Consider the following 112,184-nt stretch of genomic DNA (forward strand, 5'->3'; position numbering starts at 1 on the left):
ACCGAGAGGGAATCTTGAACCGCCACAAGTTGATAACGACATGATGGAGCATTCCAATAAAAATCGATTCAAAGTAATAACACAGTTACCTTGCAGCCCATCTAGGCTTGCGCTGTACTTTTAGTTTCAAATCGTGTCCCATCACCCTTCACTACCGAAATTAAAATATGAGAAATATTAATTCATCAATCGAATAACTACATAGAATCCCGCGTATTAATTACATAATCATATCAATTATGATATTAGTAATATGAAAAAAAAACCTTTTCTTTATGTCAATATTTGGATTTTGTTCGTTGTGTGTTTCAATTAATTAGATGATTATTACGATTAGCGGAAGGAAAGGGGGGCAATATGATGGACAATGACTAAGCAAAGTAATTTAATTAATTACAAAAAAATAAAGGGCCAAGAGGCATTATTAAGTCAAGCAAATTAAACAAGGACAAAAGAAAAAGAAAATGAGAAAACATTCACAATTAATTCTATAGATATATTAATAAGACCTAATTATAGAATTTCTTTTTTTTGTTTTCCCAAAAAATTAAAGGAAAAAGAAAACAAAACAAAAAAAAAGTGAAAAAGGAGAGATTCTACGGTTTCATAGTCAATCGAAATTAAAGAACTGGTTCCTAAATGTCCAGATTCCGAAAACCTTTCCTAAAACCCACCGCCACTTCATTAAATACTTCTTATTCTCATGCTTTTACGGCTAATTAGTCAATCAAGAATCTATTATCTCATACTTAGTCTCTAGTTAATTGAGTGATCGATTGATGATTCATAAAGCTATACAATAATAAAACAATAATTGACATGTTTGAAAATTCAGCTTAATTAACTTGAAGTTTCAGTATGGCCGCTAGGCTTCGATCCTTATGTGCCTAAGGGGAGAATCCATCGTTATTACTTTCAAACATATATATAAATATAGAGCTATGTACAATAATACATAGTTTTGGCATTTACTAAATATCTTTTTGATATTTTACTTTCTTCTCTTATTTTTTCCTCCTTTCTCTCTTCAACTTACACATTTTTCTTCATCTCTCTTCCTTTTTCAGCTTTACTTTTCAATACACTACCAAACATAGGAAAATAAATCACTTTCTGACAATTCGTTTTCCATTGAATTTATTTTTCTCATGAACGTATTTTCCTTCAAACAAACGGAGCCTTAGTTAATAATAAATTGCGGCAATTAATGAACACTAATTGAACGTTATCTTACATGATAAATTATGCTCGAGACACAAGGCAATGGGATGGGAACTTAATTACATCAATTTTCATAATCAAAACCACTTAACGGAAAATTCTTTTTGCCCACTGCTTTCCTGAAAGCCACCCATCCCCACCCATTTTTATTGGTAATGTAGCGTTTATTTTTTTAAGGGGAAAAAAGGACATGAGAACCATAACAAGCAAAAGACTTTAGTTTAGTACTCAAATTTATAGTGCCTTGTTGCATATATAACTAAGAGGGAATCCACCATATATAAAAGCCGCACGCTTGTACTAGATTGATCAGTTGACTAATTATTTATATACTTTTATTGGAAATAAGAGAATACAAATAATCAGTATGTTAAGCGTCTCGAATACAAAATTTAGCGGAAGATTGATGCTACAACCACGCATATATACGTATTTTCAACCCGAACTGATCTTTTGTATAATAAATAATAGACCAAATCCAGACAAAAAATTGGGTAAATTGCACTGGTGGTCCAAAATGTTTTACAAATATTTTATTACTGTTCAAAAAGTTTTTTTTCGCTACATGATGGTACAAAATGTTTCAAAGTTGTTTCATGATGGTACAAACCGTTAATTGGCCCTAACGTCGTTAACATTTTGTCGACGTGGTGCGTCCTATGTGTCACTTTTGTTATGTGGAACCAATCATAATGCGCCACGTCATTTAAGAGAAAATAAAATTTTAAAAAGTCCAAAAAAATACAAAAAATAATTAAAAAAATACAAAAAAGAGTAAAAATTTAAAAATTATTTTTAAAAAAATTAATTATTTTTAAAAAATAATACAAAAATACAAAAAAAGAGTAAATTTAGAAAAAAAATTTAAAAATTATTTAAAATTATTTTAAAATTATTTTAAAATTTTGAAAATTATTTTTAAATAATTTTTAATTTTTAATTTTTAATTTTTAATTTTTTAAAATAATTTTTACTTTTTTTAAATAATTTTTTTTTTTTTTAAAAATAATTTTAAATAATTTTATAAAAAATTTAAAATTTAATTAAAATTAGTTTTAATTTAAAATTATTTTTAAAAGTTTTTAAAATTTAAAATTATTTTTAAAAGTTTTAAAATTTTAAAATTTTTAGAATTATTTAAAATTTTTCGGCCACATCAGCAAGAAGGTGATACGTAGTAGCCACGTCAGTGTCAGCTTGACGGCGTCAAGCTTGAGTTGACGGTTTGTACCATCATGAAATAACTTTGAAATATTTTGTACCATCATGTAACGAAAAAAACTTTTTGGACCATAATAAAATATTTGTAAAATATTTTGAACCACCAGTGCAATTTATCCTAAAAAATTTCCTTGGTTATACTTTAAACTTACAATATATATTGAAAACTTTAATTACCAAGAAAACCAAAAGGGGAAAGTCCCAAGATGTGCATGTCAGTGTTGGTCTTCCACTTTGACCTGAAAGTTTCGTGGGTTGACTTGACCACGAGTGAAGCCTCCCAACGTGGAATTGTCCTATCAATGAATACAAAAGAGACACTACACGATATGGAATGGAAGCAAAGTGTACCCGCAGCAACCTGAGCAGCAAGTAAGACCAGCTAGTAGCTTATTCTTATAGTTAGTTGAAAACTAATTACGTTTTTTTTTTTTTCTTTCCAAGAAATTGGTTGGAGATGTTGGTTTGTCAAAAAAAAAATTTAATAAAGTTGGGATGTCCATATACATCTAGCGAAGCCAACCCAAACCAAGTATGCATAAAATTAATTGTACCTTCCCGCCCCCCCCTGCTGCCACGTGCAATGCATCAAAGGTCCAAGCGGAGGTGACTGGAGTACGACCTAGTAGGGGTAGAGGTTATGATCGAGGTCGACAGCAGTCATCTTCTCATGCGACTTTGTAAAATTTTGAGGGAGAGAAATTCACGTAAATTATAAGTAACGGTCACTATATAATAACATCGTATAACTTTTTAATCTTTAATTTCCTTATCAACGTAAGACGTTTCCTTGTTAAAAAAAAATAGTATTTAATCAAAAGAGGGTATAGCGTAGTAGCGCATGCTCTCGCCCGGTAATCAAGATGTTCCAAATTTATTAGAAATTCTATTTTATTATACTAAATCCATATGTTTTCCTTGTAAGTGGAAAAAAATGTTAGTATATTATAATAGTTATTTTTTAAAATTATTTTTTTTTCTAATATTGTAGAATTTTATGAACTTCATTCGCTACGGTTATGCATGGTTAGCTTATAAATACTTCTCAGTTCTCTCCCATGATTGTGCAGGTTGAAGTCCACAGAGAGAGAAGAGAGATATCATCTTAGCTCTCTCTCTCTCTCTCTCTCTCTAAATTAGGCAGACAATGCCTCAACTCCCTCTTCTCCGTTTTGCGTCCTTATAAAAAGTTTCATCAATCATTCCACAATTCTGATCAACAGGACGTCCGCCGCATTTTCCTTTAATTTGATGATAAAGGTTAACCATCAAGTGGTTCATGAAATTCCTTGTTTTCTGCTTTTTGTTTCCCGGTAGCTTTTTATCGGTCGAGGTTCAAGTAACAAAGTTATAATGTTTGATCTTATATATGTCAGCATCTCAGGTATAAGATGAAGGTTGCTCTGTCTTCTGCCTACAAGCAAGTCCAACCTCTAGTGATGAACTTTCAGGGGGAGATCAAGGCAAGGGACCCTTTCTATACGCGGAAAGTTGTGTTCGTGATGGGAGCCACCGGCACCGGAAAATCCCGCCTCGCAATTGATTTGGCGACTCGGTTCCCTGCCGAGGTCATCAACTCCGACAAAATGCAGGTCTACAAGGGCCTCAACATCGTCACCAATAAGGTCACTGAGGAGGAGTGCCAGAGCGTCCCCCACCACCTCATGTCATTCGTGGACCCTGACTCTGACTTCACGGCCACTGACTTCCAGAATCACACGTCCATGGCTCTCCAATCGATCTACTCGCAGGGCCGGATCCCAATAATAGCCGGAGGGTCCAACTCCTTTATAGATGCCCTTGTGAATGACAACCCCGAGTTCCAGCTGATGTACGACTGTTGCTTCCTCTGGGTCGACGTGTCCTCGCCCGTGCTCCAGTCTTTTGTGTCCGAACGGGTCGACCGGATGGTGAGGGCAGGGTTGGTCGAAGAGTTGAGGAACATGTACGACCCAGAGGCCGATAACAATAGGGGAATCAGGCGAGCGATTGGGGTCAGTGAGATGGACCAATACTTCCGAGCTGAGGCCACTGCTGATGATCAGACCCGAACGGGGCTTATGGAGGCAGGCATTGCCAAGATCAAGGAGAACACATGCACGCTGGCCCAACGGCAGCTCCAGAAGATTCGCCGGCTCAACAGCCTGTGGAACCGGAGTATGCATCGGATCGATGCCACGGAGGTATTCTTGAAACAAGGGAAACCAGAGGCCTATGAGGTATGGGAGAGGCTCGTAGCAGGACCGAGCACCACGATCGTGGGCCAGTTCCTGTTCGACGAGCAGCCCATGGGGTTCCCTGTATCACCCGATACAACAATCCCATCGATCATTTCAGCACCGGTGCCAATGGCTGCTGTTGCAGCCGCAACCCACTAAAGCCTGAGCGAGAGAGGTTTACAATTTCAGTGCCATGGCAGATGATTGGGCAAGTTCTCTGTCTTGGAAAATTTTTGCCACCTGAAAGAATTTCATCTATAAATTTTGGTTTTTTAAGGCAAATTAAAAGGGGAAAATTTAAAAATAAATAAAAAAAGGCAAAGGGCAAAGGGATTTTACGGCTGGGGAATAAAGGGGTTGCTGTCACCTGTCAGGTCGTTAGAGTAGAGAAAAGAGGGGGGAGAGAATAAAGAATAAAGAATACACTTTGCAACTAGTGGCCGTACAGCTTGGGAGCATTTGTAATCCGTGCTATGGCTACTGCAGAGAAACTTTTCTTGCCATTCCTGCATGTGGCTTCGGGTGTAATTCTATACGAGGCAGGTTACATCGAAATGGACCATCGAAGAAGCGGTTTAGGCGGTTTGATTTAAGCGGAGACCTCTGTATATTCTTAGCAAGTTTCATGAGAATCCGAATTAGAGACTGCAAATTTTGACGTTTGTAGGATTGTGCACACAGCAATGGGAGCTGGTAGGTTCGTATGGGGCCTGTATGATTCTCATTGTGAGTATCGTTTCCAACAAATGCGTCGACCCCTATGTACGCGGTGTACGTGGAGCGGAAAATGGACTTTTTGTTTTGGTCGTTCATCTCTTCTGTTTTCTTCTTCTTCTTCTTCTTTCTTCTTTCTCTTGGTGTGCCTTCTTCATATGGCTACATTGTATGTATAAATGATTGAATAACTAAATGGTCTTTTTTTTAGCGTCTCTTAAACCATCATGTAAAGTTAGTAATGATATATTTAAGGGTTAATTATACTGATGATCCAAAAAGTTTTACTAATGTATCAAGTTGGTCCGAAAAGTTTTTTTTGCTACTTGATGGTACAATATGTTTCAAAAGTGTAACATGATAGTACAAACTGTCAAATCGCAACTGACGCTGTCAAGCGACGCTGACATGGCGCAAACGTGTTAGGTCATTTTCTGACGTGGCCGAAACAGTAACCCCCCTCTCCCCCCCTCTTTCTTCTTCTTCTTCGGGAACAGGGCAAGGGAAGGGAGGAGCGGGAAGAGCAGGAATCGAAGAAGAAGAAGAAGAAGAAGGAGGGAGAGAGATGGGTTACTGTTTCGGCCATGTCAGCGTCGTTTGACGGCGTCAATGACGAGATGACGGTTTATATTATCATGTTACACTTTTGAAACATTTGTATCATCAAGTAGCAAAAAAATTTTTTTTGACTAACTTGATACATTATTAACACTTTTTGGACCACTAGTGTAATTTATCATATATTTAATCATACTCGCTCAAGATCAATCCTACAGCATTACAAACCCATGTGGATTTGCAGTGGCCAGGTCACGGTATCGCAGATATGATACATTTTTAATGGCACATATCCATAGGATTGTGCCCACCATTTTTATTACAGGACTCTTGATAAACACTAATAGATAGAAGTTAATCAGTTTATACAGATTGCTGATTATCAATGAAGTTTCTGATCACGTCGATTCAAGTATCGATCAAACTAAGCAGCCATTTATGATGATGTTCAAGACCTTTGCGACCATATATCGAGTATTAGATAACTATATCTCTAACTGAACTCGCAAACTTGATTCCATGGATATGTTTGCCTCTTCTTATTCTCTAGGATCCTAGAGAGCCCACATCATATAAATAAAGAAAAACCATTAAATTTATAAGAGACTTGGCATATGTTTGTTTTGATTTAAAATTAAACACTTAAATCTTAAAAATTTAATCACTTAAGAGAATAACTGCTTAATTAGTTAAGTCAAAATTTATTTAGTAAAGTTAAGTGTTGAAAATTTGTAGTTTTTTAAGGTTATATTTATCTTCTAGCCCAACATTTACTTCTTTACACTTGGCCCCATATTATTTTTATTTAACTACTGAAAATAAATAAAAACGAGAATTAAAATAAAGAAAAAAAGAACGAAACGGCAAGATCAGAAAGAAGGTGTGGTGGTGGCTCTAATCTTGGCCACCACCGCCCAAGGTGAGCTCGCCGATCACACCAAAAGTCGCGAGCGACCTTGCTTGTGCGTTAATGCCCAGGATCAGAGACACTATTGCTCGGGAATAGCGAATTCCAGCCCCTTCTCTCTCTCTCTCTGATTTCAAAGAGAGCGGGGGGAGATCAGAGTGATGGGGTTCCAATGTCGGCCCCCATTGCCCCAATTTCTTGTCCTGAAGAGAGAGGGGGAGTTATCGAGTGATGCTGGCCTCGATCTCGGCCACCACTATCTAGACGAGGTTGTCAGCGACCCCCGACTTCGCGGCAACCTCAATTTGGACGAGGGTGGCCAAGATTGGGGCCACCGCCGCCCCTCTCCCCTTGTTGTCTTCCCCCCCCCCCCCCCCTCTCTCTCTCTCTCTCTTCCTTCCTTCAAGTCTCTACCTTCGAATGGACTGAATTGCAAAATTAAAAAAAGATTGTGTTACCAAACACATGCCTAGTTACCAGCCTAAACTTTTGGTTTTGGGTACGAGTTCAGTCTCATGTAGGCCCAATAAAATTTTTAGATGGAACCAGAGACGACCTTGGCACACAACCATGCGGGATTGCCTGTAGGCTGTGTCTAAGGACTACCGACAAACCAATAGCTTACCAAGACGAGAATCAGTAGCTTGTCCGAGAGGATGATCATTCACGCTTATGAGAATGTAATTTTTGAATTAAATATGGATTCAATCATTTATAAGTCCAGTGAAATTATAAAACTTCTATATGATCCATAATTAATTCTTGCAATAGACTCGCACTCCTAATCGACACATGGATGTAGCCGGAGTACAATGGTATCAATGGGGGAGAAGGAAAAGATTTTTTTTTCTTTTTTCTTTCCGAAGAAAAGAAAACCAAATCAATTAATTTGTAGGACCACTATGGAGAAATTGTTGTCTCGTTGCCACATGATTCCAACTATATTTAGATATGGTGCATATGATGCCTTTATACCCACTTATAACCCCAAATCAAAAAGGGCCTAAGGGACCCGCACAACAAGGGGCAAGAAAAACATCCTTTGTTTTTAAGCTTCACTAAGGGGGGAAAGAAAAAGTTCAATGATCAGTCATGATCACCTTTTACCAAAAGGAAGCTTAATGTTATAGCTTTGCATCTAATATAAATATAAATTAAAGCAGGGGATGATAATCATTTTTAAGAGCTTTGTAATGAGTGCTTGTCTGCAACTTTGTCCGCGATTGATAATGAAGCAGCTGGCTACGTGCCTAGGTGCTTAGAATATATTAGGACTATGAGAATTTAAAATGTCATACTCGTCTAATTTAAAAAATTAATCTTATTAGATGCGATGCGATTTATGTATATATTACTCAGTATTCCTTCTCACATGTGGGCTCAATTAGTTTTGTTGACCTATTTCGTGGAATTAATTAAATTGGGGGGCAAACACGTGCACAACGGATCAAAAATGCGCTCTGATGCCATTTGAGATTTTAAGATAACATAATTGTCTAATAAAAAAGGTTGACATTGTCAGATAAAGTGTGATTTATATATTTATTACTGGATGAGGATGAAAAAATTCATGCACGCCATATTATCAGTAGTTAACTCATTTCATTTGAAGCGTGTGATGCATTTATTCACTACATCGTGACAGTTTCCCTGTGCTTCCATTAAAATTTAACGAATGAAAATGTTTTAGTAATTACAAGCATCCATGTGTTTCATTCGGTGGTGGGTCCTTAATTAAGGGGAAGCCTTAATTTACAAATGAATGAATAATCTTCCACGAAATGCTTCATTTTTCATTGAGTGATCATGTGACATGTGTTCGGAAGGCGTGGTAAGGAATTTCAGGATCGTGTGAGAATCAGTAATGATTAAATGATATATACCATCAGAACATTGTTCTTTAGGATCAAGCACATGTAGCATAGCATATATACACAAAGCGCACCAAGATGTTTGCACTTCACTCACCCTAAAGAAATTGCATGTTCTAAAGCAATTTCGCATATCGTTTTCAGCAAAAATCCTTGTCCAACAAATATTACTAGAAAAGGGAAAACATACTATTCCCCTAATATATATGCAAAACAACAGTCACCGGCGGATTTAGAAATTTTGTCAAAGGGGGCGAAGTCCAAAGAAATCTTGTATCGTACAGTAAAGAGGGGTAAAAGAGGATAATTTCATTGAAAATTTGATAAACTCGATAATTTCCAATAGAAATTTCATAATTTTTCCTGAATCCAAACACGACCCCCCTAAATCCATTCCTGACAACAGTACTAATAACAATAATTAATAATAGTATAATAATAAATAATAAACATTATTAATTTATTCCTCATTATTATTATTATTGTTTAAATTTTCATCATTGTTATTATTCATGAGCCAATGAATTCGATTATTAGTGCATCAAGAATTTGCCGAATTGATCAGTCCCAATCTGTCAGCCCTAAAGTTCGTCCTCTTATGGATGAAAGGCTTAGGATGGATTTGAGGGGAAATTTTTCTTCTTATGTTCTCAAAGATTAAGTCGAAATATGTGTCAAATAGCCCCTAAAAAGATTAAATTCATTGGTGCAAAGAAGACCACACCAAATAAATAACTTTTTAATATAATTAACATAAATTGAGATGAAACACGATATTTGCATGGAAAAACTACGATTTTGCTAATTTAAAAAGAAAAAAAAATCAGATGCTATATACTGAACATAAATTACATAGCAAGGCGATATTAAAAATGTTTAATACATCACAATCAGTCTTTCTCAGTGAGGATAAAACGTGAAATTTGAGTACAGCTAGAAAGCCAGGAAAAAATTAAAAGAAAGGAAAATTCGAATAGATCCTAAGCTTGTCTTCTTAGCTCATATATCAATGGTCGTCCCCATCAGAATCAAACCCATCGATATATTAATCAACCCGATTCACTCCTTCAGCAGGAGTACAAAATACCAATCAAACTTTGCATTATCAGTCACCATCGTAGTCCCCAGTCATCAAATACTTGGAATATATGCCTGGCTAGAAATTGAACGGATCGATGTCAGAGCTTAGCATATATTTGCCACTTCCATGAAAGGAGAATCCATTTATATGGGTCATGTCTTTTCAATCACCTAGTACGGTAATGCACCAAAAGGACAAGGGAGGATTCTACGGTATGAAGTAGCCGGTACCAGCATGTACATAATTGAATCAATCACATTATCTTATTTATGATTTTAAAAAAAAAGAAATGTAATAATATTGTCGTTCTTAAATTCCTTATAACGGACGGTTACATAAAAATGTTGAACAATGTTGGCCGTTATTGTTGGGGCGGTTTTTCTTCTATATGAAGAATGGTGAAAGCGAGTGTTGCAGGTAATCTCACATGGAAAAATTGAGAAGAAATCTATAAATTTATAAGAGACAATGGTTTAGTAACCTATTGACTTAAACTTTTGAGTTGCGAATAAACTCGAATCCGGAGTAGGCCTGTAGATTTTTCCTAACAAGTGGTATCGGAGCCCAAGGTAACGATTCTGATGACCACACACGCATATGCATGGAAACCCACACCACACCAAGGTCCGAGTGTGGAACTGGTGGCTAGTGAAGGGCCTAACAATTGGTATATGAGTCCGGAGCTGAAAGCCCAGCTTGAAGTTAGCTGTGTCCAGTGTGTTGCTTGTTGTCGTATCACGGGGATTATGACGAAGTCCTCCACATAGTCGAGAAGGGGCAGAATTATTGAGACAGTTTCTCTCATATATGGAGAATGGTGAAAGCAGGTGTTGGAGGTAATCCCACGTGGAAAATGTTGGTATCTGAGTCCGGAGCTGGAAGCCCAGCTTGAAGTTAGTTGTGTCCAGTTTGTTGCTTGCTGTCGTATCACGGGGATTATGACGAAGTCCTCCACATAGTCGAGAAGGGGGAGAATTATTGAGGTAGTTTCTCTCATATATGAAGAATGGTGAAGGCGGGTGTTGGAGGTAATCCCACGTGAAAAATGTTAGAGGTAATCCCACATGAAAATGTTGAGAGGAAATCCATAAGTTTATAAGAGATAATGGTCTAGCAACATATTGGCTCAAGTTTTTGAGTTGCGGATAAACCCGAGTCCGAAGTAAGCTTGTGGATTTTTCCTCACAGTTGGGTGAGTAATAACTTGGTTATGTCGTTGTCGTGATCAACGATTAATCTATATAATATATAAACTTGACTAAACTCTAATAAATTGGGGTAGAATAGTAAATATATTTATAATTTAGTATGTTGTATCATAATAATAATAATAATAATAATGTATACATAATATAAAGTTGTATCCCAATAATAAATAAGAGTAGAAATGTAATTTTAAAATAGTGTAGGGTCATAAATGTAAATATCTAAATAATATTTAAGATTAAAAAATACTATTTTAAAGAAAATAAGTACTATCTTAATGATATATGTGCATGAATTAAATGCAAAAAAGCAACGCAATTATAAATATGTATTTTAATTCATTTTGATTAAATAATAATCAAAAAATAAATTATCGTCTATAGATCTACATATTTATAAATAACACATATGTATATATATACTTCACTCTCATTCCATTAAATATTTATTAAGAGTTTATTTCTCAAAATATTTAATAATTTTAATAGATATACATATATATATAGTACCAAAGAAAATAATATTTGATATTATAACTGTCACTTTCAATTATCTTTAATTTACTTTTACTAGCATTTGAACAATTTTACTTTAGAAAGATATCTCTTATTAAACATTTTAATCGGATTTCAAATTTTTTAAAATATCATTAAAAATAAATAGTTTAGCTAAAATCCGTGCATTGCACGGGCATAAAGCTACTACTATTAGTAGTAGTAGCAGTAGTAATGATCTATATATATATACTTCAATACAGTGTAATAAATAATGGCATAATTGTAAATACATATACAATTTGGATTAAATATGATTAAATTAGTAGATGCATATAAATTAAAAAATTATAAGTATTTTAATTTATATATATGCATAAACATCTTTTGACGTAAAATATTTTAGTTTTAATATAGGGAAAATTACAAAAAAAATCCAAATTTTGTAAAAAGTCTCATTTTTGTCATAAATTTTGTTTTGTAACAGAAAAAACCATAAGTTTTCTAAATTATATAAAAATGACATCCGTTATAAATTCCGTCAATTTTTGCCTAAACTTTGTGGGTCCCTTAACAGTTCATGTAGATCACACGTGGGCAAAAATTGACGGAATTTATAACGGAGGTCATTTTTTAGACATTTTAGAAAACTTATGGTTTTTTCTGTTACAAAACAAAATTTAGGACAAAACTGAGATATTTTACAAAACTTGGGTTTTTTTTTGTGATTTGCCCTTTAATATATTCTCAAAACTTCTACAATAATTTATATATATGCATAAATATATTTGGATGCGAGATATTTTAATTTTAATATATCCTCTAAACTTATACATAAATATTATAATTACAAAATTATCATCAAAATTTATGGTTACTAATTTTTGACCAAATTAGAAGAAAGATAAATTTGAAAAGTTACACTACGACCCACATTCTACATTATAGTAAAAATATATGAATTAATCATACTTCTTTATGTGTTTAGATATAATTATTAGATATTATATATTATCGGAAAGAATAAATATTTTTTATGAAAATTTTGAAATTTAACTAAAAATAGTTTATATTTGTGGTAAAAGTCCTGTGCGGTGCACGGGCAAAAAAACTAATTATATATGTTTAGTTAAACGCATATAACTCAACAAAGTTTAATTTCTAACATATATAATTTTTTCATCTATATCTATATATATAGTAAAATTGACTCGAGTAACATTGAATGTGCTTAAGTCAACTAGCTTGAAAAAGTAAAAAATATATATATAAATAATTTTTTAACAGAAAAATTACTTAAGAATCAATATTCCCTATTTATATATGTACATATATGAAAATTATGCAATTAAATGTAGCATCACAGTAATTAAATTATTCAATAAATGAAGAAAATTTAAAATTTAAAATTAAAAATGATGATAAAAGATATTTATCAAGAAAAAAACGAAAATCAATTCCTAAAATTAAAGAATGTTATAATTAATTTTTTAATAAATGCACTAAATTACAATTGAAATTAAAAACTTTAACGGCCTTTTTGTAAAAAATTATACTAAAAGTATTTCAAAAGAAAAGAAGAAATAAGAAATAATTTGTTCATAGAAATCGTGGCATTTGTTATGAAAATGTCAACAGATGACACTAAATTACAACTATAATTAAATGGACAAAATTAATCACAGAGAATGATCAAAACCGGGTTCATAGAATTATTTTCATAAATATTGAAAATGTTACGAAATTAGAATGGATTGCATTGGATTTGAAATTTTTAAGGTAAAATATCAAGCACGAAAATACGAAATAGAAGGTTTTTAATGACTGGAGTTTTAGAAAAGTTATTATATGTAGTTTTAATTTTTAAGAAAATGCTGCTATATATAAATATGCATGAAAATATAAATTTTAAAAATATGAGAATCTTAGAGCTATTGGTGAATGTCAATTTAATTTTATAAGTAAGAAAATAACTAAATAATATTTGAAACAATCCATGCAATAAACGGGGTAGAAATTTAATTATTTCTTGAAAAGACAAACAATGTATTGCGTGGATGTTAGTTATTAGGGTGTTTGATTCTTCCATTTTATATTATATTATATATATATATATATATATATTATATACCGTCAATATTTGCAATTGGCCCCTTATAATCTAATTAACACGTGCGTGTGTTTGTTTGTGTAATTAGGGATAACATTGAAAATCGATCTAGACATCCGCAATACGATAATGAAAGTAAAAGGGTCCAAGATCTCAAACCTGCGGTCAATTGAAGGCCGTACTTGTAGAAACTATGATTGTCACAATTAACTTGATTTTTTGTTAAAAGCAGGAAAAAAAGAATTTTCAATTTCTAATGTATTGGTTCATCAAAATTGATGATATCTTGATGCATTTTTATTGGCAGAGCAGCCAAGAGACTGTCCTGATCATCTTTCATCAAGATGACAATAAAGCCAACTTCAGCAGGCAAATGGTCATCGTTCAAAGCTTTTTTTTTTAATTATTAAAAAAGGAGCTTAAATTATGTAATTTGTTAATTTTTCGGATAATTATATCGCCTAAAGTTTATTGTACTGTATCTTATGTTGTCTTCTTCTTTTCTTCTGGAAATCTCAGCTGACCGGGGCTTTTCAGATTTACCGTCGTGTTCCTCTCTCTTTGTCTGTTCTGGATCAGAGCAGAACAGTACAGTCTTTGGTTCCTTTCTCGGATTTGTCCGATCTCATCTCTTGTCCTTTCCCCCAACCCCAAGCGGTTAATTCATCATTAGAATCTGAACACGCGTTCATTTAATTTGGACTGTGCATGCACTGCAACAGACACATACACGCATGTTAGCTTTTGGTTCTTTCTAAAATTATCAACTTGTTTTTCGAATTTCAGGTCAATTCATATCTTTTGATTTTTCACGTGTAATAATATTGTGCATTGGTACAATTGTATCCACCTTGACTTCTCGAGAATGAATCTAGTGAGTACTCGAGCTGAACTTGGCGATGCTTTTGTTGATGTAATATTAGCAGACTATACACGCACATCGCTCAGGTGCACCATAATCTGCCCATTTCCAATCACATATATCCCAAAATTAATTCTTCTCATAAAGCTTCTTGATGCTCAATTCAATCTCTTGAATCAATTATTCTCCGTTCTCTTCATTTCTCAAACGCATGTTAATTCATTTGACTCGATCTAAGGCGACTTGAGCTTCCATCATTAAGTATGCGTATACCTTGCTCTACTAGGTTAGACCTGCATTGTGACACAGGAGATAGAGTCGATTGCTCCACTTCGCATTTGAGAAACTCATTAATTATTTCAATGATTATTTAAGGGTTTTTTTTTTCATCACAATGTATGGTGAATGATCAGAGTCGGCTTTCTAAATTCTAATTTGATGCCTAGAATAGTAAAACGTCGAAAACATGTGACATTCCAAATTTAGAATGCTTTTACCTTTTGCATAGGTTTGATACCAAGACTTAAGGTTCACAACTATACCTCATCCCCGGGTAAAATTCCCAAAAATTAATATTTTATTTTATCAAGATAAGAAAATTCCTCCAGCACCAGTTGGAATATAAATGCATATCAACTTTTTTTTTTCTATGTGTATCTTAATATTCAAAACTAAATGGGTCTCAATAAATCCAGTTCGAGGAAAATCGGCTCATTAATGGGTAAAACTTTTTAAATTATGAATTTTCTCTATTTATAATACTTAAATCAAGAACTTATTAAAGAAGAATATGAGTCAGAACTATCGGAATAAATGCTTGTTTGTGAATGCATATGAACTTAATTAATCTATACATATATCATATAACTTGATGATTGATATATAATTCGAAGTCGAGAATCAACGACTTTCATTACTATTTGTTGAAATTGGTTTCCTTTGAAAGGTTCAATCGGGACTTCCCAAGAAAAAGGGAAAGGTTCGTATGGGTCCACAAAATATGATAATTAAAATATAATCTTGGGAAAGTTTGGAAGAGAAAATAACAAACCCTGTTTTAATTTTTACTAATGGAAGAATAATATAACTTTTTGTATGGGGCGGTGAGGTTCCATAAGTTTTTATATATCTTAATTAATGGAAGCTTCCGATTTTTTTGGATCTGTAGATACATATATATTATTTGTAATATAATACAAAGAAACAAAAAGTAGCACAAAAGGATTAAGTTCCCCTTATAAAGACCGTGGTAATTAAAGTGGGTTTAGGATAATGCAAATATTCCCAAAGTAAAGAGAAAACGTAAAACTATGAGTATTTCACATTAGAAAAATAAGTTGCAGAAACTACTAACCTGGATCAATTTAGGTTGTTCAACACCTCCTTTTTTTTTAACTAAAATTTTGGATTTAAATCGTATGAATGGTGAAAATCCATAATTGAGGAGTTTTAACTCTTAGAGGGCTGGCCAGACTTAAATATAAATTAGTGGGAACCCATTAAACTTTTATATACCATGTAAATGAAAATGGAGAAAAAGTTACAGGAGCTAGGTTGGCGAAAAATTTTAACGTTAGGAGTATTTGATTGACTGATTCACCAGTTAAAAGAAGCTCGAGGGTGCTAGTAGGGGAGATCTCGACCTAGAAATGGACTCACACTCGATCATTTCGTATAGAGATCAATCCTGGGTATAAGTATGAAAGTAAATCTTTTTACATTATAGCCCATAATAGTACACGGATTCATGATCGAATTGGTACATAAGGGATCTGATTTGGGACCATTTCTCGAAGCCGACTCTAGCGAGTTGATCGAGTAGTCGAGACTGGACCCAAGGTGCCGTAATGGATCCATCAACATTGCTTGATCCGGCCGGGGCTTTAGAACCCGGCGACTGGTGGTTAGTTGGAGGAGACAGGTGCTCCGTCAAGTCTCATAGCGAGCCCATTGAGCCCAACTTTGACATTCCGGTAGCCCAATAGATCAGTCCATTGGGCTCAGCATCTTTAACTTTCGGCCTAATGCTAACTCGGCCGTGTAGATGCAGCAATTCTATTGGGGCTAACAGAAAGGCCTTTTAAGGATTTGGCATTCTTCTCTCGTTTTCAATTAATTGATTTTTTTTTTGGGTTGAATATTTATCTACAAGAAACATGTGAACGGTGATAATGGCGACCTTACTATCCATTGGTACGTAATGTTTGGACTCTTGTGTTCAACCGTTAATATATCAGGTGAATCAAATAATCAGCGCGAGCACTGACCACATGATATTGATTATTCGGGTTCGTTTGGTTGTGTAATGGGAATTTACTTCATCCTACTTCACCCATATAAGACAAAATATGTAATAAGATATGAGGGTTTGTTATTAAAAAATTGATTATAATAATGGTTATGAAAAATATATATATGAGAATTTATTATAAATGGGAGAAAAAGACAAAAAAAAATCATAATTATGTTGTAGAATTGATGGAAAAACGAAGTGCTGTGAAGTAGAGTATAATATATATTTTGAAACCAAATGCCACTTAAAATTTTAACAGGCTGAGGATTTTGGTGAAAGGCATTCAACTTTCTTTTTTTTTTCTTTTTATAATAAGAGAGACACATAAGTTTAGCTAAATGAAAGGACACGTAAGTTTCACTAGCGATGATCGAACTCAAAACTTTTTGGCTCCAGGCGGTGCCTTGTGCCATTGCACCGAGATTCCAAGTTCAATAACCGGTCTTCGTTGTACGCAACAAGACTTTCGATCTAGTTATGATTGGATGGACCCCGTAATGGCCCTGAAAATTGCAAGCGAAATTCTTTTTTCCTCCAAGAGTCTTTGTGCTTCGTTATTACGGTTTTCCCCCTCTTATATGACCATCATATCATTCATCCACTAATTGATCGCCGGTAGTCACAGGTCATGATATGAGCTAAAAAATGGTGGTCGAGATTGACCACGAATGTTAAAACATATGCTGCATATCTCTTGGCATTTTTATTGAGCCGTTACTCGACACATAAGTGAGTCATCTAGCTTCAAAAGACATCAAGGTTTGTTGCGGTTAGAAGCGTTAGAAATGAACGAAGTTAAAAGATTAATTGGATAATTCTTAATGTAGAGAGAAGCCATAAGTTGAAGATAGAGATAAATTGATCATATTTTCAAGATATTATCCAATTGTAAGATCAGGCAAATAATCTGAGTAATTGCAGTATAATTGCTACATGGATGTCGTGGTTCTAGAGATGCACCCCGGTAGTGAAACCGGATGTCCACATGATTAACTTAATCGAATAGTTGGAGGGACATGTTCCACTTAATGCAGGTCAATTGAATTGATGGAGGACGAAATTCTGAATCTTTGCATATTTGGAGGACCAAATTAGATCCTTTTCCAAAGTTTGAGGACTAACTGGGACCTACCATTTTGGCCCCTTAATTATTATTAAATTCTATATTAAGGAAGGATGTCTGCTGCCACGTGGACAACGCCCGCCATTTCTTTCTTCCAGAGCTTCACCCCAACTGTACACCTCATCGTACGGTTCAGTTTCGAAGCTGTGAACAGGAAGAGTCCTCGGTCGAAGACATAGTCAGTAATGGGCTCCCCCGAGATCCGACACCGTTAAAGCCCCCACGTCCCAGCTCCGATCCTCTGCTCAGACGAAGTTCACCGGTTAATCGATCGGTTCCTCTTCCCCGGATTCCCATGAACCCGGTCAACGCGCTCGCAGTCGTCCGGATGCTGACCCAGAACCTCGGTGGGCCGCTGCCGGCGCCCCAACAGCAGCCTTACTACTACACCGCGGGCCCCTTGCAGGGCGACGACATATCCTTCGGGTCGGTGTGGTGGTTCGTGTACGCGGGCGTGTCCTGCTTGCTGGTGCTCTTCGCCGGCATAATGTCGGGCCTCACTCTCGGCCTTATGTCCCTCGGCCTCGTCGACCTCGAGATCCTCCAGCGCAGCGGCACCCCCGACGAGAAGAAACAGGCCGGTGAGCTCGCCGGAATCCCCCCTGATATTGCATGGAAGTTCATTTAGGAATTCGGGTTGTGGGCAACTTGTTTGACTTGGGATCTTACTTAGTTTGCTGATGCTGCATACTTGGGGATGCATCTCAATTTCGCCGTGCCAGTGACTGAGCATTCTTTCCACAAGCGTTGACTTTCCCCTCCTTTGGAATTGATTCATCTTGATGAGATAATTAGAAAGATTGTTCCCCCCCCACCCCCCCTGTTTGGGGCGAAAGGAAGAGATTGGATTTTTGGGTTGCATTCTCCATGGAATTGAAATTCTTGGCAAATTGCGTTGGTTTTGGCTCGATTTCACTTGCAGTGCATATACTTGCTTTCTAAAAAAGCCATTTATTATGTTCGGTGAAAGAGTTCGGTTGGGCCGAATGCAGTTCTGATTCTAGTAGAAGATATGAGTTTATTTGAGATAAATGTGGCCCGACTTAAAATTGAATTCGAGCGAGCTTCTTGTGAGATTGAGCTCTCTTGAGATTTTGTTTTGTCACTCTGATAGTTATTCTTGATTCCATTTGAATATCAGCTACCATTCTTCCAGTAGTCAAAAAGCAGCATCAGCTTCTTGTGACATTGCTTCTGTGTAATGCTGCTTCTATGGAGGTACTTTATCTTTGAAAACACTCTCTTCTGCAAGATCCCGACTGGTTTTGTTGACAATATCGACTTAATATTAGAAAAGGATGTGGCTCAAGAATTTTGCCCTGTTGCCATATACTAAGGCAAAAACAGACTGAATCCTGTCGTAAACAGAATCTTTGAACGCTAATCTTGACTTGCTGATATATGTTTCGTATAGATCTACACGACGCAAACTTCTTGCTCTTCAGAATTCCCGTAGATAGTATTTCTCTCAATTTTGTATCAATATCCTCTGAGATTTGACATTTACCTGCAGGCCCTTCCCATATACTTGGACAAGCTTTTTAATCAGTATGTTGCTATTGTGCTCTCTGTTACGTTTGTTTTGGCATTTGGAGAGGTATACCATTCTTTTCTCGTGTCGTCTTGTTATTATATTCAACCTCATCTGCCATTCATTAGAGAGATTAATTCCCTTTTTATCTGCAGGTGATTCCACAAGCAATATGCTCTCGATATGGACTTGCTGTGGGCGCCAATTTTGTGTGGCTAGTGAAGATATTGATGGTTATTTGCTATCCAATCGCATATCCTATTGGTAAGGTAAGAATAAAGTTGGACTTGACAAAGTTAGACGGGGAACATTCCTGCTGTTAACTGTTAAGCAAATTATTGTAATTCACCTATCAAGTTGTTTGTGAATAACTTCACTTCAGGTTCTAGACTGGGTACTTGGTCATAACGAGGCACTGTTTCGACGAGCTCAGATAAAAGCTCTTGTCTCCATTCACAGTCAGGAGGTAACGGAAGCCAGCAACTCTAATTAACAGAAGTAAATACTTGTAATTGCCTAATTATCAGAACTTCTGTTCCCATTTCTTTGTGATTTATTCTGCTTCAATGTCTTCCTGAAGGCTGGTAAGGGAGGTGAACTTACACACGACGAGACCACGATTATCAGTGGAGCACTAGATTTAACTGAGAAGGTAATAAAAACTGCAGAAACAAAATCATGTTTTGCTGTGAGCTCGTTTTATGTACTATCTTGTATTGAAATTTGTTTTGGATTTTACAGACTGCTGAGGAGGCTATGACGCCCATCGAATCTACTTTCTCTTTAGATGTCAACTCAAAGTTGGACTGGTATGTTAGGCTCGTATTGATTTATGGGATGTTGAACTTAAAATATGTTTATTTCATGGGCAACTTGTTGGTGCTTATAATGTTATTATTACCAGAAGTCAGTCCATGGTAATAACAAAAAGCCCCTATTCTAAGGTCAAATGAGTGATATAGACGGCTGCTTTGCATCTTTAGGGAAGCAATGGGGAAGATTCTTGCTCGTGGTCACAGTCGAGTTCCTGTCTATTCTGGGAACCCGAAAAATATTATTGGGCTTCTATTGGTATGTCTCTCATCTTATGTTAAGCTAAAAACTAACAGCTACCGTTCCATTTTGACATTCTGGTTCTTGGAAATGGATCAATACGAGCGATGCCACTGTGAACTGCAAGGTTCTGGTGGATGGTCTTAAGCCGATAACCTAACAATAGTGTCTGTACATATGTACCTATACATAAATACAAACATATGTTGCGTTTACAGTTTGCAATTTATCTATATAATTAACCTCTTTTTTGGAATAGGTCAAAAGTCTTCTCACTGTACGACCTGAAACAGAGACCCCTGTCAGTGCTGTTTCCATCAGGAGAATTCCACGGTGCCCTTATTTGTTATTTATTCATAATATTATAATTCAATATCTTTATCTCCAAAAGAAGCATCAAATAAGAGATTGATATCTCATATTTTTCATGCAGGGTTCCTTCAGATATGCCCCTGTACGATATCTTGAATGAGTTTCAGAAAGGCAGCAGTCACATGGCTGCGGTGGTTAAATCCAAGGGCAATAAAGCAAAGAATCTTCCACCAACTGCTGAAGCAGACAATGTGGAGGAAAATAGAGCTGCTTCAGGAGATTCTCAGCTGACAACTCCTTTGCTTCCGAAACAAGATGAGAAATTCGATAGTGTTATCCTCGACATTGAGAAGGCTCCAAGGGCTCTGAAAGTGAACGATGCAGCTATTAATGGAATTCCTCAGGCTCACTCTTCAGAGGATATTGAAGATGGTGAGGTTATTGGGATCATTACCCTCGAAGACGTGTTTGAAGAACTTCTCCAGGTATGAGGTCTCGCTTGCTTAATAGTGCTATTAACAAGAAAGGCAATTATTGGTTTTTGTACCCTGAAAGTTTTGCAAGTGAGCCACTTTGGACCTTGTGCCAATGCAAACCCTCCTCCCAAAAAAAAAAAAGAAAAAGAAAAAGAAAAAAAGAAGGGTTGATTTTGGGTGTGCCAGAGGATATAATTTTAGCGGCTTCTAAAGGCGAAAGAGATTGACTGGGTGCTGATTGCTGGTCTTTAGGTGATGACGAGATTTTGTTTCTTGACTGTGCAGGAAGAGATTGTCGATGAAACAGATGAATATGTTGATGTACATAAGAGGTACTAGAACTGAATTTTTTTACAGTTTGAGTTGAAGTACTTTTGCTTTTTTTAATTTTCTTCATATAAAAAGTTGCATCTTACTCTTTTTTGGCAGAATCCGAGTAGCTGCAGCTGCAGCAGCATCTTCTGTTGCGCGAGCCCCATCTCTTCGGAGGTTAAACGCCCATAAAGGAGCAGTAAGTAGGCAGTGGTGATTGTTCAACTTCATGCAGTCTTGGCGTTTCTAAGAGTTTTGGTTTCAGCTTTTCTGTCTCTGAACGTACCCCAGAGAAATTAGCCTCGTCTGTTTTGTTTAGAGTGTTTTTTTTTTTTTTTAAATAAATAGGGAGCGCAAGGCAAGCACGGGCAAATCTTGAGAAAACCTGCAGAGGACGACTCAAGTTCTGTGAGGACACAAGGAATCCAGGTGGGGTTCTCACAGCAGTAATGGGAACAAGAAATAACATGCTTTTACTCGTCATAATACAATCAGAATTCGGGGAAGATTTTGATTCCACCGCGAGTGCTGAGGAGATGCTTCTGCTTCTGCATGCATTTATGTGACTTTACAGATGGAGTCTGCTATGTCCGTTGAGCAAAAGCAGAAGCATCCTGTATTTTTTGAATTAAGTCCGTAGTTACAGTTCTGTAAGGAGTCTCGTCATCTGATAGTCGATTCTGATATTGAGAGAGTTCTTTTGAGGTATCTGTTCTTTCGCTGTTATATACCAAAGAGAAGCTTGTCGATCCTACTTGATTCATTTAACCTTTCACGACACCTTCTATTCGAGAAATCAATTTCATTAACTTTCCCGGGAAAGATGGAACATCGCAGAAATTTCCGTAACTCCTTTTCTAGGGGGACACGGGACCCCTGACGGTTGAGACTCTTTGCTGCTGCTGTCTGTGCCAAAAATGTTTACGGGGCATGGCAGCAGCCGTCGGTTGAATTGCGACTAATAAATACAAGAAAATAAAGGATCGAATGCTTTGAATCGATGATATGGAAACAAACCTAAACGAAACTCCTCTGGCGTCGGATTAAACCTGCTCATAAACATACAGTCAAGACGGAGCCAGTCCCCCGAGCTTTCAGGTAATATGTTAGTAGATACCTTACAGAGCCTTGTTATAAACTTCCTAATGAGCTGTTCAGATCAAAGGAAGAAGAGGAGGAGAAGAGGGAAAAGAAGTAGTATTATATAACTTCCATGATGTCCTACATTAACAATGTATCCATTGGTCGGGGGGAGATGGTTGATCCTGATTCTCCGAGTCGATAGATTCCTGTCTAGACCGGGCTAGTCGTTGCTGCGCAGTAGAATCACGGTGCATCTCCAAATGATGTACAGTCGGGTCCACTGCTCCCGAGCTAGCCTCGAGCACCTCTGCCACGAGAAGAGCTTGAGACTTCGACTCGATGCCATGGCCATTGCTTTCAACCTTCCACTCACGAAAGAAACTTTGATCATTGTCTGAGAGGTTTTGGTCTCTCCAGTCTAATAAGGAGATGGGGTTTATATAGAGACCATCACCACACCGAGCGACTATCAGGAGAAAATATGGGACGACAGCCTGGGAGTTGACACGTGTATGAACCTAAATGGCTGACAGCACCGGTCCCATGGTTCTTGGAAGGTGACAAGGCAAGACACATCAGCTCTGATTTCCTGCCAAATGAGCCCGAAACTGACAATTCTTTTAACATAATAATATAATTCGTCATGAAATTGTTGCATCTTTAAGAGCAAAAAGTTGATAGTCTATACAATCTATGGCAGATTAATACGGGAAATCGACACTGACTGATTAATTAAGTAGTTCTTAACCGTGTTAGGACTCGGGATTCCCCATCTCTGGGTGCTCTTCCATGTCGATATTGAGCTATCTTTCATCAACCTACGGTTTCAGAAGTTTTGCTGTTACCATAAATATAATCAGCACCAACCAATCGGGTTGGCAGAGGACTGTAGAATATGTGGTTCTGCGCTAAGAGCATACGATAATATATATATATTGGCCTTATCTGACTACCTTGGAGGCTGTCTGCGTCCTGTTTTTCTTCCAGATTTGTTACTGAAACTTGTCTCACTGTGTGTGACCAGAAAGATGGGATGAATACTATAAAATATCCAGAGATGTTCCAGAAATTGAGGAATTTCTTGGATTGGTCTGCTGAGCTGTTTATGCATTTTGTCAAATCATCCGACTCATTAGTCATTAGGAATATAAATAACATAATGATTTTTTTTTTTTGCCGGCTGGAGTACTCAAAACCTCATTAAAAAGTTATATATACAAACTGATGAGTCGAAATTCGGGTGGTTCAAGATCCCGATTGCGCGTTTACCATGCACCTTATAGCTTCTCATCAGCCTTTGGATGAGGTCAGTTGATAGAAACTTAACAGTAGTTAGTAGTTGGTCATAAGTGGATTTAAATGATCGAGATTACGAAGAATAAGAGGATCACTTTTTCGCTTAGGTTGTAATTCTTATGTAGCGGTTTGATGATTGATATTATCGACTGGTGCACTTATCGAGTCATCAATGGCTGAATAAATAAAAGCTTCTGTTGCCAATCGCATCCCTTGGCATGAAGACGTGTACGTAATTAGTTACCATACCACGAACTCTACATATGCTTCAACCAAAGTAAAAGCTAGCTTGTTTCCAACTGGATATCTAGTTTTTTACATCGATAACTACGATTACAACCAAGCACGAAAATTTCCGGAGGGCATATCCAGCATTACGGAGATCTTCTAAGCAGGAGAGAGAGAGAGAGAGAGAGAGAGAGAGGGGTGAAAGAAGAGGATATAAGAGCAGATTACGTATGTATATTAAGCGTCAATCATGCTATTACTAAATCCTAAATTTCTTCTCGATTCATTTTTGCCGATGAGTCTCGGCCTTCTAACTGCTCACACTCTAGCTCCTGCAAATCACCGAAAATTAATGGCGGGAACCCGGGCCTGCTTAGCGCCATACTACAAGCTCGAGACATGTCAGGAGTACTTATGCCAACAAAGAAGCATAGAAATGCAGGTTCTTATTATGTAAAGCTTCCCCTTCTGCTGCCTCACCATTCTCTTCCACTTCATGCATCTCTTCCCCATGACAACAAGTAACAACAAATTCCTCAAACAGAAGGCAGGAAATGAGGGCCAAACAGAACACGTATGATATGATTTGATCAATGGAATTTAATAATGCATGGGGATGGGGAGTTCCCTATTTAAAGCAAAGCCAAGAAACATAATTCCCTTATCTTCAATAGTCCATAAGCCCCACATACTTCCTTTTACCTGAAAACGACCATCTCATCTTGTACTCTTTCTTCAGACATTGACTTTGTATACATCGTCCTCCGACCCCATTGTCCCGAGACAGACTAACGTGTATATACTACAATATGTCTATTTGCAAGAGCATAATATCGAGAATCTCACAAGATCACTGAGTGAGTTCGGGCTGTTAGGTTTTTAATTGTCGAAGTTGTTCTTGTATAACAGGAATAGTTTTGGGTATCTATGCCATCAGGAGGCCATCGATATCATTTTTCTAGTCGATGTCTAATCGAGTTTACTAACCACGTCCCAGTTTGCCGCTGGAAAGAGGGAAAAAAGGGTCAAAAGGGCCATGTGTCCTAACACCTTATCTTAACTAATCTAGCTTGAAGAAGAAATCAAAAGATAAGATCTCAAAAGGGGCAAACTAAATCCTCCCCACGTGGGCCTGAAGACAATTTTTGTGTCCTATGCTAATCAATCGTATCCATCAATAGTCCCCCGAAGATTAAGGCTTAATCCACCTATCAACTAAAAGATTAAGGCTAAATCCATCCTAAATCGACAAACAATGTTCGATCCGATGTATGGGCCCATCGAGATTAAGCAATGAACACATCTCTTATCTGTCTATATAATAGCTGAAAAGAGTGGTGCCAACTCGATCGATGTACATGCTCAACAGCATGACTCAGGCTAGCCAGCTAGTTTCGGCAATTACGGTAAGTTTGGACCCCACGAATCATAGACATGGTCCCAGGCTAATTTGAATGCTCGGTAGGCCGAGTTCGCAGCAATACCAGGCTTGAGTTTCTTGATCTTGTTGAAGCATTTTCCAAGATTCTCATGCTCGTCGATCCATCCCACGACAACATGAACCTATATATGCAATGGATCAACATTGTCTGCGGTGCTAGAACCTTATTCGGAGATGTATACTGTTGTACAAACGAGATTTGAGAGTGCGAGAAGATCCACGATGGGGAGACATGTTATATCAAACCAAACATTGGAGTTTTGTGCTTTATATATACAATGTAAACCCTAAATAGTTCATCAATTGGCAAAGATCCAACATATATGGTGAGAAGGGCCTTTCTATCTGTAATCTATCTATCTCCACTTTTGCACCTATCCTGTTGATTTGATTGTGACCAACTAATCAAGCACAATCACAAACTTTTTCCCGACTGGAAATATCGATGAAGCTGTTCCTCCCTATCTTCTAGGGACAAGCTGCCAATGGAGCTCGTAGCTCGGAAACAGGGGAGGGTGTCCCATCACAAATCAGTCCAGCGCATTTTGCATACTAATCTCTCATATTTCTTGTTGTTTTCAAGAGATAAAACTGTGCTCTGAATGGATATCATACATATTTTTAATTGAAATTAATTAGGTGTACAAAAATATATGTGTGCGAATCCCGCTGAGTTAGTCACATCTTAGGAAACTTAACATACACTACTACTTTGAGGAATTATTGCACTTGGAAAAGCTGCAACAAGAACTAAGACTTCCTACCAACTTTAATGAGGTTGCCATATACATTTGTCTTTGTCCCTTATTCCTTAATGTCCAATTATTCAAACTGTATGCCACTTGAAAGTGCAAATCTTATCCTTGATTCTTTTCATTTTTTAAGATAAGATTTATGGGGACACCTACCCTTGTCATTCTTTAGCTTGACATACATGGGACATGACAAAAACCTTGAAGAGACATTGTTTGCATTGTGATAACAGAAGTCCATAGAGAGAGGGGGGGAAGAGATAGAGAGAGAGGAGCCTTTTTAAATAATTTGAATTATTGTCGACATGCAAGAGCCAATAAGCAAATCTCAATGCAGATTCTACATGTATAGTTGGTTGTTATATCCTTCAAAGGCTACCGATGTTTATAACCGAAGCATCCATCGACAAAAAAAGGATGTTCACTAGACAATTGATTTTTTCGCGGATATCGAGAAAGAAGCGATCGAGTAATGAGCATGCATATACCATATCTTATTACTCCAAAAGAATCAAGGCCGAAAAGATTGCGAAACAGAAACTTGAAGTTCATCTGCAGAAGAAAGCACTTTGGTTCATATGCAGGTCATTTACCTCACAACTCAGCTCATCAGTTCGGTCCATGTTTTCGAATCAAATTAATCCGATCAGTTTCTTGCTTTTGCCAACTCGAGAAATCGGCATTCTTCCTTCACATTAGTCCAGAAGTTACTTTTAAGATAAATATCTGATTTTCTAGGTGTATATTATGTGGTTCAATTCAATTCAGATCGTCGATTTACTTCATTATTGTCCATGTGATATTGTGATTATTACCCATCAACGACTAGATGAAAAAACGGCATGTCGTTTGAGCCTCTCCTTCATATATGGGCCTTTCGAGTTCTACAATGGGCCGAACAAAGGCCTCGCCATATTATTCCACACATATTCGGACTTGATCTATTTTTTCCCTTTTCATTATTAGGTAAAATCAGAATTAATCTCTCCAAATATAATTAATATATATCAATCAATCCTTTTCATCTTCTTTATTAATTTGGTACAACGCGTTGATTAGTAAACCTTATAAATTTATATATTTAGCCATTATCCTATTTGCATCTGAAATTAAAAAAAAATCATATAATATGGAATTTAACTTCATAATATTCGTCTAATGACCTATTTCAGTTTAATGTCTTTCCCAATTATTTTCTCAAATTCTAAATTTTTATAATTGGATAAATCAATTTCAACCTAATTAATATATACCTTCTCAACCCCTTCATCTTTTTCACTGAACTTATAACTTATTTAAACCCTCCTTAATTATCTTTTTAATAGCTCTATCTCGAATTAAACTTATTGAGTTAGACAAATTTAACGCTCAGTCGAGTCATTTTCCGATTTTAAAATTGTACAAAAAATTTCAGCGTCAATCGACTTCACTGAAGCGTAACATCAATATGGTTGGCTTCTACAATTTTATATTAGATTTGAATTTTACCGCCCCAAAATAGATTAATGACAACGATCTACGAACACATCTGATCATTTTTTTTTACCCTTCTTAAGCAAAGAGGAAATAAAGTAATCAAAATTGTCATAGTTAAATGTTAATAATTTATTGCAGTCTAATCCACATGTGTAACGGAAATTCAAATAAATAACCCTAGAAAAACTTTTCAACCACCATTTACCGTATTGTTGAAATAAATACACACTTTTATTATTATATATTGTTTTTCTAAAAAAAATTATGCGCTTGTTAGTGAATGAAATGCGCTTTTAGACAATGTAAAAGAAAATATTTAAGACAGCAAAAATAAAATATTTTATTGAATTTTGACAAGTTCCTTGCTAATTATTTGGTGGATATTGTCAAATCCTAGTCTTAATAATCCATAAAAAGAAATCCTTATCTTAATAACAAAGAAAAGAAAAACATATATATGTATATATGTATGTATATATATATATATATTATTCTCTGAATCTTTTCTATGACATATACACGCAATCCATCGATTCACCCACCGGACCAAAACATTAAAATGCATATACTTTTTTTAATAATATAAAGTATTTATATTATAGAAAATTATAATAATGTAATTGAACTTTTTCATTTTGGATACCTAAGCCCCAAAGCCAAAGCTTATTCATGGCCAAGTAAACTACACTGTCCTCTTTATTTTTATTTTTTAAACAGCTACACCGTCCTCCAAGAAAAGAAAAGAATATTTTCCCACAACAAATAAATAAAATAAAGGAAAAAAGAAAAAGTGCAAAATAAGTTAAATTCCTTGATACTCTATGTCAATTTGCCCCCTGAGTTTTAGGTTTCTTGATTTACTCCTAGTACTTTGTGAATATATATGTCAAGGCCCACTACCCCAGAGTTCCGAAGCTAATCATGACAAAATGTTCAAAGAATCATCGAACATCAAAGAGTGATTTTGTGTTCGCGCAAACATTTTATTTACAAAATATATATTTTCGGACGGTTGATGTGATGATTCTTGATTTATTAACATTCCTTTTCTTTCAAAAAAAGCAAATAAATAAAAGATATTTTTCTTAATCCTCTGTAATGAAGGTTACGACACTAGCAATAAAGGCAGTAACTTAATACGGAGCTTATCTAGTCAGTTCAGCGGCAGACTATTTCAATAATAAATACTACCAATGCAACTTTTATTTCGAAAATGAAAACTAAATTGAAGAGGAGAACCACTGAAATGTCATATACAAAATTTGCAAGTTTGAGCCACACTTCTTTTGCAGCATAGAGCAAACATCTCTCAAGAGAGTATTGGACTCTTTTTTTTTTGGCTTGGAAGAGTATTGGACTTGAAAACTCTCTCTCTTTTAAACCATATTAATAATGTTGAATTGATTCAAAATTTCATATTATATCATATATTTTGTGTGAAATTTTTTCAGTCAAGTCACGGACTCTTCATCATTATTTTGTCTTTTTTGGACATGTCGTACTCCAATTTACAAATTTTTCAAACAGTCAACTGTATGTGTGTAGTACTGGTTGCTTTGCATATTAAGCTACATGATGCAGTCGATAGTATGCACAGACTGTGTAAAAAGTTTATTTTTTGAAGTACGATACAAGTGAACTAGAATACGGCACGCTTAAAAATAATAAAATAGCGTTGAAGGATTCGTAATTCGACTGAAATTTTTTTCATATTTTGTGATAGTAACATTGTAATTTATCTTCCATAACTAAATCTATTATTCTCAGTTTTCATTTGACTAGAATTTTCTCACTTGAGAACATTAAAAAAAAAGAAAGAAAATTCTTTGTAGGACCGCAATATGGCTCAGACGACTGCCCGCAGCTCCTTGCCCCACACTCCCTGGTGGCGCGTGGCTCCCCCGCGCCTCCCTTCCTCATCATCTCCCCGTCTTCATCACCAACTTATACGTACGCACATTCACATACAGGAAATTTTTTTTACTTTTTCTTCGTTTCATTTTCATTTCTAACAGAAAACAACGAAGAACCTTTTTTTTTTTTGGTCGTTCCTTCTTCTTCCGCCATTGATGATCTGCTCAGCTTAACATGCACCATCTCTTCCTCCTCACCATGCCCGCACTCAGCTCATCCAAGCCCCTCTCCTCTTCCTCCTCCACCACCAATTCCCCCAAATCCCCAAACCCTAATAACCCGTCCTCCTCCTCCTCCTCTTCCCTCTGCAAGAACTCCCGGTCGGCAACCCTAGACGTGCTGATCCTCATCCTCGTCGTCTTCTCCGGCACCTTCCTCGTCTCCTCCTACTTCTCCTACATCTTCAACTCCCTCTCCCTCCTCCTCTCCCACCCCACCATCCACCTCCACGTCGATCTCCCCATCATACCCTACGCCATCGGCTTTCCCGCCTTCTTTGCCGCAGCCGTCCTCTCCTTCGAGTGCCTCTGCGGCGCCCGCTCCCGAAGATGCCACCGCGCCGGCTGCAAGGGCCTCAAGAAGGCCATGGAGTTCGATCTCCAGCTCCAGACCGAGGACTGCGTCAAATCTGGCTCCAAGGATATTGACAGACTCCCCTGGAAAGGCGGCACTGAGACCAATCCCGACTACGAGTGTCTCCGAGCTGAGCTGAGGAAGATGGCCCCTCCAAACGGCCGCGCCGTCCTGCTGTTCCGGGCGAGGTGTGGCTGCCCCATCGCGAAACTTGAGGGCTGGGGCCCCAAGAAGGGCCGGCGGCATAAGAAGTGAGTCAGAATCTCTCTTCTTTTTGGGCCTCAATTTCCTGATTTATCTGTTTTGTTTTTGATTGGATTGATGCAATCCAATTGGAAAGTGATTGGCTTGCTTGATCTGCTCAGTCAGCGTAGTGTTCGGTTGCCCTTTTTGCGGGGGTTAGATTCGTGCAGTTGGGTATCTCCAATCAAGAAGTGCTTTCACTAGCTCGGTCATGAGATTCAGGTGTTTGTTTACAGCTGCTTAGATATGTAGGCTCTGTCTGTGGTGAAAGGGGGAAAAAAAAAAACCTTTTTTTTTTTTATCAGTCTGGTAGAGCTTGTCCCAGTCTGGGTAGCATTTGGTGCTCTTTCTTCGGAACGTGAGCAACCACGGAGGGCGATTTATGATGGATTATCAATCGTTCTCACCTTTGTTCATTCGCTCATTGGTTTTAAGCACTTCCCTCTGAATGTTCCTCCAGTTTAAAGTAAGGTGCTATGAACATAAGGATAGTTCGGCAGTTTTGATAATCAGATAATGTTTTGATACAGTAAGGGTAGTAACAACCTGCTTTGCTTATCTCCAAGCAAACCATTAAAGAGCAAACTGATTAAGCTGAGGATGACTGGGTGGTTGTTCCAGAAGTAACAATGAGGAGGTTTGCTCGTAGGGAGATGCCTCCACAATGCTTTAGTAGGAATTCGTGATTTATCACTTATGTTTGTGTCGAGAGGTAGATGATATGTGAGACGAGAAGGATTCATCAAAGAAAGAAGAGAGGTTGCTTATGTGGTTCTTATGGAGGATCTGATCCCGTAGTAACTTGTAGCGTTGGATGAGGTTTTTATATATTTTAGGAATGGCTCAGATGCTGCTATTACATAATTTCTAGTCACTGCTATTTCTTGTCCTTTCTATTCTTTAGTTGAATTGCTCTGCTGCTTGTTTTCCTTCCATCCTGATGTCAAATTTTGGTGCCTCATCTTTGATACGAATAATGTAGGACTCAGCTATTAAAGTCATTAGTTGGATGTAGTGTTGGATCTAGCTGGTGATACTTTTATGATCCTGTGGTCTTGATAACATTTTGGCTTTGTTTCATTGTTCAACTGAACCTTTTTTTTTTTTCTTTTTTTTCTAGTATTGTTAGTTGATCTTTTTTATCTTATGTTGTCATGCGCTCTGAACCACCTGACAGTTTTCAGTTGTGCTTTAATCCTTGTTTTCTTGTTTGTTTTTCTGCAGGGCTCTTGCCAATGCCAGTCCCCATCGGAAAGGAGATCACCGCTGATCGAGAGAGCTGCTTCGCCTCGGAGGGGTCCCCCATCATTGTAATGAGAGGAAGCACTCTTCCATTATTGTGTCTGTTAGCTAAAGCTTCCGATAGTTCTTGATCCTCTTCCTTCTCCTTCTTGGTAGAAGGATGTGGTGCTCGCCTTGCTCATTATGGAACTTGCTTTTACAGTCCCCGGGAGCGAATGATATCTCCTTCAGTATATTTCCGAGAAAAACAACCTTCCTCCATACTTCTCACGATTGCCACTGTACTCTCGTGGAAGGACACAGCATATATACTTAAATTAATAAATCTCATGAATGTAGCAATTGAAGTATGATTTCCCTCCATTTCCGTTTCTGTTTCTTTCGTTCTCTGCTTAATATGTCGGGATGGAATTTCAAGCTGTCGTCAGATTCTTCAACTCATGAAAGTTGGGAAGTTCCCACCAGTTTCAAATCTTGATTGGCAGCAGGTACAGTGTGGCTGCTCGATAGTTGGGTTGATTTCCCATCATTGGTGTTTCTAGAATCTGTCTTTGCAGTTTCCGGCGATTGATTCGCCTAAACCCGTCATATAGCATAAAAGCTTCATTGGTCGACTGAGGGAGTCGTTCTTAATTTTCGAAATGATTGAATTTTATGTTGAATAATTGAAGTAAGTGGCCTGCACGAAGCGATGCCACCGTCGCTACGGCCGATCAGAAAATCAGTTACTGGATTACGGGGATGACACAATCACTGCCTTATTTACAGATTATGCATTTGAAAGTTTCCCTCCGAAAAGCAATTTCCTTCGAAGACATGAGCTGAACCGTCCCCAATGCTGTCCGCTCCCTCTCATGTCCGCTTCTCTCGTCAAACGAAAACCCGTCCGCCGCCGTCTGATATCTCCCCTCCGCCCCCTCTCCCCGCCGAACCCGAGATGGGTGTCCTCTTCAACCCGCCAACGGACCAAATCTCCCCTGCTGCAGCTACTGACCCGCCATCTTCCCACACTCTTCAGTTCCCGAACCAGCTTCAGAGAAGAAGGCGGCAATGATTATGACCTGGAGCTCACTCTCGTTTCCATCCTCAAAGCCTGCGCTTCCGATAAAGCCCTTTCCCCGGGTCAGCAGGTCCACGCCCTTATCCTGAAATCGGGCCTCGACTCCAACTCTTACGTAAATAACAGCTTAATTAATGTGTACGCCAAGTGTGGGTCTATGGTCGCAGCTAAGTCGCTGTTCGATGCCTCTCAGACCATCCCTGACCCGATTTCTTGCAACATAATGATCGGTGGTTATGTAAAACTGGGCCGCTTGATGGACGCCCACAAGTTGTTTGAGAGAATGCCGGGCAGAGGATGCGTATCCTACACGACCATGATAATGGGCTTCGCGCAGAATAATTATGGGACGGAGGCAGTTCGCATTTTTAAAGATATGCTGGCCGCAGGTCTCATCCCCAATGAGGTTACTGTGGCGAGTTTAATCTCCGCTTGCACTCAGTTGGGCGGTGGAATTTGGGCCTGTAGGATGATTCACGCACTTTCGTTTAAGCTTCTACTTGATACTTTTGTCATCGTCTCGACAAATTTGCTGAACATGTACTGTGTCTATTCAAGTCTAGTCAGTGCAAGAAAGTTGTTCGAGGAAATGCCAGAGAGGAACTTAGTTTCATGGAATGTGATGCTGAATGGGTACGCGAAGGGGGGGCTTGTCTCTTCGGCCAAGGAGTTGTTCGACGAGATGCCTTCCAAGGATGTGATCTCTTGGGGCACGATGGTGAATGGCTATGTTCAAGCAGGGATGATAAGGGAAGGATTAATGATGTGTCGTGAAATGTTACGGTCCGAACTTAGACCGAACGATGTAATGCTAGTTGATCTGATCTCAGCTTGTGTAAGATCAACTGCAGTTGTCGAGGGCCAGCAACTTCATGGTGCGATAATAAGGCGCGGTTTTGACTGTTATAATTTCATGCAGGCCACAATCATCCATTTCTACGGAGCCTGTGGCTTGATTGACCTTGCCTGCCTGCAACTCAACATTGGTTTCAAGGACCATCTAGCATCGATAAACGCCTTGATAGCAGGTTTTGCAAGAAATGGGATGATCAACCGAGCTAGGGAGATGTTTGATGACATGTCCGAGAGGGATGTCTTTTCGTGGACTGCAATGATTTCTGGCTATGTGCAGCATGAGCAACCTGCTACAGCCTTAGAGCTCTTCCATAGAATGATTGCAAGCGGTTCTCACCCGAATGAGGTAACCATGACAAGCGTGTTCTCTGCCATCGCCACTCTGGGATCACTGAGTGAAGGGCAGTGGGCTCACAAGTATGTCGTGAAGAATGCTATCCCAATCAGCAGCAACTTGAGCGCGTCGATTATAGACATGTATGCAAAATGTGGGAGCATTGACTCTGCTTTGGAAGTCTTCGATCGAGTTCGAGACGTGGCCTCTGATGTCTCCCCGTGGAATGCTATTATATGTGGGCTAGCCATGCACGGGCATGCAGATCTCTCCCTTGACCTGTTCTCTGACCTGCAGAGACGTCAAATCAAGCTCAATTCGGTCACTTTCATTGGAGTCCTGACTGCGTGTTGCCACTCTGGGCTTGTGGAGGAAGGGAAGAGATACTTCAGAAGCATGAAGAGCATCTACAATGTGGAGCCCGATGTAAAGCATTATGGGTGCATGGTGGATATGTTAGGAAGGGCCGGGAGGGTGAAAGAAGCGGAAGAATTGATTCAGGGCATGCCCATGAAGGCAGATGTTGCAGTGTGGGGGTCATTGTTAGCGGCATGTAGAATTCATGGGCATGTGGAAATCGGGGAGAGGGCTGCGAAGAATATGGCAGAACTGGAACCGTCTCATGGGCCATGCAGGGTTATGTTGTCCAATATATATGCTGATGCAGGGAGGTGGAACGACGCCTTTCTTGCAAGGAGAGCATTGGTGAGGCATGGACTGGAGAGATCACCCGGGTTCAGTGGTGTCCTGTGACAGTTATTTGGTTAGCAGTAACTTGAAGCCGGGCTTGAATTGGGATGATTATGAGTTTTGTCACGAAATTAGCTGCTGGTGAAGTTCAGTTTCTGATCAAATGCTTTCAGTGCAGGGCGCCACTGTCACCGAAAGAATTTGCCATGGAAATTCTGATTCTGATCGAATATTGTGCAGAAAGAGTGTGCTGATGTTTCTCGACATCAATGTCTGTTGCTTTAAGAAGTCATAGGGGAACGACAGGAAGGTGCAAGCGAGTTCCATGGATTCAGTGATACAAGCCAATATGCTCCTCGATTACCATATGTGTCGTGCCACTAGATTGAGATCCTCTGCACACCCGTGCAGGTTCTTCAGTCGGGGCGATTTTGGATTGGTTATTATCTACTCCTTGTCGGTCTTATTTCTTGGTTCCAAAAAGCTCAGTTGACTAACCATTGGCCATGTATCGTTCGGGTCATTCAATGCTGTAAAGAATATTTAACCCAATAGTATGTCTGGACTGGGTGAGCAGACACTATAGAAGGCTTGATCGAGCTTTGAGTCTGTACCGTTAAGTTCTTAACTCAAACTTCGTTTTCTTTCTTACTTCTTTTTTTTTTGGGGGTACAAACTGAAGAGGTTGAAGAAAATAAACCAAGCGAAAAGGAAAGGGTGAGTGAAAGCTAAGCCCTGACACAGACCTTTCACTATAAAATTTGCAATTGAAATTCACAAACGTTTCCTAGACAGGGACAACCATTGCAAGTTGTTCATAATCTGAAAGCAACTCCTCGGCAAAGTGTTTTAACATATGAGAAAATCCATCAGCCATTCTACTGTCATGTTTTGTACGAAGAAGCAGGAACAAAGTGGAATGAAATTACCATCTGGAACAAGATATTCGATTTGCTTCTACATATATTGCGTTGTTCCATGCATGGCTCGAGTACTTTAGTCACTGTATGAATACCCGTGCTGCAGGAACAAATCGACCATAGAGATGGTAACAAAAAAGAATGGTGAGTGTCCAATGATTATCATCTTCTAGCTACAGAGGCAGTAGCAACGGTTTTTTGCCATGGCTTAGAAGTCTTCGTCGATCTTGAAGACAAAGTTCTTGCCACCATCTTGCAGAGATGACATTACAGAAGCCTTCTGGTAATCACCAACCCTCCTCTCAAAGAAGTTCGCTTTCCCTCTGCATAAAATCAAAGAAACACGAACATGCATAAATAAGCAAGCTTGAGCGGAGTTTGATGCTCAATCAAACAGCAAATGTGAAAAGCCGGAAAAAAAAAAAAAGAATCAATTTTTTGAGAGTTAAATGAAGAGATGGAAAAACGTTTCCCAAGTTTCCAGGACCAAACTTGAGTACTCACTGTAATGATATGAATTCCATCCAGTCGAAAGGATTCTCGACGTTGTATTTGCGCTCGTAGCCTAAGGCCACCTGGAAAATTTTCAGAAAATAATGGGAATCAAATTCATCTGATACATAATTCCCTACACTACGCATTTTTACTGCATGATAAAGAACAAGATTTGTTCATTTTTTTTCCGAACTTTTGTTTACCAAGAGGCGGTCGGCAACGAACTGTATGTACTGGCTCATGAGAGTTGAGTTCATGCCAATCAATGCACAGGGGAGCGCCTTGCAGACGAACTGGATCTCGATTTCGACTGCTTCATGAATAATCTGATGAACCCTTTGCCAGTCTAGTTGCTTCCGCAGCAAACTGCAAAGCAGAGAACAATCAAATGGATCTTATTATGCAAAAAGAAGGAAAAACACATACTCACTAGAATTCCTTGAAAGAAAAAAAGGAAAAAGACCTGTAGAGAAGGCAAGCAAAGTCGCAGTGGAGGCCCTCATCCCGAGAAATAAGCTCATTTGAGAATGTTAGGCCCGGCATCAGTCCCCTCTTTTTGAGCCAGAAAATGGCACAGAAGCTGAAAGTAACAAATGAGGGATAAATAGATATTCCGCTACTGTGATAAAAATATTTTGCAACTTTATCAGTTATCTTGACTGCAGAAAAAGGTTGTAATTCAAAAGTAAGTTGGGAATGATCTTGAAGACTTATACCTTCCTGAGAAAAAGATTCCTTCAACACATGCGAAAGCAATCAGTCTCTCTGCGAAAGAAGTTGCACTGCATAGCAGAAAGTAAAATCAAAGGCATAAGTTCAAATCCTCAAAGCAGAGAAATCTACTCAATTGTATAGTAATGTAAACATATTAATACCTCTGAATCCAATTAAATGCCCATTTAGCCTTCCTACCAACGCATTCGATATTTTCGATTGCATTAAACAACCGATCCTTCTCCCTCGAATCTTTGATATATGTCTCAAGAAGTAGACTGTACATCTCTGGGGATAGAATGAACAGAGTCCCCCTATCAGACAGATTTTGGTACAAGATCAGAAACAAAAAGGAAGAAACTGATATTAAGCTGTACCCGAATGTACATTCTCCATAGCAATTTGAAAGCCATAGAATGCTCGAGCCTCGGGGATTTGGACATCATTTAGAAATCTCGCTGCCAAATTCTCGAGGACAATACCATCGGATGCGGCAAAGAAGGCGAGCACATGGCTTATAAAGTGCTTCTCTGAGTCCGTCAAATTCTGCCAATGCTGGACATCCTGGGATAGATCAACTTCCTCGGCTGCAATGAATTCTCATCAGCATTAACAAGTGATCAACATTAGTGCTCTCCTCAATATGTTCCCCATACATATAATCTGAAAAATGTTACGCGAGCCCAAGCACTTCTTTTTCCACGATGGCTCTCTTAAGGATCTGAAATCAATATCCAAATATAATTTATCGGCTAAGCCTATGCACCACGGAAGATATCTTTGGTGCGACGCGTTTCGAAAATCCTCTTATCCCAATTCGTTTTTAACTGTTCTTTCAATCCAACAGTATACCAAAACCAAAAAATAGGACGTGCAGGGAGAACCCAGAAGTTGAAAGCATCATCAAGAAATTTCGAATCGGAAAGAATTCTTAAGACCCTAAGACGGACTAACATGAGCAGAGTGACACCATAACTCTGAAATTTCCCTTGTGTGGCAGAAAAATGCAACGTCCTGAAACAGGGGAGCAAGCAACCAAAAGAACAGAAAGGTGGCAAATTTGAGACGGTAACTGCACAGAGGACATAAGTTCGATACTTGCAAGGCATCTTCCGTACTATGTACAAAAGCAAACACAAATGACCTGTTCTAAAAACATCAGACAGAGTAACCAAAACAGAAAATGCCCATCGAAAAATTCTTGCTTTCCGACAACTTCTTCTGCTAAATACATAATCCACAATAATTTCCCGGAAAAAATGGAACTGATGAACTGTAAAAAGACAATTACGGAGGATCGAGATTCAGAGAGAGTAAAAATGAGTAAGTACCAGTCCAAAAACTGGCTTCCGCCTTCTTGTACATCTCCCACAGTTGCTTATACCGAATTGGGAACATACAGAACCTCTGGTTCTGCTCTCTCAGTATGGGCTCTTCGTCTTCGTCATCTCCTTCTTCCTTGGCCTCTCCTCTCCCTGCTCCATTTCTAGGAGACCCCATTTTCACCCTGCCCTTCTTCTTCTTCTTCTTCTTCTTCTTCTTCCTCTCTGCCACCCAACACTGGGTTGTGTGGGGATAAAGAGAAACCCTGCAAAAACCCTACAAGATTAAATTTTGACAGCGGATTCTTGACCTCCGTAGGCAGCCCCGTAAGACCCGAAAGAGAGCCAATCCCTGACGGTGATGGAGATTGATTTTGGTCGCTTGTTTAGTGGTGCATGGGAGACTAGCGTAGCGGTTGTGGGTAGCCTTTGAGACTTGAGAGAGAAGCAGATCGGTCACCCGACGTCGTCTTGAGAGGAAAAAGTCAATGAGACTTTGACCGCCCGGAGACATTCAAAGGCCCATCCATGACACGTCAACCGGCAGGCAGGGCAGCCCATAGAATCTCATAGAACCGGGCATTTATGAGACAAGTTAAATTGTTTGGGGGCGTTTCCGACGGTTTCTCCAAACTAGGAGGGGCACATTGAAATTCAAAAACTTACCGATATCCTCCAACTTTTATCCACAGAAAATCGATGTTTTTGTGACGTCAGAGATGACGCAACAGAGCAGGAGAGCGTTGGTTAAGACGAGGATGGAAGGAAATTCTTCTTTGCAGCCACGGAGCTGAGAGTTCCACCACAAACAACCTTCTATAAATAGCTTCCAAGCTGCAGACATCTTCCCTTCGAGCTGTTCTGTTCGGAGTGGTCGGTGTTGTTGCGACGATTAGCAGGGAGAGCGACAGAGGAACAATGTCGGGTCCTCAGTGCTGCGCTAATCCTCCGTCTCTCAACCCGACCTGCGGGTCGGGCCGCGTGGAGAAGATCGCCGGCCTCAGTACTTACGTCACCGGGCTGCCTGATTCCAAGCGCACCATTCTTCTCGTGTCTGATATATTTGGTACATATATCAGTCTATTTCATTAAGAAATCTTTCGCCTTTGGTCGTGTTTCTTGCTTTTCAGTTCACCTTTTGAGGTGGGGTTGTTGCTTCCATTGAAATTTTGACTGGATATGTGTTCTACGTGGGCTTTTGTTTCTTGGGCGTATGATGATGATTTGATCTCCGTCATTTCTTGATGAAAGCAAGTTCTTGATTGATTTACTGGCCTCACTCGAAAGTGTTTTAGTTGGTTTCCTTGGAAGTTTCGAACTTTATCAGTTTCTGTTAGTTTCCTCTGTTGCTGGCTGATTGAATTGGATGTCTATCTGAGTGTTATTTTGCATTAGAAAGGGGGGGGGGGGGGGGGGGGGGGGGGGGGGGGGGGGGGGGGGGGGGGGGGGGGGGGGTGGTTGTTTTTATTTCTTCAGTATAATAAGATGACTAGATGCTGATCCATGCAGCGCACAGAATGATTTGTTAATTTTAATTGATTAGAATATAAAATAAAATAAACCGAAGAACTTGTGCTGAGTCAATGCTTCTTTCTTGCTTTTGCAGGATATGAAGCTCCAAATTTGAGGTGAGGACAGACAGAGAAAAATAAACTACACTATGTTGAAGAGTATTCATAAGCAAATCCATCGATTTTACAATTTCTGCAATCTAGTTTCCAGTTCAAATGACCGATCACATTTCTTCCTGTGTCTGTTCGGGTCATTCCTCTCCACTATATTCATAGTAGCATCACTGACTCTAGAACTTTGCTTAAGATGTCTCAATTTTCATACTTTCTCTAGTCTCCCGATCCCGATGGCTCTAGTGCCAAAGGTGTCGTCGTCTGGTTTAGTGATTTGATGTAGTAGAAACTCGTCAGATCATTAAGTTTTGGCAGCGTGAAACAGAAATATGATGTGTTATTCCTCTTTTGGAGATTAGTTAACTGCTCTGTGATTCGTAGGAAACTCGCGGACAAGGTTGCAGCAGTTGGGTTCTATGTGGTCGTGCCCGACTATTTTTATGGCGATCCTTATAACCCTGAAAATGCTGAGAGGCCTGTCCCAGTTTGGATAAAAGATCATGGACAAGTGAGTTATTTGCCTTACTGCATGCTAAAAACATGCATGAATAGGATTTTATGTTTAAACTTTTGACCTCAAGTGCTTCAGTTAATGACTAGGTCCTACATTTGAATGATTAGATATGCATCTGACCACAGTTCAATTTGTTAGAGCCTAGATTTTGTACGCCTAAGCATTTTGTTCTCGAATGCGGATGTCCAGTGATTTCCACCAAAAAAAAAAAACTGTAATCAGAATGTCAAAAGAACTAAAAACTGACCCCTGAGAGGGTGGTTTTGCAGCATAAGGGATTTGAAGATACAAAACCGATCATTGAAGCTCTGAAAAGCAAAGGGTTATCTCCCATTGGTGCTGCCGGCTTTTGCTGGGGTGGTAAGTTATCTCATTATCATGGAAACAGAATGGAGCAATTTCCTTCTTCTTCTTTTTTCCCATTTCGTTTTGCTGCTAATCTTTAACTCTGCTATCCTCCTCAGCCAAGGTAGTGGTCGAACTGGCAAAGTGTGAGCTCATTCATGCTGCGGTGCTATTACATCCTTCATTTGTCACTCTTGACGATATCAAAGGTATGCCTTACATCCCAAGTGCATATTGCCATCCGTAAAGAAAATGTTCAAAATCTATCTTTGAGGTTGTAGCTTTTGAATTCAGCATAATTTGTTCTTCCGAACCACTGGCTTTGGTTTGGATTCCACACAAAGAAGTTGCGTAGTGTTCTGACTGGTTTGAAATTTGTTCCGCTTTCAGCGGTTAAGGTTCCGATTTCAGTGCTGGGAGCTGAGAAAGATCAGATGTCTCCCCCCGAACTCGTGAAACAGTTTGAGGAGGCTCTTGCTGCCAAACCCGAGGTAAGAGGACCCAAAAACCATATCCTTGGGTGTCACATTCTACTACAGCCTAGGAGCACATCCCAGAATTTTCTTTTCCTTTCAGCATATGCTTTCTCTATGCATTTGTTGAACAAGAAATTGAGCCTTTTGTTTGGTCTTGGAAACTTGTATATATATTCGGCTTCCATGTATCGAGATAAAATGTTTCGATGCCTTAGGTTTGAAGTTTAAACAACATCATGCTGTGGGTTCTGTCGAGAATATATCTCTTGCTTTGGGTCTAAGATACTCTTGTTGTGATCTTCCAGGTTGATGCGTTCGTGAAGATCTTCCCAAAAGTTTCGCATGGATGGACGGTGAGGTACAATGTAGGGGATGCAGAGACCGTGAAGTGTGCTGAGGAGGCGCACCAGGACATGACTGAGTGGTTCGTGAAATATCTCAAGTAAAAAACGAAAAGAAAAGAAAAGAAAAATGCCGCGTATTAGAATTATATGGACAAAGCAGTATTTTGGTAATAAAAATCGAGTATGGTGTAGTTTGTATATTGGATATATGAACGTTTGCCCGTTGCTGGGAGGGGAGCTCTCCGGAAGGGGACTTCATTTGTAACAGTTGTGAATAAGGAATAAAATTATCTGTGGGCTCGTGACCTTGAGGTTGGTCTTCATTTCACGACCGAGGAATTCGGGTCGAAGGATGGATAAAGATCGATAGATGTAATTGATTTCTTGTATTGGGAAATCGTTTTTGTCTCTTCATAACATTCCTTCTGCAGTTGATGCAATGCAAGAAAATCAACTTTGGGGCAGGCTTTCCTCTGGCAAAAAAAATTTCAGAGACCCAAAGCAATTGTAACACTAAACGAACTGACACGACTATTACTGCACTCGACATTAAGGTGCGAAATTGGCTCGATCACGATCACTTTGATTAGGAAGAGCCGAGAAATCTAATCAAATGGATCCGTTAGGCAAGTTTGTAGTCTGCGGCTAATTGAACCGGTTCCGCAACCGAGTCCAATGGGGGCCTTTCTGAGATAATTTAAATCGTTTGGAGGCCATTCGACAGTATTCCCAAACTAGAGGGTCAACGTTGAAATTAAAATCTCTTACATCTTCTCGGGCTTTTTCCACCGCACGCTAAGTTGTGACGTCACGGATGGATGCAAAGATGCCGATGGCAATGGAAGGTTCTTCCTCTTCTTCTTCCTCTTCTTCCTTACTGCCACTGTTAAACCGTCCCACTGCATCGGCTTTCGCATCATCTACGGTCATCCTCATCAGCTTCTCTCCTTCGAGCTGTTCGGAGCAATGTCGGGTCCTCAGTGCTGCGAGAACCCTCCGACCCTCAACCCGAGCTGCGGGTCGGGACGCTTGGAGAAGATCGCCGGCCTCAATGCTTACGTCACCGGGCTGCCTGAATCCAAGCTTACAGTTCTTCTCGTCCCTGATGTGTTCGGTATCGGTCCCTACATGAAGACATTATTTTTTGGTTCTCTGTTCAATTTATTCAATTTATGAGGTGGGGTTTACCTATGTTGCTCTTCTGGTTGGATGTTCTGTGGTGGGTTTGTAACTAGATTGTGGTTGATGGGAGGTTTGGTTTTTTTGGGAGTAAGATGATAGTTTTTCGTTCTTGATGGAAAGCAAGTTCTTAATGTACTGAATTCGGAAGTGTTTGATTGTTTCGAATTAGTTGCCTCTTCTGCTGGCTATCTGATTGGGTTGGATATTCGTATTGGCTCAGTGGAGCTCTTCGTCTCTTGTGTGTAAGATGATGATTTCTCTCTGTGTTTCGTGGTGAAAGCCGGAAATATTCAACGTCTATGCTGTCCTTATTAGAGTCGAACTCCACGGGGCTATATGTTGTTTATTTATTGAAACACAGAGTGCTTGTTTTTGATGCCTTGCAAGTTGCAACCTATTAACTTCTGCTGATTCGATGGTTCTTTCTTGATTTTTCTGCAGGATATGAAGCTCCAAATTTGAGGTGAGTGCAGATGGGAGATGAGTAAAATATGCTACGGTTCAAGTGTATTCTTAGCCACCATGCTCTCCTTTCTAATGGTCCAAGTGAAGTACATTTCTTCCTGTATCGGTTCTGTTTTGTATTTCACCTTACTTGTAGGCCATCGGGCTCCATTATTACTCTATAAAGTTTCATATCTCAAGTATCTCTGCAAGTTTGTGTAAGGATCTCATCTGTCGTATTTTATCTTATACGGTTATACCTCAAATCATGATGACTCCAGTGGGGAAGATGTCTTTGTCTAGTAAGTGATTTGATGAAGTGTACCTTGTTTTTCTCCGGAGGACTAGCTTTTGGTTAAGTTGAAACAAATATATGTTGTTGTTTGTTATACTCTTGTTACTCTTTTGGAGATTCAGTGAACTGCTCTGCAATTCATAGGAAGCTTGCGGACAAGGTTGCAGCAGCTGGGTTCTATGTGGTTGTGCCTGACTATTTTTATGGTGATCCTTATAACCCTGAAAATGCCGAGAGGCCCATTGCAGTTTGGTTAAAAGATCATGGACATGTGAGTTATTTGCCTTGTTTCATGCTAGTAAACTTTCAACTCGAATTAGTTCTATGCATTGTGCGGTGTGCGCTAGTGCATGGCTAGGCTTTACACATGCACAAGTGCACGGCTAGGATTTTGTGTTTAAACTTCAAAAGTCGAGTATTTTGGTGTCTATGTTCTGCATTTGAATTACTTATGGTTCTAATTTGTTCCTGCTGCTGGACTTATATGCCTAAATATTTTCTCTTTTAGTGCGGTTGTCTTTTGATTCCCAACAAAAAGGAGAAAAATTATCCTTTATATGGAATTTCTAAAGATAAAAAAAACTGACTCCTGCGAGGACGGTGTTACAGCATAAGGGATTTGAAGATACAAAACCGATCATCGAAGCCCTGAAAAGCCAGGGTTTATCGCCAATTGGTGCTGCTGGTTTTTGCTGGGGCGGTGAGTTATCTTGTTTGCTGTCTATTGTGAAGAATCTCAACCCCCCCCCCCCCCCCCCCCCCCCCCCCCCCCCCCCCCCCCCTCTTTTTCTTTATGTTGCTGATCCAACATTCCACTATCCTTCTCAGCTAAGGTTGTGGTTGAGCTAGCAAAGTGTGGACTCATCCAAGCTGCTGTGCTATTGCATCCTTCATTTGTCACTCTTGACGATATCAAGGGTATGCTCATCTACTTTGCCTTCATATTGATGATACAGTTACACTATCAAAGAAAGGAATACTCGCATTGAGATTTGTTGCTCCTCATGCAAATTACCCTGCTTTCCACGTTGATATGTGATCCCCGAAATAAATGCTTCATATGGTTGAGGCTTTAGCCTCTGAGTTGGGCCATTAGTTGTTTTTTCGGCAGTAATGCTTTTCAATTGTGGATTTCCACACGACGAAGCTGGACAATGTTCTGATCGGAAAATTTGTTATACTTTCAGAGGTTAAGGTTCCAATTTCTGTGCTGGGAGCTGAGATAGATCGCATGTCTCCACCAGAACTCTTGAAACAGTTTGAGGAGGCTCTTGCAGCTAAACCCGAGGTAGTAAAGAGATTCTTATTTTTCTTTTCAGTGTATAAAATGCTTTTGCTTTGTTTATGCATTTGTTAAACAAGTCACCGGGGCTTTTGTTTGATTTTGGAAAATCGTACTTGGTTTGCATGTATCAAATATGTTTTCATTCCATAAGGTTTCAATAAGTTATCTGTATTGTTGGTCTCTTCGAAAGTATATCTCCAGATTTTGGGTCTAAAATACTGTTTGACACTTTTAGGTTGATTCGTTCGTGAAGATTTTCCCAAAAGTTTCACATGGATGGACAGTGAGGTACAATGCAGGAGACGCAGAGGCAGTGAAGTGTGCCGAGGAGGCCCACCTGGATATGACTGAGTGGTTCGTGAAATATCTCAAGTAAGAAAAACAAAAATATTACCAGTCCTAGAATTATTTGGATGGGCAATTTGGTACTGAACAATTGTGGTGTGGTTTGCCATAGGAGTGTGCACGATTACCAGGTATACCCGGAACCGGTTAGAACCTACCCGTTAGGGTAGGGTCCGGGTAGCTCGTATTGAAAATAGCGTAGGGTCCGGGTATTAAAATAAGGAACAAGTAAAAATTGGTTTCGGTTCCGATTCTTGCATATACCCAGAACCGGAACCGGTACTCAGACTTTACCCCCTTCCCCTCTCTCTCTCGGTGGTAGCTTCGCATTCCTTATCGTCGGCAGCCTTGGTTCGGTGATGCGTTGAATTAGCAAGTTCAATCCCCACTTCCTCCTCCTCCTGCTTCTGCAACTTTCAACTGTGTGCAACTTCTTCGTCTCCATCTCCGATCAAGTGAGCCTGTTTCCCTCCTCCATGTTGAGCTCCGTTTTCTTCTCTTTCTCGTTGTTCTCTCGATTTTGTGCTCACACATCGGCTAGTTGTCTCTGAGGGATCTCCAATTTAAGCATCCAGCTACCTCTCGATTTCTGGGGAGTTCTCTTAGGGTTTCATTTGCCAGCTTATTGTACGACTGTCGACCACTTTAATCAGCCCTAAGATGTGCAAAATGATTGCTTCACATTCCTTTTGCCCTACGGGGGAGCTAAGTTGATTCTTCCTGGGAATTTTGTGTTTGATGCAATTGCAGTGAATGCTGCAGATTCTAGGCCTCCTTTGTCCGCTAGAAATTGCTTCGGCAGCATGATATGATATTCAAGTCTTCCGATCGATTATGGATTTAAGTAGGGTCTCTGCAAAATTTTCCGTGCTGGGAACTTCTTGTCATACGACCAACAGTGAAATCTAGAGCTCTTTCCTTTAATTGTTGACCACTGGTGTTGTAAACTGCAGTAGGTCTGTATCTTGATATAGCCTGAATGAGGCCTGATCGGTTCTATTTGTCAACGGCCTCGATGTGTCCCCTTGGTGGACTTGATCGGATCTCGGGCTTTATCTGATTCTATCTTGAGTTTCACAATCTTTGTTGTAGATGTATAGTGGATTAATCTAAATCTATGTCTGACATTCTGTTTTGTGTAATTATTAGTTATAGATGAGACATTTTTTTATTTTATTTAACTAGACAAAAAAAATTACAGGTTTCAACAGAATACTTGGAACATGTGATATAATACAGGTTTCACATAGGTTTTGGTTTCAAGATTCAACAGGGTAAGGCCCGGTTCTAAAATCTTGGAACCGGTTCCTTATATAGGTAGGGTCCGGGTATCATGAAAAATACATGGTAATTCGTAATCGGACCTGAACACTCCTAGTTGCTTTGCTAGACTTGAACATTTGACCGTTACTGGGGATTTCATATGTAAGAGTTAAAAGAAATGGAATACAATTATGCACGGGTTTGTCGATGTTGGCTCATGAGCTTGGTCTGTACTTCACGACCGAGAAACTCATCTCGTGCCTTTGAATGGAGAAAGATAAAATAGATGTGATTGATTTCATTTTTGGGGGAGGTTTGTGTTCATTTCTCATACGCGCATGGAAGAAGCTTGACTATACAGAGTGCAGCCCATAATGTTCATGCAAAATTCTCAGTATAGGCGTGTCGCTGGCTATAGTCTATCAATCATCAACTTTGTTGGGAGTATGTACTTGTCGAATCTTATGGGCCCAAATGAATGAGTTAAGGGAACTTAATTACTTGACAAGGCTATCTGAAGTTAGGAGTACTATTGTATTCATTGGACTGGTTATTTGTCCCTTTTGATCGATTAATTTGAGTACTGCAATCTGTGATGACTTGCTAGAGTTAGAAGCAGTTTGACCACAAGCCCGAGGCTGTAATATTCCGAGTGTGTGCAGCATCAATTTCCCACATAAATTACTCCGATTCCAGCAGCGCGAGAGGGCCCCCTCTGATGTTCGAGTTTTGGTTTTTGTATATAAACTGGTTGAGTCGATTCTACTTTACAAAAGGCTCGGTTGCTTTGATCAGATAGTGGAAGATGTTTTAGCAATAAAAGCGAAAGTGATATGTCGTGCCTGCATTATATATTGTTTTGAACATCCACACTAGATGGAATGCAATGATCATCAATCAATTAGGATGCACTTTAAATTAAGATAGGACATAGGGGAAATTAAACATCTACGACCCAATCGTCCCTACCAGAGAGGTAAGTCGAAGACTTAACCCCGACGTGGAGGCCTGTTCCTAGTGGGATGAGAATCGAGATGACAAGGAACAAGGGCACCCGTGAACCAGCCAGCTAGCTGGCTGGCTGGCTGGCCGCGATGCAACGAACCTTAGTATTGTCTAGTGACTGATCACGCATTTCCTTACCATATATCATAAATCAAGGTGATTGCCAACCACTGGACCAAAAACCATGGGCCGTAGTACCATTTCCGAGGGTACGTGCTCAACGGGTCGTTCCTCAGGAGGTGGAGTAGTGGGAGTTCCCTCCCAGCATCTCGCGCGATATCTTCTTTGAGGATCTTTCCCAGAAACCCCTCCTCCTCCACCACTCGGTTGATCAATATTAATGGCTGCATGGACATCGTCCACCCACTCATTCACTTGACGATGAGCTGCTGGCCGATTAACCATTTGAAGCAATCTAGACCATTTATCGATCCTATAGCTTATCGTCACATGAGGGGATGATGGACCGTGTTAGAGCAACCATTACGTACCTTCGTGCTGTGGAGGAGCTGCCGCGGAAGAACCCCCTCATAAGAAAGTCACACGACGCTGAGAAAAAGCTCCTCCCAACTCCACCCGCCGATATAATACTACCATGCGAGGATTTTGGGCCAGAGTTTGCCTGAGGTCACCTTCTTAGCGAGGTTCATTCCCACGCACCTCCATGTCCTTGGAGTAGTTTAAGACCCGTGCAGCACCTAGGTTCCATGTTCTTTCACCTGTACCTGACCCTCGTTGTTCATGTCACCTAGCAAATGATGGCCTTGGAGATTTCGTATAGGATAGTGATGAGTAGAGGGGAGAGAGAGATCATCAATTCATACTGTACAAATTTGAGTTTTGAAGGTAATTTTAATTTAATTTGATCTAGTTTGATTTGAGGAGATGAAGATAAAAGTAGTTGATGTGAGAGAATTTAAATAACAAAATAAAAATAATAATTATTGTGTTGTTCAATTTAGGAAAAATAGTTGAATAGTTAAAAGAATTTAGTATTGAAATTTTAATTATAATAATAGTTAATAAAAAGTTAGGGTGTTCAGGTCCAGATACCTTTTTTTTTTTTTCACGATACTCGGACTCAATCCTGTTGAATTTTGGAACCAGAATCTGACGTTGTATTATATCACAAGTCCCGAATACCATGTTGGAACCTGTAAATTTTTTTATCTCGCTGAATAAAATAAAAAATATCTCATCCATAATCAGTAATTACGCAAAACAAAATGTCGAGTAACACTAGTAGAAGGAAAGCAACACCAAAAAGGTCGAAAAATTTGATTGCAAATTGCCTTCAAAACTAATTAGACTTAGCTGAGGAGGGCCCGTCCTGGACTGTATTGATTATGGGCCTTCACCATGGGGGCCCCACCGTCTGTCCTTGTGGGCCAATAGACAAAGCACAGAGCAATCAAGCTCGGAGGCTTCGGCCCAGTCCAAGATCATGGGACTTGTGAATGGTCAATGCCACCGGTTCTTGTTCCGATTATGAGTACCCTATATATAGGAACCGGAATCGAAATCGGTTTTCACCAGTTTCTTATTTTAATACTCGAACGCTATCATATTTTCAATAGGAGCTACCTGGACCATACTCTAACGGGTGGGTTTTCACTGGTTTAGGGTATATCGGGTATTCGTGCACCTCTAAGAAAAAGTATGAGAGAAAATTTGAGAGTAAATTACTCTAGAAATATATAATAAAAAAAAATTACCATGTAACACTTTAGTACAAAAACATTCTTATGTAATAATTTGATACAAAATGTCACAATTTATTGTAATCAAGCGCACTTCGTCAATTAGCCATTGACGCCCGTCAATAGAGGGAGAAAAGGACGAGAGAGCTGCAGGAAGAGAAGGCCGCGCCCCGGGCGAACGAACATACTTTTTCTTTCCTCACTGCCTCATCAGACCTAGCCATGCCGTGTAAGCATTTATTAAGGTCGTTTGCTTGTTTTTGACGGAATGCCCTAAATTGCAATAGTTTGGAACATCTTGTATCAAATTGTTACGAAAGAATGTTTTTGTACCACCGGAGTAATTTATCCGAGAATTTAAAGAAAAAGATATAAAACTAATGATTTGTTAAATTGAGAGAAAAATAAAGTAAAATTAAAATAATTAAATTTGATTTTATAAACAAACATATAGGTTTTTTTACGGCAAGACAATTTTTCACTCGTAGGTTTTTCCATATTTTAATTCCCATTTCCAAGGGGTAAGGCCGTATGGGCAAACGAAGTGATTACGAGAACTTTTCATAGTACTTAATTAATTGTAAAGCAGATAAGTAAGTTGTTAGCATTTATTTGAAAAGATTACGAGAACTTTCAACAGCCAATATCTATGATATAGCTTTTTTTTCGGTAGTTTTTTTTTTTTAAATAAAAATTCGGTAGGTATCATGGTATAAGTTATTCACTTTGTTAAATTTAGTCTAGGCACAACCGAATAAGAAACCGTCTCTTGATCGGGCGCCAAGCTATGGTTGGAAATATTTTCAACATATGAGGCATGTAAAATTTTTGATCTCTCAACATGGAGGTTACAGTATATATGTATCTTTTTTCTTTTTTCTTTTTTTTATAAGGGGGTTACAGTATATATGTATCCTAATAAAGTAAGTAAGAATATTTTGGGAGGCGAAGATTTTCTTTCAATAATTTTTATTGAGGTTGGTATGAAGCTGCTTACCCCCGGCTGCAACTCTCGACTCTGTTGGATTCGCTCCGTGCGCTCACTTCTGCTCCGCTAGTCGTACGTATATTTTGCGCTTCCTTCTGTTGCTTCCTCTCCTGGGGCTTCTGCACCCTCTCATGCGGATCTCTTGACTGCAGATTACGGTGAGACAGTGTAAGTTTGATGTTCGTCTAACCGTCGATGAGATGGTGCATGCGTTGCTTCCGGTTAGAAAATTCTGTTCATCTTCTTTCATTTGTTGACGATGATGCTCATCAATATAGCTCGAGGCATCAGAACTCCCCAGAAACATGTTGTTTCGCTTGATTCCGGTGTGTGATCTGATATCATTTTTGCTTGGAGATGTGAGTAGTGAGGCCGTTTGATTTCAGCTTCTTCGCTTTAGGAGGTGTAGAGTTGAGATCGTGATTCCGGTCATTGAAAAGCTCATCTGGGGTTGATTTCAGTCATAAAATCAAATATAAACATCATAGTCAATGAATAAACATGGGTCACCACACGAGCAGCAATCAACAACATTACCTTCATTAGACATTCCCCAGTACAGGCGGGTCCTTCAGAAACCAAGAGCTACCCGGGAGTAACCCTCCGCATAAATAATAAACATAAAATAAATAAAACCATCTATTTACTCCACACATTTCATAAACTTCAAGACAGGGCGCTCGATCGGCCTGGAAAGGCTCCTCCCCATTTACTCGGCACTTACTTGTCAGTTCGTCCCGGACATAGGAATCCATAGTTTCCAAAACCCGCCTTGGGACGACTGAAAGTCGACTGCTTTGTGGGCAACATCTTATTACCATGATTGTCGATCGAGATCTCAAGACCACAAGCATTGCAGAAGGATTCCGCTTCTGACTCCTATTAATTAGAGAACACGATTCAAATAACCCGTCTAGTATATATCCACAAATGATGGACAGTGACATTATTTACTGCAAACTGAATAGGAAAGAAAATGATACCTTCATCATCAAGAGACTGGAAAGATTTGCTAAAGAGAACGGATGAAGCTTGTAGCCACTACTGTTTATGCATGAAACAGCGAGGGCTCGAACCTTTCATCATAAAGAGCTAAAGTTAGCATCCATAATTGAACACTTAATTGAATAGAGTAAATTCTCTGATAGAGGCGAATATGATTCTTGAGTACAAAAACTACATGGGAGAAACACAGTTTGATTAGGGGGCTGAGTGTGCATTCCATTTGAGTGAGGCAAGGAAAAGTAAGGATCATTTTGAGGTAATTGCTCTAGGGAAGGGCTATTAATGATAAATACATTAATGGAAAGCCTGTAAGAAATTCATCTAAGATTCGATGCAGAAGCCCAAACCCAAAGCACGAGATGTTACAATAATAGAGCTGCAAGCGCATAAAAAAGACAGATGCATGATCTCTGATTGGCTACTGCATAGTCATGATATGTTAGAACCAATATAGTCTATAAAGGGAATGGAAATTGTTTAAACAACCTCATTTATGTGAGATTCAAGGATGCAGAACTGCAGAAATGATGCCTCAGCTGCCACAGTATCCAAGAAACGCTTGTAATTTCCGAAACGGAAACACCTGTTCAAATTGACCGGGAAAACTCTTAGTGCTCTAAACAAAGCATTTGATATGGATGAACTTCAGATCCCACAGGAGGGTGCATAGCCAATGCAGCATTCAATTGAATGCTAAGCTTCAAGTGGGATACCTCAAGACCGTTCGAGCAAATATCATTTCCTTAGATCTGATAACTGAAGCAGGCACGTGACGAAACCATAGAGCAAGCGATTCACCCTGTCAATCAGAAGCAACTAAATTTCATATACTAAGAACCAGGACTTACAAAAGTGAGCGACAAAATGAATAATCCACCAACTATATATATCCACCTTCATAGGACTTTCATAATTAAGACAAAGCAGCACATAAAGTGAGCGGAACTCTGGCTCATTCTCGAAAGCAGAATCGGGAACTCGATTCAGTTCATATAGATGGTAAAGAGAAGTCAAAGTCTTTGCAAGCTGCTCCATGTTGAGGTGATGCGACGATGAGACTTCGAGATGGTGGGTCCCCTCGCTACTGAACTGAAGCTTGTGGTGAGATATGACGTGAAACTTAACCTAAAATAGAAAGCCAATGGTGAGAAATTACTCGAGGTCGTTGCTGCCCACTTGAAAAGGAGAAGCCAGAAAGTGTGAAGAAATCTCACCAAGAAAATCATACCATTTTCTCGAACATGCTGATTGCTTTCCTATCAACAATATTTTGCATACTAAGATCTTGTCTAATGGACCGGGTTCTGTCAAAAATGAAGTCATGAACCACTTCAAAAGGTTCTCCTGAAGAATCCATTAAGTTAAGAAGATAGTCTAAAGTATTCTCCAACACTGAGAGAGGCCGCACATCCGATGACTTCACATCTTTGGTGGATATAGTTCTACAAAACTAAACGATGAAAGATTAGCACTGCAATTTGATACCTTGAAAAGACAGCTTAATATGAATATACAGCATTAAAAAATTTGACTTCTTTGACTGTCATAATTTTATAGAGTCAAGGATAAAACTTAATGCAGTAGATAGTTCTCTTGCTATCCACATCGTGGAAATGAATCATCTGAAGGTGCTCACTCTCGAAGATTTGATTCAAACTTGAGGTTTGCATGGTTGCTGTTCAGTTTACATTTTTACTGATATATTGTGGTGATTTCTGACTGTTGATTTCGCCTGTTTTGATTAAACTTATGTGTAAAGATTGTTTTAGTTAATGTAACGGCTGCTGCCACAAAGCTATAGCCTATGATGTACCATGACAAACGTGTACTACTGTTAAGTGTATAATTATATGCGTTAGTAATGCCTATAATAGTTTAGTAACATTACAAGAAAGCAACAACAGCACAGGCACTGAGTAGCAAAGTTAACATAGCTATAATGAGAAAAGGACAGGATCAGGGTTGCTTGTAAATTGAACGATTACGTTAAATATGGAACTAGTTAAGAGAGTCACTAGACCTTTAGGCAGGGAATATGATGACACATATCAACTAACCGAACTGATTTTGTTTTTTTCCCCTGAATCTAGATACGGGGTTCAAAAATGTCATCCTCAAGTAGAAGAATAATGCTCCAATTATTCAAATTTCTATATATATATGTGGGTGTGTGTGTGTATGCGTATATATAGCTTCTTTCTTTGATCATTAACACTGTACTTGAAAGCCTAGGCAGTTCTATAATTACTGCTGTTTATTCCTTCTCTCTCAGTGCCTTTCTTTCTCTAAAAAGGAATATAAAAACCGACATCCTTAGTAATCCGAAGAGAGAACTCCATTCACTGTGCAAAACAAACATTGAACGTGAAATTAAGTGGAGCTAACCTTCTTGACAGCTAGGTCGGGAGATGTCTTCTTAGGATTTCCATGCAGCCTCTCAAACACAGCTAGATCGCGTAACCGTTCGCGTTGGGCCATCTCCGAGGCTGTTGAATGCAAGCAAAAAAAGAAAAAGCTTGCCGAATTATAACATCATATCAACCGTCGAAGGTTTAACCAGTTCCAGCAAAGAGAACGAACTACAAGAAGATCGGAGCAGCTAACTACAAATTTGCACGGAATAAAATCCGACGGAGAGGTAGGGAATCAGCAGTACCGGGGCACATGAAAGGGCAGGTTCCAACCAGAGACGGAACGTCCCCGGAGGATTCTTCGGCAGCTTCCTCGAGGCCGCTGACTGTTCCACTAGGGTCACGACCGTCTGAATTTGCAGATCCAGGAGGAGGATTTCGACTCGACCGGCCTCTCGAATGGAAGCTCGAAGCATTGCGATTCCAAGCTTCGCCGTGACTTCTCCGGCTGGGAACGAAGTTACTACGCGAATCCGGGATCACAGTCCGACCAGAAGAAGAAGAAGAAGATGGGAGAGGGCGATGGCCTCGACGTCGAGGATCCCTCTCCATGAGAACGAAGTGAACCTATCTATCAAGTCTGAAGTCTGGATGAATGAACTGGCCGACTCTTCCGAAGAAAATGGCGCGCCGGATCGGTCCCAGTTGGCTATTAATACCCCCCTTTGACTTTGAGAAAGAGCAATAACAAATTCTTTTTTCTTTTTTTGAAATATTCTTTTCTTTAATTTTCTTGGGAGTTTATGAAGGAGCCATGAAGCCCGGACCAAATTCACATGTACTTACCATCACAATTTAGCATTCTGATTGATAGTTATAGACGCCGAATCATTTCGATAACTGCATAATCCAACACCGCATAGCATCGAGCTGATGGATGAACATGCAAAGGAACACTTCAGAACAGAGCTGAGCTGCAGAACATTGAATAGAAAGTCCCAATGCTCAAAGTGGATCGATGGGTCAGGCAATGCGTGCTCCCATCTCACCACTATTACAGTCCTTATATGGTAGCTAAGGGTACAACAGCAGCTATAACACGGTCGGTGGAAACATAAAAAACTTCAAAGGCAAGGCACACGAGAACTCGTCTCAGAAAACCACGAATAAAAGGAACATGTCAAATACTCATCGAGTGAAACATCTCAATTATGCTCTCCGTTCTCAGTTGGTAAGCTCCATTATTGCAGCAACTATATCTCCATTAGCAGCTTTGAGCGCTGATACAGCCTTCGACCTTGAGACTCCCGCCTGTGTCATCACCAACTCAATGTCTTTAGGCTCCACGCCTGTCTCGTCTATTTCTTCTTCCTCCTGATCCTCCTGAGCTGCAGTCGAGGGCTCAGGTTTGGGGGCTGCAGTGCCGGGTTCAGGAGCCTTGAACTGCTCTGCAGCTTGACTCTGCAGCTGTGAGCTCAGGTCCTCGATCTTGGCCTCTCCAAAAATGACATAAGTGTCCGACGCTGGGCTCTTGAAAACATCTGGCTTGGAGATCACAAACAAGATCTGATGACACGGTAGCAAACTACGTCAGCAAGCACACCTAAAGGGATGTAGGTCTCAGGAACTAGGAAGCCATCGGGCAGAAACACTCACATTCTTACTCTTCTTGACGGTGACCCGACTCACACCAGTGATGGGCTTCATTCCAAGCTTTAGCATTGCTTTACGACTCTTCTTTTCGCTTCTACTCTGTTTTGACCTGCCACCAGCTTCTCCATGTGCTCCTGGTTAAATTGATACAGCAATTCCTTAGGACGGAAGCATGGAATTCTAGACAACAATTTAGCTGATGAAAGAAAAAGCCTAGTTCTGGTCATTCACTATTGCATCAAATACATCACGAGTCAAGGAAATATACATTTCTTTACACTATGCCTGCTTGTGCAGCACTCAAATTGTCCGAAAATCACAATCTTAAGTATCACCCCTTAATTTTTATCTTCAAACTGGCGACCAATATTCATATTCAAGGCTAACGAAATGCTTACTCTGACATATAGCTTCAATTATAAAAGATCAATGCATCATCGACTGTTGAAAAGGATGAATACATATTGAAGAGGTATTGCACAAATGTATCATTGCTCATCTTAGGCCAAGGACAACGCTTCAGAAGGACTTACCCTCTGCTTCATCTTCATCCTTGTCATCCTCATCATCATCATCATCATCATCATCTTCATCTTCTTCATCTTCAATCACTGGTTCATCATTCTGCAGAAGAAAACCATACACATAATTAGATAACTAATTCAGTCCTTAGCATCATCAATCCAGAAACATTTAGAATTCTCAAAAGAGCTGCAACCATAAGAACGACCCAAGATCGACCCAGTTCATGTATCTCGACAAGAAAACAAAGGGATCACTTTATCACAGCAGATGAAATAGCTCAATTACATAGTTAAATTAAGCCATGATACTAAGAAAGTAACACTTCCTTCATTGTTCGTTCGATAATACTCCAGAACGACAATCAAATCACGTGGTTTGATCACAAAGACCTTCAGAGGATTTAATACCAATAGAACCCAGCACCCAAAAGCTACTTTGCCTATCCACCATTCATTAGCAACTCATCTAATCTAATACCAGCGAAATCAACTCACAACACATCATCAATAACAGAAAATTTTCAGTATGAATAAACCAGTCGATCCAGCTGAAATCTAATCGGTTCCCATAAACTAACAGATGCAAAACCCTACATATACATTGAATGAATAAAAACAACTGTAAGCAGTCAAATCTCGGACGGAAATATAGCAACTTGCGCACCCATTGGCCCGACCAAGAGGCAGATGGGAAAGGGAGAGCCACTCACATCGATCTTTTGCTCTTCGAGATGAGCTGCGAGAAGCTCTTCCTGAGACTGAGCGGTCATGTTTCCAGCAGAAGAGAGAGAAACAGTGAACTTGAGAGGTAGAGAGATGGAGAGACTAGAATGAAGTCAGTCCTAAAACCCTAGCGATGGAATGGAATGCAGTTTACGCATACATAACAGGCAGCGGCCGCTTTACAATGAAGAAAACCTTCGGAACAAAATGCTAAAATCTGGAAATTCCACTTGCGGCCTTTGAAAATCGATTAGTTTCAGTTTGCTCCCTGATTTTTCTTTGCTTCTCATTTCTTCTCCTTTTTTTTTTTAATCTCGACTTGTCTGTAACACGGTACATCTTTGTTTTGTGTATTACTGCATTGCATCCCTCCGTCCAATCCATCAGGCTTTGGCCACATACTGTATACTGCATTAGGAACCTGCACCATATTATGCGCAAGTGATAGTGGTCCGAGTTAGGATGTTCCATTAACTTCTGTGAGGGCTAGAGATTGAAGCATGTATCTCTGCTCTTCTTGGTAGTTATAGAGGAGTGTGATTCTTCATGGACAGGGGAAGGATTCGAAGCACAATGGGAGAAATATCGAGTAGCCCATCACGATGGACTAGTGCCCGATCAAGGCTCTTCAGGCAAAGGATCGGAACAAGATCGACAAGTGCTTCATCGAGAATGCAGCTTACACAGCCACTTTTCTCATTTAATCGACACCGTCCTCTATAGACTAGAACTTGCTCCGTGTTGTAGAATGTGCAGATCATAAATACTTACTGCACTAAAAACTTTGTTTACAATGACTCAAAAATTGGTATATATCGCGTGTAGAGAAAAATGTGAGGAGGGCCCAATGAATGCTTGGAGCAACAATATCTGATCCGTTATCGCAACCAAAAACCACGGGAATGTGATCAAAGCCCCGGGTCTGGACCATATTCTACATCCCCTTTCTGTGCTGTGGAGTCCGCTTCTTCGAGCTCAATGACTTTCATGGAGAAAATTACTAAAAATCCACACAATAAAGTTACCAGTAGTCTCTGCAGGAACACGCCCCATCCTTGAAATGGTGAAACCGATGCATATCCCTCACTATGATCTCCCGCCCTGTCACGAGGGAGATGTACTTTGTCGCATTGTGGCAATCTCCACAGACCCGTAAGTTCTTCCTGATGTGTATCGTCGTCCCTGGGCTAGTGTTTAGTAACCCAAACGCTATTGCAAGCCTCTCGCTATGGCTACTGAGGAGCTGCTCCTTAACATCATCTTCCACATCATGGATCGAGTGCGTGTCAGGCACATATCCAGCGGCCTTGATCTCGTCTGTAAGAGTCTCGAGGAACGCGTAGATTCTCTTAGACTGCGGGTGGTCAGTGCTTCCCGAGTAGAAGCTATGGACCTCATTCCTCAGCTCCACCAGGCTGCAGCCGGGAGTTTTCTGGAGCCCGCCCTTCTCCATCACCTTCCTCACTTTGGCCACTTTATCCCACATCGAGGCAGTTGCGTATATGTTTGCAAGCAAGACGTGGTATCCCCCCTCCTCGGGGTTTAATTCGAACAATCTGTCTGCTGCCTTCTCTCCCAACTCGACATTCTTGTGAATCTTGCAGGCGCCCAACATGGCTCCGTACACCGTGATCCCAGGCTCGATGGGCATCTTGTGGATGAAATCCCAGGCCTCATTGAGCCTCCCAGCTCGACCGAGAAGGTCTACCATGGAACCATAATGGTCCATTGAGGGCTCTATATTATAATCCATCTTCATGCTATCAAAGAAGCGCACTCCCTCTTCAACCAAGCCTGAGTGGCTGCATGCAGAGAGAACACAGAGGAAAGTTATTCCGTTCGGTCTTACGGTCCCTTTCCGCATTTCTTTGAACAACTCCACAGCTGCTATCCCAAGGCCATGGGTCCCATACCCATCGATCATGGCATTCCATGTGATTACATGTCGATACTCCATCATATCGAAGAGCTTTCTCGCTGTGTCGACCTTTCCACACTTAGCATACATGTCCACCAGGGCAGTCATCACATACACATCACTGTCCATACAAGACCTTATCGCAAGCCCATGGATCCACTTTGCATGACGGGTCACCGAAAGTTCTGCTATTGCTGGGATGACGCTCACCATTGTGAATGTGTCGGGCTTCATTTTCTGAGAGTGCATCCCGCAGAAAAGGTTCAGAGCCTCGCTCACTCGACCATTCTGAGCAAACCCTAATATCATGGCATTCCATGAGACGAGCGTTTTCTTATCCTTCAAGTTATTGAATATTTCAGATGCAAGATCAACCCTCTTGCACTTGGAATACATGGAAATCAAAGAGTTGGCAACAGAAACATCAGAGTCAAGTCCGAGCTTCTTCAAAAGCTTGTGAACTGACTTTCCTCGCTCGAGATCACCTGAATCGGCACAAGCCTGCAATGCTCCCATCACAGTTACATTGCTGGGCTCCACTCCTTGGTCCAGCATCTGATCGAGAATTGCCAATGCTTCCTCGGGGTTACCATTCTCGACATACCCGTCAATCAGCGAGTTCCATGTCACGACTGTCCTGTTCTTTATCCCATCAAAGATCAATCGCGCGGTATCAATAGATTTACACTTACAGTACATATCTAAGAGAGCGGTGGAGACATTCACAAGGGACGTGAACCCGGCCCTGATTGCATAACCATGAACCGACTTCCCGATCCTCAGTGACCCGATATCTGCAACAGCCGGCAGAAGCGTCACCAGAGTGATTGAGTCGGGCTGCTGCTCCTCCACCTGCATCCTCGCAACCAGGTCCAACGCAACCCGCGGCATGCAATTCTGCGCATATCCCGCAATGATCGTGTTCCAAGAGACCAAGTCTCTGTGGGGCATTCGGTCGAACATCTTGTGAGCCTCTTTGACGAGCCTGCACTTGGCATACATGTTGACCAGTCCGGTCATCGCAAACACGTTCGACCCAAACCCACTGACGATCAGCTGCCCATGGATTTCCCTGCCCCTCCTTAGGTTCGCCCCATCCCCGCAGACCTTCAACAGGTAGGTGACGTTGTACACAATGGGGACCACACCATCGTGCTTCATGCGACAGAAGAAGGACAGGGCGGTGTCCAGGGAGGAGCTCTTAGCGTATCCTTTGAGCATGGTGTGGTACAGGACGTCCAGCTTGTCGTTGATTGGGTCGAAGACGCGGGCGGCCTCCGCTAGGCTGCCATACTTGCAAAAGAGGCTGACGAGCTTGGTCTGGAAGAGATGCTCGCCGTAGAGGCCGCTCTTGAGGACGAGGGGGACAATCTGGTGGAGCTCCCTGAGGGAGGTGCAGAGCTCTAGGAGGACAGCGGCAGGGTGTTGGTAGACGTGGGAAGGGATGTGGACTCTCTCGGACAGAGTGTGGTGGGCCACTTGCAGTGATGGTGGCGGCAGTGGGGCGCTCTTGCTCTTCCCAGTGGCTACGGCGAGGGACGGCGGTGGTGTTGAGGAGACGAACGCTGAGCTCATCTCTCTGTCTCTCTCTACCCTCTCTTTCTAGCTCTACACTACGTTACAATGAGTCCTGTGTAGCTCAGACCAGAGGAGCTTTGGCTAACTGATATGTTCGTTTAGCCGTTATATTGGGATCCACAGTGGCTGAGGTTGTTACTGCCTGTCCTGTCTCAGATTTTTCATTGGGTCCGTTAGATTTTTCTTTTTTATTATAAATCCCCGAAGTCGTTCATCCTCCCTCCATTTCCTTTCCTTCCGAACACGACATTATATTCGGAAGATGCCAAAGTCGAACTCTAAAATCTGCATCCGAATTTTCTCGGCACGGGAAATAGCTTTCCACATTTTTGTTTCTGTTGGCATCACAAAACAGTAGAAGAATGGACTCCACAGTCAATAGGCTTCAATGATCGCCACGATCAATAATGGGGAACCAAAATTCGCATTACCATACAGATAAGAGTAATAGGGGGCTTATAATGAGATTCAAAGATTAGACAACTCAATATGTACCTTCTAGTGTATTAAGCAGGAAGGATAAAGCCGAAAATATATCATCCTCAGCTCAGGACACCATACTGGAGTGGGGAAGGCATATAGACAACCAAGCATCAACATTGGATTTGGAATACTTAATCATATGATAAAATCGCAAATCTAAAAAGGCTATTTTCATTGCCAACTACTGCAGATGTCAGAGTTAAGCCATCCATTCGTTAAAACCAGAGACAACGTATTCCATAAATCAAGGTAAGAATGCCAATCATGAGATTTGCTCAATGATAACAAATCAAATCTGCTACAACTTTAGCATAACCTGGTTCAACTTCTCCAAGTTCCCTGCCTCCTCAATTAACAAAGAGAACAGGATTAGGAGAACAATGAAACGAGCATTGAAATATCGATATAAGAATGCCAATCATGAGATCTGCCTGATGATGATAGAATGAATCTGCTATGGTTTCAATATTAACCACCTCAGCTTCCCCAAGTTCCATATATCTAGAACGGGAACTAGGAGAACAATGAAAATGAGCATTGAGATATTACCGAGCTAGCTAGTATATATACAGCCACAAAATAGAGAAGAATTGAACCTGCCCCATGAGCAAAGGCACATCCCTATAGGAATCTGTAAGCCATAGAAATCGACTAACATTCAAAATGAGTAAAGATTCGGCATGGCACCTTACCTGAATTTCACCAAAGAGGAGATAATAGTTCCAAGAAACAGAAGATGCAGTCCTCACTTTATACTAACTTGAAGTCAGATGTAACAGCAGGCAATATTGAGGAGCAAACAAAAATCCATTTTACAGTAAACACGAAATGTATACCATCCCAACTTGTGATTAATCACGTAAAATCAACAAAGAGAACCCTCAGCTTCACCTAGAGAACTAGTGTGGATATCCATGGAAAGCACACCAGGTGAGAATAGCAACTAAAATGCATAAAGTAAAAAACCAGATGAAATGCACAGCCGGCAAATTGTTACTTCAATTGGGAGAGTCGAGTGCAATCAGCGAAATGAAAGTTGCCCAACATGAGATATATAAAACAAGAGGCTTCGCTGATGGTCTTGCGCTCGAAGTAATATGCACCAAAAGAGTTGCATCATAGAATACAGTGAAGAATGTATCAACCAAAATTTCCACGTCTAATGCTATGCAGAAATCAGCCGGGAATAGAAATTGGGCATCATCAGCCAAAAAGTCATTCCAAATATCACAAGAATCTTTTTTTTTTTTTTTTTCGCATCCTGATTCTTATTACTGCTATATTTGATACAGTATCAGTACAAAATAGACTGAAAAGACACCAAAAAGCCCAAATGTATGATTCGGACTCCGAGTTTATCCAGTGATACCCTTTCCTTCTCTTCACGAAACATAATGCTGGACGTGAGGCGGGGCTCGAGCAGCCATGCTCGCGACCTGAGCCTGCATCTGCACAGCCCGAACCTTGATTCCCGTAGCTCTGTGAAAGAACTGTTCACGGGACAACAGCCTCACATTCCTCAAATACTGATCGAACGGTATGGCCCCCTCCTGAATAGCTTTGTCCAAGGAGTACACTGTGTCTTCGATTGCGAGATCAACAGCTGTGCACTCGACCATCTGCTTCGAGAGCAGGTCAGCGCACTCGAAGGCATCATCAACATCCAAGGAGCTCCCAAGCTTTGCCTTCCCCTCGTTCTCCCTCAACCAGTCGTCCAACACGTCCCCGTTCATCAACACCATCTGCAGCTGCTGCTCCAAGCCCTCCTTCTCGTCCTGCATCTCCCTCAGGCCCCGATTCAGCTGTTCCTCCCTCTGCCTCAGCACCGCCTGGGCATTAAACAGCCCTTCAACCTCGGCCTCCCGGGACTTCCTGAGGCCGGAAATGTCCGAGTGGGCCATCTCAACGAGCTTATTCACCGCGTTCCGCTTGTACACCTCATTGGGATCGTCCGTCTGGGTCCGCTGGGATGATCCGTAGGGGGAGGGCGGATACGATCGAGGCGGGGGCATAGGGTAACCGGGGGTGAGGCCGAAGTTGGGGCCGAGGCTGGGGCTCGGGCTGAGGGAATGAATGGGGTTAGGGTTAGGGTTAGGGTTAGGGATAGAAGAGGCGGAAGGAGGGCGGCGCTGGGAGTAGAGCGGGGGGTCGCGGGCGAAGGCTTGGCTGAGATGGCGGACGAGATCGACGAGGTTGGAGGAAGGGTAGACCCAATTCTGGAGGTAGGGGATGGAGACGAGGCCGGAGGGGTTGACGTGGGCGTGGGGGCGCTTGATGATCATGTCGCGGGTGGGGTTAACGTAGACGCAGGGAGCGTGGCGGGGGTAGGACTCCATGAGCCAGATGACGACGGGGATGTTGTAGGTGACGCCCTGGAAGAGCATGGGGACGGTGCCGTCGGCCTGGAGGAGGTTGACGGAGCGGCCGTCGTTGTGGGTGAAGGAGGCGGTCTGCGGGTTGAGGGAGGGGAAGGTGGTGGTGAGGGCGACGAGGTGCTGGCGGATCAGCCACTTGGTGTCCTCGGAGTACGGGAGAGCGGAGGGGCCCCGTTGGGACAGGACGGAGTTGAGGAACTGTTGCGTCAGCTGGGGATTCGGCGGTGATGGCGTTCCCATTGCTGCTGGTGATGATGCCGACAAGACGACGAGTTTTCGATGGATTCGAAGGATTGCTCTATCTATCGATCGATCGAGAGAGAGAGAGTGGGGGATTGGATTTGAGTTGGGAGGGCGGAATGGAGACGAGAAGTTCTCTGTATTGCTTAGCGGGAGAGGTCACCTCACCTGACCGTGTAATGTAACCGTGTTTATTGTTTTTGTGTCTTGACCAAAAAGAATATGTTGAAAAATACATAAAAACTAGCCATTCCATCGGCTTTTCGCTGAAGTGTTATTCGTGTCATTCATTTTTATAATTTATTATACATAATCCTTAGAGATATTGATTAATTTATATTTAGAGAGTTAATTCTTTAATAATTGTCAAAATAATGATGAATAAATCATATTAAATTCATCATAATAAACTTGCTCTATTAAATACTTTATATTTACACAAAAAAAACCTATATCATTCACTTAAAAATAATATACTTTATAAATAAAATTAGTAAAATCGCATATTAAAGTAATTAATTAATACATTTTAGTTTTTATAAAGTCTCTTGATTTTCAATATCGAAATTGTAGACGATAATTGCATTTATATCCTTTATACAATAATAAATTACTCTTAGAATTTAAATGTTTCAACTTTAAGTAAATTTAATAAAAAGAGAGACTCAATTTATTATATTCATATATTGAACTTTTAAATAAGTAAATTCTTTTAACATCATTTTTAATTTCTAAGTACATTTAACATTAACATAAAATTTATAATAGTTTTTGAATATTTCAAATCTCTTTGCAATTTCAATTATATAAGCAATTACTATGAGAACAATTTTAGAAAAAATAGTTCCCCATTTACATTTTCAAGAATATAATTAAGCATTTATAGAGTTGCAAATTGGAAAAAAAGTTATTTTAATTAATCAAATTCCAAAAGATATATTTATTATTAAATTGTACGACCTCTTTGATCAATTTCACTTGTATTATTTGAATATCAGTATAAAAATTTCTAGAAGTTCATAGATATCTAGTAAAAGTAAATTTACTTGTTAAATTGAGAATTGGCAAACGAAAGCAATTTTAATAAGTTGAATAGATATAAATATATTATCCCTATAAATGAATTTACTTATTTATGCACTGCATTGAAGAGGGCAGAGAATATTAGTGAAATTTTAGAGAGCTGAGAGTTTGACAAATGATATTCCATTGTTGATCTTAGAATGGCACATGACGCAGCCTTATTAAACCTGCATTTTCGTTTCGTTATTATATATTATTTATAGATGTTAAGAGTTAAATCGAAAAGGCAAAAAAAATTAGGAGGGAATTTCCTATAAGTATTCTGTTTTCGGTTACAAAAGATTTTCAATAAAAAATTATAATCGCTAATAAAAGAGTACAGATAATCTTTCATAAATTTTCTCGATGGGCTCGGATATTGCGTTGCAGTGAGTTTCAAATTCTTTGCACTGTCCCTAAGTTTCACGTATCATGAAATATGGTTTCCCGACTCCACCATATGCCCAGTATGCCATTTAATTTCACAATGAATTTATTTACTCATTGGTTTTCATAAAGGAACGAGTTAAAAAATCAATTAGGGAACCTAATAACATTTTAAATTCATTTTTTTTAACCCAATGTTGAAGGATAGGAGAGCATGTCATTTGGGCCCTGTAGAAGTTTCTAGGCTGCGCTCTGTCTAACATGCAATTCCTCCATAGTCGTTTAATAATGTAAATGATCATCAAAAAGATATCCTGTTACTGATATTGAATTCGGGTCCCCATGCCCTCATTTCTCTAACACAAAGGCAGTCACCCGTATCGGCTTATCGACCGAGCCCAAGTTAGGCCATGCAAGTAAGTTTTGCTATTGGGAGACATGTTTGCTATATGAATCATAGATGAAACGCACAGAACAGCATAGCAAGAAAAATGCAGATGAACTTTTTGCGAAAGAGGCAGTAAAATATAAGGGAGATTTATTGTGAATATATATATATATATAATGATAATGATGATCATGAAACTGAGAAACACACATTCAACACCTCCACTCGAATCACAAGGGCGACTCACATCATATTTCGCCCTACTAAATATAATCAATCAATAGCACTATGGAGATGGAGAAGTAACATATTGCCTGGGCAAGCTAAATATGTCTTTCCCTGCGAACGGAGACGTCCAATCCCGCAGACCCCCCGAAGAAGCCGCTGGGTCCCTGCTGCCCACCACTCCATTGTCCTGCCACCCCGAGAACCGAGCCCTACTACCATCGCCATCCATCCTCGAGGTGTGGCCGTCCCTCAGCAAGGAAGAAAGCCCGAGCCATAAGCCACTCCCTTTGGAAGCTCCCAGTAAGCTCGAGTCGAGAGTCCAATCTATGCTCGTGTAGTCCAACTCAGGCACCAATCCCCCCGTGTGCCAGTCCACCTGGGAGTTCGAACTGAAACTTCCCGAAGATCCCCAACTGGAGAACAGACCAAGGGATGGAGGAGCCGCAAGCGAAGGCGGAGATGCTCCTACCATTAGAGGCCCCCACAAGCCTCGTGCCTCGAGAGGAATGTTCTGAGCAGTGGAGGACCTGCCCGCTGCATTCCATGAGCTGCCCATCTCAGAGGCTCGGTCAAATGGTCCGAAAGCTGAAGAGCTTTCTCTAAATTGATGGTAGAAAGGTTCCGCTCCCTGGTTTTCTCGACCCAGGCTTCCCAGCCTCTGAGAATGAAGGAACTTCATGTTCGACCTTAACATCTCTATGCCTGAACTATTATCATTCGGGAAAAATCCAGCTGATACTGAAGGTGATGTATTCATGCCTAAGGCTGGGATTTGCCTGGGAAACGCAGTCTGATGACGCTGCATCATTATCACAGGCTCCCTGACTGCTGAATGCTGATTGTCACCGACACTATGGAATACCTCAGACTTTGTTCCTAAAGACGATACTTGTGGCATTCCAATTGTTGAGGGAAGGGAAGGGATCGATCCTGAATTTGGCCACCTCCTTTCCATCCTTAGTGCCTGGTGGTTCGGGTTCCCATTGAAACATTGCAGGCTGGGTAAGCCCAGTTCTGAATCTGATGGAGTTGACATAGCTGTCCTGGTATAGTTAAGATCCCGCTCACTGCTTCTTCTCTGTGGCATCATTACCGAGGCTGCCGTAGGCTTCTCTTGCAGTCTTAGCAAGCTTTTGGGGTCAGAAGTTGCTTCTTGCTTTGATGGTGTAGCTTGCTTATCCTGTTTCTGAACTCTCAAGGACTCTTCTGCCTTCACTAAATCACCTTCACAGGTGACAATAGCCCTCTCGACCTCTTGCTTCGAGCATTTGTATTTTGCCTCCAACTGTGAGACCAGAGCGAGCTCTTCACTTATGTCGATCTTCAGATTACCCCAATTACCAAGGTCAGTCTCTTTACTGTGGTCTTCTTCTTGGCTTCCCTCGAAGAGCCAGGATACCGAATCCTCCACCCTGCCCTCGTTCAGTATCAAGGCCAAGGTTGCTCTCTCAGAAGAAAAACCCATGTTCACGAGCTGCTGAGAAAGAGACTCCAGCTTCCTTGACATCATGTACCCGCAACATTTTTCGTGCAACTCCTGAGCCCGCCTCTCTCTCTGACGCTGATGTTTCCTTTCGTTCTTCAGGCGGATCTTCTCTCTCCTATCACTATCAGCAGCAGTCGTTGCTTCCCGCTGACTCTGAGGAGCAGAACTGGCCGCCTTCTCTTTCAGATCTTCCGACTCACCCGAGCAGCTGCCATTATTGGACACAGAGTCATACTCAGAGACAGTGCCGTGCGGGCTACTGGAATGATCATCTGAGTCATCTATGTTCTGAAAACGGCCATTACCATGAGAAGGGGGTGAGGAGGCAGCTGAGGATGCCTCTAGCAAATGGAACGTCCCGGAGACAGGATTGTAAGCACTCGCAGAGCTCCCATTTGCTGTGTTGGCCGTGTTTGTAGGCACAGAGGGTTTAGAAGCAGCCTTCTGTTCTTTGGCAGCCCTTGCAGAAGGCTTATCCTTGGACTTGGACTTCGATTTTGATGCAGGCGACATTTTTGTCTTCTCAACAATTGAATCAGCTAATTGCTCCTGCAAGTATAATCACTTGCGGTATTCATTTCTCGTCTCCAACAAAAAATATACGATAAATGCCGATGGATCCAATCCATCTGAATATTAGAGTCCCAGAAAGCCGGTGATTGAACTTAATCCAACAAAAAAACAGAACTCTTCATGCCTGAATGCCAATGTCGTCAATCAGCATGTCATATTAAGATCACAATTTGATCCCAAAAAAAAAAAAAGAAAAAAAAAAACCAACCGGTAATGCGGTATATATGTCGGCAAGATTGAGAAGGGACTAAAATCGAGCGGATTAAAGAGATCAAGATCGGACAGAAAACCATCTCTTTCATACTCCTTAATGGTTTCAAATGAAAAGATGAATGCTGCATCGCCGATCGGAGAGGAAGATGAATTCATCAAAAATTCAATCAATATTATGGGTTGGAAATGAACAAGAAATCTAGAGACATAACATTAACCCAGCTCAATTCCACCAAGTACGAGGAATAATTCGTCGTAGAAATCGACAACTCACAAAACGAAGACCTCAGAGAATTTCAATCTATCAATCAAGCCGAAACCAACGCACCGACAAAAGGGATCGAAACACCAGAAGCAGGAAGGCACGGACAGAGGAGAGATCGATCACGGGAATTCACGAATTGAATCAGAAATGACACAGAGAGGAGACGAAGCAGCGGATCTGATGGAGAAGAGGAGGCGATCGGAAGCGGACCTGTGAACGGAAAGATCGACAAATGATGAGGCGAGCAGTGTTGGTTTGTTGTCTCTGTCTCTGTCTCTCTCCCTCTCTCTCTCTCTCTCTCTCTCTCTCTCTAAAATCTCTATCGCTCGTTGTTATGTTTTCGTGTTTTTGGCTCTGTTTGGTTTCAGAGTTATATTTTAGAATCACAATTCTAACTTAATTCTACCAACTACAAAACAAAATAACTCATACAAAGTCAAAGAGTGGGCCCCATTTATATTACTTTTTTCCACAACAAAACAACATAACTCTTACAAAATCAAAGGGTGGACCCCATTTATACCACTCAAAATCAAAATCAAAATCACAATTCTAAAATCCTACTATGAAACCAAACACCACCTTTATGTTCCGCGCTAGCTAATTTCCCCGTTTTTTCCCAATAATATTTAATTTCTCATTCGGTTTTTTTTTTCTTAGAAGGCTAACCTAGCCAAGGCCAGAACAAAAATTAGACAAGTTATGGCAACCCCACGAGATATCGCCTAACAACAAACAAATTATCTAAGTTATTAGGTAATAAAAATAAAACATGGATACTAAAGGGAAGAGAGATGGACCGTCTCGAAAATCAATTTGCGTAAAAATTTCTTTCGTAAAGCAACTACATAAGAATTTCTTCTTATTATTATTTTCTCCTCTTAGACCTAAATTTTAAGCATCATTAATTGATCACTCTTTGCCCGAGTTCTCTATTAACGCGAGATTTTTTTAAATCGTAAGATATTATCAATTTATTGGTAAAAACATATCATTATTTGAACTTGCCCTTGAAATCTTTGCCTAAATGACACCCTGTTAAATGTTAATTATAATATATCTCATTTCTCGTGATTGATTAAATTGTACGATTTAAAAAGTCTACGGTTTGCTATCCCTAGGCTGCCTAAATTTAGGATCCAGGGGCCTTCTCATTGTTCTTATAATACTTTTATTTATTTTATTAATTTCGTCCAGCCCGCATTTAGCGGGAAATCGCGGGAATAATTAGAAAATTGGATCCTTCAAAATGAAAGCACCTTGCACCGACTCAAGGTCATGCACGTTCATAAGTTTGGACAAAGGTTAATTAAATTTTGACATCAATAATTATATATTATATAAAAAATTGAATAACTCAATACATAATGGCTGAAAATAACTTTGATTTGTTAATCTGATCAGTTCATTGATGGTCGGCAAGTATGGTAGTCCTAATGATGATCTTGCACGTATTTCGTGCTTATCTCACTGGCGGTTTTCAAAAATCTCGCGAATTAACTTGGGTTACAGGTGCGGTTCTAACCATATTGACCGCATTCTTTGATGTAAATGGTTATTCCTTACCTAGGGACCAAATTGGTTAATGGGCAGTTAAAATGATAATAGGCGTACCGAAAGCTATTCCCGTAATAGGATCTCTTTTGGTAGAGTTATTACGTGGAAATGCTAGTGTGGGACAATCCACTTTTAACTCGTTTTTATAGTTTACACACTTTGTATTACCTCTTCTTACTGTTGTATTTATGTTAATGTATTTCCTAATGATATGTAAGCAAGGTATTTCTAGTCCTTTATAAAGAATATAGATCGTAGATATTTGTAATCAATCATTTATTACTTGAGGAGAAACAATAGCATTTCATTGCTACTACTATGGATTATTGAAAATAATAAGACATGTATTTGGATATTTGCCTTCAAATATAGAAGTGAATGGGCTTCTAGATGCGGTATTTCATCCGTGATCCTTTCAGGAACTTGGCTTGTTACATGATTGGAATTTGATATTTCCGTATGTGAAAAGAAGTACAAATATCTTTATATACTAGATGCTCGCTAAATGAGTACTGCATCTTCAAAATTGTAACCTTCGAATAATTTTTTCTTTGAACCGAAGACTCAACTCAATATCGTAAATAAATGTAATCGTACACCTCCTATCATTGTATTTTTTTTTATATCCCGTCATTTGGTTCTCTATATTTCAGGTTCGTTTCAATCAGGTTGATAAACACTTCTATTGCTTGTATTACATATTAGATTAATATTCCTTCACGAGCTGGCCCTCCAATTTTTCGTCCAAACATTTCTCAAAGAGAAACACGAGGCTAAAGAAACATGTCGACCACGCAGCTGAAGCATTTGAAGGGACGACTAACATAAAATGGCCTCCTGTATCCTGTCAAGAGAACATAATGGAGCAGCGTGAATCAACAGATCACATATGCCCCCAAAGCGAAGATAAGGAACTAAGGGTCCCTTCCTAGTAAGGGCAGAATGGGAAGAGGACACAGTTCCACGACCATGTAATCTACATGGCATTTCGTACCTTTCTTATCCCTAGCAATCGATTCCCTCGGATTCAAAGGCCTGTAACATCGGTAAAATGATTAGGTGATGAAAAGGGGAGATGAGCTGAAGGTTTTACCCCTTCTTATCAGCTTCTATCCATCTGACCTCAAGCAGTCAGTCACCAGGGCTGTATTCAACGTGACGGTCTCCGTGCTGTAAGAAATAAAGCCTCCTTTTGCAAACAAGTTTATTATCGAGTACACCTTCTCTTCCTGCAATATTCAAAATACATCCAATACTGCTATTTAGGTTTTGCTGCTTCCTCGCGCATCAGAAATCAAATTATAAAACAATGCATATGCAGTAGTCAAATGCTGCAAAAGACTACCACCAGCTGCAAACAAAAAAGAAAAACCAAGGAGAGCAAGTGCGACCATTTTCCTTTACTTTTTGTTCTCTTCAACTCCTAACAGACGACGGTATGCTCAACAAGTTATATACATATTGAACAGACTACATCATAAACAGCCAATCCAAGCCCGTGCATTTATAAACTGCTCAATATGAAAGGTTTGAATAATAGTAGACGACCATGATCACTGTGCAATGCTGCACCCTGTTACAGTTTCTTTTGCTCGTTTTCTCCTTGTCGGTTTCTCTACAAATGGATTATTTTGGAAGAAAATAAAGGTTTAAGTGACAGAAGGGAGAGAAAATGACAACAAAAACTCACTTAAAAACATTGGCGAGAGAGTAAGAGGGGAAAAAAAGAACATGCAGTAAGTGGGGCAGGTTTGGAAATGAGAGCGTGAGAGAACGGTTTTGACAATTCGCACCATAGTCCTTCCTTATTTCATTTTCAATTTTACTTGTAATAATACACATAAGCATATTTTAGGAAAGTATAGTTGGTAGCCGGATTGTTGTGGAACACAGTTCTCCCATTAGTATAGATAACCCATTTTATATCTCTTCACTGTGATGCTGAACAACAGAAGCTAGTTCCTTACTGTTTCACGGCTTCATTGCCGAGCAAGGAAGCCTTCAGGGCGAGTTGAGATATCAAATCAAAATTGCATCGACTCATTGCCTCTTTATTGAAAATAGCTTCTGATAGGACAACTGCTGATGCTCCATGAGCAATATATTCTCCCGTTGATTCTGCATAGATGTCAACACCTGTTAAATCAATCTAGGAGGATAAAAGAAGGATTTTCACTGCTTCAGAACAAGTCAAGACTCAAGACTAAACATATGATAAGTATGTATGACCTACCATAGGGCAAGAATAATGGTCTGATCATCAATAGGTTTACTAGAAAAAATATGTAACTTTAGGAACATGTAGTACTGGAGGGAGCAACTTCCATAAGAAGGGCAGCAGAGGGAAAAGAATAGAAGCTGAAGTGTGACAGCTAATACAGAAGGATTATAATTTTGGAATGCTCACAGCCCTGAATAGTCGCAAAGTCAAAAGAGTCATATCTCTCCAAGGAAACATGGCTGCTGAATATGCATCATTGGGAGGACATAGTGTACTACACCTTAAGAGGACTACAAGCTTTTAAGAGCAAGAGTTTTACCAAGTTCAGAATTTACCTATTGTAACACCTTGAGAGGCAACCATTGGAATGTGAGGGAAAGGCTTCTGAATTGCTGATATGTAACTGATACCTCCTAGAGCTGAAACTGGATAGACCTGTCCAACACTAAGGAGATTACAACTGCTGTTTCAAGTCAGTCATGTATGAGGACTGGAGTTTACATAATATGTCTGTGCAAAAAAAGACACAGGGGCCAGCCAGAAAATGGAAAATAGCTGTGCAAGGGGAAGGCCAAATTAAAAAAATCTTGAAACATAAAAGGTGCAAGAAGTCATTCTAGAAGGCATCTGTCAGAACATATCTGACAAAAAGACTGGATATGCTAAATGTTAGCCGTTCCACATAGCAGCATCAACAAACTGGAAATTTCAAATGTATCTGGCCAAAGTTTCAAATAGTGCATGTCATACAAGAACAAAACCAAAAGAGATATATTGTGTCCTCTGATAAATGGAATCATCATTATATAGATAAGCTACACATATGCATCCGCATGTACATACAAGCAGCGCAAAACATGAAGTCAGCAAATCCTGCATGCAACCAACATTCAGCCAATAGTATTTGAAAAGGTAGAGGGTTTAACCATGAATCTTAATCAATTCTGTTGAGATATAAAATCCCACGTGGAAAAGTGAAGGGGAATTGATTGGGTTTATAAGAGATTGAATATCACAACTCATCAGCTTAAACTTTTGGGTTGAAAATGGACCCAATTGCTTATAGGCCCAGTGAAATTTTATATGGTATCAAAGCGGATTAGACTTCTGCGCGCCCGTGTGAGTACTCACATCGTGCTAGGCCTGAGTACGGAACTCATGGCTAGTGAAGTCCAAGTCCAGAAGTAGAAACTCGAGTCGTGCCACGTGAGGGGGGTGTTGAAAGTGACTGTCACTCACGGAAAATGTGGCACGTGTAAGTAAAGGGTGAGAAAGACAACACAGTGCCACGTGAAGGCAAATATTAAGAATGATTGTCCCACACGGAAAAATTAAAGAGAAATCCATGAGTTCAGAAGAGATTGTGTGCCACAACCCACTGGCTCGAGCTTTTGGGTAGGAGATGGGCCTGATAGCTTATAGGCTCGGTGGACCGATAGCTTATAGGCTCAATGGAATTTTATATGGTATTAGACAGGTTATGCTTTCGCGTGCACGTGAGTGGCTTAGGTCTAAGGTATCTTTGTGAGTACAGCCGAAGGGCACCCATGTTGGCCCAAATGTGGCTCGGTTCAGTTTCAAGGCAGTCAAAAGTGCGCCTCATGTTAGTCAGGCCTGAGTGTGAAACTCGTGGTTAGTTTGGTTTGTCCCCCTCGCTTGACTCGCCTGAGTACGGAAGAGAATGTCTGGCTCGTGGTCAATTATTGAAGGCGGGTGCTTAAGTCTAAGTGGCACGTGTTAGACCACACGTTAGCACGTGATGGCGGGTGTTGACATATAAAATCCCACATGGAAAAGTGAAGAGGAATTGATTGGGTTTATAAGAGATTGGGCCTATCAGCTCGAGCTTTTGAGTTAAAGATGGGCCCAGTCACTCATAAGCCCAGTGGAATTTTACAAACTTAACCTTTCCTTTAAACACACACCACTGGAATATTAGCAATGACACAGGTCAGAATATCACTAAAAGGCCAATGTCAGTTTTAGATGCTATCTGAAGCCTTGCTATATACTTAGCAGTTCGGACTGAGTTAATTGCAAGAAGATGTCTAATAGATGGAGGGCATGGAGCCAAGCATTGAAATACTCAGCTATTGGATTATAATTAAGGGAATGCAAACTGACCTTGACAATTTTGGCACCAGCATCATAAGCAGACAGTATCTGCATGACACATGAGATCATTAAGTACTCAACTATATTTGAGGAGATGGTGATTATTCATAGGACGAGATATCTATCCTAAATTGACTACATACTTTGTCTCAAAAAAGGAAAAGGGAAATGAAATGTATCTTCAGAGCCTTCACATCTAGAAGAGGGTCTCAAGGTAGACTTACTTCAGTTGGAGTCATTACACCAGGAATGTATAGAACTTCACTGGCCAGCGTATCAGCCAAAATGCCCTAAGACCAGTAAGAGCGTCAGAGAGAGTGGAAGGGGAAAGAAATGTAAAAACAAAAAGAATGACTACAACTTTTGATACACCCACTACCGTAATTTTCTGGCGGAACTCTAAATGCACACCTTAACCATTGCTGGACTCATGAGGAACCTCGCACCAGCACTGATTGCGATTTGAGCATCCTTAGCATTCAAAACAGTTCCAACCTGATACACATTTTCGAGATTACACCAGTCAAATCACTAAATCAAAACGATCTATATGATTGACCAAACAAAATCATTTTGAAACAATGATAATAGGGAAGAAGATTACTCCTAAAACTGCTGCAGGATAGTCTCGCACCAATTGCTGTAAGACCTGCTTAACAGGTAAAGGAAGGTAGATAAATTTCCAAAGAAAAGTTGCTGGTCAACCGAACATAATTTGAAGAAATGCAGGCCGAAACAACCTCGAACACACTTGGAGTGGACACTACAATCTCCAGCTACAGACACCGAAGACAAAGCCCATAAGAAAGCAAGTCACCAATGTACAAAATATAGAGTACAGATGCTCATGGCTTCAGCCTTCAGGCCTTCGCCAATATAAAAATTAATAAAATTGAAAAACAGGGAGGAAGGTTCTCTTCTGCAAGGCAACGCTCATCATTTTTCGATATTACAGAGTGAAACCTGCACATGATGACATGAGCATCTCTATGTGATTCCACAAGCAAAGGATCACAATTAGTTTCGTCGTCTCGTCAACTTGAACTATATATCAGTAAGGTAGATTAACCAGACCATCGCAGATTTCAGAAAAGAACTACGAAGGCTTCAGGAAGGCAAGGTGGAACGGAGGAAGAAGACTCACAACTGATATGCCAGCTCGAAGTGCAGCACATGCAGCTTCCATTGCCAGCTCCGGACTAGACAGTTGCAAATGAACCGGTCTCAATCTTCATAGAGCTCGAACGACAAGTGTTCGGAAACAATTAGCGATACGGAGATAGAGATAAGACCTACTGGCGCGAAGACAAGCGATGACGCCGGAATTCTCAATCTGCGCTAGAGTGTGTTCTGCAGAGGAGAGAGATGGCGGGGGAGAGCAGCCGCGAGTCCTCGGCCGAGGAGGCGACCATCGCGCCAGCGCGGTGGCAGGTCGCCACCTACAAGGCGGAGAGCAGAGGGAGTTACTGACAGTCGCCATTGCTATCGCCGTTCGAGATGAGATATTTCCGTTTTGCTTGCACCTTTTAGCGGGAGGGGCTTATCATGCAGATATGCGTCGGCCTGGGTGAAGATAGTTAGAAGGAGAACTATAATGGGCTGGGCTTTAATTGGGCCGAGGGCGTTCTCCGTCAGGCCCATGAGAGTTTAATATATACAACTATAATTAGCAAAAGCTACTTAAAATATCTATATCTATATTTATTAAATAAAATTTGTAAGTAATTATTACAGTGAAAATAGTTATTAGAATAAAGTTCATTTCAAAGTAATTCATTGCATATATTTATCTACTTATTTAAATTTTACATGAAAATTAAAAGATCTATTTTGTAATCTCAATTCTCAAACTTCTTATCTAAGTTGATATGCAATACAAAAATCATTCGTTATGATTTTCAGCTAAAAGATAAAATTAAATTACTAATTATATTGTAATTGGTTTATTATACAAACATGTTTGATTTTCGATTAAAAAAATACAAATGTTATTCACAGGGATGATCATTTGGTAAAAGACGTGAATCATATTATATTTCATAATTGTATTTTATATTTATTTATTATATGATGATATTAAACTAATGCAAAATAGTATTTAATTTGTAATTGAAGTTACCTGAATTTGAACATACAAAAAGAAGTTCCAACTATAATTTAGATATTATAATATTTTACAATGTTAAATATTCTATAAAAATAATAAAACCTGGTCCATCCTTTCTACATCGCGAGTAGAAAGGATTTTTATACTTTCAATTTTTAAAATTTTTAACCTTTGTTTTCTTTTTCTTTTTCGTTTTTTATAACGAAGGGTATTCAAGTTGTGACTTATTATTTTCCATGACTCTCATGAACATCCTACAAAATTCATGATAGAGGTGTTCGAGTTTCGACCGACTATTTTCCATGGCTTTTACGAACAAAACCCTACAAAATTCATGACGGGATAGATGACTCTCATGAACATCGTACAAAATTCATGACGGGGTGTTCAAGTTTCGACCCACTATTTTCTATGATTATCATGAACTCCCTACAAAGTTCATGATGGAAGAGATTATAAATTCGAGTACACACATTTTCTTTTACATAATGAAGGATGTTTGAGTTTCAATCAACTATTCATCACGACTCTCATGAATGCCCCACAAGTTCATGGGACATATTATAATTGGGCCAAGTATGTCAAACTCAGATTTTTTTTTTCTATTTTAAAAAACAAAACATAGAATATTACTTTTTTCTTTTTTTTTTGCTAAGTAACATAGGATATTACTTTGTTAAACGGGTTCTGTAACAGAAAAGGAGAAAAAATAAGCCGCGGCAATTCGGACTTTTTACTAGTATTATTAAAAGCCCATGTATTGCTTGGGAAAAATGCAAGTAAATATATATTATATATATATGTATATATATAGAGAGAGAGAGGGGAAGATATTGCGAGAAAAGTATATGGGGCCGTCTCATAAATGATGCCATCTACATCAACCAGTAAATAGTGAATGGATTATACTCCATGCATCCATTCATCAAAAAAGAAAAAAAATACACCCGCTCTCGTGGCTCTTGATCATGATGATTTGCTTCGAAGATTTTAAAATTCATTCAGTAAACTCATCTATTTTTGCTTTCCTTTTTAATGGTAATAATGGTCGATTAGGAAAACAAAGATAATGGATGGAGAAGGTTATTCAATGCATTGACAACTTTCTTTAATAATAAATCAAAAGATTTATTCTTACCCAAAAAAAAAATCAAAAGATTTAATTTGAAAAAAATTAAAAATACAGAGCAAGCATAGGCTGGTAAGCTGGAGAACAAAATTGGAAGCTCAATCAAATCGATCAACAACGTTTTATTAGTTAAAAGAAATAAATCATCAGCCCCAACCTCACCCAAGGTTGTCGAGCGAATAATGTTCATTCAGACCGATATATTCATTAAATATATATAAACTCTAAAATTACTTTTAACCCAAAAAAATAAAATAAAAAATTCAAACACTGTATTAACAAACAAATGCATGGTCTATTATGGTATTAAAGCTTGAGGGACAAATCAAGGCCATTAGCATCCTCTTCTTCGCTGATGTCGTTGCTGGGTGAATCGTCATTTCTGTGGAGCCCACTGCTAATACTTCCATTGCTGGGCCCAGCAGCTGCAATTGTTCTTGACGAGACCATATCACCATGTTGCCTAAAGCCGCCTCCGTGACTCTGATGGCCTTGATGATGATAATCCTCCACCAATCTCACCCGATGACAGTCCATCGGTGCCAATTGCGGGTTTCCCATTCCCGGCCTCGGCCAAGGCCGGTACCCGTGGCTAGACGACTGCCCCCACGGGGACTTGTGGATCAGGGATTCCGCCTGCACCCCTAGCGATCTCCCCAGTGACCCGAACAAGGGGCTTAGGGTCGACGTCAAGTTGTAGTAAGGGTGATAGCACGAAAAATGGCCCGGGGGCCCGAACCCTCCCTGCTCCAGCCCCTGGTTCCGCTTTGCGAGGGCCCTTTCCTGCTTGTGCGCATTCTGGTGCCCGCCCAATGCCTGCGACGTTGAGAACTCTCGCTTACAGAAGTTGCACGTGAATACCCTTGGCTCGGGCGGCTTCTGGCCCTGCCCGTGCTCCACGACGTCCTTATTCGCCCTGGAAGAATTTCCAGCTTCCTGACCGGAGTCCAAGATGACATCCTGTCCCGCTCCTGCCTTATTAGTTCCGGTGCCCGGATACTCATTCGAGAGCTTGAGATCAAGGGAGGGCTGATGGTGCGAGCTGGACTCTACGGTCTCGGCTTCGGATACTAGCTTGGCATCACCCTTCTCCTTTGTCTTTCTGGTCATGCCTCGGCCCCCATTGGAGGCTGCCGAGATACCGGAGGAATCCGAAGGAGACGATTTCGATTCGTCAGATTCTGCCATGGTCGAAAGCAAACTCGATGGATGCGATCTGAATGCGCAGAGGGTTTGATTCGAAGCTCCTTTTATGAGGGTATGAAGTTAATACAGAAATCTTCCATGAAAGGAAGGCAATCTCTTGGTAAACCTATTGCAAGTTATTATAGCCCATAATGGATTGAACTTGGTGACATTTGATCACCTTGAGGGATATTATCTCATTGATAAGTCCTTGCCTTATAATTATTTCCATGAATAAATATCATCAAGCTAATATACTTCGTTGGCTTCAATGAACATTATGGCAAGGAAATCTACATTTAATTTGTCTAAGTTATATCTCCTTCAAAATCGAACCGATACATGAATTTCTGATTAAGAGGGTTCTTTCTTGGCAAATTCGACATAGCATTACGCAGACATTTATTCAGTTGCTCCATTGGGACATGATATGGCGGTATCTGCAAACTTCACTTAAAAATCTCATGAGATTGCCAAACTTGCGATTCTTTGCTAAGTATAAATATATCGTCTTGCACTTTCTTTTTTCTTATGTTATCCTTTTGCTAAGTATAATTGACTTCCCTTTTTTTCTTTGTATGATCAATTATCTTTTTTTTTCTTCTTCTTCTTTTTTTCCAGAAATTGTTCCTCGACATAAGAAAAGGAAAAATTGCATAAAAAAATAATGAATTTTGCTTGTTTTCCCAAATCTACAATGAGCTTTTTTTTTCCTCACAAAAATACATCAACTAATTTCATTTCCTTCCCAAATCTAGCATCCGTCAATTTTTCATTTCATTTTCACTTACGTGGCAAACAAAATGTTGGCATGGCATTAAAAAAATCATAAATAATATATATATATATATATATATTTAATACATTAGAATATTCTAGAAAATTCAGAAAAATTGAAAAAATATATAAAAATTATAAAACTCCAAAAAATTGGGTTCAAATATTAAAAATTAAAATAATACTTAGAAAATAAAAAGAAAAATTCAAAAAAGAGAAAATACATCAGAACATTTTCGGAATGTTTTAAAAATTTAGACAAAATATAAAAGTAATAGATAAAACTAACAAAATAAATAATAATTCAGGAAAATTATAGGAAAACTAGAAAACATTAGAAAATATTATAAAATAAAAAATATAATATTAAAAATAAATTCAAAATGAAAGATAAAAAAAGAAAACTTTAATTAAAAATAAATTGAAATTCAGGAATAATTGAAAAAAAATATAAAGTAAGTGCTTCACACAGAAAGAGGGCTGTATACTGATTAGATAATTGTCCTCATGAGATTTTTAAAGATTAATTAAATTTACATATTAAATCTTACTTTAAAATTTTGTTTTAAATTTAAAGAAAAGTTTTTTAACTATAACCTTTTATACCTACATTTAATTAATTTTGAAATTCCATGAGAGCAATTGAACAACCAAAATCGACATGCCTCCTTCACCGTCTACAACGCCACTCATGTTTTACTTTTATTCGCCTCTTAGGTCACGCCCGTTACAACTCATCTCTATGCTTCACTGTCTACAATGCCATTCATGTTTTACTTGTTCAATCTCCATCAAGTTCAACAAGTTGATTTATTTTTAAAGCAAAATTTGAACTTAAATATTTAATATGTACGTTTAATTAACCTTTGGAAATCTCGCGAGAATAATTACTCAATCAGTATGCATCCCTCTTAGGGTGTCAGGTTGCTTATTTTATATATAATAATTCTATTTTATATTTTTATGAATTTCATTTCATCTTTCCTAGAATTTCTCAGCTTTTTCTTAATTTTTTATTTAATTTTCTGATTTTTTTGAAAATTTTATGACTTTTTCAAAATTTTATTTTATTTTATTTTTATATTTCTATATTGTATTTTTTAATAGTTGTAAAATTTTATTTTATTTTTTGTAAATTTTGTGAATTCTTTTTAATTTTTCTTGAAATTTTCGGAATTTTTGTTTTTGTGAATTTTATTTTTATTTTTGATCCGAATTTTTTAATGAAATTTTATAAAATCACTAGTTTTTCTATTTATTTTTTTTCTGAATTTATTCATTCTTTTCTGAATTCTTTAGATTCTTTTGGAACTTTTATACATTTTATATATAAATTCTGATTTTTTTCAATGCCACATCAGTATTCCGTTTGCACGTCAGCGAAAATGTACGGAAAAACTGATGGATGCTAGATTTGGGAAAGAAATGAAAGTTGATGAATTTTTGTGAGAAAAAAATTCATGTTAGATATTAGGAAAACATGCAAAATTCGCGATTTTTTGCGTAATTTTCCCCAAAATATATAAAAATTGACAAAATAAAGATGGGCCTTCTTGAAAATGCAACTACTGTATCTTATCCATCCATTACTTTCCCTTCCCGCAAGTTTCGTGTGGGCCTTATCCTGGGCCGATCCTGAAGCCCAAGCTGTGTCAGACAAATCGTCACAGCCAGGACCAGGAAGCTCCATTTTTCCTTAAATTAAAAATTTTAAAAATTTTATTTATTATTTAATATTTTTTGTTGAATTTGTACGGACGGATATCCCGTTGAAACTCACACGAACTCTCTTCGTTTATGGGTGATTCCATCTCTGATCTGCCATGGCGTTCGTTTGATTTCGCGTGAATCCGTTCCATGATTTGATCGGAAAGATCGGATCCACCTCTCCCACTGGCCCTCCCCCCCCCCCCCCCCTCTCTTCCCCTCTCCGTTCGGGAAAAGTTGGGGATTCGATTTTGATGCTTTCATCGAATCTGACGCCATGAGGAAGAAGCTCGATACTCGATTCCCCGCTGTAAGTTTCGCCGCATGCAACCGATTCGTTTGATAGGATCCATTTCTGAATTCATGATCGTTTTTCAGCTGCAATTTATTTGTTTTGATTGCATTTGATAGGATCCATTTCTGAATTCATGATCTGGAGCTCTCTTTCGTAAATATACGCAGTTTAATTCACGTTAGCAATCGGTTTATGCTCTTTTGTTTGTTTCAAACACGAATTTACTGAGCTCTCAGACAAATTTTATTTGGGAATTTAGGGTTTGAAACATTTCTTTCTTTTTTTTTTACTGGAAAATTAAAGAATTTAAATTTATTTGCTGTCCTGATAATTCTCAGGAGATCTGATCTTTTGTTTTTATCTCTTTTAATTTTAAAAAGGATTTTTTTCCCTTTATTTTGTCAGAAGACAGACAAGTAATCATAGTTCATCAAAAAACATTATCTTTTACTAGATTTCAGGCTCTGAGAGCTCCCCTAACAGCTGGGGAACAGGGATGCTCTTATTTAATACATTGATTTGGTATTGCAGGCGAGGATTAAGAAGATAATGCAAGCTGATGAGGATGTCGGGAAGATTGCGCTTGCCGTTCCTGTTTTAGTTTGTAAGTATAAATTTGTATGAGTGCATTTGGTTCAGCCTCCACGTATTGTATTCTGTTTGCTCATGATGCCAATCGAATACCATTGCAGCTAAAGCTTTAGAGTTGTTCTTGCAAGACCTATGTGACCGTACTTACGAGATTACGCTTCAAAGGGGAGCAAAGACTATGAGTTCCGTGCATTTGTAAGTTAACCACTGAAATGTCTCGTCCCTTTTCGCGACTGTTTACATGGTTTATGGCATTAAAGTGGCATGCTATGCTATCTCTTGTCAGTGTTCTTCGTGCTGGCATGAAATTCCATTTTCTTCTATTTTCCTTTTGGTTGTGTGGTGTCTGTTACTTTCTGTTCTTGCTTCTGTAAACCAACTATACATCGGTTGCACGTGGACATTGAATCTGACGAAAAGAAATATTCTTCTAAACTACAGAAAGCATTGTGTCCAGAGTTACAATGTTTTCGATTTCCTGAGGGACATTGTGAGCAGGGTTCCTGACTATGGTCATGGTCATGGTCATGCAGATGCTGCTTCTGATGATAGAACAGTGTCCAGAAGAAGGTTAGGATCTCTCTCTCCCCCCATGCTCTCGCCTTCATTTACTTGACGTTCCCGACATATCAACTAATTGGAGATGCCACTGGGCTTCTTGACCTCACAGGAAAGCAGTCGGTGATGATGGTAACGAGACCGATGAAGAAACTAAGAAGAGCAGGATGGTATCATCTCTCTCTCTCTCTCTCTCTCTCTCTCTCTCTCTCTTCCCCTTCTGTGAGCATCAGTGTTTCACGATGAAACATCTTCATGTTTGACAGTGTTATGGCTCTACATGAACTACTCTCCCTACAATTTTATATATTTTTCGTCACTGCCTGAAGAATTGTTACACTATGGTTTATTTGCCCAGTATAGAACATTGAGAAAGCTTTTTCTTTTCCCTTACTGCAGCTTCAGGTGGGCCATGGCAGCACTAGTGGCAGAGGGAGAGGCCGAGGTCGGGGTAGAGGCCGCGGAAGGGGTGCTAGGCATGTGGAGAGGGAGATCTTACATCAGGAAATGGAACCTGAACCGGCTGCATCTCTGCAACCTGCTAGTGTTAATAAGGATTCTAGTCTAGGAGCCCATGAGGATCGTGCTTCTGACTCAAAGGAATTGGTGAAGGAGACCGCTGTGCCCACCAATGGTACCAATCCTGGGGCTCGGAATTTTGATCTGAATGCCCAGGTAGCTGAAAATGAAGGTGTAGCGACGGCCGCAGCCCCAGCAGAAAACCCTCCTCAAGAGGGGCCTAACACCGAGGCCAAGCATGAGGATTACCTCGGGTGGCCACTGTCTGAGGTGGACAAGATGGCCATCGACCCATTGCAGCTTGCTAACCTTGGGAACAGAATAGATGAGGATGAAGAAGACTATGATGAGGAAGGCTAAGGAGGTGCCCGAATCAAAGGCTCTTCGTGCGGAAGCAATCAGATTCCCGCACTCGAACCTTTACTCTAGGCAGGGCTTTGTTTACGGTTTCCTCTGGTTCCTTTTTCACCTTTCTTCCCATGTTTCATATCAGTTCCATTTGCTAACACCGATCATATTTAGAGGATGCAACAGGTACCTCAGCCGTTTTTAGTCGTTTATATAATGTATTAAGGGGCTTGGCAGTCTCAGCAGGATGGAATTGTAAGTGTAGCTATGGAAAAGACTACGCGGTCTTCACCGAACTCTATATATAGTTTATCAGAAATATAGTTAGTTTACTTCCCCAACCAAGCTACTACTTGTACACAATCCCGTTCTTTACGTTTTGTGTCGGGTTTTTCCCCAAAATGGGACCATAAAAGCGAAGGTTTACGGAAGCTCGACCACGTAAGATGGAGTTGCAATAGATTCAACCCATCAGTAGACTAGCGGTCTCTGTTCACTGACCTGCTGATACAAAACAACCATTGGGACATCCCATAGAAAGCTCCGAAATGATTTGTACATGGAGCTGTGGTTATTCAAACGATGAGGCAACCTCAGGGTGGGGACTGCTTCCAGCGGGCAGCACATGAACGGTACCATCCTGGGTTGTCGCCCATGTTGACCTCTTCATTCCCTTGGGCGAATCCCGGGATGTCGCCCATGTCGACCACTTTATTCATTTGGACGGATCGCACGAGATATGATGCAGGTGGTTCTATGGTAGACCCTTCTCCCTGCCGCAAATGGGAGCATCCTGAAGTCCTGACCTTCCGCGTCCACATCCTCCTCTCCAGCGGGCCTCTCCAGACAGTCCGATCGCAGGCTGTGGCCCAAACATTCACATGCATATTGTATCGTAGCCCACAATCTTCATGTATAAATGTTTAATACGTGATTAATTTATTAATTTTTCATAAATTACATTTCTATGGGCTTTTACCAGTTTCCAGATATACCCATATTATCACAAAACACATGGGCCTCAAAATCAGCATGGGCTCACTTAAATGATCGTGCTTCAAGCAGAGATCTTAGAAAAAAAAATGAAACATACCTATACTGTTATATAAAATCGAAGGAAAAGGTTTGGTCTCACTTTTTGTTTCCAAAAATCATACTTATTACGAATAATTCAATTAATTAGGATAAACAAGTAAAAATAGAAGAAGAAACTATTTACTACCACTCTCTCCACTTTCCTCTTTCCTCTTCTCACGTGCATGTAAGTTGAAACTCCCGATCTCTATTTCTTTTCTTCCCGACCCAAAAAAATCCTTTTTGTTTCTTTTATGTCATGACCCTATCTTTTTTCACCTCACTTTTAATCCCTACATTTTTCATTTATTTAAATTAGATTCGTAAAAGGAAAATAAAATGCCCGTGGAAAGCGCTGGTGCCTCCTCTAGTATTTAAACCGACTCTACTTGATGCCTTTTTGTGAGTGAAAATTGATTCGAGTATGGGTTATATTTTTTATATTGAATTTTATACGAAGGATTGGGGATGTTAGTATCTGGGTTTTCCATGGTTAAATAACAATAATGTTCAATGTATAATTTAATATTGCTGATTAGGCAAACTGACCAATAATTGAAGGACGAACGATATCCATTTTGAAATTAATAATGTGACATTTTCCTCTTGTTTGATCCTTATGTCATCTAAACAAAAGCAATCGAAAAGGATCGGTTTCGTGTTATTCTGGGATATTACTATTATTATTATTGTCTTTTTTTTCCCTCAATTTTTTTTAAGAGGGTAAGTGAAGTGTGCTTAGTCAGATACCATAATATGATTGTATTGCAATATCGGCCACTTCCACCAAACGAGTAAGTGTTTTTAACAAAAGGGGACTTCGGTATTCCAGCACAATTATCAACCTGAATCAGATCTCACCCCCCAATTTATCAATTAATATTATATTTCCTAAAATTCCTTTAACAAGGAAAAAAAAGAAGAAATATGTCATATATATCCACATCTTTCATTTTACAATGTTATTCTATCTGCAACCATTTGATTCCCATAAAATATTTATATTAGACATGTTGATCGATATTGGTAATTTGGTCCCTCCAGTTCCATACGTGGTAGTTAGTCGGCACATACATAATGTATTTATTGACATATTCTCAAACCACTTAAAAAGACTTTTATTTAGTTTCGTATTTCATGCGTGTTTTCATCTCTTGTTCTATTTCTCTAGCTACGTATCCTTATCTTCTCAATTGATGATATCGAATCGTGTCATGACTTATTTGAGACTCTGTTCTTCTTGCTTATTATGGACTATATAGATGTGAAAAAAATCAAATATATGTATAAATAATTAGTGTGTTTGTATTATATATAATTGTCAAGTAAAGCTGCTTTATATTGCACAACGTCAAGCCTTATGGATAAGGACTTCAATCTTTATTCAGTTATATTAATATTAATTATATGCACTACTAAGAGTAGGCAAATTGCATCGAAAGATTAACTTTTTCATGGATTATGTATACTTTGTCACGACTTAAGATTATATTCATATGTTGCAACTTTTTCTCACCGAGTTAATGGATTTGTATTAAAAGTAGTAGAATAGTAATGTAAGTATTTTTGTTGGAGAAAAAGTTACTATTACATGTATACGTATGATCGTGGACACAAGCATACATTCAAATCAGTCGCCACAATATATATTTATTCTATGATTCGTACCTTTATAATATATACGATAATTAACTAACTTTCACAGAAAATGCACTAATAGACGATAATGATGAAACTCGAATCATGTCGATCTCTCAATCCTTATGTGCAAGGCTAGTAAAGATTAACCATGCATGTGGCTTAGATAATTGCTTTAAGCGATACACATCTATAAGATTCTGTATACATTTCTGTTGGACTGTTTAGATTATTTATGCATATATATTTGGTTGCCATTTTACGAGAATGACAGACAACGCAGATATCATGAGTGAATGTATGTATGTATGTATGTATGTATATGTGGGGAATCGCTGCTGCAATAACACACACACATATATATACATACTTAGTGGAATTTCCATGAGGATATGAACTAATTTTGGTTTCTAGTTAGTGGGCTCTGCTTCTACTCTTATATATTCATCTTCCTTTGTCTCTCATTTTTGATCATGTTATGTTATGTGACTCTGTCATGAATCCATGAATAAGACTTGCACTATAGATAGAAATATTATATATGCGTGCGTGTGTAATTATGATGGTACATCATGAATCCATGTCTCCACTTGGCCCAACTGGATGGGGAAGGGCGAAGAGAATAATATGCATGGTTCCTCTCTTGTCCTCTTCTTCATATGGGAGGACACATTATTCTTAATGAGTTACATCATGGATCTTATATATGCTCGAAGCATTTTGCATCCAAGTTATTGCTCTCTGAATATATATAAAATTGAATCTCCGTGATACATGACTTATGCTATCCATTTATGCATTGATAGTTCTTCTTTTTTTTCCTCCCCTATAAGGGAGTTTTATGAATTTAATAAAAGCATATTAAAAACATAATAAAGGGGTACGGAACGATAGTTTCATCGTGAGAACCTGAAATCTTGATCTTTAACTCACGAGATCATGTAAGACTATATTACACCCCATATACACCCCATTTCTATATATATATATATATATATATATATATAATTTCTATGATATTGTATTGCTATATATCGTTAGCTTCCGTATATATATCATTCCCTATGGCATGTATATTCTCTCTCTCTCAATAAATAACTCCTATTTGTTTTTCTTGGAATATAATGCTCAGTCCTTTAAAAAAAAACACGCAAATGAAGTTCTGCAAGGGATTATCTTCAAGCGTTTTAAAATTTAAAGCTCTTTTTTTTTTCGGTGTGTCTAAAGCTCTTATTATTATTATTATATTCTTTTTGATCGGCATAGAGCTCTTTTTAATTAGAAAGTGTGTATATGGCTAGCTGTATAGTATATTATCCTCTCACCATTAAAAGTGGTGATCTAGTGGTTCTAGATTTACTTCCATGTAATTTAGTAATTCAAGGTTTCGAGTTCAAATCCCCTTTATGTAGTTGTGTCAAATTATTTACTAAAAGTATGCTCTTCACTCACCGGCTTTTGTGAACTATACTAGACTTTTGGTGGTGCTACGCTGACGAGGCCAGTACTTGCGTTAGTTGTTCAGTTCGTTCGACGTGTTTGCGGTTTAACATGAGAGTCCGAATATTACGTAGCGGTGACGGTAAAGTTGACACCACTGTTATCCGTCATTTTTTTCATAAATAATAATAATAATAATAATAATAATAATAATAATAATAATAATAAAAAGAGTATATTGTCCTCTCCTCGTGCTAGTCTCTTTCAGGCGTGAATTGAAATATTATGAAAACCTCATTCAAGCGAAATATATATGTTAACGGGGATGATATGTTAAATACTGGAAAAATATTATATATAGAAAAATAATTGTGTTATAAATTTTAAACACAGGAGGGAAAAGACAATAATATTAGATATTTAGTAGCACATTCAAAAGAATGATGTGAAAATTATCCGATAATGATTTCGATAACCTGAATGATCTTAGGAACGGTTCATGAATTGTAGCTTCTTCTTCTCTCTCTCTTTTTTTTCCCCGAGAATTACATATATTATGATCCAATGGTCGTAACGATCTCATGACCGGTTCATACAATATATATTTGATCCGTCGATATTTCTGAAAAATTGATGAATAGTTCATCAATTTTGCTCTATCTCTCTTGCGTCATCCGCTTACATATATACATCTATCAAGAATCTTTTCGATCTCCACCACCTGGTGCTCCTCATTTCGCTTAGATCTTAATTCATGGCAAAAATATTGTTCTGAAATTCCTCTTTATCCAAATCAAAGCCAGCCTGCGCTCTTTTTTATTTTTTATTCATTCAGATCTCCTTAAACGAATTTATTCCCTTGGCTCCCTTTTAAATCTAGTGTGGCTAGAGGATCCACAAAACCCGATCGAACAACTATACCTGTTGATGTTGTTATATATTAATATTGTTATCCTTTCGTAAATATTGTAATATATGTCTGCTTAATAATAGATAGCTAGCTAATGATCATCATATCATGTTCAAAGCAGGTTCTAAATCATATATTGATAAAAAATTGATATATTTTATTGTCATTGATGGTTGGTAATTAATTGTTCTACTAATAATGTACTCGCAAAGGAAACATCATTGCTATATGTGTGTAAAAATTCAATTATAACATACCAAAACACGTGAGCTAATCATTTATTAGGCTCCGAACTTTTCTTGTAATCAATATATATATATATAATATAAAACATGTGCAACAAGTTCCAGCTTCTTCTGGAAGAATAATTTGTCGATGCATACCACATATATTTGCCCAAAATGGAAATAACTAATTAATTAAACTAGCAATTATAACGAAGAAAAGGAGGGAAAAGAATATAATATGATTTTATTCACCCAAAAAGAAAATAATAATAAGATTTTTGGAAAATGGAATCAATGTGTAGTGCAATCTAATTAAGAGAAAAAGAGATGCATGGCCATCTGCAGATTCAAAGGAGATGCTAATTCCTAATAAATATGATGGTGCTGTTTCATATGAACGAAACATAACAAGTTGGCCACTCCGAAAATATATAATATGCTGTTTAATTCTCGATCCACTTTAGTTTCTTATATATATAGATTATATATATATATGTTTGCAAAAGTGATGCTGTTTCTCGAAGTACATTTCACTTATACTTTATTTGCCTGGTACTGGTTTTGATCCGGTGCGTTGAAAATTATTATCCCACATTGAAAAAAATGAAAGAACAATCATGAGTTTATATGAGATTTGGGTACCGATACTTATCAACTTAAACTTTTAAGTGGATATGGGTCCGAGCCCGTATATTCCCAATAGAAAATAGTATCCGAGTGGGTTACCTTTCTGCGTGTCCACGTGAGTTCACACTACACCGACTCAATATCGAGAGCAGCCAAAAGAGCGCCTCATGTTAGTCCCCTTTTGCCTAAACACGGAAGATGAGCCCGGCTTGAGTCAGTTGTTGAGAGTGAGTGTTTAAGAGTACATGATAACATATAGGCAGAAATAGACCACATGTTACACATGAGAATGGGTGTTGGGAATTATAATCCCACATTAAAAAAATGAAAGAGCAATCATGTATTTATATGAGATATTGTACCAATACTTATCAGCTTGAGTTTTTAAGTGTATATGATTTCATGTCCGTATAAACCCAATATAAATTTAATACAGTGCTAATGGAATATTATCTTTGGTGGATGTATACGATTTTTCGCCCAATTTTTACATATTTATATATTAATTTCGTGCCAGAGAATTTTAGCCAAACTATCAACTCAGTTAGCTTATATAAAGCTAATTAAAGCGAGATTCTGTTTCTACTTAATTGAAAGTAAACGGCCGGTGCCAATTCGAAAGGTGTAATTACAGAACCTAAACACGGTTTCGGTTGATTAAGGCAGAATGCAACATTTTCGACACTAGATTATTTCATTAATAAAACAATAAATTTTTTTCTCGATATATATAATTGGTCTAATTATTTATGTCCTTACGATTGATAACTAGCTATAGGGGACTAGCTAATGCTCGTTTCATATTGACATATCGTGAGTCACGTTGTTGGAGGCTTCTAATGATCCTTCCAGTGAGATGAGGAGGCCAAAGTTTTTGGAGCAGAGAATCTCTGTCTTTTCATTTTGACATTCTTTGTTTTCGGGTTTGCTGTGATGGATTATGTCAGGAAAAATTCCTGATTCTTTTCGAACAGAATTAATTTGGTTCTCCTTACATTCTACGGCTGAATTATATTATTTAATTTCGTAAGCGATAAGGAAAGAACAAAGTTATTGTTACAGGAAATTCATGCGATTTTTTTAGAATGATTTTTGGAATATAATTCACATTCTTAATTGCTGGTGTGTGTAACAAGATTTCAAATGTTTGAGGAAAAAAAATGAATCGTACGTACATAAACAAATCGAAAGAGATAAATCCCAAGTTTATCTATATAAAAATTAAATTGGTCCATAAAAGCAATTAATGTTCCATAATTTACGCAACAATGATCGGTACACTGAAGCAAAAAATAAGATTACTATATACCATAAAAAATATTAATGCAAAATTAAGTTTTATCGTGGGTTAAGGTTTTGTCATGGATCATCATAGTTAAAGTTACTTTGATTTTGATCGTGGAAAAAGACAAATGAGATGTGATTATAAATTTGACTTGGGAAACGTGTGTTTTTGTTGTGTAGTGTGTTGAGTTAAAATTAAAGTTAAAATTTTTGAATTGGGAAATGTGTATTTTTGTTGTATAGTGTGTTGAGTTAAAGTTAAAGTTAAAGTTAAAATCAATGCACTGTGAATCCAAACAGGACCTAAGACTCCTAAAGTAAGTCATGAAGGCTATAATGAAAGACTCCTATTTATATATTATAGGGTAATTTGATTACTACGAGAGTAGCAAAGTTGTATGTCTATTAATATATAATCAGGCTCCTTTTACCAACTTTTGGAAAAAAAAAAAGGAAAGGAAATACAATCATCCAGAGAATTTGGTTTGAAGTTTTTCTTGACATGATTTTGACATCAAATTATTAATTATGTTGCAGTAGTATGTATCACTCTAGTTCGGATGTATTGCCCTAAAGAAATAAATTTATTAAATAATTTTAATTCACTATGTGAAATTCTTAAACCTCATATCTAATTGTGTTATTCAAATTCAGCAGTAATACATATCAATTTAGCTCGGATATTACCCTAAAGAAATAAATTTATTAAATAATTTCAATTCAGTGAATTCACTATGTGAAATTCTTAAACCTCACATTTAATTGTGTTATTCAAATTCAGCAGTAGTATATATCACTTCAGCTCGGATATTACCCTAAAAAATAAATTTATTAAATAATTTCAATTCACTATGTGAAATTCTTATGTCCTATATATCTAATTGTGTTATTTAAATTATAAAAACTATCAAGTACATGTTAATTATATGAATATAAACCCTGCAACACATGAGAGACATGACTAGCTTACTAGCGTATCATAAATCTCAACTAGATAGGTCTCATGTATCAAATGAAACTTAATAAAACTATTTAGTAACTTTTCAGCTGCCTCTGTTTCACTATTTAGTTCATACAAAATCTTTAATATCATCAATGATTTCACTTGGTTTAGTAATTCGACTTGCTGGCCAAACTCCATTAATTTTATTTGCCCCGAGCTCAGATCATTCTCCTGTTCTGCTTAGCTATATATAGCCACGACTAATAATTAACGTTTTGATCGATAAGTGCCGTTAACTGAATGATAACTAGTAAAGAAAGAAGGACCACATACACGCATTGCTTGCTCCAATGAGACAAGTGAGAGTGATTCATTCATCAGCATCAACTTTTTATCTTATTGCATGAAAATTCTATCTTATAAAAATATAAAGACGAAAGAAAAGGGAAACAAATATGCTTAAATGGGCTGTCATATCTCACTAGCTAGTTGCCGTATCCTTCACAATTTTATATACACAAAGCATATATCTATATATATGGATCTGTAGGTAAGTAATTATTATCAGACGATGCACTATGCTTGGGTTTTGGAATCAGAGTCAGGCGGGATATTTGGTAGTATCTCGGATGCATGCAATATTAGGATTCCCAGTTTCCCCCAACAAGCAAACCACTTCACTTCACCTCACTTCACTTGTGTATGTATATTTCAAATACAAAAGAGATTCATTGAGTTAATATAAGAATATGAAAATAAAAATTAAATAAAAAATACACATAAATCTTCTGATAACAATCAAATTTGATTTGTGTGTGCTGTTGCATTATATCATCTTCCTGTCACTTATGCATAGGTAAATAAAGTCAATCGCACTGGGTGCTGATCTAGCGTATCTTAAGTTGGAAACTGAATCAGACGTGAGAAATTCCGCCTCGTGTTAGACAACAAGTTCCGATAGAATCATTCAGTTGAGAGAGAAAGAGAGAGGGACAACAACACAATATTGAGAAAAAGAGATTCTCAGATTCCCTCGAATATCAATAGCATATAGTACAGAGGGTCTTTAATTAATTCGTAGTACATGTAGCTTCCCTGTTTACCACATATAAAAGCTCCATATAAAACCCACCAAAAAAAAAAGGGATAAAAGATACAAGGAAAAGAAGAAGGGCAAAAAAGAGAGGATGGGGGCAATATTAGGAAGGTTGGGATGAAAAATGGGGGACAAAAAGACTAAAATACCCCTCCCTCCCGCTTATCATTCCTTGGACATTTGGTTAGGTTTGAGGGGTGGTTCCGGGATTGGCATGCTGATCACAACAGCTGATAGTTTGTTCACTTCAGCATCCTCGATCAGGTTCCCGTTTTCTTGGACAGAATTGCCCTTCACAGTTTCAGGGAGTTCCTCCATCATCATCATCTCCTCCTCCTGCTTCTCTTTGTGCTTCCCCCACAGCACTGAGTACAGCCCTATCACTATTAAGATTGCTCCAATAACTCTGCAATCCCGAATGAAAACGTAGAGTTAGTTTCAACCACTCAGACGGGATCGGTTGAGAAATGTACCAAATGTCATAGAAGTGACGCTACTACACTAGTGCAGTGGTATCCTACTTGACGTTTATGTGGATCAGATGCTACACTTAGGTGTGTGTATGTGTATATATATATATATATAAGATTCTTATATGCATGTGTCCTATAATTTAGGATGACACCGATAGGTACCGAGTAGATATATGTATAGATCTCTCTCTCTCTCTCTCTCTCTATATATATATATATAAGTAAATGTAAGGCAACTCTGAATTATATTTCCGATATGATGGGAAGTAATTGAATATTAATTACCCTCCAAGGTAGATTTTTTCAGCAAGGATGAAAGATCCCATGATTGCCACGACGATCATCATCAGAGGGCTGAAAGCGGTTGCGAACACGGGCCCTCTTTTCTTGATCACTAGTCCTTGCACATAGTATGATATGCTCGACGTCACGATTCCCTGCATTGGTAAATTTATCCAATAGTTATTATGGATCATTTTTTAGAACCCCGTGTGTGGCGGGATTAATTAATCCAATCCAGGACTGGAGATAAATAATATATATGCAGTGGCGAAGAAAATTACAGCGTAGGCAGCAGCGAGCAGGTTCATGTCCCAGCCAATTTTCCACACACCGGTCTTGTGCTCCATCGCAAAGGTGACAGCCATCGCTTGAAGGGTCCCCACGAAGCACACTAGGGATGTCAGGGAGAGCTGGTGGTTCCTGTAGGTCTCTAGGGCCTTGGTCTGTTCCCAAAAGAGAAAAAAAAAGAGAATAATTTAATTGTTTTTTAATAGATAGTTTAGAAAAGTTCGAGATTTTCCCGAGACGAAAATATCTTAATCAAGATGATGCGTTGGGAACTCACTTGAAGGACGAAGAGGGATGCCCATGCGAGGGTGGCGATGATGAGGAGGATGGAGCCGAGGAACCAGTGCTTGTCGGAGGTGCCAGTGGTGTCGGTAACATAGGACTTACGAGGATGGACGTACTTCGACCACACCATTTCCACCAGCGGGCCCTTGTACAGCGTCATCAGCATCGCTCCTGCCACTGTCACCACGGTGCCAATAACCTTCGCTTGGCATTTCACCCGCTTCAGGTCCACTTTTTCCATCCTAATCAAATGACATCACTCATTATATCTAGTGTAGATCATTGAAGTTGATATATACGATAAATTGAGCCTAGTTAGAAATACAAAATTATTCGATTGGGCTAGCTCGCAACTAGTAGTATCGGATGCTCGAAGTGATTAATGATATGCCAGGTTATTTATACAGAGGTCCGACAGATAAAAGATAAATTGTACATATGTTTGCTTTGCTTACCGGAATATCACGGCCATGATAAAGGTCATAGCAGGAAGCATGTTGCTCATCGCGCAAGAGAAAGTTGGCGAAGTGAACTTCAAACCCGCATAGTAAAAGTTTTGGTCTATCACCGGCCTATTACAAAATTAAGCAAAAATGTTATTTTATAAACAAAACTTCAATTCAAGGATCGATATATAAGCGAGCTCAACTCGCATGAATTGAATTAGGAAAAGAAAAAAGAGGACCCACCCTAGAAGAGCAAGGATGAATATTTGCATGAACACTGGGAAGGTGATCCTCGGTTGTTTTTTCCTGATCAATTCGATATCATTGCACCAAAGTCAATCATATATGTTCACTCCAGTTACGTGTAATTGTTTAGTATTGGACAATACAACATGGTTGGAATTAATGTAGTTATATAGATAACCCGAACCTCTCAAAGATGATGGCAAAGGGGGCAATGACAGCGGTTGCAAAGGCGTGGCGATAGACGACCAGCACATAGTGGCTCATCCCTCGGTTGAGGGATACTTTGGTGATGATGTTCATCCCGGCATACCCGAACTGAAGGGAGATCATAGCGAAGTAGGGCTTTGCGTTGTCGAGGAACTTGCTACATTTAAGTTTCTCCATTGTGGATGATTGGATTCCTCTAGTATAGTTATATATATTTATGGGGAAAGTATGTAAGAGAGAATATAATTGAAGGGAGGAGGAGATGAGAGGGAGAGGGCTGCTCCTCACAAGACAAAGAGGGGCTTGGAGTTTGCTTCCCTAAGGAGGAAGAGAGGACTGGGTGGTCTATTTATATGCCATGGAAGGAGCGAACTGTACGTACAATGGGGTAGGCAAGCTGACGCTGATTAATGTTTATGTGATTCTCTTTAGTTAATGTTGGAATGGATGCTTAATTTTCTTTTCTTTTACTTATTTTTTGGGTGAAAACTTTTCTTTTAATTATTTTAAATTTTGATATTGAGGAATCTGATGGAATATATAAAAGGAAAAAGGAAAGGAGGAAAAAAAAAAGAAAAAAGAAAAGAGGCGTGCAAGGCATGGAGGTAAAATTCTGTAAATTATCCATTTGGACAAGGACACCCTTGTTTACTACTGTAATTATTTTTTTATGTACTATATATCCGAAAGATCAATGGATCCCGACTTATCTAATTCGAGCTAGGTTTGTTCACTAAGAAGTGAAACTCTTTAGTGTGGATTTTCTTCATTCACAAAAGTCGAATTCTGAAACCTTATTAAAGAAAAACAAGTACCAAATCGCTTGAACTAACTCGGCAATTATTTTGATTAATTGATATGTTTATGTTTTGTTAATTATAGAGAGAGATAGAGAGAGAGAGAGAGAGAGAGAGGTGATTTACGCGTGGAGCAGAATTTTTTTTTTTTGGGTTTTTTTTTAGGGGGGCGTGTGTGTTTGTCTGAGTCACCCAGCAAATGGGAAGTGGCGAAAGCTTTTTTTTTTTTGGGTAAAAAGGAAGTGGCGTAAGATGATTCCATTAACACAGTCATAGTCCTTTCATACCCCCATGCATGCAACCTATCCTTTCCTTTCGGTGTTACATACACAGTCTCGGCTTCTGTCATCAGATCATGGGGAATCCTTAATATGCAATTGCAATCAAATTAGTGCAAAACGCTCAGCACATATATCTAATTATATAAAGACTGATGATGATCATGCAAAACAATCAATTAATTTACCCATCAAATAAAAAGAATAAAATATGTTAAAATTACCGTGAAACTTACAAAAAGCTGAACTTCAATTGGTGCAAGCGGTTCGGCTTATTCCCTTTAATTAAGTAAAGTTTCATGTTCAAGTCCTATAAATTGAGAAAATTATAGATTTATTTATCAGGAGTTGACTCGACCCGAATAGATTAGCATTGACCGTTTGATTTCTGAATACCTAGAATTCTTTCTAGGTAGATATAGAATTTTATTTTTCAGTGGAGATTGAGGAAGAATGCTAACAGTAATAATAATTAATAGAAACTTACCGAAAAATAATAATTAATAAAAGATTCTGATGAAGTATTCGGAACAATTGAAACCAAAAAGAGGAGGGGGGAGGAGCAGGGAGGAAGTATAGAATCCGACTATTAAAAAAAAAAGAAAAAAAAGGTAGGACGAGAAAAACAGAACCTTCGAGGTGGCCATGAAGGCATTGACTCCAAGCCTCGGAAATGATAATAAGTCGTCGTCGGGTCATCTAAAAGCAGGCAGTGGACAAAGGTCGTTTGGCTAATACAAAGGAATAGCAATTTTTAATCCAAATTTTTCGAAATGTATTACAATCCAAAATCAATGTTGTGTTCGTGGACTTTAAACAATGATTCATGGAACGAATTTCAATTTAAAGCACTCATGACTCATATGATAGAAATCCTATATATAATCTGCAGATATATATAAATAATTTATTTTCAAAATATTGATATTTATGAAAATTCGTTCACTTGACAAATTTTTTTTCTTCTTCCTCTTTCTTTTTCTATTGCATTTTCCAATGTCATTTCCTTATTCCTCATCTAAACTCAATACTCTTTTAGGTCATGTTTCATACACCAAAGTGAAATAGAGTGGAATGAAATGAATTCTATAAAAAAAAAATTATAATTAATTTGAGAGAATATATATACCCCTTTTTTGTGTTGAACTTGAACATAGAATGGACTGTAATTAGAAAAAAAAAACTTTTGTTTTGCTTAGATAGAAAAAAATGAATTATTTACCAGGAGATGTCATTATATGTATATATATATTTGGATAGAGGAGTTTAAAAGAAATTATATAATATTTGTACAAAAATTAATTGGAATGGCTGAATGAGTATTAATTAAGTCTTATGAAAGAATACTCTTTCCAATTCTCATTATAAGACCAAGCGAAGTGAAAGGATGAAATTTTCATTTCATTCCATTCTTTTTCATTGCAATGTACCAAACTAATCTTATACTTCTGATTTGTCTCTTCGCGAGACTTTCTATGGATGCATTCTAATTTGGCTCTTAATAAAAAAACAAATTCTACTAGAATATATTTTCTGATGTCGAGAATTCGATATTTTATTCTAGACTTCCCTTTTTTGGCTGGGTATTCTGGACTTCCTTCATTTAGAGAACATGTCTAGTTTGTATTTAATTTGAGATTAGATGTTTCACTGTACATATTCTATATTGTATATATTAAGTTAGTAACAATTAGATATCCATAGCGTTTAGATTAAAATTTTAAAATTTTTACTCTATATGTATCATAAGGTAAGCATATAAGAAACCGGCTATTCTATAAATTGAATCATAGTTGAAGCGATATTGAATTCCATCCGTTGCCATCAATAACGGTAGTTGTAAGTTAAATAATTGATTTTAAAATATTTTTAGAAAAAATATATGCATAATGTACTATTATAAATAAAATTTAAATATTAAAAATGATATATAATAAATACAGCCATATCACATTCCCTCATATTATATTGATTTATTTTCCAATGATTCATCTTTTAAAAAAAATCCATTTTTATAAAAGTATATCAGATCCAATTACTCCACTGTATCATCATATCTTTATATTTTTCATGTATACTTTTAAGTTCATTCATATACACTCTAGAAATTCTATTGATTTTTGTAAGTTCGGAAAATTATCGCCAAAAAAAATTTAAGTTTCTAGTTTTATTATATTTAAGAATAGTATGATAATTAATATATCCATTACGAGATTTCTCTTATATCTATATACATACAACTTGTAGTATATATATTGTTTAATAACTTGTAATATAGACGTGCTTATGCACTTCTGCAAAAGACAGTGAAGATTCCTTAAATTTTAAGTTTAAGTTAATATTATCTCACAACTTTTAAATTTAATTTGAGTATCTAAATTGTATGCGTTATGACAAACCCGCATAAGTTAAAATATATATGATGATAGTCGTTCTAAAAGAGAAAGGGGAAACGATTACATAGGAAAAAAATAGTTAGAAATCGGTGGATGGGGCTCATCCCTAGGAAGCTAAGGTGCGACGTCACAGTTTATTTTCGAAGTATTGTGTATTGCAGAAAAACACATAATCTGCATGAGTAAAATAACCAGTCATACTCGCCAGGTGAGAGAAGATTGGGACCTGTAATATGTTTTTTTTACATGTCACAAATAAAAAAAAAGAATTCATAACCTATTACTAGAAAAACAGTAATAGATTTATTTCTTTTTAGGAACTCATCACCTATTACTTGGATATTTTGACAACATTATTATTAATATTCTATCATAACTGATTACCTATATTGATAATACTTAATTAACAAGGAAAACTTTGCGACCAATCGCCTATACTTATTTTGCAGTAAACTAAAATATATATATATTTGCTAATATATATTCATTCACACATATTATTATTCCCTTACAAAAGTAAAGAACAAAATCGGCTGCCTATACAGAAATTCTGTGCTCGCCACTAAAAAGCATGTATCATGAAAAAAAATAAAAGAGACATGAGGGCAATTCACTTATATTATGTATACACATAAAATAAAAAGAGGGGGTTGTAAAAATTCAAAAGTGGAGTACGCACGAAGCAAAAAATGGGGGTCGAATCAACCACCAATCATCTCATGAGATTCGTCATCTTCCCCTTCCCCAAAAGTGAGTAAATGCTTAAACATCCCAAACTAATGCATACATATGCTTTCTTCAATTTTAATTCTCAGAGGATTGCCAGACTAGATAAATTATGTTATCATTATATGGACCGAATAATTAAGTTAATTGTGGAGCAAATGTATGGATATATGGAGCTTGTTTTTCACCTAATTAAAAGAGATCGATCGCGTTTCTTCTGGATTATGAAGTCCCCTTACGACAAATTTTTTTCTGGGGATTCTCTTTTATGTCCGCAATTTGAGCTTTTTGTGGGTGGATCTCCCACTCCCACGGAAGTCATACTTCTATTACATTATGTACAAGAGTTGATGCATATATATATATATATATATATATATATATTTTCAGTTGCACTATCTCATATTCGAAATACGCAATGAATCCCAATTAGTCTTGCTCGACTCATTAAGGGATAAGATTCTCTCAATCGTGATTTTTTTTTTCAATTTACAACACTTGAATCCAAGACCTTATAAGGAAAAGATGCGCCAAACCAGCTACACAAATCTATATTGGTAATAAGGGTTTTTTTTATGAAAGATAGTATAACACAATGGCGCACGCCCTCGCCTGTTGACTCAGAGGTCACAGGTTCGATACCTAATGGGACTACCCGTGCCCCTTTATTAGTTATTTATTATTTTTCTTTCATTGTTCTAGCATTGCAACTCCTTTGTAAACTAATAGGGGTTTTTTTTTTCTTTTTTTAGATGTTAATAAAAAATTAGCCCCTACATTTTTTTATGGAATCAAATTAATATATCTCAATACTGATTTTGTGATGAATGATGAGATCTTCGGCATGCAATTTGCAGGCAGACAGGGTGAGTGAGGGGGACATCAATGGATAGTTGGCTGATGTGTACCACTTTTCACTTGTCTATGCCGCGTTTCACTATAAACGAATCGACCAGACACTCCAAAATTGAAAAGAATCGAAGCCTGCATACCTCAGTCAGATTCGTAGTGTGAAAGTATATATGCTTATTGTTCACTTTAATTTGTTCTTCCCTTGAATTACTACTTTCATCTTTCTTTTCTTTTTTTCAATTTTTTTTTTGTCGGAACTCATTCATGAGATATTTTCGATTGTAATTTTCCCTAACAAGGACGGAATTAAGAAAGCAAAGGGGACTATATTGAGCTCGGCAAGTTTGAAGATACTCGACTCCACTCCTGCGGCCGGCATATAAATGCAGCATGACGTACAACGAGACCATAGCGAGGTCTAATCCAACATCATCTACATTGGTACGATATCGGTAATAATTAATGGGAGGAGAGGACATTAGAATCGGGAGTACTTGCCTGTGAAAATGGGACTCAAAAGATGAGAGAAGTCATTATAATGTCCCACAGGTGTTGGAACTTTGGGGCATTTCCACGAGGTTCGTCAATATACAAAACATGTGTTTTGGTTCCTTTCGTGTCTCTAAGTAAGTAATGAGTTCAACTTAACATATAATTTGTATTTTTCGTGCGTAGGTAAAACAAGAAAAACGAACGAAATATAATATCTGTTAATATGATGTCCAATTCATTTCTTTTCGGGTTAAAGAGATAAGTAAGGATACATAAATATAACTTTTTTTTAACCTTTTGGTGTACTAGTTTCATCTAATTAATATTGTATTCCTACGAACCCTTCGGTGTAGTTTCTCAGATCGCTCGCCATTAATAGCAGTATCCTACAACAATTAAACTAACTGATATATGTAATATATATGTTATAATGACAATGGAGCAATTTATTTTTCTCTTCGGGGCAAAATATTTATAAGTATAGGATGACACTAGCTAGCTATAAGTCTAAAAGAGAGGGAGCACAAGCCAAGACAAACTGCAATAGGGTCATTCATGAATTTAAGTAATTAATTAATAATTAATATATGGTTATAGTACCAAATAATCATATATAATCATGCAGAACTTTCCCCTTCTTGCAGAGGAAGAAAAGTTCTGCTAGGAGTGATACCCTCTGAACGAAATATACATATATATTGCGAGGATACCACTTATAGGTCCTATATATTCCATACTTGTCGCAAGCTAATTGTTATTCCTAATTGGTTTCCAAAACTTTAGGATGACACTATTCAAGAAACATCTGGAAATTAATCAGTAATTTTCCATCTCACAAATTAATGCCAAGGCAATGTAAATGTATTTATGTATATTAATTTCCTTCAAAAATAGAAAAATTGATTGGAAGTATTACATTTTTTTATCAGATGAGAAAGAAGAACATTTTTTTTTCTCACTGAAAGAGTCACTTTTATTTTTTTTCGGTGAGTTGCGTTTATTAATTTAAATTCAAAATATATTTTTTCTTGTAAGCTGAAACACCTTTTCAATTATTGATCGATGAGAGAGAAGTCGAAACTCATGTACTATCGAATTCCCTTTTATTGCTTTGACTGGTTTTTCCAATTGTCCATGGGGCTTTATTCTTCTTGCCATATATATGTACAAGGTCACATTATATTGTCCATATCAGATAGAGGAGAAATAATTTAATGTAATTTGAATTCCTTTAGTGCCATCAACATGAGTTAATTCAAACGATTCGATACTTATTTTCTTTAAATAAGGTTTCGAATGTGAGTATTATAAATAGAGAAAATTCACGCTGAGAGAGTTTTATTTCTTAATTGGTCGATCCGATTCGACTGGATTAATTATGACTCAATTGGTCTCCGAATACTAGGGTTCACATTGAAAAGAGTTCATTTATTGTCATGGGCATGCCACTTTTTGATAATTTGAAATGAGTAAGTAACCTATAGAATTATATTTAATATGATATTACAAAACTTTAGGAAAATAGGCAATACATCAATGTCAATACTTTATTTGCAGCTCCTTGTTTTGCATGGGCTCGTTCATGCAAAATTCCACCTTCCACAATGCACATATGTAATCATTCATACACTATATTATATTATCTAAAGAAATATGGTCCCCTAAAGAAACCGGGGCATAAGGCTGTTCCAAATTAATAGTGTTTGTGCGTGTGTGTATATATATATATATATACATATATATTTTCCCGTACGATCATTGATATTATATATCTATATTGAATTGAAAAACGTTACCAAAAAAAAAAAGAATAAAAACAACCTTGCAAGAACGCTAAGGGCATTTCAAACTAAATACATAGAATTATTTGATCGAGTTATCACAGAGTTTTTCTATCTATATGTCCTTTTCTTAAGCTATAAAGCTAGGCTTGAATATAACGAGCATCTACTAATAATTAACTGGCAAAAGCATTAGAAACGGTGATTGTTCATCCGATATGTTTTGTCGAATTTTAACAAGATCATGCTATGTGTAGATTACTAAAATCAAATAATGTGGCCGGAACTTTTTTTCGGAGTTTCACATTCTACTTTTTATCTTATCAAATTAAATAATGGCCTCGCTTTTCTCCCTTTTGGGCACCCTATGAATAGCCTTTAACAATTGCATTGGTAACAAACAGCCCATCAAATTCCCAACCGTGCAAAACTTTGTGTCCTTTACAAAAAGAACCCCCAAATACTCAGCTATAGTAAAGTTTCTTTTATATATATATATATATATATATCAACATGTATGTCTTTGCCTCCTCGTCTCCTTCCCCTACTTGCATTGCTGAATCGTACGGAAAAAAGAATTGAACGACCGAAATTAAAAACATGTATGTCCTCTCCTCTGTGGTCTGAGTGTCACTTCTTTGAACAAAGCAAACCCCATCAAGTGTCCCATAGCTTTGTCCATTTGACCGAAAAGCTGCCTCTATGATCTATTATTTAATCCAAACACTTAGCAAATTTGAAAATGAAATTATTTTTAAATTTTTCTGGTCAAAGATTCTCAATTTCTTCGACATCCCTCTGCCCCAACTTATGAATTGAAACTTTTAAGTATGAATTAGTGCAATCCTATTCGTCGCTTTTTTGCAACTTTTTGCTGTACATTTCTTGGCTTATTTTACAAAGAAATAAATATAGGATTTTTTTTTTTATTTTGGAAAGGGTTTTGGTTTCCATGGGAGACAAGAAAGGGAAATGCACATTTAGGTCCTTTAGAGAAAATTAATGATAGAGAGATCAGAGGCTTTCTCACTTTTGTTGCTGGAGATCTCAATCATGTGATTTGATCAATTATTGCATCTTGACTATTATTTTGTTTTTGATAGCGTAAGCAAAATCCTTAATGAATAATTGTTATAACTTATACGTATGTATAGTAAGAGGAGCCAATGTATATGCATATATAATCATGGGATAATCACTTAATTAACTCCCTTTCTTGGCCAATGCAACGACTTGTCTAAAAATTGAAGAATTCATATGCTTAGATACATTTGATTGCTAAGCGATCTCTCGGTTTTGCCCTCACTCACCCTAGTCTTTAAAATGCGATGATATGGACCGGTACATGTCATAACTGAGATTGTGGAAGTATATTAAATGTATAATTGAACTTCAATATATATGTTATATAATTCACATTTCCGATAAAAACAAAGAAAAAGAAAACCATAAAAATTAGTTACGTTAATTATAGGGAGTCAGGGACATACGTCTTTTTCCATGAATAATATGTGTATATATATATAATATGATTTCAATAAATTATATATGGCTTGCAAATGAAAGCTGTTTAATGAAAGAGTCTTTTCGATCGGTCAAAATAATCTAAGCAAAAATTGATGCCATCGGTTCTGATTGAAAGCTAGCAACCGCGCTCTCGGCCGCATTCGTACTTTATTTTAATTAAGAAATTGATTAGTGATTAACCAATGCTTTTCATAACCTGCCAAAACAAATAAAATTAATAATAATGGTAAAATAAACCCTTTTGTAATAACTTGCCAATTTCTGATAGGTGGATCAAAATTTATCTTTTTCATAATTGAGAAAAAGCTTTATTTCCCCTCCCCTCTTAGCCGGTGAATTTTTTTTTTCTTTTTTTGGGGTACAAAAAGTTAATATTATTTTTAAAATACTAAAATGCTTTATGGGACTCAAAGGGAAGCATAGATGTTGACAGTTGACACTGAACCTGCATTGCTGATTGTTAGCACCTGCATGCTTTGTTGTTGTAGTGAATAACAGAGAATTTAATCCTTTAATACAGCAGCACATGACATCACTTGATAATTTAGAGGTTTCGAGATCAATTCTTGCGATGGAGCTATTCATATACCTTCATTACGTTTTCTATTTCCTTATAACTCAAGAAAAATAGTAATTATTATGATTTGTATATCAAAAAGGTCTTACCCATAATAATTCCAAAAAATACTAAAGTTTTATTTCAATAAAAGGATGCATAAATGATTGTTCGCACCAATCAACTTAAGTTAATTACCATTCTGATAATTTTTTCTAACATTTTTGTGGCTCGGCCAGTATGGCTCTAATAGTGTTATTTTGATTGGTTTAACTCAACCAACCTTCAAACAAGCTTTTGAATAATTGAGATACAAGCTTAGTTCATTCACCATATTGTTTAAACTCTTTTTTTTTAGTGGGCAGCACCAACTCTTCATTTAACATATATTAATATTCAGAAATATCTTTGCTCCTTTGAATCTGCATTTTTGTCTCTTATAATCTCTTATCTTGCAAAGTTACAAATCCCTCCAATTACTCCGAGACACGCCAATTTTCAAGGTTAATTAACGGATGGTATTTTTTTTCTTTTCGGTAGAACAGCCAAAAAAGAATGTATCAAAAAAAGAACGGCCAGAAAAGGAAAAACAAAAAATATTGACTCAAGCAAACTTGGATACCGTTACCTTTTCTATTCGATAATACTTTATCCTCGGAAACATAATTCAAAGAGATTTGATTAATTGCACGTTTGAAGTAAATCTCTGTACTGTGATGGGAAGGGAAAAGAAAATCGAATGAAAGGCCAAAAAGATAATTTATGTATAATTACTTATCCAGAAAAGATAATTTATATCTTATATTTCATATGTGTTGATCTCCTTATCCTTCAGATATATTGTCGCAAAAATTCCTTAATTTTCTTTTTATCTGTCTCAATAATTAAGTTCAAATCTTCGTTACCAATCAAAAAAAAAATATCAAAAAAGGTTCAAATCTTTGCCTTTAGGATATCAATCAATGATCTCTCAAGATTGTGGCATACAAATATAAAAATAAACCCGCACTTATCACCTTCATAATCTGGTATTTATCATATGTAAACTTCCACGTAACAAAAATGTTTGGCAGCTGGTAGAATGATCAACGACGAGCAGTTATCAGTTTTTCTCTTCGGTAATTTTTTTTTTGGGGGTCCCCGGGTAGTGTAGTGAGCATCACTCATCAATATTAAAGTACAATAAACGGATTCATCACGACAGTAATGATAAAATTTCATTTGACATCTACCCAACACAACATATGTGTGATAGGGAATTTATATATAAATTTTCACATTAGGAGTTGAATACACGTAGAATTGCATACAAGCTAAAGCGAGTAAAAATAAACCTTTGATGAAGAAAGGGACCCGACATTTCACTTAGTGGGCAGGGCTGCACATATACAACTTTAATTTCCTCACTATATGGAATTCACCAATGAATGAAAGTTAATTACCAAATAGGAATAAGGCAGATGTCTCGTATTGGAAAGATGCGGCAAAAAAACGTCTTTATGGTGTGAATATTAATTAAAATTGCCATCCCTTTACTTACCCTTCTATACATATCTATCTATCAGCTGATTTTATATTTGGCTGCAGCAGATCACATGAATTTCTTCTTCCTTCTCCATTGGGCATTCCCAAATACTGAATCTAATCCTTATCCAATATGGCATCCTCTCATGCAGTGAGGTGTTTGAGCCGCAACTAATTAGTGGTCTAAAAGAAAAGTAGTCCTCTTCCTTTAGGAGTCTTATGTGTAATAAAAAAGATCGGCGAAAACTTCGAGTTGCACGTCTCTCTTTCAGTTTCAGTAAAACAAAAAAAAAATGATAATATATGGAATGCGAGACATTGCAGCAGCAATCACTGAGATGCGTCCTTGTCGATCAATGATTGGCAGACGATGCCCAGCGGCATGCGACTGATTGGCCGAATCGGAATGGCGAGCCCAGTCTAGACGTGCCCAAAGATGTGGGTTAATGGATGGACCCATATGGCAGGGCTGTGGGCAGTGGGCACTATCTCGATGATGGACCACAATACCAGAGAAAACAAGTGAGCCCAAATAATTAAGTTGGTCCAATCTCGTCCCATTATAATTAATACAAAAATAATTAGATTGACAATATAGGAGCCGGGCCTAACAAGCTATAGAGGAGACTGTCAAAGTTTTGTATACTGTTGCGGGGTTGCAAGGATGATTTTGTAGCTGCTGTAAAATCCTCTTTTGCTTCAAGTAAACTTAATAGGGAGGCAAATTTTACTATTATTACACTTGTCCCTAAGAAAAAAAAAGCTGACAAAATGAAAGTTTTTTAAAACCTATTTCTTGTTATAATACGTTTTATAAGCGTATTACTAAAATCATTGCTGATAGAGTCAAGGGAGTGTCGCCCGGAGTTATCAGCAAGAGCCAATGAACGTTCATATATAGCAAGAAGGAGAATTTCAGACAATATCCTCGTTGCTCATGAACTGATGAGAGGCTGTCACAGATACTAGATGTGCAAGAAAGATTGATCTCATAAAGGCGTCTGACCACTGAGCTGGGATAATATTTCTAGTTTAAGCTACAAATTAATGGCATTCGGCTTCCCTGACACGGGATGGTGAGATGAATCAGAGAATGCATCACAAATCCTTATTCCTCTGTTCCTGTCAATGGTTCTTTGGCAGGATATTTCCCCAGAGTTTGGGGCATCAGGCAAGAGGATCCATTTTCTCCTTATTTGTCACAGCTACTGGATATATCAGCATGGTATGGATTGCTTGTGTGCGCACCCGAATTTCGTCTTGTCGGGGCATGCATGCACGCGCCTATGCAACGCGGCTTAGGAGTGTCCACCTTTTCGGGGGCGCGCGACGAACGCACGTGAGAAGAAGTCGCCACTACCTGTTACGACCCGAAGGTCAAGGGTCGGTGAGTTGCCCGGGTCTAGGGGTACGGGATACATCTAGTATGCTATGGCAATGGTCCGTACATAATCGGAAATTTCGAATTCGGGGATTCTATTACATGCGGGCCTATATCCCGCACGCCCTTTCGGTACTCTAACTTGCTAGACTTGTCATTTTATTTATTTACCGCGCGATTTGGGGTTGCACTTGACTCGCTGTTTTGACACCGTAAATTTAAAGAAACACTCCAACCGTCCACTTTTCGACCGGGATTCTTACATGAATAAATGTACAACATAAATCATTACATTGTTCTCTCAAATAAATAAAAATACAAATTACAACGACTGAATCACTGTCGGTTCGCGTTCGGTCATTATTTCACTCGTGCTCACCGTGTGGTTTGAAAAGACTGAAATTGAAATTAAGATACGAGCTCAGTGTTTGGAGGATTAGACCCCGTGAATGATGGTTAGGGGCATTGGACCCCGTGTGAATCGTATCCTAAAGGATCGGGCTCAACCCGCATAACAACAAAAGTACAAAAATATAACAAGTAAACACAAATAAACAAATAATGAGGTTTTGTTATGGGATTTTGTTATTGCCGAATTTATATGAGTTAACCGATTATTAACCGGGGTATCTTGGCATGCAAATCATACCCTAAATTAGACAAAAACGGTGATGGAGAGGGCATGTAGCATTCGGCATTATTTTAATGGACCCGACAAATACAATGTATGTAATCAAGTCTCGAATATGTGGGTTGTTTTTAAATCGTTCTGTATCGTGACAATGCGGCTTTTACAGATTAAGAGTGTTTTCACCTAAAACTCGAAACCTAACCCTCTACTTCACTATTTGCCCATGTTTGGTTAAGCCAAGTTTGAGGTTAATCTGTTTTTCGTATTTTTAACCCGTTCTAAACACAAACTTAGGGAAATGGGAGCACAAGACACGGCTAGGATTTCGGTGGTCAAGAACCAGTAGTCATGCCCTTGAATCGGAAAATATGTGTGTGTATGAAAAATCAAGATCATGTGACACGGATTATCGAAAGTCAATAGCCGATATCGACCGATCTCTTGGATCCATCGGGGTTGTGAAGACCCCGAAAGAGCTGAGAAACCGATCACTCCGCTCAGGAAGTGGTCCAAAGGACTCATATATCCCGACTGAAGCCGCCTCAAATTGGGCCTAGACTTAAGTCAAGATATACGAGTGCTCCCTAAATATCCATTCTACGCGTGACACGTATCTCGGTATTTTTGAAATTGTGAATTTTAAAAGGGTATGGCCAACAGTTCTTAAATTGTCGACGCGATTACAGATTATTGACCGGTTTGTGCACTTCATTTAAAAGAGTCGAGTGATTTATTTTAGCCAAGTTTAGTGTCCCGATTGTCCCGTGTGTGGAATTTTAAGTTAATTAAAAATTTACTGAATGCTTTAGTTTACGAATTTCGAGCTACCGGAACGGTCATTGGTGGGCTGCCCCGAGAAAACTCTAATTTCCGACCGTCTTGGGGTTAAATCAAATTTTTAATCAACTTTACGTAATTAAACCGATTCATGTGAGGTTTTGATCAAAGACACATTTAAACATTCAAAGCACACGAATATGGGCAAAATGATCACAATAAAATTAATTCATAAGTTTTAAGTTCAAGTGATTGATTAAACCGTTTTGATGAATTCATTGCCTTATATTCTATGGGTTTACGAAGCGACTTGTTTAAATCTAACGCATTTAACTTATGATTTATCATCCAATCAAAACTAAACATAAAATACGGTCGCATATAATCATAACACACATCTCATAAATTGATCAAGGATCGAATAAAAATAATTTTGAATGAACATAGAATGATTCGGAAATTCTGCTAAAAATTCTTGTGATTGATTTGAGACAACTTGAAAAGTTCCCTGGACTAATTTGGAACGTCTGAAAATTCCATGGCTAAACAGGAATTAAAAATGGCCTGGGACCTGATTGAAACAAATCTTAAAGTTCAGGACTAATCTGGAAAAGTGGAAAATGTCATAGGAACTGAACTGAAACAAATCTAAAAGTTTCATGGACTGATTTGAATCGTCTGGAAAGTTAAAGACTGTGCAGAAAATACTGAAAATGGCCCAGGACTTATTTGGAACGGATTTGAAAGCTTGAGGCTGATTCGAAAAGGTGAGAAAATGTTGCAGGGACTGAACTGGAGCAGAAATAAAAGTTTCCTGGGCTGACCGAATAGCCTGAACTAAAAATGTCAAAAATAGCCCAGGACTTGCTTGAAACAGATTTGAAAGTTCACAGTGGGTCTTTAAAAATGAAAATAACGGCATGGACTAAACTGAAACAGTTAGGAAAGTTTATAAAAAAGGAGTTCGAAATAATCTCGTTCATCCACACGATCCACCAACACTTGTTTCATGTCATCACCACCCAAGCAACATAAATATTCGAAAATGGAGTCCTAAACATGCCACTAAGTTAAGATTTATACCAAATTTCAAGGAGAGAGTGGGAGTCGGGTCTGCTGGGCTGACGAATCGGGTCGTGACATACTCGACTAGTGGGAAAACACCCGGAAAGGGGAGCTGGGTGGCTCGAACAGTTTGGGTAGCCTCTCCAGGTGGGCAAGGGGACTCTGGACTCTCCGAAGGCTTCGAATGGTGGTCGAGGATATCTCTTGGCCGCCCACTATCTGCGCATATCTGGGAAAAAGCCACAGACTCGATTAGAATAAAAGGAAAACCGAGAGAAAGAGAGAGATGGTCTGGGCGGCTCCAGTGACTGAGCATGGCGAGGGTGACTCATGGCTGGTCCCTGGGCACGAGAGGGGTGTCGCTTGGGTCATGGGTCGTGTGGTAACCGAGCTAAGGAAGTGACGTGGGCCAAGGGTTTTCTCCGGGATGGTGAACTGAGGGAGTTGGGTTGGGAGGGACCTGAGGGAGTCAGTGGGAGTGAGTGAACTGAGCTAAGGGAAGGGTGAGAGCGTGAGAGGGGCCAAAGGTCGAAGGAACCGAGGGCGAGTGTGGGATGTTGCCGAGAGGAAGAATGAGGTCCGAGAGAGTCGAGGTTTTGGGAGTGAGGTGAGGGAAAACGCGAGGTCGAGAGATCGTGAGCTAAAGGAGACGGGAATGTGAGGGAGTGTTATTGCGGCTGTGGTGTTGGAGGGAGCTGGGGGGCAGAATAAAAATGAGAGTGAGCTGAGGGTTCGGTGTCCTCCAAGGGGAACAAGCTGAGAGCATTTTGAGAGGGTTGCGAGCGAGTTGGGGTCGCGAGGAAGAGCTGAGAGTTTAAGAGAGTCAGCTTGGGGAACGTGAGGGAAGTCCGGTGGAACTGGCGGAGTGTTGAGGGAGTCCAAGCATGTCATAAGTGAGAGGTCCAGTTGCGAGGGTGTCAGAGAGAAATGAGAGCGAAAGGGAGCCGAGAGGGGAATTGATGGAGTTGTGGGCGGTTTGGGAAAGAGGGTTTGAGCTGGGAAGAGCCAAGAGGATACGGTTGTGAGCTCAGGAAAATGGCGAGGGGGTCCTTAGCTGGGAGAGGATGAGCTGAGGGGCGAGCTGAAGGAGACGAGGGAGGTCCGGGAGAGAGAGTCTGTGAGCTGAGAGGAAGGTCCCAGAGCTGAGAGAGTGTTGTTGCGACTGAGGGTTTTCGAAGATGGGTCCGTTAGGGTTTCTTTTCGGGAGCGTGCCTTAGGTTTTTTTTTTCGAGTCCCTTTTTTTCTAAAGTTAGAAAGGTGCCATAGGGTTTCCTTTTTTAGCTGCGGGCGAAGGAGAGGAGAAAAAAGGGAGGAACCGCAGGTCCCCTGTCCAGAGAGTAGAAGATAGGAAAATCATAAGAAAAAATGAAAAAGAAAAAGAAGAAAAGAAGAAAAGAAAAATTGGGGAAAAGAAAGAAGTAACAGTTAGAAGTTCTGAGCGACTTTTGACCGTCCATTTTGTCCTTTTTTTTCAAAATTGGAATTTAAAATTGGACAAATTACACAAAAAAATATAAATTTTGTAAAACGTCTCAATTTTGTCTTAAATTTTGTTTTGTAACAAAAAAATCACATGTTTTGATAATCATCTCAAATTTGACATCCCGTTACCATTCTGTTAAGTTTGCCGTCTATTTGCCTACGTGAATTTCATGGGACCCACAAAGTTTACACATCATCTGATAAACCATATGATTTTTTTCATTACATACCAAATTTATTATGAAATTGAGACTTTTTTGAAAATTTGAATTTTTTTATTTAACATATCTTATTTGTTTATTAATTTATGTCTAAAGTTAACTGTTCACGTATGCAAAATTGATGGAATTTATAATGGAGGTCATTTTTTAGACAATTTAGAAAACTTATGATTTGTTTTGTTACAAAACAAAATTTATGACAAAACTGAGACGTTTTACAAAATTTAAGTTTGATTGTGTAATTTGCCCTTTAAAATTTGAATTTGACGTCCGTAGGGGTTAAAATTCTTGTCTTTGCAATTGGATATCGAAAAATAATCTAGGACCAGCATTGTGTTCAGAAAAATTTATGGATCAATGTTATGCAATAAAATATTTTTCGGCCTTAATTTAGTCCCGGATTATGAAAATTGACGATGACGCGTGCGAAATCCAAAGAAGTCCCAAATAGCATTAATTTTTGAAAAATCATAAAATTGGTGTTGAATTATGAAAATTCCCCATTTTTAGAAGTCGTGCGTGCTTGAACGATTAGTTGAAAATATTTCCCTCCGATAGAAGACAAAATGACGATTTTGCTCTTCTGGAACCAGTGGACAGAAATGGGGTGCTGACAGCTTAGATATCATCTAGGATGCAAATTACAGGGCCTGTTTGGATTAAGAGTTAAAATCAAGTGATTTTAACTTTAACTTTAACTCAACACACTACACAACAAAAATACACATTTTCCAAGTAAAAAATTTTAACTTTAACTTTAACTTTAACTCAACACATTACACAACAAAAACACACGTTTTCCAAGTCAAATTTATAATCTCAACTCATTTGCCATTTTCCACAATCAAAATCAAAGTTACTTTAACTCTGAATTTAAATGCACCGTTAAATTGACATACCTACCTTTTACGGATTATTTGCTCATCTTTATGAATGGATCCATTGACTCCCATACAGGCTGTGGTGCATGTTCTGAAGCAATTCTATGGTTATTTCGGTCTAAAAATGAAAAAGTTGGCGGCGTCAATGTCCGTTGATAGAATGCACTTGATTGCAAAATTTTGAAAGATTTCATACTAAATTGTTACAAAAAAATTATTTTGTACCAAACATGAATTTTTCACATTTTTCTATACTATTTATGCTATTTACTCTAAGGAGAAAGATTCATCACTTCTCTCTCAACCAGAGAGAGAGAGAGAGAGAGAGCCGGAACTTGCCTATGCACATTTCCCAAGTAAAAAAATTTTAACTTTAACTTTAACTTAACACACTACACAACAAAAATACACGTTTTCCAAATCAAATTTATAATCCCAACTCATTTGTCATTTTCCACAATCAAAATCAAAGTTACTTTAACTCTGAATCCAAACGCACCGTTAAATTGACATACCTACCTTTTGCGGATGATTTGCTCATCTTTATGAATGGATCCATTGACTCCCATACAGGCTGTGGTGCATGTTCTGGAGCAATTCTATGGTTATTTCGGTCTAAAAATGAAAAAGTTGGCGGCGTCAATGTCCGTTGATAGAATGCACTTGATTGCAAAATTTTGAAAGATTTCATAATAAATTGTTACAAAAAAATTATTTCGTACCAAACATGAATTTTTCACATTTTTCTATACTGTTTGTGCTATTTACTAAGGAGAA

At 38.5% G+C, this 112,184-nt stretch overlaps 16 protein-coding genes across 26 annotated transcripts; 7 read left to right on the forward strand and 9 right to left on the reverse strand.

Moving 5' to 3' along the window:
• Window positions 1-3,512: 3,512 nt before the first annotated feature.
• Window positions 3,513-5,645, forward strand: LOC116194025 (adenylate isopentenyltransferase 5, chloroplastic-like). 2 transcript variants are annotated; one of them, XM_031522753.1, is made up of 2 exons: window positions 3,513-3,702; window positions 3,819-5,645. In XM_031522753.1, the coding sequence occupies exons 1-2, from the start codon at window positions 3,694-3,696 to the stop codon at window positions 4,818-4,820; spliced, it is 1,011 nt and encodes a 336-aa protein (XP_031378613.1). In that variant the 5' UTR covers window positions 3,513-3,693; the 3' UTR covers window positions 4,821-5,645. The 2 variants fall into 2 exon arrangements, with proteins under 2 accessions (XP_031378613.1, XP_031378618.1); XM_031522758.1 differs by having other exon boundaries at window positions 3,827-5,645.
• Window positions 5,646-17,969: 12,324 nt separating this feature from the next.
• LOC116202048 (DUF21 domain-containing protein At4g14240-like) lies at window positions 17,970-22,318 on the forward strand. Its single transcript, XM_031533564.1, has 13 exons — window positions 17,970-18,461; window positions 19,022-19,098; window positions 19,394-19,477; window positions 19,567-19,680; window positions 19,794-19,877; window positions 19,992-20,063; window positions 20,153-20,220; window positions 20,395-20,482; window positions 20,724-20,797; window positions 20,898-21,261; window positions 21,538-21,584; window positions 21,682-21,763; window positions 21,913-22,318. Exons 1-13 carry the CDS (start codon window positions 18,176-18,178, stop codon window positions 22,012-22,014), a joined length of 1,542 nt encoding a protein of 513 aa, XP_031389424.1. The 5' UTR covers window positions 17,970-18,175; the 3' UTR covers window positions 22,015-22,318.
• Window positions 22,319-29,763: 7,445 nt separating this feature from the next.
• On the forward strand, window positions 29,764-32,162 carry LOC116202095 (uncharacterized protein At5g19025-like). The gene is made up of 2 exons (XM_031533621.1): window positions 29,764-30,578; window positions 31,795-32,162. The coding sequence occupies exons 1-2, from the start codon at window positions 29,929-29,931 to the stop codon at window positions 31,838-31,840; spliced, it is 696 nt and encodes a 231-aa protein (XP_031389481.1). The 5' UTR covers window positions 29,764-29,928; the 3' UTR covers window positions 31,841-32,162.
• A 204-nt stretch (window positions 32,163-32,366) lies between these two features.
• Window positions 32,367-35,402, forward strand: LOC116202041 (pentatricopeptide repeat-containing protein At5g19020, mitochondrial). The gene has a single exon (XM_031533552.1). It carries the CDS (start codon window positions 32,667-32,669, stop codon window positions 34,812-34,814), a length of 2,148 nt encoding a protein of 715 aa, XP_031389412.1. The 5' UTR covers window positions 32,367-32,666; the 3' UTR covers window positions 34,815-35,402.
• Window positions 35,403-35,503: 101 nt separating this feature from the next.
• On the reverse strand, window positions 35,504-38,637 carry LOC116202059 (ribonucleoside-diphosphate reductase small chain A). The gene is made up of 8 exons (XM_031533574.1): window positions 38,212-38,637; window positions 37,258-37,467; window positions 37,042-37,168; window positions 36,883-36,948; window positions 36,630-36,746; window positions 36,370-36,532; window positions 36,176-36,246; window positions 35,504-35,994 (listed from the first exon to the last, which is right to left on the reverse strand). Exons 1-8 carry the CDS (start codon window positions 38,378-38,380, stop codon window positions 35,880-35,882), a joined length of 1,038 nt encoding a protein of 345 aa, XP_031389434.1. The 5' UTR covers window positions 38,381-38,637; the 3' UTR covers window positions 35,504-35,879.
• A 279-nt stretch (window positions 38,638-38,916) lies between these two features.
• On the forward strand, window positions 38,917-41,903 carry LOC116202085 (endo-1,3;1,4-beta-D-glucanase-like). Its single transcript, XM_031533609.1, has 7 exons — window positions 38,917-39,268; window positions 39,809-39,830; window positions 40,209-40,335; window positions 40,611-40,701; window positions 40,806-40,895; window positions 41,077-41,177; window positions 41,468-41,903. Exons 1-7 carry the CDS (start codon window positions 39,121-39,123, stop codon window positions 41,606-41,608), a joined length of 720 nt encoding a protein of 239 aa, XP_031389469.1. The 5' UTR covers window positions 38,917-39,120; the 3' UTR covers window positions 41,609-41,903.
• A 404-nt stretch (window positions 41,904-42,307) lies between these two features.
• Window positions 42,308-46,233, forward strand: LOC116202069 (endo-1,3;1,4-beta-D-glucanase-like). 3 transcript variants are annotated; one of them, XM_031533585.1, is made up of 8 exons: window positions 42,308-42,620; window positions 43,130-43,151; window positions 43,572-43,698; window positions 44,037-44,127; window positions 44,256-44,345; window positions 44,615-44,715; window positions 44,948-45,084; window positions 45,808-46,233. In XM_031533585.1, the coding sequence occupies exons 1-8, from the start codon at window positions 42,473-42,475 to the stop codon at window positions 45,824-45,826; spliced, it is 735 nt and encodes a 244-aa protein (XP_031389445.1). In that variant the 5' UTR covers window positions 42,308-42,472; the 3' UTR covers window positions 45,827-46,233. The 3 variants fall into 3 exon arrangements, 2 of the variants coding, with proteins under 2 accessions (XP_031389445.1, XP_031389454.1); XM_031533594.1 differs by having other exon boundaries at window positions 42,309-42,620; window positions 45,820-46,233; XR_004155981.1 differs by having other exon boundaries at window positions 42,310-42,620; window positions 44,948-45,512; window positions 45,820-46,233.
• Window positions 46,234-49,836: 3,603 nt separating this feature from the next.
• Window positions 49,837-54,115, reverse strand: LOC116192203 (SAC3 family protein C). Of its 2 annotated transcripts, XR_004154024.1 has the most exons (9): window positions 53,675-54,115; window positions 53,404-53,504; window positions 52,247-52,468; window positions 51,913-52,143; window positions 51,732-51,817; window positions 51,505-51,601; window positions 50,997-51,089; window positions 50,551-50,892; window positions 49,837-50,458 (listed from the first exon to the last, which is right to left on the reverse strand). XR_004154024.1 is itself a non-coding variant. In XM_031520675.1 (8 exons), the coding sequence occupies exons 1-8, from the start codon at window positions 53,979-53,981 to the stop codon at window positions 50,734-50,736; spliced, it is 1,296 nt and encodes a 431-aa protein (XP_031376535.1). In that variant the 5' UTR covers window positions 53,982-54,115; the 3' UTR covers window positions 50,533-50,733. The 2 variants fall into 2 exon arrangements, 1 of the variants encoding a protein (XP_031376535.1); XM_031520675.1 differs by lacking the exon at window positions 49,837-50,458 and having other exon boundaries at window positions 50,533-50,892.
• Window positions 54,116-54,320: 205 nt separating this feature from the next.
• On the reverse strand, window positions 54,321-56,430 carry LOC116192205 (nascent polypeptide-associated complex subunit alpha-like protein 1). The gene is made up of 4 exons (XM_031520678.1): window positions 56,257-56,430; window positions 55,556-55,646; window positions 55,026-55,156; window positions 54,321-54,935 (listed from the first exon to the last, which is right to left on the reverse strand). Exons 1-4 carry the CDS (start codon window positions 56,314-56,316, stop codon window positions 54,594-54,596), a joined length of 624 nt encoding a protein of 207 aa, XP_031376538.1. The 5' UTR covers window positions 56,317-56,430; the 3' UTR covers window positions 54,321-54,593.
• A 505-nt stretch (window positions 56,431-56,935) lies between these two features.
• On the reverse strand, window positions 56,936-61,094 carry LOC116192202 (pentatricopeptide repeat-containing protein At1g11290, chloroplastic). Its single transcript, XM_031520674.1, has 2 exons — window positions 60,261-61,094; window positions 56,936-60,100 (listed from the first exon to the last, which is right to left on the reverse strand). The coding sequence occupies exon 2, from the start codon at window positions 59,760-59,762 to the stop codon at window positions 57,291-57,293; it is 2,472 nt and encodes an 823-aa protein (XP_031376534.1). The 5' UTR covers window positions 59,763-60,100; window positions 60,261-61,094; the 3' UTR covers window positions 56,936-57,290.
• Window positions 61,095-61,284: 190 nt separating this feature from the next.
• Window positions 61,285-63,067, reverse strand: LOC116192204 (protein ELC-like). Its single transcript, XM_031520676.1, has one exon. The coding sequence runs from the start codon at window positions 62,861-62,863 to the stop codon at window positions 61,631-61,633; it is 1,233 nt and encodes a 410-aa protein (XP_031376536.1). The 5' UTR covers window positions 62,864-63,067; the 3' UTR covers window positions 61,285-61,630.
• Window positions 63,068-64,826: 1,759 nt separating this feature from the next.
• On the reverse strand, window positions 64,827-67,827 carry LOC116214630. 2 transcript variants are annotated; one of them, XM_031550035.1, is made up of 2 exons: window positions 67,676-67,827; window positions 64,827-66,963 (listed from the first exon to the last, which is right to left on the reverse strand). In XM_031550035.1, the coding sequence occupies exon 2, from the start codon at window positions 66,925-66,927 to the stop codon at window positions 64,987-64,989; it is 1,941 nt and encodes a 646-aa protein (XP_031405895.1). In that variant the 5' UTR covers window positions 66,928-66,963; window positions 67,676-67,827; the 3' UTR covers window positions 64,827-64,986. The 2 variants fall into 2 exon arrangements, with proteins under 2 accessions (XP_031405895.1, XP_031405887.1); XM_031550027.1 differs by having other exon boundaries at window positions 67,529-67,793.
• A 1,631-nt stretch (window positions 67,828-69,458) lies between these two features.
• LOC116192850 (putative KHG/KDPG aldolase) lies at window positions 69,459-74,901 on the reverse strand. 6 transcript variants are annotated; one of them, XM_031521529.1, is made up of 12 exons: window positions 74,651-74,901; window positions 74,503-74,557; window positions 74,099-74,134; window positions 73,963-74,007; window positions 73,770-73,862; window positions 73,583-73,648; window positions 73,368-73,406; window positions 71,579-71,678; window positions 70,990-71,140; window positions 70,145-70,251; window positions 70,017-70,057; window positions 69,459-69,866 (listed from the first exon to the last, which is right to left on the reverse strand). In XM_031521529.1, exons 1-10 carry the CDS (start codon window positions 74,836-74,838, stop codon window positions 70,230-70,232), a joined length of 795 nt encoding a protein of 264 aa, XP_031377389.1. In that variant the 5' UTR covers window positions 74,839-74,901; the 3' UTR covers window positions 69,459-69,866; window positions 70,017-70,057; window positions 70,145-70,229. The 6 variants fall into 6 exon arrangements, with proteins under 6 accessions (XP_031377389.1, XP_031377390.1, XP_031377388.1 ...); XM_031521530.1 differs by having other exon boundaries at window positions 70,017-70,251; window positions 73,770-73,853; XM_031521528.1 differs by having other exon boundaries at window positions 70,017-70,251.
• A 1,999-nt stretch (window positions 74,902-76,900) lies between these two features.
• Window positions 76,901-77,782, reverse strand: LOC116207831 (zinc finger protein 3-like). The gene has a single exon (XM_031540928.1). It carries the CDS (start codon window positions 77,780-77,782, stop codon window positions 76,901-76,903), a length of 882 nt encoding a protein of 293 aa, XP_031396788.1.
• Window positions 77,783-80,290: 2,508 nt separating this feature from the next.
• LOC116192880 (dr1-associated corepressor homolog) lies at window positions 80,291-82,919 on the forward strand. The gene is made up of 6 exons (XM_031521569.1): window positions 80,291-80,573; window positions 81,090-81,162; window positions 81,251-81,344; window positions 81,591-81,719; window positions 81,820-81,877; window positions 82,107-82,919. The coding sequence occupies exons 1-6, from the start codon at window positions 80,541-80,543 to the stop codon at window positions 82,584-82,586; spliced, it is 867 nt and encodes a 288-aa protein (XP_031377429.1). The 5' UTR covers window positions 80,291-80,540; the 3' UTR covers window positions 82,587-82,919.
• Window positions 82,920-91,725: 8,806 nt separating this feature from the next.
• On the reverse strand, window positions 91,726-94,355 carry LOC116190970 (WAT1-related protein At5g07050). Its single transcript, XM_031520208.1, has 7 exons — window positions 94,018-94,355; window positions 93,831-93,893; window positions 93,597-93,713; window positions 93,134-93,383; window positions 92,850-93,011; window positions 92,572-92,723; window positions 91,726-92,219 (listed from the first exon to the last, which is right to left on the reverse strand). Exons 1-7 carry the CDS (start codon window positions 94,215-94,217, stop codon window positions 91,979-91,981), a joined length of 1,185 nt encoding a protein of 394 aa, XP_031376068.1. The 5' UTR covers window positions 94,218-94,355; the 3' UTR covers window positions 91,726-91,978.
• Between the last annotated feature and the right edge of the window lie 17,829 nt (window positions 94,356-112,184).

This window comes from Punica granatum, chromosome 1 (assembly GCF_007655135.1).
Source record: "Punica granatum isolate Tunisia-2019 chromosome 1, ASM765513v2, whole genome shotgun sequence".
Classification (NCBI taxonomy): Eukaryota; Viridiplantae; Streptophyta; class Magnoliopsida; order Myrtales; family Lythraceae; genus Punica; species Punica granatum.

What these genes read in the sequence shown, in the direction of transcription:
- LOC116214630 (XM_031550035.1), bottom strand. Translation starts at nt 66,927, where the DNA reads ATGTCGCCTGCATCAAAATCGAAGTCCAAGTCCAAGGATAAGCCTTCT.
- LOC116192203 (XM_031520675.1), bottom strand. Translation starts at nt 53,981, where the DNA reads ATGGAGAGGGATCCTCGACGTCGAGGCCATCGCCCTCTCCCATCTTCT. An exon ending in ATTATGAAAGTCCTATGAAG is followed by an intron (nt 51,818 to 51,912) that starts GTGGATATATAT and finishes TCTGATTGACAG; the next exon opens with GGTGAATCGCTTGCTCTATG. An exon ending in TTGAATCTCACATAAATGAG is followed by an intron (nt 51,090 to 51,504) that starts GTTGTTTAAACA and finishes TTATGATGAAAG; the next exon opens with GTTCGAGCCCTCGCTGTTTC.
- LOC116202085 (XM_031533609.1), top strand. Translation starts at nt 39,121, where the DNA reads ATGTCGGGTCCTCAGTGCTGCGCTAATCCTCCGTCTCTCAACCCGACC. An exon ending in GGATAAAAGATCATGGACAA is followed by an intron (nt 40,336 to 40,610) that starts GTGAGTTATTTG and finishes GTGGTTTTGCAG; the next exon opens with CATAAGGGATTTGAAGATAC. An exon ending in CTCTTGCTGCCAAACCCGAG is followed by an intron (nt 41,178 to 41,467) that starts GTAAGAGGACCC and finishes GTGATCTTCCAG; the next exon opens with GTTGATGCGTTCGTGAAGAT.
- LOC116192880 (XM_031521569.1), top strand. Translation starts at nt 80,541, where the DNA reads ATGAGGAAGAAGCTCGATACTCGATTCCCCGCT. An exon ending in ACTATGAGTTCCGTGCATTT is followed by an intron (nt 81,345 to 81,590) that starts GTAAGTTAACCA and finishes TCTAAACTACAG; the next exon opens with AAAGCATTGTGTCCAGAGTT. An exon ending in AGAACAGTGTCCAGAAGAAG is followed by an intron (nt 81,720 to 81,819) that starts GTTAGGATCTCT and finishes TTGACCTCACAG; the next exon opens with GAAAGCAGTCGGTGATGATG.
- LOC116202041 (XM_031533552.1), top strand. Translation starts at nt 32,667, where the DNA reads ATGTCCGCTTCTCTCGTCAAACGAAAACCCGTCCGCCGCCGTCTGATA.
- LOC116192850 (XM_031521529.1), bottom strand. Translation starts at nt 74,838, where the DNA reads ATGGCGACTGTCAGTAACTCCCTCTGCTCTCCGCCTTGTAGGTGGCGA. An exon ending in TTCGAGCTGGCATATCAGTT is followed by an intron (nt 74,135 to 74,502) that starts GTGAGTCTTCTT and finishes CGGTGTCTGTAG; the next exon opens with CTGGAGATTGTAGTGTCCAC. An exon ending in CCACTCCAAGTGTGTTCGAG is followed by an intron (nt 74,008 to 74,098) that starts GTTGTTTCGGCC and finishes CCTGTTAAGCAG; the next exon opens with GTCTTACAGCAATTGGTGCG.
- LOC116192205 (XM_031520678.1), bottom strand. Translation starts at nt 56,316, where the DNA reads ATGACCGCTCAGTCTCAGGAAGAGCTTCTCGCAGCTCATCTCGAAGAG. An exon ending in TCGAAGAGCAAAAGATCGAT is followed by an intron (nt 55,647 to 56,256) that starts GTGAGTGGCTCT and finishes TTTCTTCTGCAG; the next exon opens with AATGATGAACCAGTGATTGA. An exon ending in CCGTCAAGAAGAGTAAGAAT is followed by an intron (nt 54,936 to 55,025) that starts GTGAGTGTTTCT and finishes CCGTGTCATCAG; the next exon opens with ATCTTGTTTGTGATCTCCAA.
- LOC116190970 (XM_031520208.1), bottom strand. Translation starts at nt 94,217, where the DNA reads ATGGAGAAACTTAAATGTAGCAAGTTCCTCGACAACGCAAAGCCCTAC. An exon ending in TTCATCCTTGCTCTTCTAGG is followed by an intron (nt 93,714 to 93,830) that starts GTGGGTCCTCTT and finishes ATTTTGTAATAG; the next exon opens with GCCGGTGATAGACCAAAACT. An exon ending in GAAAAAATCTACCTTGGAGG is followed by an intron (nt 92,220 to 92,571) that starts GTAATTAATATT and finishes TCGGGATTGCAG; the next exon opens with AGTTATTGGAGCAATCTTAA.
- LOC116207831 (XM_031540928.1), bottom strand. Translation starts at nt 77,782, where the DNA reads ATGGCAGAATCTGACGAATCGAAATCGTCTCCTTCGGATTCCTCCGGT.
- LOC116202069 (XM_031533585.1), top strand. Translation starts at nt 42,473, where the DNA reads ATGTCGGGTCCTCAGTGCTGCGAGAACCCTCCGACCCTCAACCCGAGC. An exon ending in TGCTGGTTTTTGCTGGGGCG is followed by an intron (nt 44,128 to 44,255) that starts GTGAGTTATCTT and finishes TATCCTTCTCAG; the next exon opens with CTAAGGTTGTGGTTGAGCTA. An exon ending in CACTCTTGACGATATCAAGG is followed by an intron (nt 44,346 to 44,614) that starts GTATGCTCATCT and finishes TTATACTTTCAG; the next exon opens with AGGTTAAGGTTCCAATTTCT.
- LOC116202095 (XM_031533621.1), top strand. Translation starts at nt 29,929, where the DNA reads ATGCACCATCTCTTCCTCCTCACCATGCCCGCACTCAGCTCATCCAAG. An exon ending in AAGGGCCGGCGGCATAAGAA is followed by an intron (nt 30,579 to 31,794) that starts GTGAGTCAGAAT and finishes GTTTTTCTGCAG; the next exon opens with GGCTCTTGCCAATGCCAGTC.
- LOC116202059 (XM_031533574.1), bottom strand. Translation starts at nt 38,380, where the DNA reads ATGGGGTCTCCTAGAAATGGAGCAGGGAGAGGAGAGGCCAAGGAAGAA. An exon ending in GCATTTAATTGGATTCAGAG is followed by an intron (nt 36,949 to 37,041) that starts GTATTAATATGT and finishes TCTGCTATGCAG; the next exon opens with TGCAACTTCTTTCGCAGAGA. An exon ending in ATGGAATTCATATCATTACA is followed by an intron (nt 35,995 to 36,175) that starts GTGAGTACTCAA and finishes GATTTTATGCAG; the next exon opens with AGGGAAAGCGAACTTCTTTG.
- LOC116192202 (XM_031520674.1), bottom strand. Translation starts at nt 59,762, where the DNA reads ATGAGCTCAGCGTTCGTCTCCTCAACACCACCGCCGTCCCTCGCCGTA.
- LOC116202048 (XM_031533564.1), top strand. Translation starts at nt 18,176, where the DNA reads ATGAACCCGGTCAACGCGCTCGCAGTCGTCCGGATGCTGACCCAGAAC. An exon ending in TCGCATATCCTATTGGTAAG is followed by an intron (nt 19,681 to 19,793) that starts GTAAGAATAAAG and finishes ACTTCACTTCAG; the next exon opens with GTTCTAGACTGGGTACTTGG. An exon ending in TAAACGCCCATAAAGGAGCA is followed by an intron (nt 21,764 to 21,912) that starts GTAAGTAGGCAG and finishes TTAAATAAATAG; the next exon opens with GGAGCGCAAGGCAAGCACGG.
- LOC116192204 (XM_031520676.1), bottom strand. Translation starts at nt 62,863, where the DNA reads ATGGGAACGCCATCACCGCCGAATCCCCAGCTGACGCAACAGTTCCTC.